Source organism: Mesoplodon mirus (genome assembly GCF_964341445.2).
Source record: "Mesoplodon mirus genome assembly, chromosome: 15".
Classification (NCBI taxonomy): Eukaryota; Metazoa; Chordata; class Mammalia; order Artiodactyla; family Ziphiidae; genus Mesoplodon; species Mesoplodon mirus.
Genome location: NC_138991.1, coordinates 60,664,849 through 60,809,027, shown reverse-complemented (window position 1 = coordinate 60,809,027; position 144,179 = coordinate 60,664,849).

Sequence of the window (144,179 nt, the reverse complement as noted above, 5' to 3'; positions counted from 1 at the left end):
AAAACACCCAATAAACCATTTGGCACATGGTAAAAGCCTGCCCATATATCTATCCATCCATCTGTCTGTCCATCCATCCACCCTTCCTTCCATCCTTCCATCCATCTATATTAGATTATCCTCATTATTATTGGAGGTTAATGACAGAAATCAGGTTTAATGAGGTTTAATGATGTCTGTCTATCCATCCATCCATCCATCCATCCATCCATCCATCTACCCATCTACCCTTCTTTCCATCCATCCATATTGGATATCATTATCCTTATCACTATGGCGGTTAGTAACAGAAATCAGATTTAATTAGGTTTAAATAAGCTCGAGTAGATTTGGATTCCTTTCAAAGTGAAACATTTAAAATAATTTTTTAAAGTAAATATACGAACAAGTGAAGTCAAAATGGTAAATCCTTCATAGATTTCTAAGTGAAGTAGAGGGTGTTTAGAACACCTCCGCTGTTTCTGTGAGTGATGTCAAGAAACTTAGCCAACACACTCTTCCCGCAGACTGTCCATGAACTTTTTTTTTTTTTTTTTTTTTTTTTTTTGCTGTACGTGGGCCTCTTACTGTTTGTTGTGCCCTCTCCTGTCACCGAGCACAAGCTCTGGACGTGCAGGCTCAGCGGCCATGGCTCACAGGCCCAGCCGCTCTGCGGCATGTGGGATCTTCCAGGACCGGGGCACGAACCCGTGTCCCCTGCATCGGCAGGTGGACTCTCAACCACTGCGCCACCAGGGAAGTCCGTCCATGCACTTTATATGGAGCAGTTTGGACCCTTGCTGTTTAGACAGATGCCAGAGTGTTTTCACCCTTTTTTGTCTTGCTTCCTGGGTTCTTCCACACCAAGGAGAAGGGCTGGCAGAATTGGAAGTGAGTGGAGGCACTTCTGTCTGCCATTCATTTCAGAAGGCAGACACCTCTAACGAGCTTGTACCTGATAAAGTCTCTGCCTTTGCAAGGGGCTTGGTAACCAGCCAGCACCTTACTTTACCTCTGATTAGTCCTGCTCTGAGCTTTTCTTCTGAAACTGAAAGGAAAAAGTAGAAAAAGAAAGGTGAGATATCAAAGCAAGTCCAAAACTGAGTGAGGAAGAGAGGTAGACTAATGACCTGCCTGAGTTTGGAATTGTTCTGGAGACTATCTGGTTTTAATGGTGATGCACGTGAAAGCGTATCCACAATTACAGAGTTGGGTTGTCTCCTGACAGTGCCCTCCACCTGGCTCCAAGCAAATTCTGGTCTCCAGTTCCTTGCCTTTGAGCTTGGGTCCCAGATCCCAGTCACCCACCCCCTAGTGGGAAAGGATTTTCAAAGAAGCCTGGCCTGCCCCAGAGCTGGCCCTCTTAGGGTGTAAGACCTTGGAGGATATGGAAACATCATCAAATGTCATTTGCCTTGGCCTCCATGTTGCCATGGAAACAGAACATGGCTCGCTCATGGTAAACGACCTTGTCATTGCTTTTGTATATGCTCTTACTTATTGTGCTGAAGTTATTTATAACCTGATGGAAGGGAGTCCCAGGAAAGGGCCACTGTTCTGCTTAATTGTTCCATGGGGGAAGGAGAAAAATTTTGCCCCAAAGAAAAGAGGAGACAAGGAAAGAGAAACAAAATGTAACAAACAAAAACACATGGATAGAGCCTTCTGAAAATCACCTCCCAAATGCATTTTTGCCTTGTTTAGGACCATGGGTACTCTATTTGTTCTCAAAATTTATTTTGGGTGTTTTATGTAGCCATTATAATATTTTCTTAAAATCTCTTTAGGACTGTTAATTCCCTTCATATCCTCTGCAGAACTTTCCCTATAGTTGGTTAATATTTCATCTAAGACTGTAGAGAACAAACGTATGGACACCAAGGGGGGAAAGTGGCGGGGGGGGTGGGGTGTGTGTGATGAATTGGGCGATTGGGATTGACATGTATACACTGATGTGGATAAAATGGATGACTAACGAACCTGCTGTATAGAAAAATAAATAAAATTTAAAAATTAAAAAAATAATAAAAATAAAAATTACCAACTACCATAAAATCCTAAGAAGAATGATTATATTAAAAAAAATTCATCTGAGACTTTGGATTTCTAGACTGAAGCTGTTTTGTAAATTCTCTACCCCTCTGATGGCCTTTGAGGAAATTCTGGATCCTTGGTTTGGAAGCTTCTGGATTCCATAAACCAACATAACTTTTCCTAGGATTTGATGCAGGGTCATCAACTTTTTATTTATTTATTTATTTATTTATTCATTTATAAAAGATTTAATTAATTTATTTATTTTTGGCTGCATTGGGTGTTCATTGCTGCGCACAGGCTCTTCACTAGTTCCAGTGAGCGGGGACTGCTCTTCGTTGTGGTGCGCAGTCTTATTGCAGTGGCTTCTCTTGTTGAGGAACACGGGTGCACAGGCTTTAGTAGTTGTGGTTTGCAGGCTCAGTAGTTGTGGCTCGTGGGCTCTAGAGCACAGGCTCAGTAGTTGTGGTGCACAGGCTTTGTTGCTCCGCGGCATGTGGGATCTTCGCGGACCAGGGCTCAAACCCGTGTCCCCTGCATTGGCAGGAGGATTCTTAACCACTGCACCACCAGGGAAGTCCCATCATCAACTTTATAATTTACCATATAAGGATGTTTCAAACCTAACCACTGGCTGTCTGTTTACCATCACTGTCACTTTATAAAATAGAGGATGTTATATGAGCTATAAAAAAATACTATAACAGATAATATATTTGATCATCTGCTGTGTGTCAGATACACTAACCTTACTCCTCCAGCATGGGCCCGCTGCATTAGCCTCACCTGGAGAAGAGTTAGGAACACAGAGTCTCAGACCCCTCCCCAGACCTACTGAACCAGCACTTACAGTTCAGTGAGGCCTCCAGGTGATGTGAATGGGCATTAAAGTTTTAGAAGCCTTCCCCTAGAGAAATGTGACTGCAACTTTGGGACTCCGTTAGAGGTACAGATTCTCGGGTCCTACTCAGACCTATCAGATCAGAATCTCTGGGGATCTCTGTGTTTTAACAGGCTCTCTAGATGACTCTTATCAACACTAAAGGATGACAAGCTCTGGCTCAAAGAGAGAACTTTCCTTATCTTCATTTGGCAGGTGAGAAAGATGAGCCAATGGGAGGACAAGTCACTTCTCTCAAGTACTTAGTAAGTGACCAGGTGAGGGCTTGAACCTAGGACATGTGAGTCTGGAGTCCATCGCCCTAACCATTAGGCTCTACTCCCACCACCCCTCTGAGCTCTGTTCTCCACTGCACTTAGCAGTCTCCAAAGCCCTTATTTATTTATTTTCTATCTCCCCGTCCAACACATTGGAATGTAAGCTCCTTGGAAGATCTCCAGCTCATTCACTGTGGTATTGACGTTTGATATCACTAGAACCTTTAGCAAACGCCAGCCTCCCCTGGTGGGCCGGTAAACCTCAGGTGGCTGGGCGTCTGGTTCAGCAGGTCTGAGCAGGGCCCAAGACTCTGCATTTCTGACAAGCTCCCAGGTGGTGCTGCTGCTGCTGCTGGGCTGTAGACCTTACTGGGATTAGAGAAAGTTTATGCCATTTTTCAAAGGCAAAAGAAGTGTGTCTGTGTGTGGGAGGGGAGAGGTTGGCCACCATTTACTTTGTGCCCTTGCTGCCCTTGGTCGTTGCCTGGCATTCTACACACTTTGCAAACTTCGCCTCATTAATCTTCCCCGCCCCAGGAGGGCCTGTGTGACGGACACTGGTGCCTTTATTTCACAGATGGAGAGGCAGCAGTGCTGAGGGAATGTGACAGGCCCAAGGTCACATGGTGAGTCCCCTGAATGAACCGAGAATAGAAACGCCGCCGCCTGCCTCAAAGCCCGGCTCCCCTTTCCCCCGTGAACCTGTGAGCCCCTAAGCCTGCAAAGCCTCCACATGTCCCCTACATCAGTGCCCACTTGCACTGCCTCCCAAATTAGCTTTGTCTCTTTAACCCCACCCTCAGGAGACGCAGTTTCAACGTTAGCATGCAGCACTTTTTGAGTTCCTTGAAACTTGGATTCTGGAATGATTCAAAGTCAAGAGCAGTTAATTATAGAAACATCCATCCAATGGAAGAGCTGCTTGAGTCTTGTGTCTTTGCTACCAGAGGCTGTCCAGGTCCTCCCTGTTCTCTTTCTCTGCACACCTTCAAGAGCTCATGCATTTGTCCCCACTGACAAGTTGATCATTGACACACTTACTACAGATACAGATGCTCATACATCAACTCAGTCCTAGAGACCAGAATCCGCGGGGGTGGAGTCCAAGCCCCCATTTCACTAACAAGCTCCTCAGGTGACTCTGATGCAAACGTTTCCTGGAAAATTCCTAAGTAGAGGAGGTGGACGAGCTTTCAGGAGTACTAATAGCTCTCTTCCCAGATACGTGGTAAACAATCAGGAGGGATGGGGCTTGGGGTAGGGGGAGGGCTTGGGCTGCATTCTCTAAGCTGCATTCTGTGGTTCTCGTAGGACATGATTTAAATCAACAGAGGATGGATTGCGTAGGCGGGTTCCTGGTTCTTCATTAGGCAGAGAATGTTTCTCCATCTGGTTGAGAGTCTGTCGCATTGTATGACTCTAGTGGGCGATGTATTTTGGAATTTACATAAAAAAATTTGGTTTAACACATTTTACTTTTCTCATTAGCCAGCACTCTTCTGGAAGAATGGAAAAGTCCATTTGGTTGAATCAAAATGGAAACTGGCCATTGTAAATGTTAATATGGTCCACCTTTTTTTTTTTTTTTTTGAGTTGAACCATAGTGTTGGTCTGCTTTTTGGCTTGATGTTCATTGGAATATGGGCTATGGGAACCCAAGCTACAGTAAAATTGGCATCTGGTTTGGTCCTGTAGCCTATGTAGACATGGAAGGGTTAGTTCTGACTGCCTCCATGGTCATTCTAAGTATTTAGTCAACTTGAATATATGATTGCATTCATATGAAATATCCAGAATAGGGAAATCCATAGAGGAAGAATGCATATTAGTGGTTGTCAGGGTCTGGGAGAGGGGGAAAATGGGGAGCAACTGCCTAAAGTGTTTCTGGTTTCCTTTTGGGGTGCTGGCAATGCTTTGGAACTAGATAGAGGTGGTTGTTGTTCAATGTTGTGAATGTACTGAATCTCACTGGATTGTTAACTTCAATATAGTTAATTTTATGCTATGTGACTTTCACCTCAATAAATAATGGTAATAATAAAGCCATATACAACAAATAAGAACAAAACAAACTCTAGCCCCATGTGGCACATCCTTACCTTTTCTCAAAGAGTTCACCCTAATTTAAGGGACCATTAATAACAAATCTTCTCTTTTGCTTCCATATAAAAGGAGTTCTTTTCCCTTTGCCTCATTTATCCTCATATTCAATAATAAAACGTATGAATCATCATCTGTACAGGCAGGTGGTGTAACTTAGCATCGCTTAGGATTCAGGAGTCATCTTTAGGTAGGGAAGCGTGTGTGGAAGACTTGGGAGGGTTGGGGAGGGCATATTATAAAACAAAACAGGCTTGAATGTGAGGGATCCTCTAAGATAGCCAACTTCAGGGTGATCAAAATGGGAAGCAGGTGTTATCTTTTCACGCTATTCTAATATGATACTTTGGTCAATCTAGGCTCCCTCCCCCCCTCCCCCTCAACCCCTCTTACACACACCTTGCAGTAAATATACTTTGATTGACAGTGTATTTGAAGTTCAGAGTAATCAGTTCGGATTCATTTTATTCTTATATAATAATGGATATTTATTGAGTCCCTACTACAGATCCCAAACTTTACATGCGTTATCTACTTTGTGTTTCTGCAACACCATGATCCAGGGACCGTTATTATCTCAGTTTTTTAAGTAAAGAGACAAGACTCAGTGATCTGAATGAATTTGCCCAAGTTAACAAAGCCAGCAAAAATAACAGAGCTGCAGTTAGAGCCCTGGGTGATCTGAACCCCAAAGCCATTACTCTTAACATTTCAGTCTTGTCTGGAGGTCTCTGATGAAGAGTTCTTGAGGGATAGCTATGTGGCCAGACTTCCCTACACGCACACAGTGGGTTTTCTGCTTAAAATGATCAACCTTGTATTTTAAGGTGTGGGTTCCTCCTAAAGAGTCTGAGGGTCAGACAGCTTGGTTCAACCTCAGTTCTACCACTTCCCAACAGTTTGGCCAAGCTCTACAAAACTATCTTTGCCCATTTCTTTCCTCTGTAAAATGGGCATACTAATGACTTGCTAGCCGGGCTCTTACAAGAATTCAGAGGTGATTTCTCTGAGAATACCTGAGACTGCTCAGTCCCCAGGGCTCACCTTTCTCAGGCCTTGAATCAGTGGCCACCGTCAGTCAGTGTAGGCTTCTGGGTCTTGAATCCTCTTTCTCTGCTGAATAATGGTCTGTAGACAATTGCAGAAATTAGGGAGCATTTGCCTGAATACAATATCCTCATCAGGAACCAAGAAGTTCTTAGTATCCACATATGAATTTAGTTTTTGTCACAAAGCAGCTATGAAACGGTTTTCTTTTGGTGTAACTATTTTGTTTCTAATCCTCTGCTTTTCAAAACATCATTTTTACAGTCCCCACGCTGACTCTTCCCGAATCTCACACACAGTCCACACCCTCCCTTGGCCCCGTCTGCCTGGGCAGTGGGACCTGCAGGACCAGGGTGGCCATTCCTGGGAGGTGATTGTTCTGCCAGGGTTAAGTACCTGGAGTAGCCCGGCCTCTGGGAGGCCCAGCATATGAGGTGATTGTTTCGCCTTGAGCACATTCTTTGAGAGATCCACATTTCTAATAAGATGCTGAGGCTGTTGACCTGGCTGCCTGTTGTTTCCTACAAGTGTGGCAGAATGGCCTGATTTCACTTCCTCATAATTAAAGTATTCCGAAGAGCAGTGTGAGTTTTGACCTGAAAGAAGTTATTAGGATAATCTGCCTTTTTCCAGCAAAATGATACACCCAGAAATGCATTTAGTTAAAACCTCTGGTGAGAAAGGTTTTTCTCTCTCCCTCCTTTTTCCCCTCCCTCCCTCTTGCCTTCCTCTCTCCCTCTTTCCCTCTTAGAAATGTGCTGAGACCTCATTAGGCCTATAGAAAGGGTTCATTCTTTATTTTGAGACGTGAACTATAACACTGTATAAAAACTGCATTAAGTGATCAGACTGAAGTTGGTGCCTCGGTGTCTGCCCCTCTAAACCTTAGAAGGGCTCAATGTGAAAGAATACAAATCATCAAATTGTAGATGAACTGTTGAGGGTATCTTTTTCTGCATAAGAAAATTTCCTTTCAGGCAGGTAGATCTGGATGAAAAGCTTAAGGATAATTTTCTCTGTAGACGTTAGGGATCCTTGATGGTCCTCTCTCTCAGTCTCAATCTCTCTCTGTCTCTCTCACTTTAATGTGCATCACTGACCTCAGATATGGCTGTCCTCGCCTAAATTTTATAGGAAGGTTATTGAATCACTTTTTCCTTGATTTCCAGGTTTCCTACCATAGCCGTGACTCAGTGAATCACAGCTGTCAAGCTGTATCTCATGATTTTCATCGTAGAGAGGATTCCAGTTCCTAGACCAGGTCAGTCCTTTCCAAGCCTTGTGCCCTGAGCTGTAGGACTGAGTTGGGTCTGGGAGTGACTTGTGGTCATTTGTCCTTTTAAAAGGAAGTAACAGTAGGTCTTTCTCTGCAAGCATCTTAGTGTGTTCAGGGCCATGGGGACCCTGGTTCTTAATTCAGTCTTTTAGTAACTGTCATTATGAGCAATCAGGGTGTGCTAGCCTCTGTTGAGCAATGAAGGGGATTGAAAGTAGGGGGTGAAGTTGATTGGTTGCTGGTTTAGTAGGTAAGTGACATCGTCGTCCTCAGCAGGCAGAAAAACGGGTCACAAATGTGAGAACAAGCATTTGCTCCGTGGGCAGCAGAATTGGCCAGTTCAACCTGAATCATACAGCCTGAGCATGAAGAGGAGACCTGAGGGCTGAACCCTGTGGGTTTAATTTCATTTCTAACAGTTACCCATGTTGTGACCTTGAGCAAGTTGCTCCCATTCTCTGGGCCTTGGTTTCCTCTTCCAGCTGAAGATGGGGCGGTTCTCCCTCACCCTCTTTGCCCTCAGCGTGATGCCGAAAGCTTGGCCTCTGTGCAATGGTGCTGAATTGAATTTCAGAGACAGAGTTTTGGGTGAAGTAGAAAAGAATAGCTTTATTGCTTTGCTGCCAGGCAGAGGGGGCCACAGCGGGCTCCTGCCCTAGAAAACGGTGTGTCACAACCTACGGGAGTTTGGTGAGGAGTTTTATGGCAATGGTTCCAGGGTGGGGTTGCTGATAAGATTAGGGTGTGTGCAGGGCCTGCATTCCTCAAATCTGGTCTCAGATAATCTTCCTGATGAACTTCTCTGGTTCTTTTAGTGTGGCCTCAGATGGTCTTTCTCTGGCATGAAGAATGCTGACATCTTAAAGAGCTTTGTTATGTGTGTCCCTTGAGGGGAAACCAGGACCCTGCCCCAAGGCTGCACTGTTGTTTCCTGGCTGCTCCTCCGTTGTCTCTGCATCCCTTCCCTTCCCAAATGAGCAACTGTTTGAATTTACCCTTTGGAACTCAGGGAAGGTCAGGGAGGCTGGAGGCAAGAAATAGGGGACAGAAAGGCTTCCGTGCCCAGGAGCCCCACAGGGTCCTGCTCGGTTTCAAGCACATGTCCTCTGCCATGTCTCTTCCTACCTCTTTCCCTTCACCCTCCAGAAGTTCAGCACCCTGGTACTAACCTATTCACATCTTCCAGCTTGGAACCCCTGCCTTGACTCCTGACATTTACAATTTCTACCTTCACAGACCTTCTAATTAGGGAACAGTAGGTTTTATTTTCCCAGCATTTGATACACGACTGTATTATCTTTTTCCCTTTTGATGTCTCAGTCACTCCATTTAAAACCTACTCCTTTGGTCTAAGGACTATAACTTATGGATGCTCCTTCTATTACAACATCCAGAGGGACCCTTGGAACTTAATGCATAAATATCTGCTTTCGAGGGCTAAGTGACACCATCTTGGAAATGAGGTCATACCAAACTAGATGTTTTTAAACAGCTTTATAGAGATATAATTTACATTACATAAAATTTACCAATTTTAAAATTCAATTATCTTTAGAAAATTTACAGTCTAATTTAAGAACATTTCCATCTCCCTGAAAAAATCCTTCCCCCATGCCCATTTGTGGTCAGTCTGTTTTTCCACCCTCAGCCCCAGGCAACCACTAATCTATTGGCTTGGCCAAAATGTTCGTTCAGGTTTTTCCATAACATTTTAGAACTTTCTGGCCAACTCAGGATATTGTTCGTAGCAACACTAGTCACAATAGCCAAAAAGTATAAACAATCCAAATGTCCATCAGCTGGTGAACAGATAAACAAAACTCACCATACCCACACAATAGGATACAATTCAGCAAAAACAGACTACAAAGAGATAAACAAACAAACAAACAAAAACCCAGAATACTAATACAAGCTACTACATGGATGGATCTCAAAAAACATGCACACATTTTGCTAAGTGAAAGAAGTCAGATACAAAAGACCATATATTGTACAGCAGAAAGTACACCTCGACTTTCTGTTTTAGGAGCCTAAACTACTCACTTTTCCATTTTTTCTGCTGAAGGGAGAAATCCAGAAGCCAGAAAGGAGACCGTGGCTTCTCTTGAGCCAAAGAAAAAGGCCCATCATTCCTCTTACCTGCATCTTGCCTTACTTCTCAAAGCCCATTTGGGACCAAGCTCCATTTTTAAGTTAATATGATGGAGAATATATACCATGTCTGCTAGGATCTGGTGGCAGGCAGGGATGGTGAAGCTGATCATTTGTTTTCTTTTTTTTTTTTTTTTTTGCGGTATGCGGGCCTCTCACTGCTGTGGCCTCTCCCGTTGCGGAGCACAGGCCCCGGACGCGCAGGCTCAGCGGCCATGGCTCACGGGCCCAGCCGCTCCGCGGCATATGGGATCCTCCCAGACCGGGGCACGAACCCGTATCCCCTGCATCGGCAGGCGGACTCTCAACCACTGCGCCACCAGGGAGGCCCTGATCATTTGTTTTAAACATAAGCCATTTGTAATGCATGATTCATCTCTTGCTAGAAGGTACGTGGCACCTTTTACATATGCCGTGATTGAAATTGTGACAACATTCGTAGCTCAGAAGGGAAAAAAATAATCAGAGGTTTATTCATCAGAATTTTCACAGATTCCACATTTGTGGCATTGGAGATAATACCATCTTAGCCTCTTTTAAACTAGCATCCTGGGGAGGGGGTTGTTGGCATGCTGGTGTAATAAACAAAACAAAGACAAACCAAAAAATTAAGTTGTTTTAGAAATGGGCAGATAAATGTCTCCTAAATCTCAATAGTTATTTTCACTGACACCATCTTTTATTTATTTATTTTTGTACCTTTCTTCTGTTTATTAAATAATATATATGTGTGGAGGAAAAGTTGGAAAAAAGAAAAGAAAACTATATAAGAACATAAATTCCCTTGTAAAACTCTTACTATCGTGGATACTTGCTAACATCATTCTGGTGGATTCCCTTTGTATTTATTTTTTCCTCTGTGTATGTGAGTACTCAGATATTTATTTAATTGGGCTCAAACTATATATATATTACTGTGCGCTGCTATTGTCACTTGACATTTTATTATGAACATTTTCTTCCACCTCATTAAATATTCTTCAGGAAGGTAAACTTAATGGTCCATAGTAGCCCAACATTTGGGTGTGCCATCACACTTACATTCTCCATCTGTTACACACTAATATTGTTTTAGTTTTTTTCTAACTGTTAAAAGCTGCGATGAAAATTCTTGAACAGAGATCTTTGAACACATCTCCACTTCCTTTGGAAAAGCTTTGAAAAGTAAAATAATTAGCTCAAGGTATAGACATTATAAAGAACTGGATTTGTCACTGTTGATTTCTTTACCTTATTCATAATTCTATGCTCTTATAAGCAATGAATAAGAACTGCCCCAACACGTAGAAATCATTTCACCATTGATGGGAGAGGGGGTAGTGGTCCATGGACTTCCAGTGAGGAAGTTGGATTAGGAAAACCTCTTCATTGTCAAGTGGTGTGGTCCCTCACTCATGGAAGCATACACATCATAAAGTAATTAAAATGCCTCTCTCCCTATTTAAAAATTCCTGAAACCACTATGAATCATGCTGTTCAAAACATCCCGGTAAACCAAACATTATCACCAGCATCCCTGGAGAAGATCCGTTTCACCTAGCTCCTCCCATGCTGCTGCAGAGATGTACACAGTCCTTGGTAAGTAATGGTTGTGTCTTTGCTGCTTTGGTTTCTAGTTATGGATCTTGCCATAGGTTTCTCCTGGGACCCACCTGTGGCCTTTTCATTCATCATGGTCTGGTGATCTCCCAGTTCCGTGGCGACACACACAGTGGGTCTTTTCAGGAAGGTCTGGGAATCTTCCTTTTCTCCATCCATGAAATGCTCTTCCTTTCCTTACACAAATTCAACAGTGTTGCTTCTTTGAGGTGAGCTCTTATCTACATTCTCATTCTCAGGGAACATGTCCTTGTGTATTTTTTGTTTGTTTGTTTTAATAAGACACTATTCTCTCTTCTGAAGATAAACAAACTTCAGAAGTATCAGATTATTGCTAAACTTGTCCCCTAGTATTGTTGCATATCTTAATAACCTCTAAATATTATTAAAATGGAGTTAGGTATTACTTTCTAGGCATTTTAATCCAAGTTGCACTCGACATAGGATGGATGGATGGACGGATGGGTGGGTGGATGGGAGAGGTGGGTGGACAAATTGATAGATGGATAGATGGATGGATGAATGGTATGTACCAGGTCCCACTATCTAGAGCCTACTTTAGGTGCTGAGAAGAAAATAATTTTTAGTTGAAACTATTGATTAATGACACCATCAGTTCCACAGAACTTGAATTCCAGTCAGAGTTTTAGCAATACTTATCCCCCAGATCATTGCTTTACTTCCCTTATCAATCAGGGATAGGCTTGGAGAAAACCTTAGCTGTTATGTTACACACAGCTACTATTTTCTATGAATTATGGTGGAAATAATAGGCTCACTCATAATATAAAGATTTAATGTATCAAAAAGAATCAAATATCAAGTGACGAGAGTGACCAGAACACCTGTTACTTCTTTTATATTTATTTATTTATTTATTTATTTATTACCCGGGTTTCTGGAATGGGGTCTTTTTTTTTTTTTAAGATGTTGGGGGTAGGAGTTTATTAATTTATTAATTTATTTTTGCTGTGTTTGGTCTTCGCGAGGGCTTTCTCTAGTTGTGGCAAGTGGGGGCCACTCTTCATCATGGTGCGCGGGCCTCTCACTATCGTGGCCTCTCTTGTTGTGGAGCACAGGCTCCAGACACGCAGGCTCAGTAGTTGTGGCTCACGGGCCTACTTGCTCCGTGGCGTGAGGGATCCTCCCAGACCAGGGCTCGAACCCGTGTCCTCTGCATTAGCAGGCAGATTCTCAACCACTGCGCCACCAGGGAAGCCCTCACCTGTTACTTCTTAATGGCTAGGACTGCAGCATAATATGAATGGCCCATGAATTTAGTGCCATATACATGTCTGTCTTTTTGCAGACCAAAGGTTTTGCTCTTTGTGATACAGAATCATACAGGGGGCAGTGTCACAGAATGGTTATGGGAGAGGACCCTGGAATCAGTTTTCTGAGTTCTGATGACAGATCTGCCATTTGATGGTCATGTGACAAAGGACCAGTGCGTCCTCTTGTGCAGTAGAAATCCTAACACCTGAACGGTGGGGTGTGAGGACTGAAGACTAGAGAGGGCCTGTCACATAGTAAATGTTAATATATGCCAGGAGGTGGTGGGCTATCATGTGTCTTGTCATTGCTGTTATTATTACTCAGTAGTGAAGTCTGGGATGGAATAGAATGGAGGCACTCAGGAAATATGGTGGGTTTATTAGTTTCCTGTTGCTGCTGCATCAAATGATCATGAATTTGGTGACTTAACCCAACAGAAATTTATTCTCTCGCCGTTCTAGACCATAGAATTCAGCATCCCAAATCAGCATCACTGGGTTATAGTCAAGGTGCTGGCAGAGCCCGTTCCCTCTGGAGGCTCTAGATGGAGCACTTTGCTTCTTCCAGTTTCTGGTGGCTGCTGGCATTCGGTGGCTTATGGTCGCTTCACTCCAATTTACGCCTCCTTTCACATGACCTCCTCCTCTTCTGAATGTGTCATGTCTCCCTCTGCCTCTATCTTTTAAGGACACGTGTCATTGGATTTAGAGCCTATCCTGATAATCAAGGATAATCTCCCCATCTAAAGATCCTTAATCACATCTGCAAAGACCCTTTTTCCATATAAGGTAACATTTACGGTCTATGTGGAATAGGACCTGATAGCTTTGGGTGGCCATTATTCAGCCTAATACAGTAGGTTAGATATGAAACTTGATTTCCCATTTCACAAGGATATGGGTCATCTTGGAGGTTTTATCATGTTGTCTGCAAAACTGATGTCAGCATCTGAGGGGACATTTTCTGAGTAGCGCTTTTTGTTTTCTGCAAGCTCCTTGCCCCTTTCCCCTTTAATATTTGAGTAAAGGTTATTTTATGAATAAAAATGCCTGCAGCAAAAAAGCACTTATTGGTCATCTGTAGATTGATATGTAATATTTATATTTCGCTGGATCTTCACGCCATAGTTCAGGTTTTGCTATTCTGTCAATTTTGAAATGATCTGTGCTAATTTCCATAGTGGGAAGACCTAGGTCTCTACCAACTTAATTTTGTCTTCTCGTTCCGTGAAAAGCCTTTCTTATCACCCCCCGCCAGGGGTTGCCAAAGGATGTTTTTTCACTGATGAGGCATAATATAGTTAGTCGATGATATATTTGTTGTAAAAAATTTCTTCTTCCATTGTAGTCCAAACTTAAATTTCCCCAGTGTTCTGGGGGGAAATAGTGCTTTCTCTGTTTTTGAGTGTGCTTAAAAATACATTTGCAGTCACGATTGCCTGGGTAAGTTATAAATCCTAGATATCAGAATTTTTCTGCTTAAGAAATAATAAATGAGGGCTTACCAATTAAAGATAAAAAATTACTTGGCTGGGGATAGTAGAATATTTTATCAGTATTATTAAAATTTAAGGGCAGCTAAAATGCCACAGGAATCATTGTACAACATTTTAGTTTTAAAAGTTGGCTTAGGGTTAACTTACATTCTTTTCTTCAATTTTACATCAAACAGGGTATTATATAAATTTTTTAAAAAAGAAAGCGGCGTTCTTGTTCAGTTGATTCAAATATAGAGTTTTTTGCCTGATGAAGCCATATGATTTTACCCTTTATATTTAGAAATCACTTTTTTGTGTATCTTGGGTTCCTAATAATACACTTTTGATGTTCTCAAACTAATGTTGATATCACACATGGAATAAATAACCTCACGATTTATTATAAAACAAAAGCTTTTAAAAACATAAATATTTTACCTATAAGCATGTCTGCTGTTTATAGAAGAGTATATTTTGTGGATGATCACAATAGATTTTTCACTCTGATTTTTGTTTTTCTCTATTGTCTTCATTATTATTATTTTTTTTAGTCCATTATTCTTAGCAGCTCTCTGGTGTTCTGGTTTATTCTCTGTAGGTCATTGTGACTTCTTTGCAGCATCATCACAATTCTCCATAGCTTCATAAATAACCTCCCTGGAAATTGATGATTTCTAGAGAATAACATGGAATCCTAGGTAGGCACTAAAAAAATAAAAGATTGCCTTTTCAGAAGATGATCCTATTAGGAGAAGCAGAATTCTGTATCCTACACAAACAAGTTGATGCCTAAGTAGTGTGCTTTTTTTTTTTTTTTTTTTTTTTTTTTTTTTGCGGTAAGCGGGCCTCTCACTGTTGTGGCCTCTCCCGTTGCGGAGCACAGGCTCCGGACGCGCGGGCTCAGCGGCCATGGCTCACGGGCCTAGCCGCTCCGCGGCATGTGGGATCTTCCCGGACCAGGGCACGAACCCGTGTTCCCTGCATCGGCAGGCGGACTCTCAACCACTGCGCCACCAGGGAAGCCCAGTAGTGTGCATTTTTAAGCAGTCATTTGTGAAATGATGTAGACTTAATGGCAAATTAAAACAACTGCCCGGGCTTCCCTGGTGGTGCAGTGGTTGAGAGTCCACCTGCCGATGCAGGGGACATGGGTTCGTGCCCCGGTCCGGGAAGATCCCACGTGCCGCGGAGCGGCTGGGCCCGTGAGCCATGGCCGCTGAGCCTGCACGTCCGGAGCCTGTGCTCCGCAACGGGAGAGGCCACAACAGTGAGAGGCCCGCGTACAGCCAAAAAAAAAAAGTCCAATCTTGCTAAAACTGGAATGGATTTATCTCTTTGAGGCCCTTGAATAAGAAGTTTTGATTTGATCTGATAGGCAGAGTGGGCTGTGAAACCATCGAAAACTTTTGCATTAAGGAGTTTCTGAGAAAGTTCTTTTATACTCCACTTCCACCCACCTTGTCAGTGTATTTCTTAGACGATGTTAGGTGTGTAATTAAATCTTCTCATAGGAATGTCCCCTGGCAGTTGTAGGGCAAAGCCTCATGACTGTGGCTTTGAGTGGTATGTCTTCTAAGTAAGTTGGATATTTCTAATATCAAACAAGGGTAGTGACAGGCAGGAGAAAAATGTGATGATGAAGGCAGTATTTTAAGGAGTTTAATTTGGGGGCAATATGCAAAAGGATTTGGAATGAGAAGAAACAAGAAAGGAAGACCTTTTAAATTATTTATAGGCAGTGGGATTAGAAATTAAGTGACATATACTGGGGGTATAATTATTAAAGAATCTGTAATCTAATCTCTCATCTTCCAGTAACTGACTTGACAAAATGGGGTAAATGTATGGATAGATTGAAATAATTCACATAAAATACCTGGCCCAGGGGACAAGTGATTTGAAATTGAGAGACATTTGCTAAAGGCATGATTATTAGAGAATCAATAAAATCTAGTATTTCTCATTTTCCATTGACTGATTTGATACAAAAGTAGTTAATATATGGATTCAAGGAAATAATTCACATAGGATACTTGGCCTGATGAGGGAGTGGTTTTGAACCCAATATCTGGTATATTCCATTTCTGCCAGTAGTTAGATGGTGAAAATTAAGCCTTGAATTCTTCATTATCATGAAGATGATAATTAATTACATGTACTTCTGGAGCTTGTGCTGTATGGATACCATGAGATAACACATGTAAAGCATTGAGAACATTGCCTGAGATCTTATAAGTGCTCAATAAATGAATATAATAAATGTTATTTATAATGTTTATCCCATATGTGGATTTAAATAAAGGAATCAAGGTTAACCTTGAGATGTTGACTGTTCATCACTGTAATGATAAAGGTGCATTAAGGAACTCAGACGGGGGGTCAGTTAGTGTTTTGTTTTTTTTACATTCTTTTTTTTTTCATATTCTTTTCCATTATGGTTTATCACAGGGTATTGAATGTAGTTCCCTGTTCTGTACATTAGGACCTTGTTGTTTACCTAGGGAGTCAGTTTTGAGGTGAGAGATGGAGTAAAGTCAGTTTTACACGCCCAGAATTTAAGATGAAGGCGGAGCACATCAAAGCAAAATGCTTAGTGGGTGTTTGGAGGCTATAGCTAGTATCTGAGAGAGCAAAGCAGGGTATGCTGCTTTGGAAATCTGTGTAGAGTGAGAATTTGAATAGGAAAGTGTGGCAGAAAGTTTCTATGTCAGTTCTTTTTAGTCTCTGTTGTTTGTTGTTTGCTTTTCTACCCTCCTTTGGGTCTAGGAGAAGCCATGGAACACAATCCCAGCTGCTGAAAATGTATCAGTCAGCTCTTGCCACCATAGTGTTGTATAACAAACTATCCTAGGACACAGTGGTTCATATGAGTATATATTTCTTTCTAATGGATCTGTGGGTCCTCAGTGATATGAGTGCAGTTTGGTCCAAACTGGATTGCAGACTCCAAGCTGCATGTTGAGTCTCGATCTTCCCAAGATGTCTTTCATCCTTCTTGGACTAGAGACTTCCTGGGGTATGTTCTTCTCATGGTGGATTTCATAAGGACCAGAGGGCAAGGCCAGTTGTGAAAGCACATTTTAAGCTTCTGCTCACACCACATCCCCTAACAACCCATTGACTAGAGCACACTGTAAGGCCAAACCCAAGGTCAAGTGTCAGCATGTCCACCATGAAGACGTGGTAGGGATGTGATTTTTAAAATAGTATTACAGGAGAATGAGGAGTTAGGACTAAGCAGACCACAGAGACAAAGGAAATATGCTGGGGGCGGGTTTTTTTCAGAAGGCTTGTGTGTTCATGAAAAAAACATACAGAAGCACTGGGACTGCTTCCTTGCCTGTCTTCCTGGCTCCTGTGTGGACTTAACTTACTGATTGGTACCGTGGCATCCTTCTTGTGGTCATGATAAAAAGGTCAACAGCATCATGGAAACACAGTCTTGACATTGTCCAGTCATAGAAGCAAGGGCAGAAACTGCCTGCCTACAGATTTATTGATATTTCAGCCCTGAAGTCATGTTTTCTGTTACTTAGTGAAAAGCAATTCTAATGATACAGTAAGGGTAAGAGGAAGGAGAAAAGCTGAAACTGAAGCTGAACCTTGGGTTTCACCTCCATTTGGAGTATGGGAGGGACATGGTGCCTAGCATGTAATGTGTACTCTAGAAATGTTTGTTGTCTTGAATGGATTCAAAGGAGTCAGACAGGCCATGGTCCCTGCTATTCTTTACCTCTATTATGCCACTGCCAGGCCATTCTGCTTTGCTCCCATCCCAGAGAAAACCACATCGCCCGCAGCATAATAAGGGCATTTTATTATCACGATCTGAAACCCTAGGGTTGATATCCAGCTGTTCTAAATAGAGAAGTTTTCTGTCAAAGAGATTTCACTTAGGACTAAGCATGACTCTATTCAAACTCCTGCGACCCAGGGAGGAAGTCTTTCTTTACCATTCTTCCTAGTTGTCAATCTCTAGATAGGTATGCACTTGTTATTTTTTTCCCTCCCTTCATCTTCTCTGATATTCACAAAGAAAAAAAGTTTGTGTTATGAAAGGATGACCTGACGTTGGTGAGTAAATTCTTCTCTCATAGGTCATTTTACGATTAGATTCTTAGATGAATATTGTTTCCATCTCATATATACAGTTAGGAGTAATCTCACGCCATAGTAAGCTCTAGAACTGCCTTTGAAATGGAAGGCAGTGAGAGCGTAAGTATCACCTTTTTGTGTCTGTGTAGAATTTTGGCCCTTATTGTGCATGAGAATGATAACAGTTACTGTATTGATACCTATAGCTGTTTATTGCTCATTTTTATGAGTGGAACATAACCAATTAGAATCAGTGGCATAACGCCTTCTTGGAGATGGGTGTAACTTGTAGACCACTAAACACTGCCTTTAGTTCAACCTTTCTGAGACGATGTTTATCAGACAGTTAATGAGAAGGTATCCACCTTGTTTTTTGGCACTAAGCCCATTTGAATTTTATTTCAGAAGCTATTATAGTTTACGATGACTAACATCTAGGGTTCTTACGAGAAATCAATGACACACTGTGAGATAGAAACTTCAAATTTTAGGATTTTACTTCCCAGTAAAATTTAATAAATGAAAATTAGAAAGGCTCTCACAGGCTTGCAAACTTTTAATTTTTCCAGAGAAAGACACTAAGGCAAAAATAGCTATTTACCATCATGATAATTTTATAAAAGAAGGTGAATTCAAGCCATGTAAAGTAGGAGGGCTATCATAACAGAGTAGCCCTTTAATTGATTTATGAATTAACCCCTTAACCCAGGGATTGGACAGTAGTAGATGTTGTAGTGTCTCCATAAAATCCGTTTTATTCCTCTGCCCTTGCATAGCAGACAGGTGATGGAAAAGTGCTGAGATGAATTCCAGGTGTCACATATCATTCATCTAAGCCAACGGTCACCAGACTTTTTCTGTAAAGAGCCAGGATTTTGGCTCTATGGGACATACAGTCTCTCTTGCAACTACTTACTCTGCCATAGTGCAAAAACTGTCATAGGCAATCCAGAAACAAATGGATTTGGATATAGTCCAACAAATATTTATTTACAAAGTTTATTTGCAAAACTAGGTAGTGGGCTGGGTTTGGCCTGTGGGCTGTGATTCTCCAACTCCTATTCTAAACCACATATGTAATAATCCCCAGGTACTTGGGCCTCGGCCATCCTGAGCTTTGGGATAATCCCAGCCCACAAGGATTGGTTTAAGAATAGGAAAATGACACAATATGCACTGATGAGACATAAGTGTCTCTTTCTAGCAGCTACTGATTGTTTTCTTTTTCCAGGAGGAAGATAGTCCCTTGCATTTCAGTGGAGATGGTCATACATGGATATGACAACCACATGTGCTGCAGCCACCCTCCTACCTGCCTGGAGATGAAGCCAGTGCAGGGGAGTAGAGAAGTAGAGCAAAGAGACTCAGGGGGAAGTTAAGCAGGATCCATGGGGTTGTGTAAACACTGAAGCACCCACCTTGAGGTTTCCAGTTAGGGGAGCCACTATATTTTATCTCTGTTTGATTCAGTTTGAATCAGAATTTCTGTTTTCTGCATGAACACCTATCCCTACAGATAGAGGAGAAAACAGAACGTCCATGAATAAGATGTTACCGGGGATTTGAAGAAGTGGGAGAGCAAAAAAGAGATGAGAGGAGGTCGAAGAGAGGGGGAGAGGGTGCTGGAACCTGTGTGTAAGGTGTTGAGGATGTCGTCTCCAGTGGCAGAGGCAAGAAGTCCTTTCAAGAGCCACAGTATTAAACATTCACTTCCACGTAGTGTGAGTGTGTGAGATGTCAAACCCCTCCGCCTCTCCGAAACTTCAGTACAGGCTGGTGCTCTCACCAAAGCCTTTTGGGAGTAGCCGTGGATAAATCAAGCTAAGATGCTGAGTTCCATTCCTGGGTACGTTAGATCCAGAGCTAAGGGAACTTGTATGGGAAGGGTGAGAGTTGAGGGGATGTAGAGAATTAAAGCCGGAAATGACTATGAAACGGTACATTTCTGGGAATTTGTGGACATCTTTCGAAGGACACCAAACACGAAATCAAAGATACATGACAATTACCTTTAAAAATCAAAGAACAGGGTCACCTTAGTTTGCATTTCAAATGATCGGAGGTAGTAACAATGTCTACCATGCCGTATTTGATCACTTTCTAAAAGGAGTTACATTTAAAATATTTAATAGAATTTGGGGAAAAAAAGACATGGGCAAGTTTTCTTTAAAACTTTCTACATATCCTGCTTGCCTTCATCACCTAATTTCCTTATTACCACTGTGATTAAATATTTTCTTCTAAATGTAAAATAGGGGTTATAATTTCGTGGGTGATAAGTACAATATTTCTAATAAGACTACAGGATGGATACCTGAAGCTTTTGAATTAGCAGCTATAAATAATTTTAAAACCTTTTTGGAGACAATTTTGGACTTTCAGAAGAGTTGCAGAAGTAGTGTAAAGAATTCCGGTGTACCCTTCACTCATCTTCTCTGAATATCTTACATAGTCATAACACAATAATTAAAACTAAGAAATGTACATGGGTACAGTGCTGTTCACTGAAATAGACATTTCCCTAGGATTTGACCAGTTTTGACTTTTGTCCTTTAACTCTTTCACTCTCAGGATCCAATTCATTATCCACATTGTATTTAGTTGTCATATCACCTTAGTTTCCTCCAATCTGTGGAAGTTGCTCAGGTTTATTTGTTTGTTTGTTTGTTTATGTCTTGCATGGATTTGATACTGTTGAAGAGTGCTTGTCTTTTTTTTTTTTTTTTGGTACAATATCCCTCAGTTTGGGGTTGTCTGCTGTTTGTCCCTGTTTAGACTGAAGTTACCTATGATTGGAAAGGATGCCGAAAGTATTGAGTCCTTCTCAGGGTACCACATTGGAGGACACCTAAGATCTGTGTATCTTATTCCTGGTGATGTTATCCTTGATCATTTAACTGGGGAGGTGTCTGCCAGGTTTCTTCCCTGGAAGTTTACTGTTTTTCCCTTTGTACTTAATAGCACAATAATTTATTACTTTAGTGTTCTCACCGTGATTTTCTGTTTCTCACAACCCTTTTACATGTATTAATTGGAACTCTTCTGTAAGGAAGCATTTTCCTTTCTTCTCCATTTATTCATATCATTGGGAACTCAAGAATATTTTTTTCCTTTGGATTACAGTCTAATTTTGTCATTATTTTTGTTGCTCAAAGTATTCCAGTTTTGGTTCTTGGGAGCTCCTTCTGTTTGGTTCTTGCGCCCTTTAGACATACCCACTTTTTTTGAGCACTTCCTAAATTTTTGGCACCGTTAAGATGCTCCAGGCTCATCTTATGTTTCCTCTGACCCATCCCTGGAATCAGCCTCTTCTTCAAGGAACTCCAGTTCCTTTTGTTAGCGAACAGTGTTTAGAAACCAAGATCTGAGCAGAGGTATTCACATTGTTACTGGGATGTCAGTGCTTCTGGGCCCTGCCAGTAGATCTACAAAAATATATGAATGTACACATCGTTATGTATGTGTACAGACATCTGTGTTTACTTTTGTATCAATATCTGTATATTTTAAACACAGGAGTTAATACTGATGACTCTGACTCCAATCCATCACTTAGGGATTAACTTTTCCCTTTTACTTATTTGGAACTTATTTCTCTGACAGTGAGAAACCTGGCTCCCACTATAAAATATATTTACTTATTTGTTCTAATATTCATATAGCTTTAGAATTGTTGACCTATACTTCTGGGCTAAACAAATATATGCATTACTGTGTTTGTGTAAGTATCCAGTCAGAACAGTTTCCCAAAGCTACTTTCCTTTCTTTCTCACACCTTTCAGTGTGGTTATGTGATTCATTTGTAGTACAATTAAATTTCTTTGTCACAGTCTGTATTCCTTCTTGATTTCCTCCCACACTCTTATTGATTTTTAAAGATTTTACATACAGTAAAATTCACCCTTTGTAGTGTTCAGTGCTACCGATTTTGGCAAGTACATGAAGTCTGTATCCCCCAGCACGGCCCCATGGAAAACATTTCCATCATTCCCAGACTTCCTCTGCAGTCAACCCCTCTCTCATCCCCACACCCATGGGCAACCCCTAATCTGTTTCCATCCTGTAGTTGTGTTTCCATCTATTTTGCCTTAGCTGTAAATAATTTCGCTAGTTGCAAAGTTAATTGCCTTGCAAATTTTGTTTTCTTATTTAGAAGAAATGATTATGCAGATGTGTGCTACCAACAAGAGCCACCACATTTTGCTGTGAATCTCGTAATAATATTAATTACTACAGCTATTGAGCACATATGTGTGTGTTGGACACTGTACTTAGCTTGTTTATGGCCAACATGATTTACCGTTCATACTCATCCTTCTGATAGATACCACTATTTCCACCAAGGCTCAGAGAGGGTCAGTAACTTGCCCAAGTTTATTCAGCTGGAAGTGATGAAGTCATTATTTGAATCCAGGTGGTCAAACACTTTCCACCAAACTTTTCCTCATTCCACTATGGTGCTTCCTCACATAATAATGAATGCTTACTGGATGTCTAAATATTGGGTCCAGAAGTGTCTCATGCATTATCTCATTTGATCCTCAGAGCAGTCCCTTGATATCAGTGTCCCAGTTGTCCCCATTTTGCAGACATGACAGAGGCAGAGAGGACTGATGTTCCTGTCCTGAGACCACATGGCTGGTTACGGGATGGTTTTATTTCAGTCCTGAGACTGCTTTACTTCAAAGTCTAATTACCCCTAATCACTGCCTCTCTGAATCAGGGTAGGACTGTAGGAATTGAAATGGATTGTGTGCTGGTATAAGTGACAATGAATGAAAATAAATATTAATGATTCAGTGGACGGAGCGGGCTAGACGTGTGGGCAGTGGAACGAAGTGCTGTCAGTCTGTCTCCAGCAATGAGAATAATCGGCAGAGGTGAAAACCATGTGGTCAGCATAGGAATCTTGGGAGATACTGTGTGGAGATAACAGCTGAGAGTGTTTGAGGATGTAGATTCCAGGACCAGAGAGGATGAGAGGCAGGGATGCTGAGTCTGGACCAGCTTTCCTGCACACTCCCCAGGTAGCTAACCCCCGTGACACTCCTTCAGGGTGGTTTGTTGAAATCCTCAAGGGTCCTGGAGGTTCTGGGTCTACAGGTTCTGGTATTTCAACATGTTTGGGTGCTTACTTGGCTGTGTTCTCGCTGTGTGACCTTGGTCACATCACACAAGGTCTCTGTGCCCCGTTTCCTTATCTATAAATTCTTCTCCCATCTATTATAATACTGTTTCCAGGGCATTCAGATGAGAGCAGAAGTGCCTCCCTGAGTTCGCCCACAATGAAAGGAAGCCTCTCTGGACTTTCTCAGTGTCTCCCACACTCGCACTCTCCTCTCGGCTTTGGGGTGACGTGTGGCTTCCCAGGTGCTTGCTTGTTGGCAGAGATGCCCGGTCCTGATGTTCTCCTACCTGGTACACTCAAGACTCCCTTTGTAGTGAGCTGAGCAGACTGGCACTGGATTTCCTTCCGAAGAAAACAGACCTTGGGATTCTTGATCTTCTTTTCTTTTGTATTTTTATCGAGGCAACATTCACAAAACATAAAGATTAACCATTCGCTATTTTTAAATGTGCGAATCAGTGACATTTAGTATATTCATGGTCTTGTATGACCACTGCCACTATGTAGTTCTGAGACATGTTCATCACCCCAAAAGGAAACCCTGCACCCGTTAAGCAGTTCCTCCCCATTCCTTCTCCCGTTCTTTCTTTCTTTATGGATTTTCTTTATTTTTAAAATTTATTTATTTTTATGTTTGGCTGCATTGGGTCTTCGTTGCTGCGCGTGGGCTTTCTCTAGTTGCAGAGAATGGGGGCTACTCTTTGTTGCGGTGCACAGGCTTCTCATTGCGGTGGCTTCTCTTTGTTGTGGAGCACGATCTCTAGATGCGCGGGCTTCAGTAGTTGTGGCACATGGGCTCAGTAGTTGTGGCACGCAGGCCCTAGAGTGCAGGCTCAGTAGTTATGGCGCACGGGCTTAGTTGCTCAGCTGCATGTGGGATCTTCCCGGACCAGGTCTCGAACCCATATCCCCTGCATTGGCAGGCAGATTCTTAACCACTGTGCCACCAAGGAAGTCCCTCTATGGATTTTCTAATTCTGTATATTTCATAGGAAAGGAATCATACAGTATGTGACCTTTTGTGTCTGGCTAATAATTCCACTGAGCATCATGTTTTTGAGGCTTTTTCACCTTGTAAAATTTATCAGTACTTCATAACTTTTTATGACCGAGTCGTATTCCATTGTAGGGACGTGCTGCATTTCGTTTATCCATTCATCACTTGATGGCTGTTTGGGTTGTTTCCACCTCTTGGCTGTGGTGTACAGGTATTTGAACATGTGTATACAAGTGTTTGAATCCCTGTTTTCGAGTTGTGGGTACAGAACTAGATGTGTAGTTGCTGGGTCATGTGGTATAACTCTGTTGAACTTACCCAGGAACTGCCAGACTGTTTCCCACAACAGCTGTGCTGTCTTCCATTCCCACCAGCAGTGGTCAAGGGTTCCAGTTTCTTCGTAAGCTTATTCCTCGTGTTGTGCTTGCGTGGGGCACTGAAGTGAATGGAACCTCCCTTCCCTCTTTAGCCATCTTGCTTCTCATGGGATCATGGGCAGGTCACATAGGTTGTCTGAGCCTCAGTTTACACGTACATGTAATAGATAAATCGTAGTACCTACATTGTGGGTTTTTTTGTGAGGATTATTCAAGTAATTCATCCTGGCTCAATGTCTATTTATTAACTTTATAATGAATATTATACTTTTTTGTTGTTATTTTGCTTTTCCTTCTTGGGCTCTTCTATTCTCCTATAGCCACTGTGCTTGCAGCCATGGCTGCAGATGGCTGAGTGTTCTTTCTGCAGCTCGGAGCTGTGCTTGTCATTTTTCTGGGCAGACATCGTCAGTTCCAGTGCTACCAACATCCACTGTAGTTGCCCTCACTTCTTTGTGAACACACTTTTAGTGTGAGAGGATGCAGACTCCTGGGTTTGGAGTGGAGGCTAGTGAAGAGTGGAGCAGAGGGTGAGGAAGACTGGGGCTGTTTTTGTAGTGGGAACAAGACAGCTTGTTCCCACTACAAATTGGTCTTCATTGTTTCTTGGAACTCTTATGTTTCATCTTCCAAAAATGCGTTTTGTAGTTTTGGGTTCCACTTTATTATTTATCTGTGTGTGTCCTAATGTAACAAAGAATAACACCCCTAAATAAAAGAAATCTTCATGTCCAGCTGTTGGTGTGTCGGGAGAGGGGGGCTGTTTGTCCTGCAGTCCACACAGGCACAGCCTTGCCCGCCCATTGGAGTGAGTGCATTGAGGTTTCACGTGCATCAAACTTCGGGATGCACAGACACATCAGGGGAGCTGGTCACAGCATAGGGTTCCAGGCTCTCATCTGAGATAGAGACTCCATATGTCTGTGGTGGGGCTCAGGCGTCTGTATTTTTAACAAGTGTCCCCGGTGAGTCAGATGTAGCCGGTGAGTCTGATGGTGGATCACCTTTTCAGAAACTCCGTGCCAGAAAATACTGTGTGAAATCCTGCCTCCTGTGTCCTTCTCTTCATTCAGGCCATTCCCATACCCAGCACCCCTGGACCCCAGCTCCTAGGAGGACCCTCAGGATCCTACCACACTGTCCTTGTGTTCTTGGTGTGTTTGACAACACCCTTCCATTTCCTTGTGGTGTGTCCCTGGCTTGTGCAAAGGAGCATTTCTGCTCATCCTTATAAGGCTCGTCTCAACTGTGTGCATCCTTTCTTTCCGGCACTTAGCACAGCATGGTATTCACAGGGTGTGGCAGCTTTTGGAGTCGAGGGTGCCTGGGGCCAATCCACCTGCTACTTTTACTAGCTATGTGAATTTGAACAAGCTCATTAATCTTTCTGAGAGAGTTTCCTCCTCTGTAAAAACGGGGTAATTAACGCTACCTGTCTCTGTAGGTTGACTGTGGGATGAAATCAGACAATGCCTATGACGTGTCTGGGACAGAGCTGGTACTCGGCGAATGCTCGTATGATTTTTTAATGTCTTTTGCTTGTTTGATTGCTTCCTCTGCTACTCTGTGAGCTTCTTGATCATGGGGAAGATTCCTTAACGATCTGTATATCTTCATTACTTATCAGAGGGCCTAGTGTCTAAAAGGTGATCAAACACACACACACATGCACATGCACGCATGCACGCACACACAACTTTAAAGGATTTTCTATGCACCGGGGGTGAACAAATGAATTGTATGAATCCCTTAACTCCTTTCTTTGCTGTTTTCATCTTTTTCTCATTTGAGTCCATCTCTTAAGACGTACTCTGCCTTGAAGCCACCTTCCTTCACTGGCTATTTGTTGGGCTTACATTATGCTGAGTCTGTGTTCCTTGCAGTATCCTCTTCCCATTAATGACTGACTAACAGTGGGGGATGGGCGGCCGATGTGCTGAGTCAGCACCCTGGGGGCTCACTGGCTCTCCCCTCACTGAAGGGGGAAGAGTAACTCTATCTTTGCAGTTAATGGGAAGAGAAGGCCACGGGACCTTTGTCGTTCGTTCTGCGGGGTTGCAGAATGTGATCCATGTGGCAGTGTGTGTGTGTGTGTGTGCGTGTGTAGGTAAAAATATATTTTCTGATTACAGCGCCAAGTGTTTTGTTACAGCAGCCCATGCAGGCTAGATGGGTGGTCCCTGCTGTGAGGAAAGTCTCCTCTCGTACAACTCTGCCCAGCTGCCACCCAGCAAAGCTTGTCGTGGATGACTGCCTCTCTTGGTCATATCTTTTCCTTGATCAGCCCCCAAGTCCCTCACATGCCCTACAATTATTACAATTTTTGGTCTTATCTGAAAGTACAAGTATAATTCACTAGACAGAGGGGAGAGGAGAAGAGGTGGGGTCTCATCATGCAGGCCTCTTGTCTCCCCGGTTGAGATGGAAAAGCAGTAAAATGGGCGTTGAGGACCCTTGTGTTTGCCAGAACTGGGAGAGAGCATATCGTTTGTCTGCTTTTGGCACGTGGATAAGCCTTCCAAGAATCGGCATCATCTGTGTTTGCCCCTGGATATTTTACACTGATGAGAACCCCTTGAGTGGTTAAAATTGTGTGAGTGGCAGGTGCCTAGAGTGTATTTCTCATTGGCCAAGGATTAAATATGTGGGCAAGTGTGCACCCAAAGCTGCTTTGGCCTCATTGTAGGTTCTGAATCCAAGGTGAAAAGGCTATGGAGTGGGTCACAGTCAGCAGAAATGCGTCCCTAAGCTGGACTGATGGTTCTGATTGACCAGAATTCGCAGGAAATGGAGTAATGCAGTTACTGTCTTTGACCAGCTCTCTGTAGGATGTTCTCACAGATCAGTGGCAAAGAGTTAGCAGGCGATTTTCTTCCCCATTATATTGTGAGATATACAAACCTTCCTACTGATATTGCTGGGGAGAGATTTTATAAAGGATTATGAGACTGCTGTTTAAAAAAATGATTTCCAGGGCCTCCCTGGTGGCACAGTGGTTGAGAGTCCGCCTGCCGATGCAGGGGATACGGGTTCGTGCCCCGGTCTGGGAGGATCCCATATGCCGCGGAGCGGCTGGGCCCGTGAGCCATGGCCGCTGGGCCTGCGCATCCGGAGCCTGTGCTCCGCAACGGGAGAGGCCACAACAGTGAGAGGCCCGCATACCGCAAAAAGAAAAAAAAAAAAAAAAAAATGATTTCCAGTTAAATACCTTTTAGTGTGAAAATGGTAAGGCTATAAGGAATGGGGGAAGTTCCTTCAAAATAATTGCTTCTCAAGGAGTGTAGTTTGATTGTCTTATAAACAACTTTAACTCATTCCTTTTTTCTTGCCTATGATAAATGAGAAAGGAATTCTGCGATTCATTGAACAGTCAGATTTCCAATATGGTGTTTACTTGCATTTTCTATTTCTACTGCAGCCAGGAAATCAAACCCAAAGGCCTAAATACCCCATTCAAAATGTAATGGAGAATTAAAGAAAAAAAAGAGAAGTTCACCAATAAATGAGGAAGACTTCAAAGTTTCCAAATGATATTCACAAGGGCCAGCAAACTGAGCAAAGGCAACCTCAAGTCTGTAGGCCATTGGAATTATCCTCTCTTACTTTCCTGATGGGGCCACGAGATCAATTTTTCAGCAACCATCATAGCTAATAGTGTCCACTTAGTGAATGAACCTTTCCTATGTGCCAGGCCCAGTGCTTGCTCCATTATTTTATTTAATCTCGACAACTCCTTCAAGTAGAAATTTTCATTCATCCCATTTCAGGAGGAGAAAACAGGCGTGGGCAGTTAATAACGTGCCCACGGTCACAGAGCTAGTACGTGGTGAAGTCAAGGTCCATCTTCCATGTGACTTCAGGCCCATGGTTCGAGTCACAGTGTGCACTCCCAGGAATGCTTACCATTGATTTACCTCCCATAACTTAATACATATGTTCAGGGATCTGGCTCCCCCATTGGCTTTGAGTAGAGCAGGGTTTTTTCCCTCCCTATCTGAGAACTCCACAGCTCAAGGGCGTAGTATTCACATAATAGTCAACATGTATGTATGTATTTCAAGGGTCTAGTAGAGACCAGGTACTGGGCTGGGGGCTGGGAAGCAGAGGAGAGACCACAGAGATGGCCTCCACCTTCGTGGAACTTACGTTCTCATGGGGAGACAGACCACAAGGAAGTAAATGCCTCAGACACCGGTGGCCCCTTGTGACAGATTCTAGGGAAGAAATCAACATGATTATGAGCTAGAAAACAGTAGGTAAGGGGCAGTGGAGAAGGCTCTCTGAAAAGATGGTGTTTCTGCTAAATCTTGGAGAGAGTGGAGGAGCAGGCCTTGCCAACAGCTATGGGAAGAGCATTCCAGGCAGAGGGAACAGCACATCCAAAGACCCTGAGATGGGAATCAGGTTGACATGTGTGAGAAACTGAAAGGGGGTTGGTGTGGCTGGAGTGACAGTGTGTTGAGACAGACAGCCTTGGTGGGATTCAGTGGTTTGGCTTAAAAGGGCAGAACAAAACATATTCTGTATCCCAGGTTATTTTCTGTCTTTCTCCCTTAAAAAATTCTCTTTCTGCCTTGCTTTTCTCCTGCTCCACCTAATTCGAGTACCTGCTTCAGGGGCTCTTGATGAAAACATATGACTCTCTGTTGATCTGGGCCTTTGAATTCAAGAAATCTTTGATCATCACATGCCAAAGCCTGAGGTAGGTAGTGCAGGGGCTCAAAGAAGTGAAGCGATGTGTGTGTGGGCCTTGGAGAACCCAGAGCTTTGAATTCCAAGAGTGAAAATGAAGCTGACCTTGTGGAAACGGAGCTCAGGTTAGGTGGCGATAAGCCTGTAAAGAAGATTCATGTGGGACCTTTTCAAATAATTCTGTTCCCCGGTCAATTTAAACCACCCTGCCTCCTAGCCAGCACAGTTTACGGCTTTGTTCACATCATAGATTTAGAAATCAAGACCCAAGAAAGGTCACACCATTAAATAAACGTTTAACACTCAGAGAGAGATGGGACGTTAATAACACATTCTCAGTGGAGTGACATTAACTTGAGACTTTTGTAATAGCTACTTTGGTTTGCATTTGTAAAACTTAAATTTTTTTTTGTCCCATATTTTTGGTGAGACAAAGGAAGTTTTTGGCCTGAGCCTCTTTCTATTTCAGAGAATTGAATAAGGGAAGCGTGTATTGATCACTGTGCTTGGGGGTGCTGGAAATGTGTTTGAAAACCCCTAAAGTCCAGTGTTTCTCCAATTTGTTATGCTTAAGGATAGAGCTGGCTGCTCGATACAATAGCCATTAGCTGCACGTGGCTACTGAACACTTGAAATGCGGCTGGATCAAATTGAGTTGTGCTTGTTATGGGTAAAATACAGGCTTTTGAAGACTTAGTGTGAAAAAATAATGTAAAACATCTCAATAATTTTTACATTGATTACTCAATAGAGTGATCATCTTTGGATATATTCAGTAAATGCATTTAACTAGTAGTCTCAGCCATGTGAAAAAGTCTGACTAGTGATCTATGTACTGATGTGGGTGAATCTCAAATACTTTAGAAAGAACATAAGGGGCCAAACACAGAAGCATGCATACCATATGTTTTCATATATGTGATGTTCAATAGTTGACAATGCAAATGAATGGTGAGAGAATTCAGAACAGTCATTGCCTTTAGAAGTCTGGGTACCACACTGGGGTGATGGAATGATCTACACTTGATTAGTGTTGGCTAGATGGGTATATGCATTTGTCAAAACTCAAAAACATTATGAGCCTAAGATCTGTGCATTTCACTGTGTGTACAATGTTTCTTAAAAAAAAATTCCTGAAAAATACTCTAAAACAGGGGTCAGCAGACTATGGCCCATGGACCCAATCTGGCCCATCACCTGTTTTTTTTTTCTTTTTTTTTTTTTGTTGTACGCGGGCCTCTCACTGTTGTGGCCTCTCCCGTTGCGGAGCACAGGCTCCGGACGCGCAGGCTTAGCAGCCATGGCTCATGGGCCTAGCCGCTCTGCGGCATGTGGGATCTTCCCGGAGCGGGGCACGAACCCGTGTCCCCTGCATTGGCAGGCGGACTCTCAACCACTGCACCACCAGGGAAGCCCCATCACCTGTTTTTATAAGTCATATGTTATTGGTGCAAAGCCATAATGATTTAACTACATATTGTCTATGGCTGTTTGTGCACTGGAATAAGAGTGGAGGAGTTGAGACTGTATGGCCAGCAAAGCCTAAACTATTTATCTGGCCCTTCCCAGAGAAAGCTTGCTAACCCCTGCTCTAGAATAATTGTTTCAATGAAACCCACCCTCAGGCATTCTGATGCAGAGCAGCTGAGGGCAGAAACCTACAATTCCATCCCACTCCCCAGATGGCTCCAAGGTGGGAGGAACTGGATGGGCAGGGAGTATACAGAGTTGATCCTTTCAGGAGTCACCATATCGATACATAGCTACTGTCTCTGGTCATAAAGTTATTTTACTGACTAATCTAATTTGCTCTTGCTGGAGTTCTAAAAGCCCATTTCTTCCACATTAGCTTTCTGTGGAAAGTGAGAAAAGTTCATTCTCATCGTAGTTATGTAATCATCCTTCATAAATTCGGAGAGCCTCATGTATTCTGGCATCATCAGCAGCATCTCCTGCCACGATTTGGCTCTCTGTTGGAGGCTGTTTGAGAGGTTAAAAGATAGGATGGGGGAAAAAAATCCACAGAACACTTTCCGTGCACGTCTAATGGATAATGACATTTAAGAAGCATTACTTAAAACTGATCTGGCTTCATGATGATTTGAGCTGCTCTTTTAATTAGTTTTTCAGAGCATATATTGTTTATTATCATTATTTTATTTTGCCACGCAGAAGCTTAGCGTGCTTTAGTTCACAGAGGAGCCAGATGCTCTTCACTGGTTTTTAACCACCAGTCAAGGAAGAAGAAAATACCATATTACACTGGAAAATTTTCCCCATGGGTGGTTTGTGCCTAAGATTTAATGATTATGGGGGATAATTTTTTTTAATGAAACTATTCCTTTTTTTTTTTTTTGGCGGTGCCACACGGCATGCAGGATCTTAGTTCCCCAACCAGGGATCGAACCTGTGCCCCCTGTGTTGGGAGCACGAAGTCTTAACCACCAGACCACTAGGGAAGTCTCTATGTGGGGTTCTTTTGACAGAAACATTCATGCTCAACAGACATTCCATTTGTGCCTCAACATTTCCAGCACCCTTCCAGTTAGGTGGGCTTGTGTGACTGGTTTTACTCAATGAAATGTGTGGCTTCTCCATTCTTTCTCCCCGCCCATAGAAGCACATATTGAGATAAAGTTATCCCAGGAATGAAATGAAGCAGCTTGGATTAATGACCTTGTTTTGTCTGATCAGGAAATTAGCATCTGTTGTGTTAATCCACTGAGTTTTTAGGGTTATTTGTTACTGCAGCATAGCCTAGTCTCTTCTGACTAATATGGTGCTTATTGGTATGCGTTAAATTACTCATTGGAGAAAACAGACCCATGAGAACATTACAAATGTACATAGTATAGATGTGTCCTTTCAAATAAGAATGGACTTAGTTAACAGAGGAAGGATATGTGACTGTTAGTTCTTTTCTTCAGCCATATAAAATAAATCACAGTTGTTTCAAAGAACCTACATAATATGAATATAAACACAAGCATATATCAATGCATGACATATAAAAATAAAGACAGCGGAGACTGTTGCTTTCCAAGAGGTCTCTGTCGTGCATTTTGTTGCATGATTTTTTGTTTGTTTGTTTTGAGAGAGTGCTTCAGAGGAAGTTATTAAGTTATTATCTTCCAAATCATTTAAAAGTGCCTTCTTTGGAGGTATTGGATTGGAAGAGAAAACTTCTGTGTTGCCGAGGCTCATTTTTCATGGGGCTCTGCTCTCCGGCAAGATAGGCTGTCACATCAATTGTTGCATCATTCATCTCTGCCGGCAAGACTCGCCTGATTGCTCACCTGCTCAGCAGTGTTGGTTGAGTCATGTTCTGCCACCCTTGCCCATATGGCTGTGGTTGGCTTCCATGTTGGTCTCTCCTTCTGGAATGTGAGCTTCAGAGGCAGAGCCTGTCTTATCTTTATGTATCTTTAGTCCTATAAGGCACATGGCAGGTACTCAGTCTGTTTCTGGCTGAATAAGTAAGTCATAATTCTGCCACTCATATTCCTCACCTCGTAGGGTATCACCATCTCCAGTGCCACCACCCTGATCTAAGCTAGGGCGCCTTGACTCCCCGGGGAACTTCCAAAGTCTTGCTAGCTCTGCTCTAACTCTCGCCATTAATTTCTTCATCAGATTTGCAGTGATTTCTTTTAAACCCAACTGGTATTTCACTCCCCACTTCGGATGCTTTGGTGGCTTCCCATTGTTCTTTGAATAAAGGCCAATGTGCTTCACATGCTCTGCAGGATTATATCTCTGCATCTTCCCCTCACTCACATGCTTCCCAGTCCAGACAGATTTCTTTCTTACAGTTGCTCAAACACACCCTGGTTTATTCTGCCATAAGGTCTTCATTCGTGCTGTGTTTCATGCCTCAGATGCTCCACTCCAAGATTCACACACACATACATGCACACTTACATACTCATGTACACACTGACACATATGCACTCACACACATATGCATTCACACACATACACACTCATATATAGACTGATACACACCTATACTCACACCCACACACACACACTCACACACCCAACCCCCCTCCACACACACATCCTTGCTTACCTAGTCTAGTTCCAACTTATCTTTTTAGACCCCAACTCAAATTAGGGGTCCTTCTTTTATAATTTGGAATTTCCTACAGAATCAGACACCCGTTGTTTGCAGCATTTATAACTGCACTTTTACTTTGACTTCTGTGATTATCTAATTTGTATCTGCAAGCAGCAAGCATGTAGGGACTGTCTGGTTTAGCTCAGCACTGCATCCCACGAGCCTGTCCCAGTATCTGTCGTACATTTACTCAACAAATAATCTTGCATAAATGAATGTCTCTCTAGGGGTATTGTCATGGCTCTCTACCACCTGAGGAGACACATGAGTGCTGCCCGGTCCTGTGAGCTCCAGGAAACCCAAAGTGTGCTGCACAAGTGGTAGGGAAAAGATGTGACATGGACTCTGCCCTACACAGAAGGCCTAGCCTGGGGCAGGCAGAGGTGGAGTGGATGGGAATGACTGGGAATTGTGGCCACTCTGGTGGCCCAGTCATCCTGTGCTTAAGCTCAGACTGTCTTTCAAGAGTGTGGAGAGTTCATCCCCCAGCACTGCATCCTAGGCAGGCCTCGATGCCTAAGTTCTGGTGGGCTGCAGGTTCAGAAATGGCTGGTCTACGCAGCATTCCAATGCACTGACTAACACGAGGTTTCCATCCGCGCTACGGGCATTGCGAGTCCAAATACCTGGTTCTCCGTGGTAAAGCGTCAGATCTGGATCGAGATTCTCTAGGCTTTATTCCCGTAGGACAATGAGATGACAGGGGGGTCACAGAGTTTACTGCAGTGTTGTTGTTTGTTGCATTTTGCTTGTTTTAGTGGGGAAGAGTGGTGGGGACATGTAAAGATCGCTAGTGTCCTCTCCAAGACCAGCATCATTTTGAGGTGAATGGTGAGGGTAGGAGAATCAGCAGGCTCAGGGGTGAAGATGAGGTTGGCTGGATATTTGGATAAAAGTGTTAATGTCTATGTTCAGGGTGTAAGAGTGTAAATTACAAGAAACTATAGCATTTAGGTGTGGGTCAATCAGGCTACATGAGGGAAACGGGGAGACTATCAGCTAATCAAATGGTGATTAATCCTAAGGGATGAAAAGGGGGTAAACAGTTAAAAACTAAGAAGTGTGGCAGAGGGTGTCCAGGAAACTCTCAGCAATGGGACTTTTTTGGAACCTTTTTGACAGTTGCTTTAGGTGCTGTTGACCAGATGGTTGTTAACATAATGATGACAAATCTATTAGAAGAAGTATGAAAGCAAAGCCTTGAGACAGAGAAATGGAGCCTATGTGTACTTGCTTCCTCAGCAATCAGGTGTTTCTTCTAGTAATGCCACCGCCATGCTAGCGCCCCCTAATGTCCAAATCTGGCTATGCTTTTGATACACAACTTCCCTCAACACATAAGCTGATCCCAGTTACTGGTAAGACTGTGCTTTGTGTCTCAGGTGTTCTGAGGTAGGAAAAAAAAATGTTGAGAACCACTGATGTAATCACACAGAAGAAAGCATGGAGAATTGAAAGGATGAGGGCTGATGCTTCAATTTGTTAGGATGTCTATTTTCTGACTGTCTTTTAGATTCCCTAGAAACTGCCCATTTTTAGGAATGCTTGAGTTGTGTGTACTTCTGCAGAGCTCAGGTCTAAACTAATTTGATGTAAATTATGCATTGAAAGTATCTAAGAAAACCTTTATGGGGCCCACAAAGAGTGCACGAAAGGAACCGATGATGTGTTTTATCCATAAGCAAGCCATTTCTCTTTCAAAATTCGTATGCAGCCTCCAAAATACCTAATGCATCACAAGCCCGACATTTGTACCGCTGGCTTTCCGTACAGAGAAGTACTGTTCCTTTTAATCAAGTAAGTTTATTTTGCAGCGAAACCTTTTGTATAATATTGAAAAATAGTTGTGTTCTTTGGAAGCTATTTCAGTTTCCTGAAGTGATCATTTTTAATCATTCGCTTAGCAAAACAATTCACCAAGCAGTGGAGGATAACGAACCATAAAGTTTAATTTGCCTTTTTAAATTGAGCTGTTAATTAGCACCCCTCCACCACTGGAAACTCCCAACTTGCTTTTTTTGTTTTGCTTCTGATCCGAAACATTTCAAGGAATCTAATCTATCATATTTCTTCTACCGAGGTACTTTCATGAATCATATCAATAGGTGATTATTTCCTAGACCTGCTGAAACTTCAACAGATGCATACCAATTTCTGTCAGTGGCAAATAATTACGGAATAGAGAGTGATGTTCAGTGGATGAAGATATCTGCCATTTATTGAATTCCTACTATGTGCCAGACACTACTCCATGTGCTTAATTTGACATATATTACTGATACCTGACAGCATTTTGAGGGGCAGACTACTATCTCCACAGATGCACAGTGAGCAGAGGGTCGGTTATGTTAAACACTCTTCCCAAGACCATCTAGCTTAGCAGTAGTGGGATAAAGCTTCAATCCCCGGCAGTCTGGCTGGTAGCCCCACAGACCATCCTTTCAACCCTGCTCTGTATTTTCAAGACCCTTTGTGTCAAACAGACACACGTTTGAATTCTAGTTCTATTGTTAATATTGATGTTAAACACATGCTATTCAGACCCAAATTCATGGGCGTGTGATGTGGGCAGTCAGGGTCCCATACCCAGGAAGGTGCTGTATATAGGTCTTCTGTTGCCATCTTGATATTTTAAATAAATTTTGGACAACGGACCCCACATTTTCATTTTTCACTGGGTTCTGCAAATTATGTAGCTAGTCCTAATACTATTGTTGTCTTACTATACATTGATTCTCCCTCCTTCTCATGATTTTGTGGCTCAGAAGTCTGTGCATGGCTTAGCCGGGTCCTCTGTTTAGGGTTTCACGAGGCTGAAACGAAGGTGTCCGCCAGGGCTGGGTTCTCATCTGGACGCCCTACTGCGAAGGATCTACCTCCCTGCTTGCATATTCCCGTGGCAACATTCAGTTCCTTGCCGCTGTAGGATTCATGGCATTTTGCTTCTTCAAAACCAGGAGAGGGAGAGAGAAGGGCTAGGGCCAGTCTTCCAGAGGCATCACATCAGGGAACATAATTATGGGAATGCAAGCCCGGCATCTTTGCTGCAAGTTACAGGTCTTTCCCACACTCGAGAGGAGGGCGTAATAAAAAGGTATGAACACCAGAAGACAGGGATCATGGGGCACCATCTTGGATCTGTTTGCCACAATTATTGTGTCTTTTTATCATGTGTAGTTATTGTTGTTTTTATCACTCTTTGTATTGTTGGTGTTGACACCAGCAGTTCTGTAGACCTTACTGTGCTGCAGGCCCTGTGACAAGCGCTTTGCATGTATTAACTCACTGACTTCTACAGCTGAATTCCAAGGTCCTGAGGACTGAGACAAAGGTCACCCCCCCTCTGCCCACTGGAATTAATAGCTCTCAGGGTAATGAAGCATGAGGCCACTCTTTATTTTCCTGAGTGATAAGATCGTCTTAGGAAGTAGTTAAGTATAATGATTAGAAACATGGAATTTAGTGCCCTTCAGACCCAGGTGAGATCCCAACTCTACTTCTTTCTGGTCAGGTGGTCCTTCCTATGTTTCTTCATCAGGGATGCTCAGGACGGCTTTGAACTGTGTAGGAGTTAAAGCTGCTTCAAGATTCATGTGCCTTACCACAGTGGGGTTATGCTTTTGTGTTTTAGACATTATTACCCTCCTGAATCCCAAGAGCCCTCTTGTCTCAGGCTCCTGTGGAGTTTGATACAAAGAAATACAGTGGAGTAGCCTGAAAAATACCACGAACCTTGCCATCGCCCGTATAACTACTTCCTACACTCTTCTCTAGTTTTTCGTTAGGCAGATTACCTTTGTTCACCAAACCTTTTCTCACCAATCTTTCTTACTCTTTTCCTCACTCATTCTCTTTCTCACCATCTTTTTTCTTCATTTCTCCAAATGTATCTGTTTTTATTTGTCTTCCTCCCCCTGCCGCAGTCTCCGTTTTTATACCACTGAGTATCTTGTCAATCATCCTCCCTTCTCAGGTGGAAGAAAGCAAAGGAGGAGGGACAAAGGGGATGATGGATAGAAGTCCATCATTTTCCTCTCCTTGCAGGTGTTCACCTCCTCAGGTGAGGTTTCCTTTCTCGCTTCTGAAAAAGTCCGTGGCTCGATTTCTTGTCTCTGGTCACCTGTTTGCTCCCTTCCACCCCTTTCCATCAGACTGCTACATTTCCTCCTCTGCTGGAATAAGTGTCCTGAAAGTCAACAGGGAGGGTTCACTTATCAGTGCCTGTTCTTAGCTCCGATTTTCCCCATCTGTCTTCAGCATCAGGTGGGCCTGACCACCCAGCTATGAGAGTCTCTGCCCTTTACATCTTTTTCAAGACCGAGTCTCTGCATCAGTTCTGACTTCTTGTTACCTCTCTGTCTCCATCTGGCTTGTCTTCTCCCAGACATGGGTTATGCAGGCGGTCCTTGGGAACGTACTCCCGAACTCCTTCATCATCCCTTACCTTTCCCACTCCCATCCTGGATCTTGGCCAGTCACTCTGGACCATACTTTTGGCATATCTACTCCGAGTCAGACTCTGTTCTAGGTGCTCTTTGTGTATAAACTCCTCTAATCCTCCCAGATGGCTTGCGAGAGAAAATATATATATATATATATATATATATATATTTTTTTTTTTTTTTTTTTGCGGTACACGGGCCTCTCCCGTTGCAGAGCACAGGCCCGGGACGCACAGGCTCAGCGGCCATGGCTCACGGGTCCAGCCGCCCCGCGGCACGTGGGATCCTCCCGGACCGGGGCACAAACCCGTGTCCCCTGCATCGGCAGGCGGACCCTCAACCACTGCGCCACCAGGGAAGCCCAGAAAATATATTTTGTTACTGTTTTGTAGGAGAAGCACGGAAACACTGAGAGTTTACCTTTCTTGCTTTCAGATTTCTGGGCGTGACTCTGACTGCTCTTGGAGTTGGTCTTTGATTTCTACTCGTCATCTTCTGGGTTGCCTGCTAGTGACTCACACTCAAAACCAAACTCACCCTCCTTTCTCTCCCACTTTTGTTCATCCTCGGTTTTCCCTGGTTCTGTCGATTTACTGCAGTAGGTTTCAGTCATCACTTTCTGCCTCATTTTTGGTGACTCCCTGCCTTTCCCCCCTCATCAGCCCTGTTCATTTCACCCCCAAAGATCTCCGCTTCCCTCCCAATTCCATAACGTTCTTTCAAGCCTTCTTTCTTCTCTCATTGTAGTGACAGTAACCTCTTTTTAAATTAATTTTCTTTTTTCCATTATAAAATGATCGTATCCTGATTTATGTGGCAAAAAAAGGAAGGAAAGTTTTAAAAATCCATAATCTGATCAGATCAGCTGGATGCGAATGCTTTCTGTATGGGTTGAATATTGTACCCCCCAAAAGATATGTTGGAGCCTTAACCCCCAGTACTTCAGAATGTGATCTTATTTAGAGACAGGGTCTTTACAGAGGTAACCAAGTTAAAATGAAGTCATTAGGGCCTCCCTGGTGGCGCAGTGGTTGAGAGTCCGCCTGCCGATGCAGGGGATACGGGTTCGTGCCCCGGTCTGGGAGGATCCCATATGCCGCGGAGCGGCTGGGCCCGTGAGCCATGACCGCTGAGCCTGCGCATCTGGAGCCTGTGCTCCGCAACGGGAGAGGCCACAACAGTGAGAGGCCCGCGTACCGCAAAAAAAAAAAAAAAAAAAAAAAAAATGAAGTCATTAGGGTGGGCCCTAATCCAGTATGACTGGGTGTCCTTATAACAACGGGAAATTGGATGCAGGGAGGAAAATGCCATGTGAAGATTGGAGTGATGCTGCTACAAGCCAAGAAATGCCAGAGATTTCCAGCAAAACTTCAGAAACCAGGAGAGAAGCGTGGGGATTCTCCCTCAACACCTTCAGAAGGAACCAAGCCTGCCAACACCTTGATGTTTTGAATTCTAGCCTCCAGAATTCTGTGAGATGATGCATTTCCATTGTTTAAGCTGCCCACTTTGTGATGGCACCCCTAACAAACGAATACACTTTTTTTTTCTTGCCACACTATGTAGCTTGCCGGATCTTAGTTCCCCGAGCAGGGATTGAGCCCTGGGCCACCACAGTGAAAGTGCAGAGTATACACTTTCAAACATGGTTTTCTGCTTCTTGTCTTGCTCTCACTTCTCTATTGCTCATCAGTATCTCAAAACCCAACTTTTCTGTGTAACTCCCTGTGTAAAAGCTTTGTGGTTCCTTGTAGCTGCTACAAAACATGCAACTCCTTAGGCAAACACTGAAAGCATTCCAGGATCCCCTGGAAGGTAAGTGTCTGGAGGAAAATGACTTTGCTTTACTTACCAGAGTATCGCAACACAATGACAAATACCAGGAGTGGCGTAGGAGCTCTCTTCTTGAATGGGTGAATGAATGAATGAGTTGAGTGAGTGATGGATGAACCCATTCCCCTTCACCAATCCCTGGCTTCATCTGGAATGAATCACTGCCTTTTCTTTCCCCCAGTTGCCCTCTTTTCCACTTCCTCCCACTAGCTATTAACAGCTGGTATCTGCCCATGGTCATCTCTGTTCGTTTTTATGTTACTACATGTGTCGTTCAAGACCCGGCTCATTTGTCAATGCTTCTTCAAGTTTTCCCTGATATTTTCTAACTGGAAGACATCTTTCCCTCCCCTGTCACTCTGCAAGCATGTTTTACTTTGCATTATGGTTACTTTATGCCAAGTCCTGAGCATGGTAACATTATTTTTACAGCTTGGCCCCTGGTAGGTAGTCAATAAATATTTGTTATTAAGTAAATTAGTTAAGTGTAAATATCTGGGATAACAGAGCTGAAATGAGAACTCATAAGCCCCCCTCCCTTATTTCTGTGTCTAGGCAACACTTTGTCCAAAGATTTCCGTCTTAAAACTTTTATTTACAAATGCTCTTCAGGAATTACATGTAAGAGAAAGGAGCTGGCATTGAGTGCACTGAAAAGTTGAATTGCAGGTTGCCATGGAAACAGAGTTGAGAGTTGAGTTTTTCGTATATGAATGTTTTAATGAAAACATATTCTTAGCCATTATGGATGGGTTTGTGTACCAGAAAAGAAGTGCTTTATCTTAACATACTATTATGTTCATAAGTTAGATTGATGGTCCAAAGAATTATTTCATCAAATCACTATACATTATTGTGGTTCCCTTGCAGGAAGTGATCCCAATGCTGACAAAATGAAGGCTGTCCTTGTTTGTGGAAGAAAATGTCTCTATTGACTAATTTTTTTCCTTTTGCTGTTGAGAAGTAGCCTTTCTATTTTAGCCAAAGGACACTTCCCTTAAGCATATAAATGATTCTGTTCTTTCTTTGAAATAACAAATGTCCCCAAATCATGCATGCATTGTGTATGCTGGGTTCTAAAAACATAATATAATATAATATAATATAATATAATATAATATAATATAACTACTCTGTTGATAATTATTAAATAATTTGAAAAGTTTTCTGATGATGGTGGTGATAATGATGGTTAATGATGGGGAGAAGTTCAGTGTTTACTCCCAAACTCTTAGGAAGTAGGAGACTGCCCATGCACAAACTACTTTGGGTTGTTTTCTAGTTTTAAGGCAAGTATTCCTATAGGTTAGACGCTACAGACTAGGACCATTAGAATGCCATCCTGAGCATGCTGGAATCATAATTAGACAATTATAAGTTCTATTTGCAATCTTCTGTTAAAGGTGATTAATTTGGCATCTTGTCCCTACCCAGAGATGGGCATATGATTCACTGTTTGTGGCAAATTTGAGGTACCATTTTGGTTACCTCTTGAAGATCTCTTTTTTTTTTTTTTTTTTTTTTTTTTTTTTTTTTTTTTGCTGTACGCGGGCCTCTCACTGTCGTGGCCCCTCCCGTTGCGGAGCACAGGCTCCGGACGCGCAGGCCCAGCGGCCATGGCTCACGGGCCCAGCCGCTCCGCGGCATATGGGATCCTCCCAGACCGGGGCACGAACCCGTATCCCCTGCATCGGCAGGCGGACTCTCAACCACTGCGCCACCAGGGAGGCCCTGAAGATCTCTTTTAATACAGAGATCCAACCCATCATTCTTCTCAAGTACCTTTTAATAGGAAACCTCCCCATAAACCTATTAGAAGCATAATGAAAACCTCACTTAGTCTTCTGTCAGGCTTCAGAGCTGTAAGTGGCTTCTAATTTGCACAAGATTGGAATAGCATTGAAGAATTACAGTAACTAAGTGAAACACTCATTGGATTTTCAATTTTCTGATAGCATCCCATGTAATTTCTTGTAACGCATCTGTAGCCAGATGCAGTGACATGTGTCAAGGCTCATGCTGGACCTTCTGCCCACATCAGCGTTATAGTGAGAAGCACGAAGCTGTCGACATTTCTCATGGGGAGGGTACAGATTGGAGCCTTTGTTTGCCCTTGAAGGATATTCCATTATATGCAGTCCTCTGAACAACAATCTCATAATTTCTAACAGCTTAGATAGATGTGTTTGATGCTTGACATTTGACCTCACGTATTTATTGGAACAAATTGTGAATCGTTCCTTCCATGTGAGTACTTGGCAGAATATGTAGTTTGTCTTGCAGTACCTGTTGAGTTGATTGCCTCATTGGGACAAAGGCGACATGCTTTGTATTCTGCTAAATGGAATTCCTTTTGGAGGAACCAAGAGAAGCAGAGGGCAGCGTGGCTGTGAGCCAGAGAGATAAGACCCTGAGTTTTCCTTAGCATGTTTCATATTATTCTCAGTTATTATTTTCAAGCTAAGACAATTCATTCTCCCTTTCAGAGAACCTAAGTGTTTTCCTTCTAACCTTTAACTGAGAGTCTCTTGTGCCTATGTCTTAACATTGGTTGTTAAAAACCTTAAGCCATTAACAGTATTACAAATAGACTCATTGCCCTTATTGAAGGAAAAAAAGAAGTCAGCTAGGCTTTGTAATCTCCAAAATAGTTAATGGTATGGCTGCTCTTTGCACATGGCCCCAACAAGACTGTCCCACTCCTACTGCAGGTTTTCTGACTGATTTGTTTTTTAACATCTTTATTGGAGTATAATTGCTTTACAATGGTGTGTTAGTTTCTGCTTTATAACAAAGTGAATCAGCTATACATATACATATATCCCCATATATCCTACCTCTTGTGTCGCCCTCCCACCCTCCCTATCCCACCACTCTAGGTGGTCTCAAAACACTGAGCTAATCTCCCTGTGCTATGTGGCTGCTTCCCACTAGCTATCTGTTTTACAGTTGGTAGCATATATATGTCCATGCCACTCTCTCACTTCGTCCCAGCTTACACTTCCCCCTCCCCGTGTCCTCAAGTCCATTCTCTACGTCTGTGTCTTTATTCCTGTTCTGCCCCTAAGTTCTTCAGAAACTTTTTTTTTTTGGATTCCATACATATGTGTTAGCATATGGTATTTGTTTTTCTCTTTCTGACTTACTTCACTCTGTATGACAGACTCTAGATCCATCCACCTCACTACAAATAACTCAATTTACTTTCTTTTTATGGCTAAGTAATATTCCATTGTATATATGTGCCACATCTTCTTTATCCATTCATCTGTGGATGGACATTTAGTTGGGTTCCATGTCCTGGCTATTGTAAATAGAGCTGCAATCAACATTGTGGTACATGACTCTTTGAATTATGGTTTTCTCAGGGTATATGCCCAGTAGTGAGATTTCTGGGCCGTATGGTAGTTCTATTTTTAGTTTTTTAAGGAACCTCCGTACTGTTCTCCATAGTGGTTGTATCAATCTACATTCCCACCAACAGTGCAAGAGGGTTCCCTTTTCCCCACACCCTCTCCAGCATATACTGTTCGTAGATTTGTTGATGATGGCCATTCTGATCAGTGAGAGGTGATACCTCATTGTAGCTTTGATTTGCATTTCTCTAATGATTAGTGATGTTGAGCATCCTTTCATGTATTTGTTGGTGATCTGTGTATCTTCTTTGGAGAAATGTCTATTTAGGTCTTCTGCCCATTTTTGGATTGGGTTGTTTGTTTTTTGATATTGAGCTGCATGAACTGCTTGTATATTTTGGAGATTAATCCTTTGTCAGCTGCTTCATTTGCAAATATTCTTTCCCATCCTGAGGGTTGTCTTTTCGTCTTGTTTATGGTTTCCTTTGCTGTGCAAAAGCTTTGAAGTTTCATTAGGTCCCATTTGTTTAGTTTTGTTTTTATTTCTATTTCTCTAGGAGGTGGGTCAAAAAGGATCTTGCTGTGATTTATGTCATAGAGTGTTCTGCCTATGTTTTCCTCTAAGAGTTTTATAGTGACTTATTTTTTTATTACCTGAGGAGGATAAATTTGCACTAATTCTGCTGCATACTCTTCAGGGGTTCCCTTTGTAACTAAAGACATTTATTTGTGAAGTAGCAGGGTCAAGGTTAAGACAATAGTCTAAAGCCATATCACAGAGTCAAGCTAATTGGTTCACGTGGGGATGCGAGCTATGTACTGACTATGGTGCTTAGGAAGCCAAGCACCACTTTTTGACCCTTCCTTTCACCCATGTAACTACAACAAACATTTACTGAATTCTCACCAGGGAACAAAGCCCTAGGTCAGGAGCTGTGTGACGGGGCAGGGCAGAAACAGCCAGGAAAGACTCATTTCAGTGCAGCAGGGACTTCCTGGATGCTCAGGGCAGATATGAATCCATATTTCTATTTAAAACATAATGAAAAAATATTATTTGAGTCTTTCTATTTGACTTATCTAATTGCAATCATTGAAAACAAGTCGAACTTAGACTGTGAAATTATAGATCAGATATTTTCAGTGTCAGCACCATGGATATTTGGGGCCAGATTATTTGCTGGTGGGGAGGGGGCTGTCCTGGGCATTGTTGGATGCTTAGCAGCATCAGATGCCAGTAAACCCCCTCTCCAGGTGTGACAACCTAAAGTGCCTCCAGACATTGGCAGATGTCCCCTGGGGGGCGGGGGTGGGGGTGGGGGTGGAGTGTGGATGCAAAATCCCTTGGTTGAGAGCTCTTACCGTTGCTGACTTCCTGGTGGCTGCTAGTGCTGCTGCTTTTAGAGAGAGTAGGTGGCTGTTTTCTCACCTAGAAAAATATAGATATAAAGCCCACAGAACGATGCTGTGTATGGAATAAGGGCTTCCCAAGAGTGAACTTTTTGGTATGTGAGTTACATCTCAATAAAATCGTTATTTAAGAAACGTGATATTGCCATCTCTGCCATGGATTATGAATTTACTGAAATGTCCTGAGTCTTACGGTATCTTACAGAAAGCGGTGCCAGCATCTCTGAGTATTATTTGAGCTTTCAGTGAACTATTATTAGAGAAATGTGGGCCATACAACTATCTGTACCTAGTAGGTATTAAGAAATGGTGGATGATTCTGGAGTGTGGCATCAGTCTAGCTGTTCATGAATTTTTTCCTTAGCAGTTGTCTTCAGGGCTCCCCTAGCCTTCCTCCCGATGGCGATCCATTAAATCTTCATCACTCCAAGGGTGGTCTGTAGCCCAGCAACATCAGTATCACCTAGGAGCTTGTTAGAACTGCAGAGGCTCCAGCCCCACTTCCGAGCCCCCTCCGTCCCCCTACAACTGTTACCTAGAAGGACCTCTCCAGATCCTACTTTCATAGAAATTCTCTCTCCTGCTGGCTAAATAGTCTCTTTGCTTCCACTGATTGGCCTCTTGAAAATGTTTTCATACTTGTTCTTGCTCGCCATTCTGCACTCCCAGAAATATAGGACAGTTTTGCTTCCTCTGATCCCAAAGTATGAACTAACACAGCCCCCTCCTACACAGTGATCCAACCCCAAATGCCCAGGCTGGGTTAGAATTCTGGACTCGTGGGACGCAGTTCTGCAAAAACGACCAGCTAAACAATGCTCCGATATTCTAGTCCATCCATGGGTCAGTGCAAGAGGGTTTCTTTATGTGTGTCCATCTGTAGACACAGCCTCCTATAGAATATAAAGCTTCCCAATGATAGCTACCTCAAAACTACCCAACAGTTAAAACTAGAGGGGGTTTGTGCAAGAGATATTAGAATAAAATGGCCCTCAAGATAGAGTCATCGTTGGGAAAAAAAATAGAAAAATGGAAAGGGTATCACACTTAGAGAGTGCATCCTTCAACAGAGCAAGTTACACTCAGCAGCCGTCTCTATCATCTCCACCACAAAATCTTTCCCATCTTTGTAAAGGGCATCACCATCCACTCCGTTGCTCAACTAAAAACATAGGCATCATTATTGATTCTTTTTTTTCCCCTTCAATCTATCAGCATTGATCACTGAGCCACCTGCAGAAGTATCTCAAATCCATCCATGTCTGATCATCTCTGTCGCTGCTAACCTTGTCTGGGTACCATCTGTCATGGTCTTCTGCAAGCGTCTCCCAAATTCATCTGCCTGATCACTCCTGCCCCCCTGCAACACACCCTTCCATTAGCAGCAGCCAAAGTCTAATTTCTAAATTGCAGATATGCCTTTAACACGCCCTTGCTCACTGTGCTTCAGCCTGCTTTCCATTCCCCACATTCTTTGAGCATGTTCTAGCCTTCAAGTTCTATTCCCTCCCCACCGCCTTTAACACCCATCCTCCCGCTACTTGCTTAGATGGCTTGTTATTCTTTGAGTCTCAACCTCAGATCTCACCCTGTCACGCAGGAGCACCCTATCACATTAGGACCAATCAGAGCGCCTCTGCTTATATCCCCTGTGCCAAGCCAAGCTCCTGGCACAGAAGCGGCACATGGATGCCTTTGGAATAATTCCTTGCCAAGTGAAGATTTGAGCATTTCTGAAAAATGCTGACAGTGTGGAACTAGAACGACCCTATGTTGGAATTGGAAAGCTGGAGCTATCCAGAGAAAAGTTCATTTGCGATGCTTAGGTTTATCTAATAGAGGGAGAGAGATTGCCTGTCAATTAAAGCCACAAGGGTTGAGCTGGGATGTTGTCCCTCGGGATTTGAAGTAGTTTCATCTAATCTGGAGCAGTTTTAGAATTCAATAACGCAATCAGGTTTTAGCATTTTTACCCCACGTAATGATTCATGTACCATGAAATTTTTCATTAAAAAATTCCAAGGCTCACAAAGTAGAAGAAAGCAAGGGGGCCTCACATACCTCATTTGCTCAGCCATTTCAGTGAGGCCCCAAATGTAGAGCGTTGAAATGGAGCCTTGGAATTTTAAATCAAGTTTTACTTTGCAGATTTAATGAAATGCAAACAAATACTTGGCAGTTCTAAAGGGCATGAAGTCATTAAGGTTTCTCATTTTATGAGGTGCTTTGGGGGCCTCCATATTTTTGGAGTAATATCAATTAAGTTTGTGTGTGTGTGTGTGTGTGTGTGTGTGTGTGTGTGTGTGTGTGTGTGTGATTACTTGTTCAGTTCTATGGATACAGGCAGCCTCTGGTCTTAAATTTCTCTTGTGCCCTTTTCCAGCTGTGTCCTTGGGCAAGTTACCTAACCTTGATTCATATGTAAAATGGGGATGATACAAGTTTTGCTGGGAAGACTCAGTGCACTGGTACAGGTCTCTGCTCTTAGAAGGGCCCATACTTTGTTTCACGCTTTGCTGTCACCATCTTGAAAATCCTTAATAACTTTTGAATAATGGGCCCTGCATTTTAAATTCTGTATCTGGCCCCACAAATTATGCAGCTGGTCCTGATCTGATGAGATTAGGTAAGTATGGCACCTGTTAGAGTCCCTTGAATGAGGTGGATACATTCATTCTTTTCCTTCCATGTTTGAGTAGCTGTGTATTCCTGCTCCCCTGGCTTAGGCAAAATTGAAAATGCTGATACTTTTCTAGTCTCCCTTCCTTCATTCTATATTGCCACACCCCTAAGAGAAGCAGATAATCCTTTGATTACTTTTAAGACTGTAGAAAAGATACTCAATCCTCACATGCTGGGAGGACAGATAGTATTGGGGGAACATTTATGGCCTAATAGCTTGGTAAAATGAGAGACTTCGTGGAAGCAGTTTGCCAACTGTAAATTGCTCTACTAATAAGTCATGATGAAGTGCACAGAACAAAATGTTTATTGAACAGTAACTGTGGTATAGATATGGATAAGGAGATAACGTCAGAATTTATGGGGTCACTGACATTCAAAACCAGAGCTCCCCAACTATCAACATTATCTCTGTCAATTCTGGGAACCTAGACCTCTGTCCTACTCACTGCAGGGTGAGGGTGTTGGGATGGTTGATTACAAAGGGCACAGGACTCCCAGTCAGAGGAGCTTATGGGATGTTAGTAGTTTAGAGGTAATAGTGGAATATGATGGAGAAGATGCTTGGCAGGAAGCATGGAGTGAGGTCAGAGAGAGTTGAAGAGGGGATCCTGGGGGATTTTTGCACCTGAGGTTCTCAACCTTTGGATTAACATAAAATCCTCAGGAAGTTCACACAGATGGTGTTGATGGGAACCATCTCCCATAGGGTAAAAACCACCATTGGTCTACATTTAAAGGGCTGGCGGATCCAGAAGAGAAGAGTTGAAACTGAGAGTCTCAAGGCACGCACAGACAGCAGTGCAGAGCCAAGGAGGGGACCTGGAAGTTCCTTCCTGCCTCTTTTCCGTTGAAAATAATAATAATAAAATCAATGTCTGTATTGACCATCTCTGTTCCCTCTTTGCCCTCTGAAATGACTCACGTGATCACTGGCTCTTTTAAGGCCACCTTCTCAGAGATTCTCTCTGCCTTTGTTGCATTATTCTATTTATTTTTTTCAGAGCACAACACTCTCACTGAAATCATGTTTTTGATGGTATTTATTATCTTTTTCCTTCCTCTCTACCACTGGATTGTAAGCTCCACGAGAATGGGTATTTTGTCAGTCTTGTTTATGGCTCTATTCCTACAAGCTAGGTCCATGCCTGGCACATAGTCAGCCCTCAAATATTTCTTGAATGAATGAGTCATTTTTCCACACTTGAGATGATTCTCCACCATGAACTTTTGGTTGTGCTGACATGGGGCTGAATTATTTGCATTCTCCCACAACTCTTTGATTTCCGCCTTGCCCACCCCCCTTCAGGCTAGCCCCCTGGAACTCTTTTTCCCAGGTTAGATGTTTCTGCTGTTCTCCAGGATAGATCTTTCTTACACATTCAGGGAGAAGTCTTCTACAAAGTCTATGGAATCTCACTGGAATGTAAGGTCTGAAGGCAGGACTATGACAGGCTTTCTTATTCATCAACAATAAATGCACAACCAGTGAAACTCTACCCCTCCCATACTCTTCCTGTATATTGTAGAGGAACTGAACATCCATCAGAGGTGTTCTGAGCTTGTGGCCAGACTTAAAGAACTCATAAACCATTTCTTTTCAGGAATCACACTGTTATTTCAATATCAGTCTTCTATGCAGTTCTCTGTCTTCACATATCTAGTAGATCACAGTCCAAATATCACATTCCTAAGAGAAACCAATTTGTTTGATGGAAAAAGGAGAGGTAGTAATGAAACTATACAGGCACTGCTGGGAGCCAGGAAAAACACAGAGTGGGTACAAGATAGTGCAGTATAGATTCGTTTTTTCTAGGTGTCACTTCCTTCCTTGATGGTCCTGGGGAATGAGGGGAAACATTAACAAGGCACGTCTGCTGCATTTGATGGTTCTGCGGCCCCTTCACTGAAATGCGTCTTGGAATCCATGAAGGGCATTAATAAGATGGTATAAGAAGCTGCTTGTTTAAAACAAGAGAAAATATGCTTTAATTTAGATGACTGAATAGCTGGACGCTGATGAACGACTGTTGCAAATGTGAATAGCCATTTCTTGGGTTTCTAAATGATTTTCACACTTCCCAAGCTTTATTCAAATTTGTAATGTCCTTTATGGTTTTCCTTTATTGGCCAGGAAAAAAAAAACATCCTGAAGACTTAGGTTTCCATCAAAGCTGATGGAATACATTAGTAAAATCATATGTCATATTAAAATGTGAAATATATGGTGGTGTAATACTGTCTGAGTCAATCCAATGGAGTAACATAATTAACAGGGGTTTTGATGATTAATTTAGAAGAGTAAGAAGCTGAGGACAGCTTGCTTCTCCCTCTCTCCCTGCTCCCCCCCACCCCCACATTTTCTCTCCTGCTCTTACTCTGTCTCTTTTTCTGCTAGCTGCTGTTTTCTTCATCCAAATAGGCAGAGAAAAGCCTTAAGTGGCGGTTGAAACTCCCAGAAGCCTGTTTACTTCAAGGTAGAAGCAGGAAAGCTGCCATAATTCAGAAAGCAGCTTCTGGCATGAGATGAAAGTCAGATCCGCTCAAGTTTGGGTCCAAATTTAGAGGCCCCACTGGAGTGTTTATGCTTGTATCTGTAGTCCAGATAAGTTAGTGGAAGAAATTGTTCCCTATGGCAGGTCATGAATCTAATTACCCTAGAAACATTTCTACAGGCGCTTGACTGAAAATTGCTATGTGGTGTGTGCTGTCTGTGGCTTCCCCCACCTTCAAATCATGTATGGTCTATGGGCAGCATCATCCACATGGGCCCACAGACCTATAACTCAAGGAGGGAGGCCATGTTTCCCCAGCCGAAAACAGACCTGAGAGCCCCTCTTGCTAAGCCTCTGTCCAAAAGAGTTCACTGTCTTAGAGAAGCAGGAAAAAGAGAACTTTCCTGGAAAACAAGAGAGGAATATTGAAGGCTCATGAGTTGACAGGGATACACAGAGAGGAGATAAATGGCCAGTTTTAAGAACTAGTTCAGTTCCTCCCTCATTGTGGATTTGGTCCTTGTCTAGGACTGTTTCTTGCTGTTAGGAGATTTGAATATGAATCTTTCTTAAGAAGGGCATAGTTATATCTGGTTTGAGTGCAGACTGTGGTTTCAAAATCAGGATAAATCCATTCCTCCTGGAAACCACTATGGGCACAGTCTGGTGATTGACAGCATGAGTTTGGAAATCAGACACTCCTGGATCAAAGTCTCATGCTGACCCTTACTAAGCCTGTGACACTGTGTGAACTAGTTATCTCTTAGCCTCCACTTGATCATGTTTAAAATGAGGCTGATGATACCCCCATAAGGTTATTATAAGGAGGATAATGCAAACAAGGTCATTTAAGTGATTCCTATTAAGATATTTATAGGTCCGCTATTTATTGCATGCCAAACAAGCAATATAACTGGTGGGTGGCTAAAGAGTGTGCACGATATTGCATCTGAATAAATCAGGGAGTGAATCTGTTATGGTATGGGTAGATTTTTTTTTTCTATGAGGTCTTTCATGGAAAGTAGGAAGAAGGGGAATGAGAGCTAGTTATGATGAAGATGAGAAATCTTTCTAAATTTTCTAGTTCTCAGGGATCATGGCTGTTGCCTTAGGAAGGGAACCTACTGCTGATGTTGGAATCAGAGAGGAGACACTGAGGGGATGAATATAAATGTCAAAGAGGAAATGTGATGCCGTGTGAGCAAAGACAATATTAGTCAAATAATCTTTAGGAATTTGGAATGTCTGGAGGGTGAACTTCTTTCTCATTAGTTATGTGACCATGGGCCCTACCCAGTATTCCATGTTTGATGGTTCATTTAAAACTAAGTAGATGGCTTTTATTTCTTTTTCTTGTCTGACTGCTGTGGCTAAGACTTCCAATACTATGTTAAAGATAGAAGGGGCAAGAGTGGACATCCTTGTCTTGTTCTGAATTTAGAGGAAAGGCTTTCGGGTTTTCACTGTTGAGTATGATGTTAGCTGTGGGTTTGTCATGAATGGCCTTTATTATGTTGAGATATATTCCCTCTATACCTACTTTGATGAGAGTTTTTAATCATGAATGGATGTTGAATTTTGTCAAGTGCTTTTTCTGTGTCTATTGAGATGATCATGTGATTTTTTTCATCCTTTTGTTAACGTGGTGTAACACACTGACTGATTTGCGAATATTGAACCATCCTGTGTCCCTAGAGTAAATCCAACATGATCATGCAATGGATGCTTTAGAAAATAAGATTTGTCATGTGTCCCTCTCGGGTATCCAGGAGACAAGCAATAGGAAATGAAAACTTGGAATGGTGATTTCATATTTACACAAAAGACAACTGTGCAGTTCAGGGTCAAATGTTTTAGAGTTTGGATTATTGAGAAATTTATCATGGCAGTCTGGCCCACAAACTTAGAGACAGAGTGAGACCAGAAGGACCATCTGTTGAGTATTTGGAGACCTTGGAACATACAGCATACGTTTTATGACCCAGAAGGTAGATTTTCCCCTTGTTCATGTAAACCATTTCAAGGACTTGGTAATGGGAGAAGGAGCTTTTAACCTCCAGGTTACTGGTTTAGAAATGTCCCAAGTTGGTAGTGCGTAGAAGGCATTGCCATCTGTCAGCTGCTCAGTGGCCTATATGAAAAGACATAGAGGTCTCACAGCAAACTGTAATGGGCAGTCATTTCTATCCAGCCAACTGTAACTCCACATACAATGACCCAGACTCAGACCCCTTGAAGTGGTCCCCCTAGAGTCTGGTGGGTAGATGACAGGTGGTTAAGAATGGAGACATCCATGTGGGAATCAGCAATGCCAACCTTTCATGGCAACTCATCAATTTAAAAGAATCAACTTAATTTAAGAATCTCTCCCAAAGTGAAAAATAATTTCTCTTGCTGAGCATTTTAAGATGATATTAGCAAGTGATGTCTGAAATTCATTCTATGCCAGGTACTCTGATCAATCCCTTACCTGCATGGTGTCATTTTATACTTCCAACCATCCTTCACATAGGGAATCTGTTCTCTGTGTTACAGAGTGCAAGGCTGGAAGGATTTGTCTGAGGTCACAGAAGTAGTAACCTGGGTAGGTTTCTAGCCCAGATCTTTCTTTACCTAGAGTTCATGCTCATTCCATTATCCTGTTTAACTTGCTAAAAATATCTTTTAAAATCAACATCCTGTTATGCCCCCAAAGAAGTTTCTGTTACTTCTTGGGACACATGAAGTAATGCAGGAGTGTTCAGACCCTTAAATAACCTTTCCAACAGTCTCTCCCCTCCCCCACGGCTAATAGAATATTGATTTTATTAAAGGATTGGGAAGCCCTGTGTTTCACAGGAGCCTCTGCTAGCCTCAGGAAGTGAATCATGGTGAGCTTTGATCAGTTATAGAATATTTCCTTGCTAGTAATTTGATGAGGTAGACACATGACCCTCGCTCTTGGCCATGGGATATAAGGATTTCTTCTGGCGGATGCCTGTGAGATGTTTCCTTGATCTTAGAAGAGACATGTAAAAGAGAACACATTTTTTGACTCTTGACATGGTTATGGAAGAAGATGTTGTGTCCATCAAGTAACTGAGAAGAACCAGCCAAACAACCAAGGGCTGAGCAAGAGAGAACTGCCCTGTTGCTGCCAATAACCTCTCTAACCTGAGTTGTACACCCTCCTTACATCTCGGTCTGTGATAGATGTGTTTAGTTATAAACCCACTGGGGGCTCTTCTGTTACTTGCAACTGAGAATTCTTGCTGAAATGAGCAGTCTGTAGGGCAGGTTTATTTAGTTTTTATTTTTAAATTTTTTATTATTTATTTATTTATTTATTGGCTGCATTGGGTCTTAGTTGTGGCGTGCATGATCTTTCGTTGCAGCACACTGGCTCTTCATTGTGGTGCTCGGGCTTCTCTCTAGTTCTGGCACGGCCTCCAGAGCACACAGTCTCATTAGTTGCAGCATGCGGGCTCTCTAGTTGTGGCACATGCAGACTCCAGAGTGTGCGGGCTCAGTAGTTGCGGCGCACAGGCTTAGTTGCCCTGAGGCATGTGGGATCTTAGTTCCCCGACCAGGGATCGAACCAGCATCCCCTGCATTGCAAGATTGATTCTTAACCACTGGACCACTGGGGAAGTCCCTATTTAGATTTTAATAATGATTTAATTTGTTTGTGTCCCCTATAAAGTGTACAAGGAAAGACATAAACCTTACGTGTGATGATAGAGTTTCAGGGTACACAATAAGTGGGGTGCCAAGTGAGGTTCAGAATCCAGGTCCCCTGCTTCCCTGGCCATCGATTGCCAGGTGAAATATGAGATGTTCAGTTGCATTTGAATTTCGGAGGGCTAAAGAATAACTTTTTGTTTCATCACCAATATGCCCCAAATATTCTAGGAAGAATACTTACATTAATAATTTTTGCTGTTTGTCTGAAATCAAATTTAACTAATCATTTTGTATTTTTAGTTGCTGACGATGGCAATCCTGCTTGGCCGGGACTATCTGCATTGTACCTTTTGTCCTTTCTCATGTGGACTCCTGTTTGGAAATACCAGAAACCCCATTCCAACTTATTTAAGCCAAAGAGGTCATTTATAGGCTCAAATAACTCTACTTTCCCTTCTGTTTATTGCCAATTGGATTCAGCTATTTGTTGACAAGGTGATCACCAGCGACTTCAGACTTACAGTCTATCATCTTTGTTAACTCCAGTGAAAAGAAAGCTGACTCCCAGTAACTCACATGAAAGCACCAACGTTAGGTCATAGTGGATGGACTTAAGTCTCAGATCAACCCCTAAACTAATCACAGTGGACAGAAAGATGGGATATACTGATTGACCAGAGCTGGTCATGTGACCAGCTTTGAAGATGGAGGTTGACTTTGCCGTAAGCTGTATCCAAACCACCTGGAAACGGGGAGTGGTCCCTATCATAAAACTGAGAAGGAAGATGGGATGAATGCTAGACAACCAATAATAATGTCCTCCCTAGTCACTGGGCATCAGACAAAACACTGATCTGAAAGAATGCTTTGCTTTCAACGGACTGGGCAGGACCCTTGTCCTGTCTGAGTCAGTATTTTGCTGAAAGTGGGTAGATTGAGCTGGAGAGTATGAATCACAGGTAATGTACCTCAAGGCAATCATATGATTGTGAATAAGCCTGTTTAGTTCCATCTCAGAAGTCAATGTGGTTCAGCTTAGTCAATAGTGACAGAAATCATGGCGCCTCCTACCCACCTCTACGTGCCTGTGGGGCTTCCTTTGATTTTCAGTCATAAAGAATCTCATTTGGTTTTTATATAAAACCTAAGTTTGAATTTTATTGGAATACTTATACATGATTACCTTTCACTGAAACTTATTGTCATTTCTGCTCTAATGTTCTAGCAAATGGGGGTGGTGGATATTTTTTAACTTCCTTTCAAGTTGTTAGTTTCATTAAACAAATAGTTATTGAGTAGTTCCTATGAGTTAGGCATTGTGGATGACAAAGAAAAATCAGACAAAAGTCCTTATCTAGAGGCACTTACTTGAAAACATTTTGCTGTGTGTGTTATATAAGTAAAAGTTCTGATTTTCTGCATTTAAATAGTTTTCTATAATTATAGAGCTATGAGAAAATGAGGTGGGGGGCAGCTGAGGTCTTGAACTCTAAGAGAATTGATCTAAGAATCCACCAAAAGTTAAGCTGGTGATCTAGTCATTTGTGCCTGAGTCACATTTCTCTGTCATAGGCTTTCACAGGGATAGGATCCTCACCTTTCAGTCCTTGCCATGGTTGTAATTTGACTTTCACTATGTAGATGCTCAGAGGCCTGCTTGTGTCCACTCCTGGGCTATAAGCTCTTGAAGGCAGAAAGTCCTCTATGCCAGTGCCCAGCCCAGGGTCTGCCATGTACCAGGTACCCAGTCAATATTGTTGAGTGAATGAAAGTATCCCCTCCTCTCCTGCTTTTTCACTCTGCCCCTTGGCTGGCTTTCCCGGATCTCCTACAGATGATGCAATGTCATGTTAATATCAGGAGGTAAGTACAATGAATGTGCTCTTGACCTAGATTTTCAGCAGCTCCAGAGAGCTCCCTTGTGAAAGCTGCGTCCTATATTTCCTTACACATTTGGCAGGGATGTGATTTGGTTCCACCTGTTGCCCACACAAACAAAAAAGACAAACAGAAGCCTGACTTGGTGTGGCCAGAGAAAGGAAAGTTGTTCTTTCAAAGTGCCAAGAAGAGGGTATTAAACATTGAATCCACATCTCCTTGGGTTTGTGTGTTCTATTCTCCCATAGGTCTTCTGGTGCTGGAATAACTTCGGGTGCTAAAAACAGACCTGAGACTTGCTTGGGGTTGTTCTTATCACACCTCAGTGGTGTCAGAAATCAACCTGTCAACCTTGAATCCAGACTTCCCTCCACACCTTGTCTTCCCTTAACACATCCTGTAAGCTCTTCCTCCAGATTATCAATAGATCCAAAGTCCATCCACTTCTCTGCTTTTCTGCTGCCACTCTCCCAGGGTAAATACCACCATCCTTGGCTGAAGGCTAGTAGAGCCTCGTAACTGGGCTCTGGCGTCTATATCCTTTCACATCCTGCCAGAGTGATGCTCTACGTGCATGCATCAAATCGCGTCTTGCCCCAGTGGCTTTACAACATGGTTAGAACAAAACCCAAAGTCCTTAGCCAGGTCTGCAAGGCTCTCCATAATCTACTTCCTGATGCCACTAGGATCTTGTCTCCTACTGCTCCAGTTGACCCTTTGTAAGCCAAGCTTGTTCCTATCTTGGGACTTTGAACTTGCTGGCCCCTCCCTGAGATACTCTACGCCTGGACTTCTTAAGACTGACACCATCATTTCATGAACACCTTAATCTCAAGTGTCACACCCCTAGTGAGACTTTCCCTGACCACTCAATCTGGGAGGGTACCCACGTCGTGCTCCCCAGTGGTCCCGTTTTATTACTGCTAGAACATCTACTCCTTATTTGTGTTTTGTCTCTCTCCTCCTTCCCACTGACAACCAGAATGTCAGCTCTATAAGAGCAGAGCCTTGCCTAACTTTATTCTGCAGCCCTGCCCTTTAATCAGGTCTTAAGAGAGAATTTTTTAAATGAACAAGTGATCACTCTGTCAGTCAGTCCTCTTACTCTCTGTCCTACCCCATTGGCCAGGGAAGTCAGCTAATGGAATATCCCACAGAAATTGAGAAGGGGTTGGGTACTGCAGAGGAAATGTTACAGAAGTTAAGGCACAAGTTAAAACATAAACACACATCAGAAAATGTCTGGAAAGGAATCGAATGTCATGTGCTTCACTCCACGGTGACTTTCAAATGACAAATGCCCAGCATCATTTAGGGCAGTAGAGTGCCTTTGAAAGAGCTGCAGCCGATTGCTCCAGTCATGCCCAGAAAAAGTCATTGTCCTCTATGTGTGCCTGGCTTACATTTGGCGAAACCAAGCTTCTGGCTTCTGGCTTCTTCTGAGCTTGAAATTGCCTTGCTTCACGTTACTATTACCGACAGGTATTTTTCCTTTGTGAATCATCTAGCCGGCCGCTCTAATCACTGGGAACAAACTTTGAGTAGGCTGAACCAAATTAGGTGTCAGAGTACATGCTTTCTTAGCCAAATAAGCTTTCAGAAGCTAGGGGAGCTGCAAAGCCCTGTCAGTCCTTCTCAGCCATCTAATTGTGTTCCTCTTTGAAAGTCTGACTTTTTTTCTTAGCTATTAACCGGCATTAGCTGCAAAAGCATTCCACAGAAGAGAACTCCTTCCACAGGAGTGTCAGAATCCAACAACGCAGATTCCAAAGAACAAGATTTGTGTTTTAGACAGGAAGTGCTGGGCGTGCTCATGGCTTAATGTTTAAGTGAGTGGGGCACAGTGAAGAGGTGCTGATTTCTGTGGGAGGAAGGAAGTGCAGCTCCGTGAAAGGTGAACCCCTCCCAGCGCACAGGGACAAGAGCTCCAGGAGGTGGTCCCCTGGAGCTTCTTCTCCAGAGAACAGTGGTACTAATGTTTTCAAGGAAAGATCAACTGGAGGGAGACAGGCAGCACCCAGAGAAAGTTCATGGGGTTGTGCATCATGGGATGCTGGGACACCACAGATGGAGGAGAATGGGCGTGCCATGTGCTTCTGAGTATAAACAATAACTCCGCATAGAGTGAGGCCCTGGGAAGATAATTATGAATTGCCCTTTGGACATAGAACTGCCGGGAAAGGTTGCTTTGTAGGTGAATGCCTCCAGTGGGTGGCATCCTGCCTAAAAGTAGAACTGGAAGCAATGAGAACATGGGAGCAACTCAAAGGGACTCTTTTGGCCAGAAGACCAGAAGAGTCTTCTGAAAATCTGCTCTGTGGGGAGGGAAAGGCCATTGACTGTGAAATGCTTGTCAAGGCAGCTATACTTTTTTGAGAGATGTTCTGAACTAAACAGCTTTTGGTAGCATATTATGCATGGGGGAATCCTGTTTGAGCATAAAGGGAAGGTTAAGTTCATTGTTGTTGCAACTCTTAATTATACTCAATACCTTAGCATCTGAAGGTTTCCAGGGCTTGAAAAATCAGATAAATTGGAGAGTTGTTATAGTAGTTTTTTAGTTGAGTTGGTATGTTCGTTTGTTTTTATTGACAGTGGGGTTTTCATTTAAATATTGGATGTTCTCTGAGCTTGAGAAGTATCTTGGTATCTTAGCCTCAAGATTGGAAAGCCTGTAGTGGATCTTTTATCTTCTTTCCATGTGTTTCAGTAGAACATATTTTAAAATATATTTTAAAAACCACTGATCAGGTCCATCTAACATTTTCACCTAAATCTGCAGTGTTTATCAGCTGATGGGGGCTGATAGGAATATTTTCACCTAAACCTTAATTAAGTGAAATATGTATAGGAAAGGGGAGCACATTATAAAAGTGCCAATTTAGGGAGGAAGTGAGAAGTATAATTCCTGCCTGTCAAACATAGCCTGCTTCATTATGCTTTAAATTCTCTAACTAGAGATTTTGTGATATTAGTCATCATCCAAAGACTATAAGCTCCAGAAGGAATTGTTTGTGTATTACGTCTATGCATTCATAGTCAGGCAGATACTTGTACTTATATATCTTTGAATTACAATTAATGTCAGTTACTAGATTTCTTTCATAGGATAGGCCTGGTAGTAGTATAAATAATTATAAATTAAACTAGAGTTCTAAAGTTTCTCTCTTCAGGTGGTGAGATTGTTCTTTGCATATCTATTTCTATTCTGGGACTATTACGTTTCTAAAACTTATACATCAGGTAAAAGTGACATTTTCTGCAAAATTCCTTTGTATTGAAATTCCTTTTCTTATTAAAATGTTTTAATTGCATATAAACACACTCAGTGGAGCTCATCACAAGAAGACTGTCAGTGTGTTTGAAATGTTTACTTCCATATAATGCTAAATACCATCTAAAAATCCTGGAGTCGTCTACAGGTGAATTTTTTAAATTAAAAGATCTTCATTCAAGTTTTGAGGGAAAAATTTGTAATTAGCTAAATAGTTCTAAACATGTAAAGGATTTATTACCATTACTTAGGTGTATATTTAGTTAATAATATATTATTTTTGCTATAAATTAAGAACTTGGCTTCTGATTATTTGGGTGACAGTCAGGGATTGTCCACTCACAGGTTAGCCATGTGATTTGAGACAGATAACTGAGGCTTAGACATTTCATTACCTTCAGTTTTTAAATGAAGATAATAACATTAGTACCCACCTGATAAGGTTATTCTGAAGATAAGATGAGGTCATGAATGCAAAGTGCTGTATGAAGGGCTTGACATACAGTAAGCGCTCAATAAACGAGAGCTCATTATTATTGTTTTATATTTACTTCTTTATTGGTAGAAAATATTCATCTTCTGAACTACCTTCACAGCTGCCAACCAGAAACAATCATGTCGTCCTCTTCTCCAGGTGACACGAGTGACAAGGTTCATTATATAAAGACAGTAAAATGCAAAACAGGCAGCAGTGCTTAGGAGGCAGCTATTTGCAGAGGTCTTGCCCGTGAGCAGTTTAAATTGGAGAGTTCTGAACCTAGTAAAGATAACACGTCTGCCCTCTGGTGGATATTAATTTCAACTAGTTGGAATTTTCTTTGGCTAGACTGGAGATTTCCAGCCTCCCTCAAAAGCCACAGTTGTGTGCCTGGGGCGATGGCTCTGCCTGCTTCTTTTGGATTCTGATAAATATGCAGGTGGACATATAAACGCACAACATGTGTGGTGGGATGAAATGGTTTATGGCTACAGAGAGACGCCCTCTTCCTCTCTCTTCAGGCCTGTCAGGACCCAGTAGTTGTTAAGCGTTGCTTAAAGAACTCGGAGCTGTCTGATCACTCAGCTGTGGAAGGTAAATGAGAGTTTTAAGGTGTAGGGAAAAGGAGAGGCCAGTGGAAAAGTAGGGCAACGCATGAGAAAAAGGCAGATGTCAAACTGATATACCGCCCCTGGATTTGATGGGAAGGAGGTGTTTAATGTTTTTTCTATGAGGTGTGTGCCTGCATCCCCTCCCCCGCCCCCCACACACTGTGGAGTGCAAATTATTCCTACAAAGGGCTTCACTTCTTAGGGTATAGTCTTTCATCTTCCTCGTCACAATGGTTAAAAAACCAAAAAGAGTAAATAGAGACTCTTGTCTTCCAGTGGCTTCCATCTCCCAAAGTAGAAAACTTCTTAGGTGTCAATTCACTGAAGTAAATGACCTTGACATATGGTGCCCACCTACTGCTCAAGCCTCTTCCACCTCATGGCCCTTCCCCCGCTGCTGAACTTGACCCTGTGACCTTCAGGGCTCTTTTGGCTCCAGATGACAGGGACCCAACTCAAACAAGTAATACAGGGACTATAGGTTGGCTCACCTACCTGAAGTTCCGTTGGTTCACCTAGCTTTAAGTGGCCAGATTCAGCGGCTCAAATAATGTCATCGGGGCCCTGCTCCCTCTTTCTCTCTCAGTCTTTCCCTCTCTCCATCACTCATCTCTGATTTCTTTTTCTATTTTGGTTTAGTTCTCAGGCAGGCTGTCTTCATGTGGGACCAGGATGACCCTGAAACTCCAGACTTCTAACTTCATCAGTGTCTTTGTTTTCAGGAAGAGACCCTTGCTCTTGGTACCCTGTCAGTCCCTGAATACGAGAGGTACTTTCTGCCTGGCTCACTGCCTGATCTCAGACCCGTTCCCACTTTGGGTGGAGCCTGGCTACTCTGAACAGTCATATGCCCAACCCTGTGTTTTGGGAGGGAGGGTCCTATGACGGGGAGGCTGTTTGCTAAAGACTAGTGGGATTCTGTTACTCAAAGGACAAAAGGGTTATTGGATAGGAAAAGCCAAAATACATGTCCATAACCTTCTGTGCTCCCAGTACATGCGCCTGTCTCTGCAGGTTTGCTTAAATCTGTTCTTCCATGACCTTGCACCCTTCAAGGTGTAGCTGAAATTGTACTTCCTCTGTAGACTTCTTCTACCAGCCTGATTTCTACTTCCTTCCCATTTTAAATCTGTAGCACTCACCTGTACTTCTCATTTGGCTTTTTTGAATGCTAGCTTTTGTTGCTATTATTATTATTTCCAGCGTTACTACAGCCCTCGGACATTCCTCTGGACACTCCATTTTTTGTTTAGTGTTTAAATGTTGCATTGCTCTTTGGGGGAGGGGATCTGATAAATTTTTGGATGCATATCTTCTCTCATACAGGCGGCACTGACTCTTGATCCTAATGGGATGGGAATTTGGAGATACCAAAGGGCAGAACCCATTCAAAGATTTTCACCTGCCCTTTAGTCATTTTTAAGTGCAGTGCCCAAGCAGCTTTTAGCTCTTGATGGAACTGTTGTCAGCAGCCCACCTGGGGTGGCACTCATCAGTCATGGGCACAGCTCTGGGCCCTCAGACTGGACAGTGCCCCCTTTGGGATGGAGGAGCAGAAGATGTAGAGGTGCCCCATACCTTGCAGCTGAGGCTTTGGGTGCTCAATCAAACCACTATTCCAGCAAGGGGTCAGGGAGGGGAAATCATTGTCCTTTTTTTCTCCCCCCTCCTTGAGGCTAAGATTACAGGTACAGGTGAAGGTCAACTTGAAACTACACCCATGGCAAAATCCAATTATAAACTCTACCCTTAGTGAAATGCCATTAGAGGTTGGTTTTGCTTTATTTGGGATGCAAACAGACAGTTCTGTGTGTGATGTATTCAGGAAGACATATCTATTAAACGTAGTCTAACAATGGGGGCACACTCAGATTTGCATTTTAATTCATTTTCCCTCAGTGCTGATATGCAGCTTATCTTTCAAGAACAGGCTCCCATCAACACTGATATAAGTTGCTTAAGAATAATGCTCATAATCTATTAGTTTAATCTGTTCACATGAGAAGGGACAAAAAAAATCATTGCATGATGCAGAAGGTTTCAGGACCCACATGGGTTGTTTTTTTGTTTTTTGTTTAATAATTTCCCATAACAATTCCTTTCAATTTCTGCTTATTTTTTTCCTTCTAACTGAGTATTAACAGCTGAGGGAAGAGGTTATGGCTTTTACTCAGGCTCAGACAGGCTTGAGTTCAAAAGTCTGGCTCCCATGCATATTGATTATGTGCAAATTACTTAATTTGAGCCCAGTTTCATTATCTGTAACAAGTGTATAACAATACAACCTTGAAAATGGGTTTTGATCAGTACAGAGTATGTGTAAAAATTGCCCATCGGGGGACCTGGAAGATAATAGATAATAATCAATAATTTTATCCCTCTGGAACTAAGATATCTGCTAAGATCTTTATGTCTTTCTGATACCTGCAACTCTGTATGTTGTTTCTCTCACTCTCTGTCCCTCCTGGGAGAAAACAGAGTCCTTTCTGTGCAGGATTTATTAAATACTGGATGGAGAGTATGTAACTAGGAGAGTCCTATCTCGTTTTTGCTCACTGTTCTGCATTTTCACTGGCACTTTCACTTCTCTGTCTTTTTTAACTCCCCCACCAAGAGATTCTCTCTGGGCTCATATGACCTTGATGTTTTTAGTAAAGGAAAGATGGCTGGGACATCTGATGACCCTGGGGAGTCAAGAGTGGGATGAAGGTCTGGATACTAAAAAAGATTGAGAACCACTGCGGCATGCTGCAGTGTGAATTAGAGATGGGAAAGTGCCTGAACTGCCGAGAAGGCCTGCTGATGTCATAATGGGCCTCGTAAAAACTGTGTTTATCGTTTTACTTAGCTCCATTCTTATTTGGAGGAAAATGGATGGTAGGGATGACTCAAAGCAGATTATCAGTGCCAAGGATCCTGGGGCCATGGTCATAGGTGGTAACTGGGGCTGATCCTTAGCTATAGGACAGTTAGGGTGATATATGGAATTTGAATGCAAGAGTTGAACTTGACAAATGTAGAAGACTGATCTGTCCGAATAGACCACTAAGGACTGAGATGCTTTAGTATTATTGTAGGGAAAGGTGAGAATGTGTGGGGAGAGATGTTAAAAGTCTTACAAATGCGAGTTTAGAGGAGCTATGTCAGAGTCCAAGGCTGCTAAAACCGGTACGTGGGGCCAGGGTATCAGGACGGATGTCATCCTGGCACTGAAGCCTGTGGAAGGATGAGAGGGGCCGTGAGCCCCGTGCTAAATTCCCACATTTGCCATTTGCTTGTTTATTGTCTTTCCCCCAATTCCCATTAGAGTATAAGCCCCAAGAGAGCCAAGGCATGTCTGCCTTGCTCCTTGCTGCTTCTCCAGCGCCTATACCTGGGCTCAGCGTGCAATAAATCTGCAGTAAATAGCTGAGGATGAGGGTTAACAAAGTCACCCAGAAATTATGGGCTTTACTTCTCTTCTGAGCCGCTTGCATGCATTTCTTTGCATAGTAGGTGTGAAATGAACATTCGTTGACTGCATTGTATATGTCAAAGCCAAAATTAAAAAGACTTGAGTAAATACCTTAATACTAGCATTTGTGGTGCTATTGTCTATGATGTAGAGCTATTAGGCTTCCTCTCGCTTTCTCTCTCCCTCTCCCTCTCACTCAGTAGGCAAAAAAGTGTGTGGGGGGATTATTCTGTATATTGTCTTTCATAAACATTGTACACATGTTGTGGACAATTTCCACGTCAACATATATGAATCTGTAAAATTTACTTCAAGACTTTATATAGTCTAGCTGCACCACAATATATTTAAAGCATCCCCTATTGCTGGGCATTTAGGTTGCTTCCAATTCTTTGCTCCCATAAGTGGTTCAAGCCCTTATTTAGAGACCTGCCTCAATTATGACCTTGGGGCAAATCTAGAAGTGTGGCTCTGTAAAGTGGTAGCTTAGTAGGTGAAACTCAGATAAGCTTTGCTGGCTTTTGGTGGGATATCTTGTTAATTGACTTGTTTGACCGGTTGGTCAAACTTGAGGTGCTTGGGCTTCCTGGTGGCGCAATGGTTAAGAATCCGCCTGCCAGTGCAGGGGACATGGGTTTGAGCCCTGGTCCGGTAAGATCCCACATGCCGTGGAGCAACTAAGCCCGTGCACCACAACTACTGAGCCTGCACTCTGGAGCCCGTGAGCCCCAACTACTGAAGCCCACACCTCTAGAGCCCATGCTCCGCAACAAGAGAAGCCACCGCAATGAGAAGCCCATGCAATGCAACGAAGAGTAACCCCCGCTCGCCGCAACTTGAGAAAGCCCACGTGCAGCAACAAAGACCCCACGCAGCCAAAAATTAATTAATTAATTAATTTAAAAAAATACTTAGGAAAAAAGAACCTTGAGGTGCTTTTGGAAATGTCTTGCCATAAGACATACTGCACAGTGCTTGCAGCTCAGGAGCAAGGGTGAACATGTTGCCTGGATTTTAGGTCTCAGCCTGGTCTAGAGCATAAATAGTTTGTGGAAATTCTGGAAAAGAGACCCAACCTTTGGAATAGCAGAGAGCTGCCTTCATCTTGGGATGAAATGTAAAAATATCTAGGAATTGGAGGGAGTAGGTAATTTGGCGTTCTTATTGTTGGTAAAGGGTGTCCCACTTCATTTTGGATAAATTATGTGAAAACAAGACCCAGCAGCTGATGCTTTGGAGCCCAGGCTACGAGGATCCTTGTCGCCAAGTGCAGGGAGAGTGACCCCTGGGCAACAGGGAAGTGCAGTGTCCTCACCTCCTTCCTTTGCTTCAGTGGAAGCGAAAGAGAAGCAGGAATAAGTAAAGGAAACAAAGAAGTGAGTTCTGCTCCACCTCCCATCTGCCGTTCCAGCCCTGGACGCGGACTCCGGTGTCGGGAGCACAGACCACATTTGCTCATCTTCCCTGTCTGCCAATAAGCCAAAAAGTCCCCATGGCAGCACCCAGTTTCGTTTACTCTGGTAGGGAGAGCCCTGTGCACCGCTTGTGATACACAACTTAAAATAACAGGTACGATGCAGCCTTTGGAACTGGACTTCCTGAGTTCAAGTCCCATCTCTTCCGGTTATCAACTGTATGAACGTTGCCAAGTTGTTTCGCTCTCCTAACCCTGTTTGCTGCTCTTTAAAATCAGGGTAATAATATTTATAGGGCTTCCCTGGTGGCTCAGTGGTTAAGAATCCGCCTGCCGATGCAGGGGACGAGGGTTTGTGCCCTGGTCCGGGAAGATCCCACGTGCCACGGAGCGGCTGGGCCCGTGAGCCATGGCCGCTGAGCCTGCGCGTCCGGAGCCTGTACTCCGCAACGGGAGAGGCCACAACAGTGAGAGGCCCGCGTATCACACAAAAAAAATTAAAAAAAATAAAATAAAAATAAAAATAAATAAAAATAATATTTATAGGGTGCTTCACTAGAATGTAAGCTCCATGAGAGTAGGGCTTTCTCAATGTTGTGTTTGTGTTTTGTCGCTGCTGTTACAAATTACTGCAGACTGGGTGACTAAACCAGCGTAAATTCATCCTCCTACAGTTCTGTAGCTCAGAAACCCAACGTGGGTCTCCGTGAGCAAATACCAGCATGTCAGCAGGGCTGCCTTCCATTCTGGAGGCTCTAAGGGAGAATCCCATTCTTGCCTTTCCAGCTTCTAGAGACACCACCGCCCATATTCCTTGGCTCGTGGCCGCTTCCTCCATCTTCAAAGCCAAGGATATAGCATCTCTCCGTGCTGTTCTTCACTAGGTCATGTCACCCTCTGACCCCAGCTGGGAAAGGTTCTCCACTTTTAATAACTCAGGTGATTACATCGTGTCCACCTGGATAATCCAGGATAAACTTCCCATCTCAAGGTCCTTAACTTAACCACGGCTGCAGAGTCCCTTTTGAATATGTAAGGTAACGTGTTCACTGATCCCAGGGGTTACAACATGGACACTGGGAAGGGCCACATCATCCTGCCGACCACACCTGCCAACACCCAGAACGCTGCCTGACACAAAGTAAACTCTCAGATACTTGTTGAAGGAATGAATTGGGAGTATTTAAAGATCAAATGTCTTTAAAGTGCATAGCAGGACACCCAGCCCGTGGATGAGACCTTGGTTTATGTTACGCACTTTTTTACGGGCACTCTCCCAACACTCAAGGGGAAATTAAAAACAAAACAAAACAACAACAGCAAACTACAAATAGCTCTCTTGCCCTGCTCACCAGTGGGTGTTCTTTCTGGATGCTTACTCGTTGGTTACCCAGATCTAGTATTCCTGCTGTGGTAGAAGGAGGCAGAGGTATTTCAGTTGTATAGAGCAGACCCTGACTAGCCTTCCCAGGAGTCTGTTTTTTTTTTTTTACTAATTATGTGTCTAAGGAAAGTTCTGCCCCTTTTTGAGTCATGAACCTTCCACAGAGTGATTCACAGTGAGCCCCAAACCTAGGGGGGCTTTAAAAATAATGCAGATTCTTGACTCTGCAGCTCCCAAGACCCTGTCATATTTTTCCTATGCACTTGAGTCCATCATCTTGTAGTTGGGGAACAACCTGACAGGCCACTGGGATGTCCTGGCTTGGTTTGAACATCTGAGTTGGCACCATCATGTTGGTGTTTTGCCTTGATTCCTTGGACTTGCTGATTTGTTGTTTCAGACCAAGGGGTGAGGGGGATGAGAGATCATACCACATATTCCCCACTGCTTTGCCCCATCAGAAAGCAAAGTGTGTTATGTGTTCAGAATCAAAACTTAGATGGTCAGCCACAGGAACACCAGCATTGGAGGTCTACTCTGACGCTTCATTCCCTTCCAGAAATGCTTTGGAATGTCAGCACCTAGGACTCAGGGTGGATGAGTACACTTGAGTGCGTTAGCTAAGGTTTTGTGCTCTTTTTGCAGCCTTTTGTTTAAAAGTTCAGACTGATGGGCTAAGCTCAGAAACCCTCTGGGCCAATCTGAGGGCTCCTCTGAGAGGGACTGGAGTTAATCGATCCCTTCTCCAACAGTCTAGTGATTAAAATGAAGTCTCTGGAGCCAGATGGACAGGGTTAAAATCTTGCACCCACCATGTAGTAGCTGTGTGACTGTGGGCAAGCGACTTAACTAATCTTTTCTTTGCTTCCTTCACCAGAAAGTGGTGATACAAACCATACCTATCTACTAGGGTGGTTATGAAGATGAAATGAGTCAACACAGTGGGAGCACTTAGAACTATGTGTGATATACATAGTAAAAGCTTGATAAAGGTTTACTATAATCCATGACTACAACCAATATTCATAGTAATGAGTCAATAGTCAGCACCTAACTGAAAAAGATGGCCCGGGTAGCATTGACATAAGAGAGAAGATCATCTCTTCTGAATAAATACTGTCCATAATATGTCCCTAGGAACACACTGTCTGCAAAAGATGTTAATAGGAGTTCTGACTTATGGGGTACCACAGTCGTAAATATTTGGGAAACTTCTCCTCTTGGAGATTTACTCTGCTAGAATCTGGAGTAGAGAAAGTAATTTGACTTTGTGTAATCCAGCTTGTCCCAAATGTGTTTGACCACAGAACCCATAGAGGGGGTGGGTTTTTGTTTGTTGTTTGTTGTGAGTTGTTTTTTTTTAGTTGGGGGAGTGGGAGGCTGAGTGATGAAGGTGATTATTATTGCTGTGCATTTGTGGTTTGTAGCACCAACATTAGCTCTAGAAACGAGTGTTTTCTCTCTAGGGCCTACTTTAGGGTAGTACTCTCCTTGACTGCGCATATGGGGATCTGATTTAAATACCGATTCTCATTCAGTAGATCTGGGATAAGGCCTGAGAGTCTGCACTTCTGCCTAGTTCCCTGGGGATGCTGCCGCTGCTGGTGTACAGGAGGCACAGTTGAATTACAAGAATTTTATTCTCTTGATGACACATATGGAGACCATCAGAAGTGCTCATAGTTATGTAATGGGGGAGAGGCTAGCCTAACGCAGAGGTTCTCAGCCTTGACTGCACACTGGGATTATATGGATGATTCAGAAAACTGCTGTTTGTACTCTACCCCTAGAAATTCTGATTTAATGGGTTTGGACATGGGTCCCAGGTGGTTTTTTCCCAAGCTTCCCAAGTGAGTCTAACGAAAGCCAGGGTGGAGAACCACTGGTTTAGTAGGAAGAGGCTTATTTCTGGAGTCAGAGGGCCTGATTCTAAATCCCAGCTCCAAATCATCCACATGACTCTTACTAATTTAGTTAAATTCTCTGGGCCTCCATTTCCCTGTTGGTAAAAGTGGGCAATAATGGTATGTAACCTCAGAGAGTCTTTGTGAGGATTAAAAGATATGTTAGTGAACTAAAGGCCTAGTTTCTAACACATGGTAAGAGCTCAATAAATGTTAGCTGTAATAATTATTATTGTAATGACCATCATTACTGTTATTATTTGGTAACAAAGTGAAGTCGTTTTCTTTCTTTTTTTAATCTGCCTGAGATATTGCATTGGTCACAAGCTAAAACCAGATAAACATGTATTTACTTTTCTTAATAAGTAGGGAACAGTGTTATATGTCTGTTGGGTACATGTGTCCTTACCTGGGAAGAGCCCATTTGTAGCCCAAGTTGCCCCCAACAAGCACTGACTTAGCCTGTAATCTCCGTGAGGACAAGCAGCTGGTTTTGTTTACTGTGGTATCCCCAGTGCTTTTGTTGTTTGAGCTGAATAAATGGTGGTAACTATTCCAAGTGGAGATACGTCAACTCTGTCTGCATCCACTGGATTATTTTAGTGACTGAAAATGACAAGATAGTCATAATAAAGAACTGAGCAATGCCATATTTTTGATCATTTACTCTAGTCATTTTATCAAGTATTTATTTCCTTTCTTAATTATAGAAGTAGATGACCGAATCTCACCTCTTGTTTTGTTTAAAATCAGCTATGTTCTCTGCCCTCTTCCACTATTCCACTCATATTCTCTCTCAAACTAAATAGCTCTCTGTTTTTCTGCCCTGTCTTGGTTCCTTCTCCTTTTGCCCTCCACCCTACATCCTACTCCCACTGTGGTCTGTGGTCACTGTCAGTTTATTTACATAAGTCCCAACTCTAACTTTAATTGAGCTCTTTCTTATTGGGCTGTCTATTGGTGTGTGATTTTGGGGACAGATGGGGCAGTCTGTATGGTTTTATCTGCTTATGATATCACATGAATAGCAGTGCTCGATAATTTTTGTATTGTTTCATAACAAATATATATTGTATTCAAGTTCAACAGCAGTCTTCTAAGATAATATAGGGAAGTCGATTCCTAGCCTATTTCTCCTTCTAGGGAAGGAGGAAAACAAGACCTGTTCCCCTCCCTGTCATCCCAATAAGATATAAAGATGCTCAAGAGAACATTTGTGAAAGAACTTGACAGATGCCCTTGGAGAGAAAGCATTACTTTACTCGCTGGTATTTTGAATATCATGAGAGTTTGAATTACAAGTGAATACATCCAAGCACATAATCGGTTAAGGACACTTTCAGACTCATCGTGGACACTGCTCACAGGCAAAATTGATAGTGCAGCTCCAATTGCTAGAGCCATGGGGGTTGGAGACCACAACTACACCCATCTAATTCAGGAAGGACTTGAAATAGCTCCTGTATTTTCAGGACTCAAAAAAATGGAGCTTTTTCACATTTATCCTGAAGATGGAGCCATTTAACATTTTGGATACCTTATGATTTTAAAATTGATAACTTTAAATTGGCTTTTTTTGAGACTATAATGTTTCAGGACCTTGTTTTTCCCTTAGATAGGACGATTGCTTCCTAACCAACAGAAATAAGTGTTATGAATATTTGGTTATGGGCATGGAAATCTGGACATCAGCCTGTGACCTTGCCCATATTTACAGAGGTCATTTTTTCTTGTTTACCTTTTGCTCCCCACATCTATGGATTCAGGAAATTAAGTATTTATTAAGTATTTTCCAAATATGTTTAGAATTCCCATTGTTGATGGCTTGCTGCAAAGGAAAGCACACTTTAAAAACAATGCAAAAGCGGGGGATGTGTTTATTTCAGGTGCCCTTGTATTGATCACAAGGTTTTCACTGAATCTAGAGTCTTTGAGTCAGGAGGATCCTAGAGGGTATGTAGTCTCCCTTCTCATGTAAGTCTCATTTAAGATATTTACTTATGTACTTGTGTTAGTTTCCATGGCTGGATTAAAATACCTGTGTTTACTTATGTAACTCCCAAATCTAACTTTAATTGTGCTCTTTAGCAATGACTTGTTTATTTTCATTTGTGAACGAAAGTAAAGTAGATCTAGATGGGCATTTTCTATCCTAAGGGGCCCTCGGTTCTCATGGCTGAACACCTTCTTGTAAAGAGGACAAAAACCATAGCAAATTAGGAGCCAAAATATCTCACTTGGAACATGAATGGCCCATTTTGGGAAGGACTGAACAGGTATACTGCCCTAAGAGGCCATCTGGACATCACCATGGGTCAGGCTCAGGTGAGACATGATGATGTGTGGATGAGAATAACGCTAGAAGAGGAGCCTTCTTACTACAGGAGGGTAGGCGTGGGCAGAGGACCCTAGGAGAGCAAGGTGCCGTTAAAGCAATTGTCCGGCAACTCTCGGATGTAAATATTAGGTGAGAAGTGGGGACTACCTGGAGGCTGATTACTCCTTCAACTATTCAAGACCGAGGTTACCAGGCTCTGTGATTATGATAAAGGCATTTTCTTGAGAACGGGTGTTGCCTTTGGTGGCTCCTCCACTTCACTTCCTGGGAGGCTGGACCCCAGTCCCTTCTCCCATGTCACCTGTGCCCACAGAGGGGGCCATGTGGTTTTCAGGTAGGTTTAGGCCTATAAAGGACCAGCCGTGACCTTAGGAGGAATCTAAGTGCTGGGGACCTCACCCCATGTTGGGACGCTCTGATGCCTTGGACATGGGCCATCTTTTAGGGGCTGAACTCCAGCATCCACCTTCATCTGACAGTCTGGAGCCCTGACTCAGAGCCCTACTGGCTTAGAGACTGTGGTCTGCTACCCAGTACTGTATCAGTCTCACAGTTTGTAAGACAACAACAACAACTATTATTATTTTTACTGCTGTTCCTATTACTTCTCCTTCTCCTCCTCTTCCCCTGCTGTCTCGTATTATTATTATTGTTATTATTTTTAGATATCTATTGCTGTGAAGCAAATTAACCCCAAACTTAATGTATCAAAATAGAACAATTTATTATCATTCATAGTTTCTGTGAGTCGGGAATTTGGGAGCTGCTGAGTTTGGGTTTCCCATTTTGTATGATACGAGATATAGGTTCTTTGTAGATGCCCTTTATAAAGGTGAGGTAGTTCCCTTCTCTTCCTAGATCGTTGAGTTTTTCTAATCATGAAAGGATCTCAGTTTCTGACGGAAGTTTTTTTTCATACCTATTGAGATGATCATGCGGCTTTGTCTTTTATTCTATTATTATCGCCTGTTACACTGACAGATTTTCATACGTGGTGGTGGAAAATTCTTTTTATGTGTTGCTAGATTTGGTTTGCTAGTATCTTCTTCAGAATTTTTACATCAATATTTACAATGGAAGCAGCCGCAGAGCACAGGGAGATCAGCTCGGTGCTTTGTGACCGCCTGGAGGGGTGGGATGGGGAGGGTGGGAGGGAGGGAGATGCATGAGGGAAGGGATGTGGGAACAGATGTATATGTATGACTGATTCACTTTGTTATAAAGCAGAAACTAATAAAAAAAATATTTACAATGGATGTTGGTCTGTAGTATTCTTTTCTTGTGATATCTTTGTCTGGTTTTGAGGTCAGTGTAATACTGGCCTCACTAAAATGAGTTGTGATATATCACCTCCTATTCTTTCAGAAGATATTCAGAAGTGTTGATGTTAATTCTTCTTTAAAATTTTGAGCGGCTTCACTGGTGGCACAGTGGTTGAGAGTCTGCCTGCTGATGCAGGCGATGCGGGTTCCTGCCCCGGTCCGGGAAGATCCCACATGCCGCGGAGCGGCTGGGCCCGTGAGCCATGGCCACTGAGCCTGCGCGTCCGGAGCCTGTGCTCCACAACGGGAGAGGCCACAACAGTGAGAGGACCCCGTACTGAAAAAAAAAAAAAATTGATAAAATTCACCAGTGGAGCCATCTGGACCTGGATTTTTCTTTGTGGAAAGTTTTTTGCTTGTTAATTCAATTTCTTTACTTGGTATAGGTCTATTCAGATTCTCTATTACTTGGTTTTTGTATTTTATATCTTTCTAGGAATTTTCATAGTTTATCTAGGTTAGCTAATTTTTTTGGATGTACAATCGTCCATAGTATTCCTATATCCCTTTTTATTTTATTCCTTATTCAGATCTTCTATTATATTTCTCATTTGCATACTTTGATTCTTAAATTTTTCCCCTTTAGTTCTTTGAACATACTTATAATAATGTTTTGAAGTCTTTGCCTGCTAAATCCAACAATCCAACATCTGATGACAGATATGGTATCTATTGACTGCTTTTTCCTGAGTATTGGTCACAGTTTCTTGGTTTTTTTTTTTTCATGTCTCTTATTTTTTGTTGAATAGTAGATAATTAGATAACATCATAGCAACCCTGGATTCTGATTTTTTCCAGATAGTTATTATTGTTGCTTATTTTGTTGTTTACTTTTTGTTTATAAACTTGCCTGGACTAAAGCTGTGAAATCTGTTCCCCCAAGGTAGGTGGCTACTGATGTCTTCGTTCAGTTCTTCTTGTTGTTCTGCTTCTTTTGTTTTTAACCTCCGTTTCCAAGGGCTTTCTCTATTATCCATGCCGCTGAATGGCCAGTGAAAAATTGAACTGAGGCTGTGTTTGCACACCTACAAGAGCAGTAAGAAGGCTCTTGTCCTCTGTTGATGGGTCTGTGTGGATCAAGGAAAGTGTAGCCAGCGTTCAGGCCATTTTTAAGTCTTCCCAAGTATTTACATTCTGCTGGTCCCTTCTGCATCACCTCTTCCGCACACTGCCTTAGCATCAATCAGGAATATGCACTAACTTGAACCCTCTCCAGTCCTTAGCAAACATGTGTACAGTCACAGTTGGGAATGTGCTCACCCCAGCCACCACCTCGGGCCAGGAAAGTCCCTGGCCCTTCCCAGTTTCCTGCCACTGAGAATCTCACTTCTCCCACTGGTGCTGCTAGATGAATATAGTCATCACCCTCCACTCCAAATCAAGTGAGCCCTTTGTGACCATGACCTCAAAGCTGCCAGGACTCATAGCCTGCCTCACCCAGGAAGGGCCTTCATGCCACCAGGGAGATTTGAATGAACCCCTTAATGACATTTTATTAACCACGTAATGTAATATTTCATTGAAATTTGTTTATACTAGTTTATTAGTGAGGGATGGAGGAAGAAAGGAAACCCAGCAATGTCAGGTGACGTATATATATAAATTCATTGACAAATATTTTTGACCAATTACTAAAGTCCTGGCCATCTTTTAGAAAATAAAGATGTAATGTAAAAAAACAAAAGCCAAAACAAAAACGAAAAACAAAGTTCTTTCTCTCAAGAAACTTATGTTCTATTAGAGATGGGGTGGGGTGTAGGGGGCACAGGCATACATAAAAAAGAAATGACATATGGTGTCATTGCCATGAAGAAAAATAAAGCAAGGTAAGGAGAATAGGATGTGGTGGATTGGGTGAAGGATGCTATTTTGTATGGAGGTGTGTGTCTGAGAATGCGTCTCTGATATGTGACAGTTGAGTAGAAATCTGGAGGTAATGACGAAGAGTTCCACGTGGATATCTGGGTGGAACAGACAGAAGGAACAGCCCATGCAAAGACACTTGGCTGGATATTGCTTGTCATGTTCACAGCAGGGAGGTCAGTGTGGCTGGAGTGGCGGGAATGAGAGAGACAGGAGTGGTCCTAATCAGAGAGTTAGCAGGGGGTTAGATCACGTAGGGCTTTGAAGGTCATGGGATAGACTTGGGATTTTGCTTGGAGCGAGACAAGAAGTCATTGGAGGATGCTGAGGAGAGGGACAGTGTGACATGATGCACATTTTAAAAGTTATACTCTTGCTATTAGGTGGAGAATAGATGTGGGAAAAGACACAAGCAGGGAGTCCAGCATGGGGGTTAGAGGGCATTACAACCATCCAGGTGAGAGATGACCAGGGTGGTAGCAATACAGGTATGAGAACTGGTTGGAGGTTGGATATGTTTCAAAAGCAGAGACAGTATACTTAGGTAATGAGTGGACTGGGATGTGCCAAAGAGAAAGGAATCAATGGCTCCTACAGTTATTTTAGCCTGAGCATTTAAAAAATGGAAGTACTGTTTCCAAGATGGATTGCAAGAGGAGCAGATTTCCGGAGAGGGAGGGAGGGAAGGAGGGAGAGAGGGAGGGAAGGAGGGAGGGAGGGAAGGAGAGAGGGAGAGAAGGAGGGAGGGAGAGGGAGGGAGGGAGAGAGGGAGAGGAGGGAGGGAGAGGGAGGGAGGGAGAGGGAGGGAAGGAGAGAGGGAGAGAGGGAGAGGAGGGAGGGAGAAGGAGGGAGGGAGGGAGAGGGAGTTGAAGGGGAGGTATTGCGAGTTCATTTTTGAACATATTCGGCATAAGTTGCCTATTGGATTTCCAAGTAGAGATGTCAAGGACACAGTTGGTTCTTTGAGTCTGGAGGACAAAGAAGAAGTTTGGGATAGGGATAGAAATTTAGGACTCTCCATCTTATAGACTGTATTTGACACCTTTAGACAGAACAAGATCACACCCATCCCCATGTGCACATGCTATAATATATGCAACATAAAAAATCTCCTGTGACTCCACTTCCCCTCCATCTGCCACCCAGTTTCTCTGATCTCCTTTGCACGAAACTCCGAAATAAAATGTGTCTATATTTGCTATCATGTTTTCTCATTCCATTCTCTCTTGACTTCCTTCCAATGAGGCTTCCCTCCTGCCCACCTTCTGGGTGAACTTATCCTGTCACAGGGCGTTCAGTACTGACAATAAGCTGATTACCTCCATTTAACAATGAAGAAACTGAAGTTCAGAGCAGTTAAGGCCCCTTGAGTATTCAAGAGCAGAACTTAAGCCACAGCGTCACTTTCCTGTCCCCAGCCTGCCTCTTGCTTACCCCATCCTAGTTCTCGACAACAAAATAGCATAGTGTTTGCAGACAGGGTATTGGAAGAAGATCAGCTCAATTGCCAGTTTACACTGAACATTTTAAAAATCCCTCATAATTAAGTAAATAGAATACGATATCTCACCCCGATAAATGTATGGGTTTAAATTGTTCATGTCTATTTTCTGGTAAGAAATAAAGTGTGTATAAAGACTGTGGACTTGCTGCTTTGTTTTCTAAAAGCAGTATAGTGTTATAGAAATCACTGAATCTTCTGAAAATGTATGATAATGGCCTGGCTGCTGAATATGAGGGTAGGATTTAGGAAGAGATTCTTTCCTTGACATCCTAAAGAATAGGGCAGGCAGGTACCTTTCAGAGAAGGATGGCAGGATGTGGTATCCTCCTTAGAGCCATGGACAAGGAGACCCACATCTTCTTTCTGGCCTAAAGAGCTGTGACTTAAAGTCGATCTTGTATTGCTCTGGCATTATTCTTTCTCTGTCTTCCTTGGACATTTGTTACTTGCAATGGAAGGGGGAGGGTCTCCCAGAGGACTTGAAAAATATTTGTTCTGACGCGACTGTGTCTTTATATGCACTCATTTTGGCTGAGATCTTGTAGACAGGACAGAGCAATGCCTTAGAAATCAAATGTGGTGAAATGCTTTTTCTAGTTTATCGGTTCATCACGGTAGGTCAAAAATCCACTCGTTTATAGATTAATTCGTTCAAAGAATCGATCAAGTGATGGCTCGGGGTTAGAGCGTGATGTTGGGGAATGATTTTTCTACACAAGGGAATTTGGACTGAGTTTGAAGGTGCAGAGGGTGTGAATTGTCGAAGAGAAGTCTAGAAGGAGGCCTGCGTGCAGGGGCTGTTACATGCAGAGACATGGATGCGAGAACAAAGATATTGTCCTTGAGGGTCTATGACGATATTTGCTGGGTTGAGAAGAGGACTGCACGGAGAGGTGCAGAGAACAGAGGTGATTGTGGCAGGGGGAGGAGTGAATAGGGGACTTGAGGTCCAGGAGCGGAACTGGAACTTGCCTCTAATTTCATGTTGAAAGCAGAGAGATGGAGAGATGGGCTTGGTGCCTACCAGGTCCTGGGCTATATTTGGACAGACCAGTGTGAGGAGAGACTGAAGCCAGGAACCATGATGGAAGCTGCCATGGCGATGGCTGTGTCTGGAGGTGATGCTGACCTGATCCGGAGGATGGGAGCAGCGAATGTGGCACTGTCGGTGCTGATGGAGAATGAGATACAGGAATAGATCAGTCTTCCAAGCAGCTGATATTAGGTTGCAGCAGAATACCCCCAATGAAGGTGGGGTAGCACAGGTGTGCGGCAGCCCTGAATCGGGACAGCCTAGTCTTCAGTCTAATACTGTCGTGATTCAAGATCCTGACATGTCATTGGATGTTTTTGCAGTTCTGCTTCCTCATCTATTACGTGTTACAGGTGAACTATATTGATTTAATATCCATTTGGCATGTTATTGAGCATCTGCTATTATGGATCACGTAGAGGGGACGCATCGGTACACCAGAGAAACATCTTGAGGATCAATTCACAATTAAAAAGCCATTCTCATGCTTTGCCCTAAGTGCTTTGGTGGGGGAAATGTAAGATGCCGTGGGGCTACCAATAGGAGGTCAAGGAAAGCGTTCTGCATCCTTGAGGAGGTAACTTCAGCTGCATGAAGGAGTTTTAATAGAGAGAAGGGTTGCTTCAGGCAGTGAGAGGAGGGAAGGAGTAGAGGCATGATGCTTTAGCCTAAGATGAGAGCAACAGCCCAGACGTGAGCCTGGCGTGGATGTGAAAGGGGGAAAGATCGGAGCGGGGAGGCAGGAGTCAGACGGCCCGGCATCTTCTCAGCCACCTTACCTCGTTGGAACCTTTGGGATGACTGCAAACGAAGGGAAAATGTGATCCCATGTGCGCTTAGAAGGTTCCTCTGGTCGCTTTGTGGAAAACAGATTGAAGGAGACCAAATCCCGGGAGCTGAGGCTATCAGTTAGGAGATGTTTATATTAATCCAGGCTAGAAGGCTGAACACAGGTGGTACCAGTGTGAATGGAGAGAGTAGATGTGTTTAGGAGGCAAGATATACCTTGTTTGGGGACTGCTTGGGTATATTGACAAAGTGAGCAATAGTGGAAGGTGGGCGTAGGCGGGGAAGTCTAGGACAGTGTTAGCAAACAGGCCCACACCAAGGGTGAAGAGAGCTTTCCTGTTTAGACCTGGTACCTCTTGGAATGTTACTAATATTAAGGGTTTTACGTGCATGTGTGTGTGTGTGTGTGTGTGTTCAATCTGAACTATTCTCATTATGCCATAAAAAAGCTTTCAACACACATATGTCTGAAATATATATATATATATATTTTTTTTTTTGTCCCATACACACACACACACACACACACACACACACGTGCATGCATATCTAGAATGAAATACACCGAAACATCAACAGTGGTTATCTCAAGGAGGCAGACTGTGAGTGGTTTATTTTTATGCATCCCTCTATTTGTCTAATTTTCTACCATGAGAATTAAAGTTTTTACTCCTTAAGACCAAGAAACAATAAAAGGTTTGAGAAGAAATGTATCTGCCACTACCGATTTTGTTTCATCCAAAGATGGCAAAACACAAAATACAGTCTTTATAAACCTGGCTGTCAATTCCTTCCTTGACGTTATGGTCTATTTCAGACAAAGAAAAGAGATGTATGATCCCAGAAACCTTCAGCTGTGAAGAAAACAAAATAGAGATCAATATATTTTGTCCCTGCTTGTATTTTCTGCTAGCTCCTTGTTTCTGGGCTACCCGAGTGCTATCAACTTCAGTAACTAAATTAAAAACTATAGAGCTGTGAACAAAGAAATCTTGGAAGTAATAAGATCACACTGCATGAAGTGGAGGAAAAAATATATATATATAAGGAACATAGTATTATGGTGTGCCTCATCATTCTTATCTTTAAATGCAAATAAAATTGTTGCAAACTTTCCTGATGCTGACACTTGAAGTATACCCCGTTCATTTTTAGCCAAATATATTAATTTTGTGTTACCAAACATTTTGGGCTAAAAGAGCAGTTTGATTTTCTCTTACTAAGGGATCTGAAATAAAAGAGATTAGGGGGAAATTTGGTGAACCAAAACCAAATGAGACCTCAAGCACAATGCAACATGAAGCTAGTCAATTCTGAAATATTCAAACACCTTTATTTATCTAACCTACTGTGGACCTTGGCACAGATACTGAGTCTTCCACGTTGTATGTGGTTTTAGATGACCTTCAAAAATTACCTGTGACATTCTACACCACAGAATTGTTCCATTTTCCATCTGTTGTCATGCAGTTGTTTTGTTTACCAGCAGCTGTCAGATGGGTATTATAATGAATGCTTTCATAGCAAATGTTATAAAGCCAAATATAACAAGCATTCAGGATGAAGCTGATAGCACGGTGCCTACAAAGAGACTGGAAATGGGGCTCTCTCTCGTCTGCATCAGGAAACTGCATTGGAAAAGTGTCTCACAGGCTGGTTTGCCAACTCAAAATAAATTTCTCTGTAGTTGATGCAGAATTGCCTGCTACACCAGCTACAGGAAACTCTTCAGTGATTTCTCAGATTAATTGTGATGTAGCCCTTTCAGAAGGGCTATGCACAGCCACGTATGCTCTTATTTTCACATGCAAACAAATCACTTTTTCCATGTGCTAAAATGTGTATGTATTCTCAGGCCCCTGGGAGCTCATTGTTCGGGCCCTGAGTCTGCTGTGGGGTTTAGGAATGTGAGTTCTTTTTTTAAATTTTTTATTTTTTTTATTGACGTATAGTTGATTTACAGTGTTGTACCAGTCTCTGCTGTACAGCAAAGTGACTCACTTATACACATAAATACATTCTTTTTTATATTCTTTTCCATTATGGCTTATCACAGGATATTGAATATATTTACCTGTGCTATACAGTAGGGCCTTGTTGTTTATCCATTCTAAACGTAAGAGTTTGCATCTACCATCCTCAAACTCCCAGCCTATCCCTCTCCCCCACCACCCACTTGGCAATCACAAGGCTGTTCTCGATGTCTGTGAGTCTGTTTCTGTTTCATAGATAGGTTCATTTGTGCCATATTTTGGATTCCACATATAAGTGACATCATATGATATTTGTCTTTCTCTGTCTGACTTAACTTCACTTAGTATGACAATCTCTAGTTGCATCCATGTTGCTGCAAATGGCATTCTTTCATTCTTTTCTATGGCTGAGTAGTATTCCATTGTATATATGTACCACATCTTTGAGGTGAGAGTTTAATAATCATCTCCCCCAATTGCCTGATGCCCATGTAGAAAAAACACTCTTGGAAGATTCCTGCTTGCGTGTGTGCTCTCTCTGTGTCCCTCCACTGTTTATTTGTTTTTGAATTGCCCACAGGGAAAAGTGCGGTTAGCGTAGTAGATTCTCTCAACCACTTCCAAATAGCCCCTGCTCTCCTCTCTGGCAGAAGGGCACGCTTGGGCCCTAAAGGAGAGGGCTTAGGGAAGCAGGGTGATGCTGGCACTGCCGGTGGTTCTTCTGACCTCACATCCAGGACTCTGGGGCCATTAATCTACCTGCACCCATCAGGCTTGCCGAACGCTTGGGAGACAGCCTAGGTATCAGAGCACTCAAAGCACAGGGATATGGTGGTCCTACTTGCTCGAATGGCTGGGGTCATTTTAAACCATTACCTGGTACTGATGGAAGTGGGTCCAAAAGAGCTTGTTGCATTTACTTGGGGGCTTAATTCACCTGCTCCCCAGGATTTTATCTCTCCATTTGTGGTTAAGGTTAAGAAAATCTCACTCCTAAAGTTTATACATTTCCCCCCCCCAAACTGATATAGCATGTTCCTTTTTCTTCTGTGAAATGAAAAAGAGAAATATTTTGTGAGTTGATTATGTATATAAGTATATGTGTATGTGTACGTTTATTAATTTTTTGCTCAAATTCAAAGGAGGGAGTGAAAGCTATCACAACAAGTCTACTTCATGGATCTGGTTTTTCTTTATACCTCAGCCCTGGACTATGTATTTATGAAGTCCTCCAGGCGTTCTTCTGTGCTTCAAAGTCTGTAGATGTTCAGTACGTGTTTGAATAAATGGATAAATGAAGGGCAGTTAGTTGAATGAGTCCACTTTGCTTTGACGTGTCATCTTGATTGTACAAAATTGACACATCCAAATCAATACTGAAAAGCAATGTTCAGTATACAGTGTAGGTACTGTACTCTGTAGTATCTGTATAGTATCTATAATACCAGCACTATACTGTAGTGTTAGGTGTGTAGGTTTTGGAGTCCTGTTGCCTATGTTTGAATCCTGGCTTCATGCAACTAACCAGATGACTTGGAGCAAATGAGTTAATTTTCTAAGACTTTGTGGCTTCTTTCAGAAAATTAGGATGATAAGAAGATCTACCCCATAAGGTTGCTATGAAGTTTAAATGAGAAAATCTATATAAAACTGTTAGCACTATGCCTGTAACATACAAGCCCTCGATGAATGGTCGATGGTATTATTATAATTATTTGCCTAATATTTTGCTTTTGGGGAACACACACCTGTCAATTTCCCCTATTAAAGATGTGGCTTGACTTAGTTGCTGTTGGCCCTACCCTCAAACTTATTGAAACACGTGCTACAAGGCATATTGCACAAAATATGGTGCTCAGAATATCATGGCTTATATATTTTATCTTGCTGGCGAAGGATTCTAAAAGGTTTAAAGCTTAAATTAGAGCCCACATTTATGCTGAGTCGGGAGAAGGCACCATATGCCTCTCCATCTTGTGTGTGGTACCCCTGGAAGGGAGGGGGAATGACAACACGCTGGTGGCTCCAGCCAAAACTTGAGGCCGGCAGCCGAAGAAATCCAGATCGGGCAACATCCCTGTCTCTCCAGGTTTTGTCTGCTTGTGCATTTGACCTTGGCAGCCAAGGTCTGAGTAGTTCCTCTTTACTTTCTGTCATTAATCACTCCTGAAGCATCTTCTAAACGGACAGCTTGGTTGGATTGAATAATGTGCCTGTGTTTTCTCATCTGATACAAGCACAAGTTAAACTGGAGTCACCTCCATTGGTGAACGTGGATATCGGGCTAGAGCAGGATTTTCCAGCTGTGTCTTACCTGAAAATATTCTATTAATTGGCTGTTAACATTGTGCTTCTGCTACCATGGTGCCTGCAATTATGATAACCTACTGTTTCAAGTTTTCTATTGAAGTGGAAATTACTGCTGGAGAAGAGAGAGGGATGACATTTACTTTCACTGGCAAATGAGGCCAGATTTTGGCTTTGAGTCGCTCTTGAGAATTTAGAGGTGGCACGTGGCACTGCGTTGCAGGAAACATATCATGGTAGAAGATATTAACCATGCCTCACTTTACAATTGCCATTTATTTTTTAAAGTTATGGGTGTACCACTTAATACATGCTTTGCTGGATAGAAAGAAAAGCTAATATTATATAGAAAATACTTGGTTGCTGAAAATGAGGTTAAGAGAACAAGAATAACCTATAATATTTTACATGATCCAAAATGCAATTTCTGATACCTTTCACCGTGCTTTAGAGTTTTTAAAGAGGTTTCCGTTTATTTAACAAAGTGGAAACTCATGCCAGAGAGTTTTAATGATGTAAGGAAATTCTTATGGAAATCTACTACAGAGCTTTACCTGGAACGCAGGTATCGTGATTCTTGGCTCTGAGAATTTTCTACTAGAATGTATAACGTCCTAACAGAAACATCATGATTTGGGGAGGGAAGAATCATGTTTTGTAACGAAGGCACCATTTAGCTGATGTAGTGACGAAGAAATTCGTCTCAGACTTGGAATTCTGTATGTGTTTCTTGGGACAAAATCGTCTTAAACAGCATCCAGTGGATTGAGGAAGGAAGCATGAGATGGTAACATTTAGGTTAATTCTGGGCTTGTTTTTCAGCCCTGAACAATTCAGCATTGCCTCCTGCCTACATCAATCACTATTAAGTCGCTGTGTTTTCTTCCTCACTGCAGTTTAAGTGAGAGGATGTCAGTGCTATTTAGTACAGTGAGATTTTCCCAGAATACTTCTCAGGACCCATCTTTGGGTGTCGGGAAGACATTCTACTCTATTAACTGCGGGATGTTTGTCCTCTTACCCATGTCACATCAGATTGGTGTTGGTAGCTGACTAATAAGTGGGGTGGAGGTGGGCTGGACATTTTGTCTTCTAGAGGAACAACTGGTAAGATGAGTAATGTCATTCTTAGTTCTAGTTTCAGCGCTCTTTCCTGTCTTTATTTCAGCCCTTCCTTCTGCTTCATTTCTTCTTCCTTCTCTCCCTCCTTTGGCCTCTCCCTCTCTTTTCCTTCCCTTCCCTTCTTTTCTCTTCCCTTCCCTCCCTCTTCCTCTCCTTCTCTCTCTCACAGACACACATGCTCGCTCACAATTTTACCCATCCATTAACTGGTATCTTTAATGAGGACTGTCATTAAACATCTTCTCATAATAGCAGAAATGGTCTGGTACCCAAATTACAGAGGCATGGTGTGGGAGACCCAAATTCATATCTTGACTCAACCATGAACTAACTTGGTGACTCCGGATATATACTATAGACTCTCTGTGTCTGTTTTTTCATATATAAATCAGGAGTGATAATAATACCTATCTTGTAAGGTTGCTGGAAAGATTAAATTAGATTATACCAATGAAGTGTTTAGCGCAAGGTCTGATGCATTAAAATCTTTTAGTGGACATTGTTTATTTTTTAAACATTTTAAAAACTGAAGTACAGTTAATTTACAATGTAGTGTTAGTTTTAGGTGTACGGCAGAGTGATGCAGTTATACACACACACACACACACACACACACACATATTCTTTTTCAGATTCTTTTCCATTATAGGTTACTACAAGTTGTTGAATATAGCTCCCTGTCTATACAGTAAGTCCTTGTTGTTTATCTATTTTATATATAGTAATGTGTATATGTTAATCTGAACATTGTTTAATAATTACTAATAGAAAGCATTTTCATTGCACTCCATCTCATAAGATGCAGGATCAAAGCTAATATTCACAAGAGAAAAACAATCTTTAAACAATATATCCTACCTGAATTCAGGCATTGGAACTAGTAACCAGGAAAAGTTCCATTCATTGATGGCTATGAAATATTTGGAATGTTTATCTTTGTTCCATGAGGAAATGTACAATTAAAGGCATTTTAAAAATTTACTCCCTTAAGGTTCATCTCTCTCTAATGGGTTTAGTGATTTCGGTGCTAATGAATCCTGTTGGTGAAGCAGTATGTCCACCCCACCTTTTCACCTCTTCTTAGAAAACCTCATCCAAGGCTTCAGTGGACCTCCCAGTAGATCAAAGATCTGCTCTCTGGCAACAGCTGACTAGATTGAGAAAAGACATTAATGGTGCTGGCCAATCAGCTTCTCTCTTCCTGGGAGTTGAGAATTTTGACAGAGCACAACGTCCATACTTTTTTTTTTTTAAAAGAGGTTTCAATATCAAAAAAACAAACAACCCAATCCAGAAATGGGCAGAAGACCTAAATAGACATTTCTCCAAAGAAGGTATACAGATTGCCAACAAACACATGAAAGGATGCTCAAAATCACCAATCATTAGAGAAATGCAAATCAAAACTACAATGAGGTATCACCTCACACCAGTCTGAATGGCCATCATCAAAAAATCTACAAACAATAAATGCTGGAGAGGGTGTGGAGAAAAGGGAACCCTCTTGCACTGTTGGTGGGAGTGTAAATTGATAAGCCACTATGGAGGACAGTATGGTGGTTCCTTAAAAAACTAAAAATAGAACTACCATACGACCCAGCAATCCTACTACTGGACATATACCCTGAGAAAACCATAACTCAAAAAGAGTCATGTACCACAATGTTCACTGAAGCTCTATTTACAGTAAACTGGACATGGACGCAACCTAAGTGTCCATCGACAGATGAATGGATAAAGAACAAGTGGCACATATATACAATGGAATATTACTCAGCCATAAAAAGAAATGAAATTGAGTTATTTGTAGTGAGGTGGATGGATCTAGAGACTGTCATACAGAGTGAAGTAAGTCAGAAAGAGAAAAAAAAATACCATATGCTAACACATATATATGGAATCTAAAAAAAAAAGAAAAAGTTCTGAAGAACCTAGTTGCAGGACAGGAATAAAGACACAGACATAGAGAATGGACTTGAGGACACAGGGACAGGGAAGGGTAAGCTGGACAAAGTGAGAGAGTGGCATGGACATATACACACTGCCAAATGTAAAATAGGTATTAGCTAGTGGGAAGAAGTCGCATAGCACAGGGAGATCAGCTCGGTGCTTTGTGACCCCCTAGAGGGGTGGGATAGGGAGGGTGGGAGGGAGACACAAGAGGGAGGAGATATGGTGATATATATATATACATATAGCTGATTCACTTTGTTTTAAAGCAGAAACTAACACACCATTGTGAAGCAATTATACTCCAATAAAGATGTTAAAAAAAAAGTTTTCGTTGAGAAGGATAATAGGAAATGAGTTTTAGGAAGAGGGGTACCTAAGCTTAGGAGGGCACATGGACACCACCATTGACTGGCTGGGTGACCTAGAACAAGTCTCTTCACCCAGAGAGCCTCGGTCTCATCATTTGCAAAGCAAGTTGTAATAGGGGCTACTTCAAGAAATGAAGAATAAACACAAAAAGGCAGGTGAAGCATTTAGTGGTGACTTGGGCACATAGTAAGTGTTAAACATTTTAAATTGTATTTAGCCCTTAACCAACCACCATCTGAGATGGACCTTGACTCTTACATGAAAACTGCCCATTCCTTTGGGCAGTTTGGGTCTTTTACTTTTTTGCCCTCCTGATGAGGTTTGACGTTGCCTATCCTTCCTTCCTTCTTGAAGCTCTGTCCTCCATCGATTCTCCTGGTGGATTTCCCACCTCTTTGCTTAGTTTTGTGGGTTTTGTGTTTTTTTGTTTTGTTATTGTTGTTGTTTTGGCCTTTTTCAGTGCCTCCTCCTCCTTTGTTTTTGCCTAAACGAAGTTACCTCCAGAGTTGTGACCTCTGTCTCCTGTTCTTCTATCTGTTTTCTCGTAACCATCAGCTACCATTTATTGAGCGCTTAGTTGGCACTGAATTAAGCGCTTTGCATACATTCTCACCTAGTGCTTCAAACAGCTCTCTGAAGTAGGCATCACTGTCCCCTTCTTCAGATAAGGAAACCAAGGCTCATAAGCCTTGATTAAGCCATTTAAGTTAACAAAGCCATCGGGAATTTAAGCCCAGGATTCCAAAGCTCATACTTCATTGCCAGTCATTAGAGGAAATTATATGTTACAGTTTTACCTCTTCCAGGTTACTAGCTGTGTTAAAGTGACCTAATGTAGACTCAGTTTCATAGTCTATAAAATAGTCATAAGAATACCATCTTTCCATTTTTGGGGGGGTAGGTGATTTAAATAATTTATGCAAAGCATTTACCATGTTACATGGAACACAGTAGACAATAAGTCCAGGCTTTTATTAATAACAAATAATTAGTTTCTCATTCTGGAAGATTTCAATTTGTATACATGAATGTGACTTTAAAAACTGAACCCACCTCCAAATTTGAATTATTGCCTAACTAGATCCATGAAACTGGAAATGGAGAAATAACATACAATTCTAGCAATATCAACGTTATTATTTTCATTTTTTTTTTCCTGATGCTGTCAGCTTGTTATTTGTGCTATTTCTGAGAATAATAGAATTTATTCAGGCAATTTATCCTTCATGCAAGTGATATAAATGGGGCTGTGCAGAGCTTATATATCATGCTAATAATGTGTGGTTCATCCTTTTTTTTCTCTCTCTTTACAAATGGAGACATTGATTTCCTACCCCAACCTGTCTTTTATTGCATTTTCTGCATTGAGGTCATCTCTCTTTACTGCCTATACTGGATTCCAAAAGCCAAAATGATGTTTAATACCATCCAACAGCATTTTTTTAGCATCTACCTTGTGCTTTCTTTGGCACTGTGTGTTTTGGAGTAGAGTAAAAGAGAAGAAAAAATTATATTTACTCAACCTAGGTATAAGTTAAATCCATTGGTTAAAAACATACACCTGGTCAATGATTGAAGTACAAATATAGAACTTTATATTGGGAGCTTCTGAAATAGTGTCGATTAAATGCATACATGTTTAAAGACGTGAACACTATCCATGGTCTCATTTCTTCTGACTCCACACTCTCTCTGGGTGACCTCCTTCAATCTTTGTTTTTTAAGCTCCAAGTATATCTTTATGGCCCCCCCAAATATTATCCATATTTCTAGCACCAAATGTTTCTTCTGAACTTGAGACTCATATTTCTTCATACATATCTCCAGTTGCCCCCTGACCCTGAATTGCCCATGGATGCCTTTCATTCATTATGTCTGAAACTGAAATCAAAACTCTCCCCCTCAGCCAGCTGCACCCCAGTCTGTCCTGGCTCCTCCATCTTGTCAAATCACATATGCATTCCACTCACCCATGCTGGAGATCTGCGAGCCAGCACTGTTTACCCTTCATCCCTGTCAGACCTGAGCACAGTTCATTACCAGTTCCTATCAATTAACTTCTCTGTGATTTCTTGAACTTGACCTGCCCTCTCTATGTCCTGCAGAGATAAACACCAGAAACTGGAGAAGTAGAGAAGCAGCATCAACCTGTTTCCTTGATGCTGGATGATGTGTGGGACAAGAAACTACAGCACTGATTTTCAGGGGCTTCAGACAGATGTTTAGGGGGAGAACCAAGACAAGGATGTGAACTCTACAGAAGGGGGAAAAAACTAATTTGAGTAGATAAGAAGAAGAATTATCGAGACTTGACAACAAGATAGATTCAAGGGAAGAATTTGTAGTTAGGAACAATCTCCAAACCTGTTCAGGATATTAAAAGTTTTGTCTATGCCTTTATGAATGAACCCCAGGAGAGATCTTGTTTGAAAAATTAAAGAGGGAGCCTCTTTTTAAGAGGTTGAAATAGAGGACAGTAACTGCTTTTGTAGTGGGTTGACTTTGTGGAACTGTGTGACCTTGAGCATGTCCGTTAACCCCTGTGGTATTTATCTTCAGAAAATAGGGGATTTGGATTAGATCATTTCTAACATTTTAGGCTTTTGAACAGTAAGAGTTTTATGAGTATGAACTTGGGAGAAAAGTGTAATAGTTAAAAATTGGTGATGATGGATTCAAGGAAGAACTGAGTTGAATTATATTTGGAACTAAAGTATACCCTTGCTGAAATATAGAATAATAATGAGTCTGGTATTAATATAGTCTGGCTTAAGTATAATACTAATATAAACAAAATTATATTGAGAGAAAATGATGTTTATAGAGTACACCATCAAGATGAACTCTAAAAAAGGGAAACTAAACCTTGTCTAAATAGGTTTCCCCCACTCCATTGTCACTTTTTAAAAATTTTTTACCACTATAATTATTTTTTCCAGGCTGGCAGATGAATATCAAAATCTGCTTCTGATTGAGTTTTTTTTCTCTCCTTGATAGAATTTATTTTTTCACTTATAAAAAGCAAATAGATCACGTGTTTTCTCTTCTGAGGCAAAGAAGTAAATACAACAAAAGTTTCTGTGCTCAATTCCAGTTTCTTATTGAAAAAAATTAATATAACTGAAAAATATTCATTTACTGTTTTGAACAAAGTTTTATCATGGATCTCTTCCTTGGGAGTAAATAGTCCATAAAAAAAGCTAAATGTACATGCTTAATAATTTAAAGTCAGAGAACTAGCCATGTGTAAAATAGGTGTGTGTTCACATAATTGACTACAGTATTTTGCTACATGGTTAAATGCATGATTTCCCCTAATAGAATGCCATTGTGGTCTACATCACATTTTCTAGTTCATAAAAGTCAAATGAGCTGTGACCAGAGTCTCCCAAACTTAATGGAAAGTTCATTTTGTGACTTCTGAGCTTGAATTGTGTCTTTCTAGGATGAATCAATAGATTTAAAGCATGTTAATGGATCACATCACCAAAAGGTCTAATCCTGAGTGACTAAAATGGTAGATTTAATTCAGATTTATTGCTTTTCTAGCACATTGGACCAAAATGTCTTTAATCTCTATAGTAATATAATGAATTTGAATTAACTAAATAATACTCACCTGATGGAGATCATTTAAGTCATCTACATATTCACATGGCACTGTGCATTTCAAACTTTTGGGAGGAGGGATGTTGGATGGATGGGTTTAATTGGTGAAAACCAGCAAAGAAGTAAAACCATCTGTCAGTGGAGACTTGGGGGCTCAGTGTACATTTTTTTTCCTGTATGGGATGCTTGCTAGCACAACAAATTTATACTCTGCTCTGCCGACACCCTTAGCCACAGCTACCTATCAGAAAGTTATCGAGGCTAGAACAAAAATACATAAGTTATGTCCTGGACTGTGCAAACACTCTTGAGCACAGCCATAAACTATAGGTGTAATATTCAGGGTGTTTGACCTTGGACAAACAGCATGGGTTGATGGGCATGGCCAGACCCAGACATGGTACCACTTGGAAAATACAAATGAAGATGTTCAGTGTTGCTGGCAGTGAGCTTCTCTGAGGACAGCATTTGAGGGGAAGCTAAATTGTTTCGGTTATCTCAGGGAACACTTGATGTTGAAGGACAGTGAAAGAGCATGAGGCTACCTAATATTTCTGGAAAGATAAATACAATATATTTATATTAGATAACAGATACACAAAGGAGAAGACAGACAGAAGATAAGACAGAGGGAGGAGGCGATGTGACCAGAAAGGCAGAGATTGGAGTAGTGCAACCACAGCTTGAGGAATTTTGACAGGGACTGGAAGCTGAAAAAGACCAGCCAGAAGAACATAGAAAGATGTAAAAATACAGTGTTGAGAGGGCAGATAGCAGAAGCAAGAAGAACCACAATCCTGCAGCCTGTGGAACAAAAACCACATTCACAGAAAGATAGACAAGATGAAAAGGCAGAGGGCTATGTACCAGATGAAGGAACAAGATAAAACCCCAGAAAAACAACTAAATGAAGCGGAGATAGGCAACCTTCCAGAAAAAGAATTCAGAATAATGATAGTGAAGATGATCCAGGACCTCGGTAAAAGAATGGAGGCAAAGATCGAGAAGATGTGAGAAATGTTTAACAAAGACCTAGAAGGATTAAAGAACAAGCAAACAGAGATGAAATAACTGAAATGAAAAATACACTAGAAGGAATCAAGAGCAGAAAAACTCAGGCAGAAGAATGGATAAGTGACCTGGAAGACAGAATGGTGGAATTCACTGCTGCAGAACAGAATAAAGAAAAAAGAATGAAAAGAAGTGAAGACAGCCTAAGAGACCTCTGGGACAACATTAAATGCAACAACACTCACATTATAGGGGTCCCAGAAGGAGAAGAGAGAGAGAAAGGACCCGAGAAAATATTTGAAGAGATTATAGTCAAAAACTTCACTAACATGGAAAAGGAGATAGCCACCCAAGTCCAAGAAGTGCAGCGAGTCCCATACAGGATAAACCCAAGGAGAAACACACTGAGACACATAGTAATCAAATTGGCACAAATTAAAGACAAAGAAAAATTATTGAAAGCAGCAAGGGAAAAATGACAACATACAACGGAACTCCCATAAGATTAACAGCTGATTTCTCAGCAGAAACTCTACAAGCCAGAAGGGAGTGGCATGATATACTTAAAGTGATGAAAGGGAAGAACCTACAACCAAGATTACTCTACATGGCAAGAATCTCACTCAGATTCAATGGAGAAATCAAAAGCTTTACAGACAAGCAAAAGCTAAAAGAATTCAGCATCACCAAACCAGCTCTACAACAAATGCTAAAGGAACTTCTCTAAGTGGGAAACATAAGAGAAGAAAAGACCTACAAAAACAAACCCAAAACAATTAAGAAAATGGTCATAGGAACATTCATATTGATAATTACCTTAAATGTGAATGGATTAAATGCTCCAACCAAAAGACACAGACTGGCTGAATGGATACAAAAACAAGACCCACATATATGCTGTCTACAAGAGACCCACTTCAGACCTAGGGACACATACAGACTGAAAGTGAGAGGATAGAAAAAGATATTCCAGGCAAATGGAAATCAAAAGAAAGCTGGAGTAGCAACACTCAGATAACATAGACTTTAAAATAAAGAATGTTACAAGAGACAAGGAAGGACACTACATAGTAGTCAAGGGACCAATCCAAGAAGAAGATATAACAATTATAAATATATATGCACCCAACATAGGAGCACCTCAATACATAAGGCAACTGCTAACAGCTCTAAAAGAGGAAATCGGCAGTAACACAATAATAGTGGGGGACTTCAACACCTTACTTACACCAATGAACAGATCATCCAATATGAAAATAAATAAGGAAACCCAAGCTTTAAATGACACAATAGACCAGATAGATTTAATTGATATTTATAGGACATTCCATCCAAAAACAACAGATTACACTTTCTTCTCAAGTACGCATGGAACGTTCTCCAGGATAGATCACAACTTGGGTCACATATCAAGCCTCAGTAAATTTAAGAATATTGAAATCATACCAAGCATCTTTTCTGACCACAACGCTATGAGATTAGAAATGAATTACAGGAGAAAAAACGTAAAAAACACAAACACATGGTGGTTAAACAATACGTTACTAAATAACCAAGAGATCACTGAAGAAATCAAAGAGGAAATCAAAAAATACCTACAGACAAATGACAATGAAAACACGACAATCCAAAACCTAAGGGATGCAGCAAAAGCAGTTCTAAGAGGGAAGTTTATAGCTATACAAGCCTACCTCAAGAAACAAGAAGAATCTCAAATAAACAATCTAACCTTACAGCAAAAGCAATTAGAGAAAGAAGAACAAACAAAACCCAAAGTTAGCAGAAGGAAAGAAATCATAAAGATCAGAGCAGAAATAAATGAAACAGAAACAAAGAAAACAAGAGCAAAGATCAATAAAACTAAAAGCTGGTTCTTTGAGAAGATAAACAAAATGGATAAACCATTAGCCAGACTCATCAAGAAAAAGAGGGAGAGGACTCAAATCAATAAAATTAGAAATGAAAAAGGAGAAGTTACAACAGACACCGCAGAAATACAAAGCATCCTAAGAGACTACTACAAGCAACTCTATGCCAATAAAATGGACAACTTCGAAGAAATGGACAAATTCTTAGAAACGTATAATCTTCCAAGACTGAACCAGGAAGAAACAGAAAATATGAACAGACCAATCACAAGTAATGAAATTGAAACTGTGATTAAAAATCTTCCAACAAACAAAAGTCCAGGACCAGATGGCTTCACAGGTGAATTCTATCAAACATTTAGAGACGAGCTAACACCCATCCTTCTCAAACTCTTCCAAACGATTGCAGAGGAAGGAACACTCCCACACTCATTCTATGAGGCCACCATCACCCTGATACCAAAACCAGACAAAGATACTACAAAAAAAGAAAATTACAGACCAGTATCTCTGATGAATATAGATGCAAAAATCCTCAACAAAATACTAGCAAACCAAATCCAACAACACATTAAAAGGATCATACACCATGATCAAGTGGGATTTATCCCAGGGATGCAAGGATTCTTCAATATACGCAAATCAATCCATGTGATACACCGTATTAACAAATTGAAGAATAAAAACCATACGATCATCTCAATAGATGCAGAAAAAGCTTTTGACTAAATTCAACACCATTTATTGTAAAAACTCTCCAGAAAATGGGCATAGAGGGAATCTACCTCAACATAATAAAGGCCATATACGACAAACCCATAGCAAACATCATTCTCAATGGTGAAAAACTGAAAGCATTTCCTCTAAGATCGGGAACGAGACAAGGATGTCCACTCTCACCACTATTATTCAACATAGTTTTGGAAATCCTAGCCATGGCAATCAGAGAAGAAAAAGAAATAAAAGGAATACAAATTGGAAAATAAGAAGTAAAACTGTCACTGTTTGCAGCTGACATGATAGTATACATAGAGAATCCTAAAATTGCCACCAGAAAACTACTAGAGGTAATCAATGAATTTGGTAAAGTTGCAGGATACAAAATTAATGCACAGAAATCTCTTGCATTCCTATGCACTAATGATGAAAAATCTGAAAGAGAAATTAAGGAAACACTCCCATATACCATTGCAAAAAAAAGAATAAAATACCTAGGAATAAACCTACCTAGGGAGACAAAAGACCTGTATGCAGTAAACTATAAGACAGTGATGAAAGAAGTTAAAGATGATAGCAACAGATGGAGAGATATACCATGTTCTTGGATTGGAAGAATCAGTATTGTGAAAATGATTATACTATCATAAGTAATCTACAGATTCAATGCAATCCCTATCAAATTACAAATGGCATTTTTTACAGAACCAGAACAAAAAAATTCACAATTTGTATGGAAACACAAAAGAACCCGAATAGCCAGAGCAATCTTGAGAAAGAAAAACAGAGCTGGAGGAATGAGGCTCCCTGTCTTCAGACTATACTAAAAGCTACAGTAATCAAGACAGTATAGTACTGGCACAAAAACAGAAATATAGATCAATGGAACAGGATAGAATGCCCAGAGAGAAACCCACATACGTATGGTCACCTTATCTTTGAAAAAGGAGGCAAGAATATACAATGGAGAAAAGACAGTCTCTTCAATAAGTGGTGCTGGGAAAACTGGACAGCTACATGTAAAAGAATGAAATTAGAACACTCCCTAACACCATACACAAAAATAAACTCAAAATGGATTAGAGACCTAAATGTAAGACTGGACACTATAAAACTCTTAGAGGAAAACATAGGAAGAACACCCTTTGACATAAATCACAGGAAGATCTTTTTTGATCCACCTCCTAGAGTAATGGAAATAAAAACAAGAATAAACAAATGGGACCTAATGAAAGTTAAAAGCTTTTGCACAGCAAAGAAAACCATAAACAAGATGAAAAGACAACCCTCAGAATGGGAGAACATATTTGCAAACGAATCAATGGACAAAGGATTAATCTCCCAAATATATAAACAGCTCATGTAGCTCAAAGTTAAAGAAACAAACAACCCAGTCCAAAAATGGGCAGAAGACCTAAATAGACATTTCTCCGAAGAAGACGTACAGATGGCCAAGAAGCACATGAAAAGCTGCTCAACATAACTAATTATTAGAGAAATGCAAATCGAAACTACAATGAGGTATTACCTCACACCAGTTAGAATGGGCATCATCAGAAAATCTACAAACAACAAATGCTGAAGAGGGTGTGCAGAAAAGGGAACCCTCTTGCACTGTTGGTGGGAATGTAAATTGATACAGCCACTACGGAGAACAGTATAGAGGTTCGTTAAAAAACTAAAAGTAGAACTACCTTACGACCCAGCAATCCCACCACTGGGCATATACCCTGAGCAAACCATAGTTCAGAAAGAGTCATGTACCCCAATGTTCATTGCAGCACTATTTACAATAGCCAGGTCATGGAAGCAACCTAAATGCCCATCAACAGATGAATGGGTAAAGAAGTTGTGGTACATATATACAATGGAATATTACTCCACCACAAAAAGGAATTAAATTGGGTCATATTTTGAGACATGGATGGATCTAGAGACTGTCATACAGAGTGAAGTAAGTCAGAAAGAGAAAAACAAATATCGTATATTAACGCAGGTATGTGGAACCTAGAAAAAATGGTACAGATGAACCGGTTTGCAGGGCAGAAATAGAGACACAGATGTAGAGATCTAACGTATGGACACCAAGGTGGGGGAAAGCCGTGGAGGGGTGGGGAAAAATAGAAAGTTCTTAAAAAATATATATATGTATATATTAGAGCCACTGCATCAAGAGCAGCAGGCCCCTCCCTAATGACAAGAAGGTGGATGGTCTTTCTCTGTTCCTTTGCTCAAACCCTTTGCTCAACCATTTTCATTGTATGCCCCCAAAGACTGCAATTTTAAGAGTCTGAAATGTGGTTGAGTCACCTGATATGAGAGAAAGAAAAAGAAAATCAAGTGGTGTTTTGATTCCACCTACTCTTTCTCTTAGTGAGAACACATACCATCAGTTTTGCTATAACATGACATCTGTGTTCCTAAAAATCACTGCACTGTGCAAAAATCACACAAAAAACCCACAGGGCTTATGGGGAGAATGAGACTATGGGCAACTTCATCAGTGACACAAAATGATGCACACACACAAAAACAGTGGCACAGTTTTATATGTGTTAAATGATTAAAATACATAAATGCCACAATACATATGGCACTTCGCCTTGAAGTTTTCTAGGGAAGTGGGCATCAGAAGGGGTGCAGCTTGTGAGTTATTGTAAAGTGATAGAAATGGAGAGTTATCCAAAATTGGATGGAAAGTTGTGGCAGCAGATGTGGATGAGTATGACTCATAACACATGCTGTGAACCGGGGTAGCATGCAAGCTTTTGAGGTGTGTGCTTGTGTGTGTGTTTGTGTATTTCTATGGAGCTCATTTCAGCTGGGTGGAGTTTTCTGTGTTAACCTAGTGTTTTTCACAGATGAAATCAAGCATGAGCAAATGTGGAATCCGAATTATGCTCCAGTTGTTCCCTGCTCTATCCCTGCATTGAAATGCGTGCATGTTTTCGAAAGGAACACTGATAGAACTAACTATTCATCAGAGGGAGCGTGAGATGGGAGGTAAATGTTTGAAGTTCAGTTCTCCATTGTGAACATCCCAGAGGAGCCCGTGTGACCAAGAACACATACGATCCCCCATGACCTCAAATGCAAGCCAACCACTTCATCTTGTGCTCCACTGAATAAAAAAATAACATGTTCTGAGTTGTGAGAAGAACATAGCTGTGTCAGATCGTTATGTAGTTTCCATGTGGCCCCTTCCAAACGGATGTACATTTTTGCCTTCCACATCTGTAAGGAATCTAACTTTCACATGAGCTCTGTCTCAGTGGTGTCTTGCCTCACGTATGTATCCCAGATGTATTTTTATTCCAACACTCAAACATTATCTAGGAATTTGCGGTCTCTCTGAGAGATCTGCCTTGTGATTTGATCATTTATTGGCATCCTTGTTGACTCACGATCTTCATGTCAGCCTTAAAGGAGTATTGAGGTTATTCAATCCATCCTGCTTGTTTTGTAAAAGAGGACACTGAGTTAGAGGGAAAAAGGATTTTGTTCAAGAACTTAAGTTAAAGCCAGTTTCACAAATAAGTCCGGATGCAACTCTAGAGCTTTCTTAGGGAAACGCCTAACAGTATTCCTGTTGGATCAGTGTCTTTTTTACTTGTGTTAACCTGCCTGTACCTGATCCGAGAATCCAAATACTCGGATTTGGAAAAGTCATGTTAACTCTCAACATGGTACCAACTCTGCTATTTTTATTTTTGTCATGGATGGCTGGCAGGCCACCATCCAAAATGACACACGTAATTTTATTTTTTTAGTCCAGCTAGTTATTTGTTTCTTAGTCTCTAAAAACATCTTGGTAGACATGGGGGGAAACCCCAGGCATTCGTGTTACTTCTAATGTTGGTGATACTCAACTCTTAGATACCCACCCCCACCATGCACTTACCTTATTTTCCACCAATTCCTCCTCAAAGAAAATTTAAAAAGCTTTAATTTCTCCAGTTATACACTCAGGAAACTGGGGATACAGGTTGGTCTTAGATTGTCATTTTGGAATCCATGTTATATCCATGTTGTGACCAGATGAACATCAGCCCATCTGACTACCTATTCAGATATATTACAGAAAACAGTAGGGAGGTAATGTCTTGGGGGAATTTATGTTTGTTCTGGCTTATTCTGGAAGATTCTAGAAACTTCAGAACCCATTAGGCACTTGAAAAAATATCTACTAAATAAAAGTAACAGAATCTATCCAACCACCCAAAATAAGACCAAGCCACTGTTTAATTGAAATCTGAACAATTACTCTATGGAGGTATTTGAATCTAAGCATAAAAGTATGAGCAGCACAGTGACAGGTGGGGGGGAGCATATGACATTTGAGACTAGTCTGTAGACATATCTATAATGTCCTTAAAATAAGCCGTTTATGGGGGGAAGAAAAGGTGATCAACTTGAGATATTTTAGAATGTATGTGATATCAAGGGTGTGATTTCTTTATATTGTTATTAATTGAGTTGTCAGTGCAATGTGTGTGGGGTTGTGTGTGTGTGTGTGTGCGCGTTCATGCACACACACGTGTTTCTCATAAACCCTTGGCTTTCCACCAAGAGGGCATTCCAAAAGAAAGAGATGAAAGAAAAATGCATAAATGCACAATAACACATGATTAAGTTCTGACCCCATAGATTGTTAACCTTCAAAGCTAACTCTGCAGTAGCACAATATTATTAGCAATAAAAGGAATTTGCTTTGCCCTTTTTTAAATTACCATAAACCGATTGACTGAGACAGAATGATGTTAATATTTAAGAAGTAGGACACTAGATTCTATTATCTCAGAAGCTCTGTCACCAGGCCCTCTCTGTAGTCCTGTTATCTAATTATTGGGCTTAAATTGCATTAGTGTGCTAGCAATTTGTCTACCACTGGAAAAGTAATTGACATTTGGGTTACTGCTTCATATTTGGGAGACTTGCTAGCTAGCTCCGAAGAGTCCTCTTCTGTCAGGGCACATTAGCTTAATCTTGCCTGGAAGAAAAGGGAAGCTCTGTGTTTTAAGGTATGCTGCCTCTGTAGCTGGTTGCAATTTGGTATTAAAATTTCAGTTCTGTATCAAAGCTGATAAGTCACCTGAGATGAAATTGAACAAGGTTGTCGTGACAAAGTAATTAATGGCATTTTTTGACTTTCAGATGACTTTAGGGGAAGCACACTTATTCTGTTCATCTGCTTCTGCTGCCATGTTTATAAATATGTATGCACATTTACAAAACATCTTTAACTGTTGTCAGATGTTTTTGCAGGCTCCAGATTTATGGTTCCTCTGAATTAAATAGCAGCGGGTACCCTTGGTATACAGTTGTGATCTGGCATTGACGGGAAAGGCAGTGACTTTCCGTCATATTTCAATCATATGAAATAGGCTTCTCCTGACACCATACATCATGGATAGGTCGTTCTCTCTCTCTCTTTTTTCTCATTTTCTTTGTGCAAAAATTGAAAACAGCGTACTTTGGTTATCCTATTTCTGGACTTTTTGCTGCCTACCAGTTTGGGTTTAAGAAGACAGTGATAGGTGATAAAAAATATTCTGCATTTCTCTTTGAAGACAAGCATAAGCGATCATACTAGTCTTTGACAATGTGGCAAATGTACCTGGAATCAACAGATTGTTGGCGCCTGTAGCCCATTTACCTGAGAATAATGGCCTTCTTTCACAGGCATTGAAATTGTAGTCTGGGATAACAAAAATGACAGAAATTAGAAGTGGCCAGTCACCATTTTCCTTAATTTGAAAATTGAAGATGAGTCTTGAAAATATTTGGAAATTGATAAAGTTGGTATTTCTCTTTTCAGGCACAGATCAAATCCACCTTGGGACAACATTTCCTGCCTGTCACTTCAGCCTCAGCCTCCTCTTTGCCTCTCTCCCCTGGCTCACTTTACTCCAACCCCGCTGGCTCACTTTCAGTTCATGAGCAAGCCAAGCTCCTTCCCATTCCTGCTGCCAGGACAATGCACGGTCTGCTCCTTCTGCTTGGACCGCTCTTCCCCACACTCTTTGCCAAGCTCGTTCCCTCTCAGCCTTTTACAAATCCATGAAAATGTTGCCTCTTCAAAAGGTCCTTCCCTATTACCTCCTGCTCTGACCCGATGTTTTCTCCATCTCAGCTTGATTGCTTCTTTCTTGATTCTTGTTATAACACACACTAAATTATGTACTCATTTTCATTCTTCTTCGTCTGCTTTCCTCACTAGAGCAAGGATCCATTGGGGGCAGAGGTGTTATCTGTCTTACTCGCTGCTGTATCTCCGGGAGCTGGCAATATTAGACGCTCAATATTTTTGTTGAATGTATTAATATACCCTCCTTCAATTTCAGCCATGATATATTTTTTTAACTTTTTATTTTGAGACTCACAAGAAGTGACAAAATTAATCCAGAGGATTACCATGTACTCATCACCCAGATTTTCCCAAAAGTAACGTCTTAAGTAAGTACAGTATGATGTCAATTTCAGGAAGCCCCACTTTTAAAAAAAATCAAGGTACACTTTACATTCCATAATATGCACTCATTTTAGGGGTATGTTTTGATGTTTCGACCAACATATCCACCCATGTAAACACTACCACAAGCTTTTAAGCTAACAGTGATTTCAGTGGGCAAGTCTCATTCATTTAATGTAATCCTTTGTCATTTTATATTTTACACTGGGAAATTTTCTCTCCCCTCCCCTGATGTTCCCTTCAAGAGCAACATACATTTTTAAGCACCATGGTCTTTTTTTTTTTTTTGATATCCACAGTACAGGTGAGCACATTGTAATGTACTTAACTCTTAAAATAGTGAATTGAAATGTCATCAAAAAACTACTTTTTCTAAGTGGGTACATTTGTTTAAAAAAAAAAAATGGAAGGTACACAGCCCTGCCTCAAGTTCTGTTTGGAGGTGCTTGGAAGTTTTCCCAGGACAGATTTTAGCTATGGCTCAACATACACCTACCACACAGTCTTCTGGCTTGAGGTGCCCGTGACAGCGATCAACATTAACCCTGCCGCTGATGGATTATTGAATATCCTTACCTTTTCCCTTCAGCCTTCTAATGCTGTTAGTGGCTTCCAAGGCTCCCGTTGTTCAGTGGAGCATTTTGCATAAGGCACACTTTATCTTTTATCTCCCGAGAAATGGCAGTTAATGCAATCTATAGGAAGCCATAAATGAGGCTGATAAAATTATCTAGCAGCCAAAAGGTTGCTGCACTCATTTATCTCTGCATAATTTGGAAGCTAAATGACAAGATTAGGGAGTGGCAATCCTTTTGACAGGAGATGTTACCCGGAATGATGAGAATCAAGGTTTTTTGGTTTTGACTTTTTTTCCTTTTTTCTTTTCGGGGCAGGTGGTTAAGAGAGGGTTGAGGAAGAAGCGATGGTTCAAGGCGGTTCAGGTTTCTAAAATTGTTACCCTGGGGTGAAAGCATCCCTAAGAAATAGAACGCCATATATTGATGTAATTATTTCCCTCACTGAATGAGAGTGCCCTTCCCAGTTGATGTATATATGATAGAAAAGTGAGGATAAAGTTTGAAAAAGTGAGTCTGAATTCTTAGTTTGCTTCATAATATTTTTTCTTAATTTTAGAGGGATATTGTGGTCATTAGTCTCTCATGGAATAAATATGTATATTTACCTGAAGTGCAATAGTTCCTTTAGTTTCAATTCATAGAAACTAAATAATAGATAATAAAATATAATTATAATATATAATAATATATCATATAAAAGCTTCTATTTTGAGACTACAGTAAGAGTATATCCCATTTTAATAAAATTATTATTAAAAAATTTCTAATCACTGGTAATGATATTTCTGGATGGGATATGGAACTTTTGAAATCTTTTTTCCTTTTTATATATGTGCTTTGCTTAATTTTTTGGGGTGAAAACAAACATCTATCACAGTGAAAGAAAAGGTTATAATCATTAAGAGGAATGTTACTTCAGGGATGAAGTGAACATAAAGGGCATCTTCGTTTATTTCTTCATTCAACAAACACATATTTAGGGCCTGTGGTGTCCCTGATACTTGACTATACATCTTAGTAGAAGGTGAAATCCACCAGCTCCCTGCTCCTTTGGAGCTCACCTCTTATCTGTCTCCATCCTGGGCTAGGGATCCCTTACAGACAGTTTTTCTCTTCATGAATTTTCTCTTCATCTCACAAAATGCATGGTATAAATCAATCAGCAGGTATCTACTACTGTGTCCTGTGGAAATGTTCACACAGTTACACATGGTGGGCATATGTTATTTGGCCTGCAAATTTAAAAATGTAAGTTAATTGCCACTACTTTAAGCATCAGGACTTTTCACAGAAAAAAAAATCAGCATTTCTGGCTTTTTTGGAGAAATTGGAATCTCTGACAAAACTGGATTCCCATCATATCAGGGCAATGATTGGTGTTGAGTGGTGGCTGCCTCTTTTGCTTGGGGCATATCCTGCTCCTTTTCCCCCAGTCCCCACCACTCCCTGTAGTGTTTCCCTTACATTGAGGTTTAGTGTCTGTTTATCACAAGGCCATTTATATACTGGTATCATTTATATACTTCCCTCATTTTTGTGACCAGACTGGGACATTTAGGCATTTGTATTTTTTGCTCTTTATCTTACAATCTGAAGGGGAATTTTGAAAATATTTGTCATATAAAATTGGAAACCTTTCCAAAATTTTTGAGAAGGCGTGTGGACATCTTAGAAAGTGTTATTTCCTGCACAGAGTGGGATAAACTGGGGACAGGAGAAGTCATAGCATGTACGTTACAAGTCCGAGCTGAACAAACCTTCATTTCTTAGGGTGTTGGTTTGGTGTGAAGCTGTTGAAGAATGTGAAAGCATCTTCACAGACGATGCAAAGCACCTTTAAGATGGGCCCCCTTTCTTGGAATTGACAAGCTCTCCCCCCTGTTGGCCCTTGGCGTGTGGTTTATGTTCCCTAGGGTCTGTGTGCTTCCTTCACATCAGTAGAGACCCTTGCTTACCTGTAAAGAAACTTAGCAAGGAGTTAAAAATGCAAATTGCTTCCAGACTTCCTATTAGTTGGTCTGTTTTCTTAGTTTGAACTGAACCTACTGCTGTCTCGTCTAGCATATGTACGTTTCTGAGGTGAGAGGGATGGCAGTGCAAGCAATTTGCAGGTAAAGCCAGATGTTATTAAGCTTTGAAAACTCTGAACATACAGGTGTATGGGATGCATCACCAGTACTGAGGTCCTTACCTTCCTGTGCCCTAATGCTCAACCCACTTTCTTCCTCAGATCTTCCCAGCTCTCAAGGAAGCTGGGAATGGAAGGGAGGAGCAAGCCACAAGCGCTGCCCTCAGGTGGGCTGGGAACCAGACGATGTCTCAGATCCTTTCAGCTGAGACAGGTGTTCTAGCTTCTCATCCAGACAGTAGGACAAAGGGAGTTCATAGACGCATGGTATTAAAGTCTGCACTCCATTTCTTATTAGCTCCATTGCCTAAACCTTTTAAAAAATATTTTTTCAGTTTATTTCAATATGTGAAGCTAACCAATTCCTCTCACATAATAAAAACCTATAAAAATCATCAATAGAGAATTCCCTCGTGGTCCAGTGGTTAGGACTCCACGCTTTCACTGCCCAGGGCCTGGGTTCAATCCCTGGTTGGGGAACTAAGATCCCACAAAATGCGAGGCATGGCCAAAAAAAAAACCAATCATCAATAGCTACAGTCAATGTTTTATAATTGTCACAAAATGCTTTCCCAATAACTTTAAAAAATTCATAGCCCCAAAGAATTGATTAAGGAAGCCAAATATGAATTTCATAAGAAACAGATTTGAACAGTCATTTGAAATACTAGACATTTTCCAAAATAGTAAAATACACACTAGTAAAACTTCAAATTCCAATAATGCTATAATCTCCCTCCAAAAATAGTTGTTAAATATAAATATTACTGCTTTAGATAAGTAATGAAGATGGAACCATCTGGTGAAAATTGGTTATACGTTAAAACACTTGAAATTAAAAAAATTGAAATCTCTGAAAATAAGTATATCTCTAGTAAATCATTAGAAACCTGACTAGAAATAGCTCCCTAAATATGACTGTTAGTACAGGAATCTCCAACACTTTTTAAAATTGAAGTATAGTTGATTTACAGTGTTGTGTTAGTTTCAGGTGTACAGCAAAGTGATTTAGTTATACACACACACACACACACACATATATTCCTTTTCAGATTTTTTTCCATTATAGGTTATTACAGGATATTGAATATAGTTCCCTGTGCTATACAGTAGGTCCTTGTTGTTTATTTTATATCTAGTAGTTAATCCCAACCTCCTAATTTATATTGCCTAATTCTTGCTTGGTCCATACAGATTTCTATTAGGCTCCACCCGTGAGGGCCAGCACACCTGCTGTTCTAAGTGGCAAGAGCTTGTCTCTTGGAGCTTTTTAAATAAATATGTAAATATATTATACATTATTTAAAGGATTTTATTTTCCATCTCCAGAGAGAAACACTGCAAAGTTAGACGTTTTACAAAGGCCTAATAATAATCCTTGATTCTTAAAGACGGGGGCACAAACTTTTCAACACCATATAATCCTCAAGCGAAGTGTTGCAGAGGAGGGAAAATATCTTTTTCCTCTGCCTTCTAAGTTCTCAAATGTCACAATAGACAGACTAACAGGAGGCAAGCATACAGATTTATTTAATATTAAGTTTCACGTGGCTTGGGAGCCTTCATAAGGAAATGAAGACCCCGAGACATGGTTACACCTGAGTGTTTTTACACTAGGTTTGAGGGAGAGTGGAAAGTCGGGGAAAGATGTGTTGGAGCGGGGGGCAGGGAGCTGAATGTAGGAAACTGGGGGGAACTTAGTCTGTTCGTCCAGATTCCTCTCTGTGTCCCTCTGTCTTTGGAGATAAGGATGCTCCACCCCTCTGGGTTTGGGAGGGCACCTCTCACCTGAGAGTTTTATGAACTGTTTGAGGTCAGAAAGTTTTTTCTGCTCATGCCATTTCTCAAATTCCTTCAGCCTGAAATATTTAATATGCCAACGTGCCATATTTGGGGCAGCATGTCCTGAATCCTGTTACTGTGCAGCCACTCCAGTGGGACTGGGTCAGCCCAATGGCTTCACTTTCTCCTAGGACAACGCAAGGCCTCCTTTTTTCCAGAGGCAATGTATTCCAACTCGGCAGTTGAGATCTTTACTGTTGCAGGACAGACTGAACCAAGTGAGGGGGACAATCATTGCTTTGGTTTTGACCCTGAAAAAGACATAGATGGCACCTGGATAACCTCCTCTTATGAAAGATCAAGGAAGAGCTTAGACTCTTCCTTCAGGGACTGTGGCCATGGCATACTTGGGGAACGTGCCATATTCTGTTTCCATGGGATTGATTTTAGCAACAGTTGAGCTTCTGTATTTGTTAGCTGCAAGTGACAGAAAACTTGAACAACGTGACTGCAGCAATAGACTGATCTCCTTTCTCAGAACAAGCTGACATAGGTGCAGATTTCCTATCTTCCAGAATATATAACAGGCTATACATTCTAAAAGTATGCAAGATATCTACTATACAGTATTCAAAATTACACAGATATATAGATGTCTCTGTGAGTATGCATTTTAAAAATATTCACCACTATGATAATGGAGTAATTTATTGGGTTTTTATAAGTGAAGATTTCTACAAAGAAGACATTTTTAAACCTTTTTCTCCCCAAAGAAACATGTAGTATATCTTCAATCTGAAAAAAAAAAAGGTAAGAAAAAAGGCCAATAATAAAGAAATCCCTCTGTTATTAATGGGGAATTGAAGAGCCACCTACTTAGAATAATCATTTTACATAATGAAGCAAACCTGAAAGGCCTTTCCTGTTAAGAGTGAAATATGCTAATTTTATATTCACCGCTGTGGTCAACTGGAGACAACCGTGCGTGATGACCTTGCAGCCTTGTAAAAGGTTGGTCACCTCTTATGAGTCAAAAAGTACCTCATTTTGAACTATAATCCTCAAAATGCAAATCTGGTCACCGACTGTAATTTCTATTTATTACTGTATTTTTGCATTTAAATACAGAAGCAGTATATATTATATTGATTTTCCACTTTCTGTCTTTTTGGGGGAGGGAGAGTAGCTTAAACAGCTCTTCCTTGAACTTTCAATTATTCCTTTCTAGGTGGTCCTGTAAAATACTCTCATGTACATGTATTTAGATTGTATCATCTTGGTGATCTCAGTGGGTAAATGGGATCTCTGAAGCTTCCCCCCAACCCTGTTCTGGCCACACTGGTCAGATATACAGCCTGCATGGTCAAAATCTTCCTAGGAAGCCACCTCAGCTGCATTTGAACTCCCATGGTAGAATCTCTTGCTGCTTTGTTATTCAAACAGTTCCTTCCGTGTCTGGGTGTCAGTCTCATTGACTTTGATCTCTCCCCACCCTTTTGTCTACTGTGCTAAACTTTTTCTACTCTAAGGCCAGAGTTTCTCAACCTCAGCACTGTTGACATTTTGGGCTGAATAATTCTTTGTTAGTGGTTGAGGGAGGTAGGGGTGGAGGCTGTCCTATGCATTGTAGGTTATTTAGCAGCATCCCTGCTCTCTACCCACTAGAGGCCAATAGCATCCATTCCCTAGTTGTGATAATCAACATGTCTCTGGATATTGCCAGATGTCCCCTGGGAAGCAAAATCACCCCTGGTGAAGAATCATTGCTCTAAGCATGTATTCCAGCCATCTCTCAGACCTCTTCACCATCCACTTTCTTACTTGTTCATTGTACTCCACCAGCATGGTGGTGTCCAGTTTCTCAGATGGACCAAGCTCCTTCTTGTCACTGAGATATTCCATGTCGCAGCGCTGTTTTCTCCTTCTCCCTCGCCTTTCCCCGTCTCCGTGGGTTATTTCTCAGAATCTTTAACATGCTAATATGCATTAGGAATCTCCAAGAATGTGAGCCAGAGTGATAAATGATAGAGATGAAGTGATAGTGGTTGAGGGCCTCCTGTCCTAAATTTATTTACTTGACCGTGAACTCTCTCCCAGCCCCCACACATGAAACGCGCAATTGTAAACATACGATTGAAAACATTCCATTCCCTTCTTTCCTTAAAGATGCTGCCTCCTCCATAAAGTCTCCTTCTCGTCCTTCAAGTGGAAGGGACATTTTTCTTCTCTTGTAGGTTTTTTTTTTAGCACACTTCTGTCCCTCCCTCCTTATGGACTGTTTATCCTGTCTGATGATCGTGTAGGCACATCTCATTTTCCGGGAGCAGACAAGCGCTTTGAAAGCAAGTATTCTGCCTCATTCAACCTGGTGTGCTTTCTTGCATGTAGAAGTGCTACATAAATATTCCAATCAGTCGACTGTCTTCATAACCCAGGATGAATCCACTTGCTATTCTTCCCATTTCTGAGATCCATAAGATGATCACAGCAGAGTGAAAGGTAGGGATGATTCTCAAACTGTAAAATAAAACTCTAAAGTGTTTAAGCATCTAGAAAGCAGAGATGACATCGTTCATATGTGTATCCCCTCTGTGGATCCCTGAAAGGAAATAGGCACAAGTGATCCTGCTTGTTGGAAGAATAGATTCTTTTTTTTTTTTTTTTTTGGCTGTGTCAGATCTTAATTACGGCACACAGGATCTTCGTTGCTGCACGTGGGCTTCTCTCCAGTTGTGGCCCACGGGCTCCAGAGCAAGTGGGCTCTGTAGTTTGAGGTACACAGGCTCTCAAGTTGAGGCGTGTGGGCTCAGTTGCCCTGTGGCATATGGGATCTTATTTCCCTGACCAGGGATCGAACCGGCGTCCCCTGCATTGGAAGGCGGATTCTTAACCACTGGACCACCGGGGAAGTCCTGGAAGAATAGATTCTAACTGGTGGTTTCGGCCTTCTCCAACTCCATCAGGGCCATCTCTTCATCTGAGTGGCTGCACTGGTCAAGAGCGCTACGTGTTTTATTTGACTTAGCCTGTTTTCCTGATTAGTCTCTGCTAGGGATGTTGATGAGCTACAGTTTCAAACTCTCAAGTGAGCCGAAGCCAAGTATAAGTATCCTACAAATTCAAATGGTAACTGGAATTTTGCAACCTTGGCTTTTATTTTGTCTTCTTCCAGCTTAAACAGCTCCTCACTCCCAGTTATAATCTCTGATCCAGCTTCTGTTTGTGCCTCTTTATCTCCTAAAGGCTCCTAGGGTGCTTGAAAACTGGAAGGCATGTGCTCTCTTTCTCCTACATATGTGCCTGTGAATGATTTATATTTTTAAATGTGGCTTTCCTTGAATGTTGACTTCTGAAAACTTTTCCTATTTCACTTTATTTTTTTTTCTCCCTTGGAAGCTCTTCTTTGATAGCCAGCCTGGTCTTCTGTTCTTTCTACTTTCCTTCTGACTATTCACCTTTTGCCCACTTAAACGGAAGCTCTTTGGTGTCTGCTTGGAATGTTGGCAGTGCAGGTTCAAAAGAAAGCCCTCTTGAGGTAACCTGTACTGACACATCCGCATCTTAACACAAAGCTTTACTGGATTAATGGGTTGGCTGGAAACGTCTCTTTGCTTCAGTCATTTTCACCTCTGCGTTATGAGGGTAGCGTTCTGTCTATTCATTTGGGGGATTCTTTTTTTTATATAAAATCCATCCGAATCTAGAAACAAGTGTTATTTTATTGAATGTCCCACTTTCAGAGGTGTGTTGGAGAACAAAAATGTTGCCAAAGAGGCTGAACTCTAATACTGTATTTCCTTTGTTTGAATATGCATGCATTTCCCATAGTTGGACTTTCGGAAGTGGAGGAAATGGTTATAAAGTTGATGTTTCCTACAGTCTCTGTGCTCTCTCAGAACTGACAAAATGTGCTAGTAAAACATTTAACTATTAATAGGAAGCTGCTAGGATTGAGCTCTTGTTGAGGAGAATATCAGGGAAATAAGGGGAAGAGTGAGTGATTTGCAATTTAACTCCCCTCCGCCTCCCTTTGCCTCCAAAAGCTGACGGGCACCACCTGTGTGTGGCTGTGGACACACCCCATCACAGGACTTCACACTGCCTGTTCGCAGTGTCTGGGTAACCTGCTTATCTCAGGGCATGAAGTATTACACAGGTGCCTGACACATCTGCTGAATGAATGCACGCGTGAGTGACAAGTTGGACCATCAGTGCTGAAAGGAATTTTGACCATAATGTGTTCTTCCCTTTACTGCGAGTAGTATCGGTCCAATATATGTTATTTTTATCAGTTTATTTGTTGAACCCACGAACATTTTCAGTGGAATAATATTAACGAATACCCATCCATGCCTCTTCGTCATGCCAGGTGAATTCTAGAGATAAGTATATGAAGATGATTAGCTACTGGCTTGGCTTGTTTTTAATAAGAGGAAAAACTTGCTTTTGCTACATCCGGTTCACAACATACAGGATATTGTGGTTCCAAATGGAAAATTTCTGGCAATGGAATTAAATAATATAATTCCTTGAAACTTCCAAATCCTTATTCAGATATTTCATCAGCTAATACCAAAGCCAGAATCTCCATTAAACTTATTAGTAAGTCCCAAATGGAATTAGTTGAGGCAAAAAAGGAAAAAGAAAAAAATCCTAATTATACTTTTTCTTCCTACGTGCAGCATGCAAGCGCGAAGGTGATATTAACTATGATTTTCAACACGAAAGCATACAAGTCAGGTTATAAAGGTCAGTTGTATATATGTCAAAACTGAGGCATACTGGGGAGCTATTTGATGACTCAGGGACCACATCTGTGAAACAGGTACACATTTATGCTGAGATGCTGAATCACCAAGAGAAGGCGATAAAGAAATCCAATGTTAAATCGAGAGCAGAAGTCACAATTTGTGGTTGATGATTTTGGCATGTCCAGCACAGCCTCTGCTACTTTTCCTTTGGCAAATGTGCATTGGTCATATCTGGGTTTTATGTTCTGTTGATCAAGTGATATTCTCTTCAAGTGAGAGTTATGTTGTAGAGTGACCTTGAATAATTTCTTGACCTCTGAATTCCTTTACCTGTAAAATGAGGATAGGTTAATCCTCATAAAGGATCATGATAATGCATGGAAAACTCTTAGCAGAAAACCTGAACATGTAATTAGTGTCCAATAGTAAGTATATGTATGTGAGTATCGATATCAATCATCCATCTATCTATCTATTTCTATACGTACCTATAAATATTTCTGTCTATACATCTCCATATATATATAAATGTAGTTATATATCTATCATCTGTCTGTATGTGTCTCTACGCACACACAACACATATGTATAATATATACATTTAGTTTACCTTTTTTTTGTTTTTTGGCCACACCATGTGGCTTGTGGGATCTTAGTTCCCCAACCAGGGATTGAACCCAGGCCATCAGCAGTGAAAGGAGTCCTAACCACTGGACTGACGGGGAATTCCCTAGTTTACTTTCCTGAAGTGCTAATTAACTGGCACAGGTTCATGAACATTTCATCCCTTGTCTTTATGGGACTAAAAGAATTGTGCTGAGAAACAGTGTTGCCTCTTCTCACTGCCCTCCCTAACATAGACGTTAGGCTTGTTCCCTTATTCTTTAAGACTCAGCTAGCACAGATCTACTGTGTTTAGAAGCCTCTACTGACAGAAGATGGACTTAAAGCTTGACCTGAGCTGTCCTCCTAATGTCCACCAGTCGTGTAGATTATACTGACTTGTGATCCCTTGACAATTTGTAATTCATGTTGTTAATATTATCTCTCTCAACCAACAAGATCTTTTGATTAACCAGAACACAATCAAAATTCCAAAAAGACTGGTTTATTGTAGTCATTTAACTATGTTTAACGAGTTATTTCTTCCAAGAGATCCAAAATGGTTTGCAGTGTGTTTTTATTAGAAATGCATTTTTCATTAAAAAAGTAACATAACACTATTACTAAACCCCTAATGGATAATTATGAAGAAAATAAAGATATTTATCATAATAAAATTAGCATTAAATTTGTGGTATATTCCTTCCCACGTATTCTTTAATTTATGTGGCTTTGATCATAATGAGCATGAATTTTTGATTTTTTTAAAAAATGAAACATTGTCTCATAGGTACCTAGTGATCTAGTTTCTTCTATAGCCATAATTTTAAATAGCTGACAAACACTTCATTGAGTGTTTGTGTGTGTGTGTGCGTGTGCGTGCGTAAAACTATAAAATATTGAACTGCTATTCTATTAGGGAGAATTAAATTTTACCTTTTTTATTCTAAATAATGTTCCAATGAGCATCTTTTCATTTATTTAAGATTCTTTCCTTAGGCCAGATTCCTAGAATGCAATTATAGGATCAGGGAAAAGGGAATATTCTATATGGCTCTTGATATATATTTCCAACTTGCTTTTCAGAGGGTTCATACTAATTTACAAAGCCACTAGCAAAGGATATAAGTACTAGTTTCCCTACATCCCCACAAGCTGTGGTTATTATAATTACTTTAACATTTTGCTAATAGGAATTATATCATTGCTGTTTAATTTGAATTTCTCTGATTACCAGTTAGGTTAGTTATTTTAATATGCTAAATCTCTGGGTACATTTTCTTAATAGAGATCTGCCTTGTGTTTTAAACAATTCAGCTGCCCAGATTACACTTAGCATGACTTAAAGTTCCATGCATCAAACAAAACAAAAATGTGTATGCATTTTCAAAGATTGTATTATATAATCTGTGTTAGTTTGTGTTCTAATGTATCATCCAAAAATTTCTTTTATTCACTAGGATGAGCTTAAGCAAAATCAATATATGAGAATTGATTTACTTTCCTTATTCTCTGTAATAAAGGAAGGAGTGATCCTTCTCTCTTGATGTTCCTTCTTGATTTTCTGATAATTAATTCATGCACATGGTACCAAATTCAAGATGTACAAAAGAGTATATAGTGAAAGGCAAGGACTGACTTAAGACATATTGGTATCTAGGAAGATGGGTTTCCAAACAGCAGCCCAAACATTTACCCTGATGGGAATGAATGTTTTAGAGTAGAGAGATATTTCTTTTTAAATACCAGTGTGAATGCTATAAAATAACTCTTCCAAGTTCTTGCTGCCCATGTGAGGCAAACCCACAAGTTTCCAACTTGAAAAGTTATTTCCAACATTCTGCTTTGTTGTCTCTCACTATAGAGGCTGAAAAGTCAATATTTTTCTATCCCCAACTTTCTTAAAACTTCCTTGAGACAAAAACATGATAAAAATGATTAGACAAGAGTGGTATGCCTGTTCCCTTTCCTCCTTCTCCCTGCCTGGAGCAGAGAAGTGATGACTGGAGCTGTGGCAATCATTTTCTGTCCTTGAGGAAATGTGAGGGGAACCACAGATACATCAGCTCTGACACAGCAACCATCTTCTTCCAGATGAGATCTTCTCTAACTTGGTGCACATAAAAATCACCTGAAAGCTTTAATTAAAGTACAGATTGCTGGTCCCCTGTCACAGAGATTCTGGTTCAGCTGGTCTGAGGTGGGATGTAAGACTTTGTGTTCCTATCAGAATTTCAGACAATGCTGATGCTCCAGGTCTACAGCCCACACTTGGAGAAGGAAAGTGCTAGACTTACATGAGAAAAATAAAGCCCTATTTTTCAAAGCCACTGCAATTGATGTTGCTTGCACCTGAAGGCCATATTAACTGATTTGCCTGCTAGGTCCACTTATTCCTGCTTCATGTGCACCATTAACTCTAAAAAGACATGTGAAGGTCAATCTAATTGCATGTACATGAAGATGACAGCATTGGTCAATGGTCAAGAGTGATCAAGAGTCTCCCACTCCAGGGACTTCCCTAGTGGTCCAGTGGTTAAGACTCTGCACTTGCACCGTGGGGGGCATGGGTTCAATCCCTGGTCGGGGAATTAAGATCCCAGGTCAGGCTTGGCCAAAAAAAAAAAAAAAAAAAGGAGTCTCCCACTCCAGGAAGTTTGGCCTGTTCCCAGTCTTCTCCACATGCCTCTTTGTTTCTGTGAAGTGGTGAGCTATAGGAGGAAAAGAGTGGAAGAGTTTGAAGGTGATCTTTAAAAATGGAAGTAATAACAGCCACACCCCCATTGCCTGCTGCTGAACTAGGAGAGTGTTGTAAAAAATAATAGTGTCCTTGTTCTGAAAGCTTGGTACCAAAAGCTGCAGAGTTTGAGGTCCACACAAACTCAGCCCACATCCTCTATCTCACCTCATGGTTTGTCTTTGGAACATGCAGAGCTTGGTTGTGAAGCCCTTTCTCCAAGGATTAATTGAATCAAGATCAACCCTATCTGGAATGTACATTTAATACTTGGGAATGATGTCAGTAATATATGTAAGAGATTTTTATATTAGATAACTGCTCATTAAAAGTCAGTCCTTTCCTCCAGGGTTTTAAAATAGAAAGTATTCACCTTTTGCAAATGAGGATAGTGAAATTTACTTTAACTCATGCTACAATGAAAACTGGAAGAAAGGGAATTGCTCACAATACAATATAACTCCACAAAATTTGCATAATTTAGGCATAAAATGTAATACCCTGCTCACACTCTTTTGTCTTGAATGAAATTGGTTTTCAAGTAACGTGTGGGGAATCATAACCAGCTTTAGCGAAATGGATAATGTCAGAAAGCAAAAGTTCCTATTAGCCTAGGAGGCATTGCCTAGTACGAATCCAGGGTACCGCATTTCTGACAAAGTTTGTCTTGTGATTTTATGCAAAGGACTTTGTGGAATTAACTGAAACATTTGGGCCATGCATTTTGGATATTGAATGGAGAAATTAACAATTTGAGACCTTAATACAATATTTTTCTAGAATTCTTAGAATCACTGGGTCATCGTTATGCTAAGGATGTTAAAAATGACTTAAATTCCTGTAAATCCTTCTGTCCAAAGAGCACAAAATTCTTCTTGTAATTTAGTATTTCAAATAAATTTTCAGTGATATAGGGAGAAGCTGCTGGGTATTTCCTACTAAACAGATACTGAAACTGAGGTTCAGAAAAGGAATGTATCTCCCTAAGCCATATGTGGAAGTGTTCTTAGAATTTAAAAGCACAGATTTTCTAATCTTGTCATGTGAACTGGTCCTTTCATTGGTAGGGGTAGTATAAATGTCTAAAGAATTACTCACCGAAAGCATTGGCCTCCAAGAGCATTTTCTTCATTAACCTCTTAAGTGGTTTGTATGAGGTTAAATGTTGTCATTTTCTATTCACTTGTCAGCTGTGGGCCTTGACCTTCACTTTTCTTATCGTTAATGTGGGGATGATACATATTCCTTCTGAGATTCTAACAGATGAAAGAGTAATAATATTATTATTGTCTCACCTACCTTTCTGTTGCAGACACTCTTAGTTTTCAACACGGGGCCTCCTCAAACCTGCGTCAATCTACATTCCCTGGAGGCTCTTTTAAAACATACCCCCAGAGCTTTTGACTGGGTAAGTCTGGAATGGGGCCTGAGAACTTGAATTTTTTAGAGTTCTCAGGTGATGCTGATGCTGCTCGTCTGGGGACCACACTTTGAGAACCACTGTTCTAGCCCTGCCTATTCTCAATTTTTCTGTTTTTGTTAGGCATGACAGTGTTTCCATTTACAACAAAATAACAGCGACAAACCTTGATTTCCAAGGATTTTTTGCAACTGGGGGTGGCGATGGAGCCAATGATACATAAGTAATGTCTGCAGGAAGCTTCACTAAGCTGGCACAAGCCTTCTTGCCACTTGCCCTTCCTCCTTCATGCTTTTTCTTGCCTGGAAGGAGTATTCTATTCAGAAAATGGAGCAGCCATCTCTTGACCATGAATCAGGAGGCCCGTTTGGGTAGGGACACGGGAATATTGAAGAATCAATTTTTTAAGAGTAACTTCAGGAACCACCTCCAAATGCCTGTTTTGTGACACAAAATAGCCAGGTGGTTACCAACTATAACAGTCCTTCTCCAATTTATTTTTTATGCATCCACACAAACCTATTGGACTGTCTGTTTAATAAAAGTGGAGATAAAGAAGAAAAGTGATTGGCATTTATTTTATTTCATTTGTTTATTTATTTATTAACATCTTTATTAGAGTATAATTGCTTTACAATGGTGTGTTAGTTTCTGTTGTATAACAAAGTGAATCAGCTATAGGTATACATATATCCTCATATCCTCTCCCTCTTGCGTCTCCCTCCCACTCTCCCTACCCCACCCCTCTAGGTGGTCACAAAGCACCGAGATGATCTCCCCCTGCGATATAGCTGCTTCACACTAGCTATCTATTTTACATTTCGTAGTGTATATATGTCAATGCCACTCTCTCACTTCGTCCCAGCCTAACCTTCCCCCTTCCTTGTGTCCTCAAGTTCATTCTCTATGTCTGTGTCTTTATTCCTGTCCTTCTCCTAGGTTCATGAGAACCTTTTTTTTTTTTTTTTTTTTTTAGATTCCATGTATATGTGTTAGCACACCATACTTATTTTTCTCTTTTGGACTTACTTCACTCTGTATGACAGTCTCTAGGGCCATCCACCTAACTACAAATAACTCAATTTCATTTCTCTTTAGGGCTGAGTAATATTCCATTGTATATATGTGCCACATCTTCTTTATCCATTCTGTCGATGGACACTTAGATTGCTTCCACGTCTTGGATATTGTAAATAGAGCTGCAGTGAACATTGTGGTACATGACTCTTTTTGAATTATGGTTTTCTCAGGGTATATGCCCAGTAGTGGGATTGCTGGGTCATATGGTAGTTCTATTTTTAGTTTTTTAAGGAACCTCCATACTGTTCTCCATAGCGGCTGTATCAATTTACATTCCCACCAAGAGTGCAAGAGGGTTCCCTTTTCTCCACGTCCCCTCCAGCATTTGTTTTTTGTAGATTCTTTGATGATGGCCATTCTGACTGGAGTGAGGGTGATACCTCATTGTAGTTTTGATTTTCATTTCTCTAATGATTAGTGATGTTGAGCATCCTTTCATGTGTTTGTTGGCAATCTGTATACCTTCTTTGGAGAAATGTCTCTTTAGGTCTTCTGCCCATTTTTGGATTGTGTTGTTTGTTTTTTTGATATTGAGCTGCATGAGCTGCTTGTAAATCTTGAAGATTAATCCTGTCAGTTGGTTCATTTACAAATATTTTCTCCCATTCCGAGGGTTGTCTTTTCATCTTGTTTATGGTTTCCTTTGCTGTGCAAAAGCTTTTAAGTTTCACTAGGTACCATTTGTTTATTTTTGTTTTTATTTCCATTTCTCTAGGAGATGGGTCAAAAAGGATTTTGCTGTGATTTATGTCAAAGAGTGTTCTTCCTGTGTTTTCCTCTGAGTTGTTTTTTTTTTTTTTTTTTTTTTTTTGTGGTACGCGGGCCTCTGACTGTTGTGGCCCCCTCTAAGACTTTTATAGTGTCTGACCTTACATTTAGGCCTTTAATCCATTTTGAATTTATTTTTGTGTATGGTGTTAGGGAGTGTTCTAATTTCATTCTTTCACATGTAGCTGTCCAGTTTTCCCAGCACCACTTATTGAAGAGACTGTCTTTTCTCCATTGTATATTCTTGCCTCCTTTATCAAAGATAAGGTGACCATACATGTGTGGGTTTATCTCTGGGCATTCTGTCCTGTTCCATTGATCTATATTTCTGTCTTGACTACTGTAAGTTTGTAGTATAGTCTGAAGACAAGGAGCCTCATTCCTCCAGCTCCGTTTTTCTTTCTCAAGATTGCTTTGGCTATTTGGGTTCTTTTGTGTTTCCATACAAATTGTGAAATTGTTTGTTCTATTTCTGTGAAAAATGCCATTGGTAGTTTGATAGGGATTGCATTGAATCTGTAGATTGCTTTGGGTAGTATAGTCATTTTCACAATGTTGATTCTTCCAATCCAAGAACATGGTATATCTTTCCAACTGTTTGTATCATCTTTAATTTCTTTCATTAGTGTCTTATAGTTTTCTGCATACAGGTCTTTTGTCTCCTTAGGTAGGTTTATTCTTAGGTATTTTATTCTTTTTGTTGTAATGATAAATGGGAGTATTTCCTTAATCTCTCTTTCAGTGGTGGGTTTTTTTTGTTTTTTTTTTTTTTGTGGTATGCGGGCCTCTCACTGTTGTGGCCTCTCCTGTTGCAGAGCACAGGCTCTGGATGCGCAGGCTCAGCAGCCATGGCTCACGGGCCCAGCCGCTCTACAGCATGTGGGATCTTCCCGGACTGGGGCACGAACCCGTGTCCCCTGCATCGGCAGGTGGACTCTCAACCACTGCGCTACCAGGGAAGCCCTCTCTTTCAGTTTTTTCATCATTAGTGTATAGGAATGCAAGAGATTTCTGTGCATTAATTTTCTATCATGCTACTTTGCTAAATTCATTGATTAGCTCTAGTAGTTTCCTGGTAGCATCTTTAGGACAATGTATGTATAGTATCATGTCATCTGCAAACAGGGACAGCTTTACTTCTTTTCCAATTTGGATTCCTTTTATTTCTTTTTCTTCTCAAATTGCCGTGGCTAGGACTTCCAAAACTATGTTTAATAATAGTGTTGAGAGTGGGCATCCTTCTGTTGTTCCCGATCTTAGAGGAAATGTTTTCAGTTTTTCACCATTGAAAATGACGTTTGCTGTGGGTTTGTCATATATGGCCTTTATTATGTTGAGGTAGGTCCCTCTGTGCCCACTTTCTGAAGAGTTTTTATCATAAATGGTGTTGACTTTTGCCGAAAGCTTTTTCTGTATCTGTTGAGATGATCATATGGTTTTTATTCTTCAGTTTGTTAATATGGGGTATCACATGGATTGATTTGCATATATTGAAGAATCCTTGCATCCCTGGAATAGATCCCGCTTGATCATGGTGTATGATCCTTTTAATGCATTGTTGGATTCTGTTTGCTCATATTTTGTTGAGGATTTTTGCATCTATGTTCATCAGAGATGTTGGTCTGTAATTTTCTTTTTTTGTAGTATCTGGTTGTGGTATCAGGATGATGGTGGCCTCCTAGAATGAGTTTGGGAGTGTACCTTCCTCTGTAATTTTTTGGAAGAGCTTGAGAAGGATGGGTGTTAGCTCTTCTCTAAATGTTTGATAGAATTCACCTGTGAAGCCATCTGGTCCTGGACTCTTGTTTGTTGAAAAATTGTTAATCAAAATTTCAATTTCATTACTTGTGATTGGTCTGTTCATATTTTCTATTTCTTCCTGGTTCAGTCTTGGAAGGTTATATGTTTCTACGAATTTGTCCATTTCTTCCAGGTTGCTGCATTTTAGCACAGAGTTGCTTGTAGTAGTCTCTTATGATGCTTTGTGTTTCTGTGGTGTCTGTTGTAACTTCTCCTTTTTCATTTCTAATTTTATTGATTTGAGTCCTCTCTCTCTTTTTCCTGATGAGTCTGGCTAAAGGTTTATCAATTTTGTTTATCTTCTCAAAGAACCAGCTTTTAGTTTTATTGATCTTTCCTATTGTTTCCTTCATTTTTTTCCCTTTATTTCTGCTCTGATCTTTATGATTTCTTTCCTTCTGCTAACTTTGGGAATTTTTGTTTGTTGTTCTCTCTCTGATTGCTTTAGGTGTAAGGCTAGGTTGTTTGTTTGAGATTTTTTTTGTTTCTTGAGGTAGGATTGTATTGCTATAAACTTCCCTCTTAGAACTGCTTTTACTGCATTCCATAGGTTTTGGGTCATTGTGTTTTCATTGTCATTTGTCTCTAGGTATTTTTTGATTTCCTCTTTGATTTCTCCAGTGATCTCTTGGTTATTTAGTGCCGTATTGTTTACCTCCATGTGTTTGTATTTTTTACAGTTCTTTTCCTGTAATTGGTATCAGGTCTCATAGCATTGTGGTTGGAAATGATACTTGATATGATTTCAATTTTGCTAAATTTACCAAGTCCTGATTTGTGACCCAGGATATGATCTATCCTGGAGAATGTTCCATGAGCACTTGAGAAGAAAGTGTATTCTGTTGTATTTCGATGGAATGTCCTGTAAATATCAATTAAGTCCATCTTGTTTAATGTGTCATTTGAAGCTTGTGTTTCCTTATTTATTTTCATTTTGTATGATCTGTCCATTGGTGAAAGTGGGGTGTTAAAGTCCCCTACTATTATTGTGTTACTGTTGATTTCCCCTTTTATGGCTGATAGCATTTGCCTTATGTATTGAAGTGCTCCTATGTTTGGTGCATAAATATTTACAGTTGTTATATCTTCTTCTTGGATTGATCCCTTGGTCATTATGTAGTGTCCTTCTTAGTCTCTTGTAATAGTCTTTCTTTTAAAGTCTATTTTGTCTGATATGAGAGTTGCTACTCCAGCTTTCTTTTGATTTCCATTTGCATGGAATAACTTTTTTCACCCCCTCACTTTCAGTCTGTATGTGTCCCTAGGTCTGAAGTGGGTCTCTTGTAGACAACATATATATGGGTCTTGTTTTTGTATCCATTCAGCCAGTCTGTGTGTTTTGATTGGAGCATTCAATCCATTTACATTTAAGGTAATTATTGAAATGTATGTTCCTATTACCATTTTCATAATTGTTTTGGGTTTGTTATTGTAGGTCTTTTCCTTCTGTTGTGTTTCTTGCCTAGAGAAGTTCCTTTAGCATTTGTTGTAAAGCTGGTTTGGTGGTGCTGAATTCTCTTAACTTTTGCTTGTCTGTAAGGGTTTTAATTTCTCCATTGAATCTGAATGAGAACCTTGCTGGGTAGAGTAATCTTGGTTGTAGGCTTTTCCTTTTCATCACTTTAACTATGTCCTGCCACTCCCTTCTGACTTGCAGAGTTTCTGCTGCAAGATCAGCTGTTAACCTTATGGGGATTCCCTTGTATGTTATTTCTTGCTTTTCTCTTGCTGCTTTTAATATTTTTTCCTTTGTATTTAATTTTTGATAGTTTGATTAATATGTGTCTTGGTGTGTTTCTCCTTGGATTTATCCTGTATGGGACTCTCTGTGCTTCCTGGACTCGACTATTTCCTTTCCATATTAGGGAAGTTTTCAACTCTAATCTCTTCAAATATTTTCTCAAACCCTTTCTTTTTCTCTTCTTCTTCTGGTACCCCTATAATTTGAATGTTGGTGCACTTAATGTTGTTCCAGAGGTCTCTGAGACTGTCCTCAATTCTTTTCATTCTTTTCTCTTTATTCTGCTCTGTGGTAGTTATTTCCACTATTTTATCTTCCAGGTCACTTATCCGTTCTTCTGCCTCAGTTATTCTGCTACTGATTCCTTCTAGAGAATTTTTAATTTCATTTATTGTGTTGTTCATCATTGTTTGTTTGCTCTTTAGTTCTTCTAGGTCCTTGTTAAACGTTTCTTGTATTTTCTCCATTCTATGTCTAAGATTTTGGATCATCTTTACTATCATTCCTCTGAATTCTTTTTCAGGTAGACTGCCTAGTTCCTCTTCATTTGTTTGGTCTGGTGGGTTTTTACCTTGCTCCTTCATCTGCTGCATATTTCTCTGTCTTCTCATTTTGCTTAACTTACTGTCTTTGGGGTCTCCATTTTGCATGCTCCAGCTTCATAGTTCCCATTGTTTTTGGTGTCTGCCCCCAGTGGGTAAGGTTGGTTAAGTGGGTTGTGTAGGCTTCCTGGTGGAGGGGACTGGTGCCTGTGTTCTCGTGGATGGGGCTGGATCTTGTCTCTCTGGTGGGCAGGTCTGCGTCTGGTGGTGTGTTTTGGGGTGCCTATGAACTTAGTATGATTTTATGCAGCTTCTCTGCTAGAGGGTGGGGTTGCTTTCCTGTCTTGCTAGTTGTTTGGCATGGGGCATCCAGCACTGGAGCTTGCTGGCTGTTGGGTGGAGCTGGGTCTTAGCTTTGAGACGGAGATCCCTGGGAGAGCTCTCGCTGACTGATATTATGTGGAGCCAGGAGGTCCCTGGTGGACAAATGTCCTGAACGTGTGTCTCCCACCTCAGAGTGTTAGGCCTGACACCAGGCCGGAGCACCAAGACCCTGTCAGCCACATGGTTCAGAAGGAAAGGGAGAAAAAAAGAATGAAAAAAAGTAATTAAAAAACAAGTGAAATAAAATAAATAAAATATAATATAATAAAATAATGAAAATTAAAAATTAAAGAAATTATTAAAATAAAAAAATTTTAAAGTAATAAAAAAGAAGAAGAGAACAACCAAACCAATAAACTAATCTACCAATGATAACAAGCACTAAAAACTATACTAAGATAAACATAAAAATCAGAAACAAGTCAGTCACAGACAGCAAACCCCAAATTTATGGTTGCTCCCAAAGTCCACTGCCTCAATTTTGGGTTGATTCATTGTCTGTTCATGTATTCCACAGATGCAGGGTACATCAAGTTGATTGTGGGAATTTAATCTGCTGCTCCTGAAGCTTCATGGAGAAATCTTCATTTCTCTCCTTTGTTCACACAGCTCCTGGGGTTCAGCTTTGGTTTTGGCCCCATCTCTGCATGTAGGTTGCCCTCAGGCTTCTGTTTCCACCCAGACAGGATGGGGTTAAAGCAGCGGCTGATTTGGGGGCTCTGGCTCACTCAGGCCGGTGGGAGGGAGGGGTACAGAGTGCGGGGCGAGCCTGTGGAGGCAGAGGCCGACGTGACGTTGCACCAGCCTGTGGTGCACTGTGTGTTCTCCCGGGGAAGTTGTCCCTGGATCATGGGACCCTGGCAGTGGCGGGCTGTACAGGCTCCCGGGAGGGGAGGTGTGGATAGTGACCTGTGCTTGTACACAGGCTTCTTGGTGACAGCAGCAGTGGCCTTAGTGTCTCATGCCCATCTCTGGTGTCTGAGCTGATAGGCGCAGCTCGTGCCCATCTCTGGAGCTCGTTTAGGCGGTGCTCTGAATCCCCTCTCCTCGTGCACCCTGAAACAATGGTCTCTTGCCTCTTAGGCAGTTCCAGACTTTTCCCCAGACTCCCTCCCAGCTAGCTGTTGCTCACTAGCCCCCTGCAGGCTATGTTCACGCCGCCAACCCCAGTCCTCTCCCTGGGATGCGACCTCCGAAGCCCGAGCCTCAGCTCCCAGTCCCTCCCCATCCAGGCGGGTGAGCAGACAAGCCTCTCGGGCTGGTGAGTGCCGGTCGGCACCGATCCTCCATGCGGGAATCTCTCCGCTTTGCCCTCTGCAACCCTGTTGCTGTGCTCTCCTCCGCGGCTCTGAAGCTTCCCCCCTCCGCCACCTGCAGTCTCCACCCTCGAAGGGCCTTCCTAGTGTGTGGAAACCTTTCCTCCTTCACAGCTCCCTCCCACTGGTGCATGTCCTTTCCCTATTCTTTTGTCTCTGTTTTTTCTTTTTCCTTTTGCCCTACCCAGGTACTTGGTGATTTTCTTGCCTTTTGGGAGGTCTGAAGTCTTCTGCCAGCGTTCAGTAGGTGTTCTATAGGAGTTGTTCCACGTGTAGATGTATTTCTGATGTATTTGTGGGAAGGAAGGTGATCTCCACGTCTTACTCCTCTGCCATGTTGAAGGTCCTTGCCATTTATTTTAAATGATGTATACATCTTTGCCGTAAAGCTCTTTGAGGGCAGTGGGCAGATGTGACATGCAGAATAGATGCCTTTTTGGCCCATCGTAGTGACAGGCCATGTTGTGCTCAAGTGTCAGCCTCTGAGAGGCAGTTAAGATAAATGATGTCTCCTTACCTTTTACCCTGGAGACCACAGTGTCATTCTCCAGTCTGAAAGGCCATTTGTAAAGTTTACAGAGTTGCCTTAGCTATTAAACAAAGAACAAAAATCAAAAGCTAAGCTCTTTCCCCAAGGAAAAGACATTACCTTGGATGGTCTCTGTGTTCTTCTATGATTCCATAACGCTTACTATGCACGGGATGTAGAGACCCCATCTCTCCTGATGCTGGGTCTACAGGGACATTCCTTCGTCGTCTTTTCCCTTTGTGTATTGTCTCACCGTTTCCACCCTACCTTCCAATTTGTGAGTTTTGAGATAAGCACATGGGAACAGCTCATACTGATGCTCGTAAGGGTTAAGTCACACACAAGAATGGATTTTGCTTTATGAGCAGCTTATAAAAAGAGATAAGTTGTTATTGGCGTTTTATGCATGTAGGAAAATGGAGCATGAGCTAACAGTACTTTCTGTAGAGGAGCCAGAAGAAGTTTAGTATGTATATGAATTTAATGCAAAATACGAACCCAAATGTAAATATTGGTCTCCTTCCAGATTTTCAAGACTTCAGGAAAAAAAAAACACACAGAAAGGTTTTCTTTAGTTGTTATAATTCTGCTGATTGAAAGCATCCTTCCAGTGTTGAAAAGTTGGATGGCTTTAAATACAGAATATATGTATTTTAAACTTGGTGGTCTTTAAAATTAAGAGTGGAAACTTTTCATTGGATTGAATGTTGCATGTAGCATCTTGCAGGTTTTGGAGTATTATTTGGTCCTATGAATGTGATCCAAATCCCTTATTTTAAAGAAAAATAAAGACATGATTCTCCTTTTGTAATTCAACACAACAAAAAATTCCCCTTTATTCAGTGTGCACTTGACTATTAATCTCTTTTTAAGTTGAGATTACACATATATGATGGAAATAATATGAGGAAATTATAGACAGTAATAAATACATTTTACCTTATCTTCTTCATAAAAGACTTTATAACGGTGCACAAATAGCTTTTCCCTTTGCAAAAACAAGATGCTGGGAGCATTGAGGAAATAAATTCAATAAATTTGTGATTTAAATGCATCTTTTAAACTCTTAAAAAATAATAATAATCACTGATGTCTATTGAGCACTTACTATGTACCTGGTACTTTATGTATATTAACTCGTTTAATAATTATAACATTGTCAGGAAAATACTCTTATTATTTCCATTCTACACATGAGGGAATTGAGGCTTAAACAAATGTGTCTCTGATTGCTCTGCCATTCAGTGGAAAGCTCAGAACTGAAGCTCAGGCCACCCCATTCTAGAACCTTTGTTCTTAACAAGTAGTGTGTCAGTTAGCTTCTGCTACATCAAACTACCCCAAAACTTAGAGGCTGAAAACAACCACAAATTCAGCTCACATTTCCATGGGTCAGCAATTTGGGCTAGGATCAGCTGGGTGGAGGAACTGGGTGGAAGCTTAGGGAGGTCAGATGACAGAGCTGAGGTTAGAAGCTTAATATCTTTATGCCTAACAATCCAAAGGGACTTTTATTTGCTTGATGGAGCAAATATCTTATGTGGGACCTTAAGGAAAGAACTACAGGGACTTCCCTGCTGGAGCAGTGGTTAAGAATCTTCCTGACAATGCAGGGGACACGGGTTCGAGTCCTGGTCTGGGAAGATCTCACATGCCGTGGAGCAACTAAGCCCGTGCACCACAACTACTGAGCCTGCGCTCTAGAGCCTGCGAGCCACAGCTACTGAGCCTGCTGGCCACAACTGCTGAAGCCCGTGCGCCTAGAGCCAGTGCTCCGCAACAAGAGAAGCCACTGCAATGAGAAGCCTGCGCACCGCAACAAAGAGTAGACCCTGCTCCCCACAACTAGAGAAAGCCTGCCTGTAGCAACGAAGACCCAACACAGCCAAAAATAAATAAATAAGTAAATAACTAAATTTATCAAAAAAAAAAAACAAAACTACACACCTGAGCTGTGACCTTCTGGCAGGTGATACCCAAGGACATCCCTAAATGTGGATGTGCATAGGACAAAGAGATAGGATAAAAATATGAGGGCGAGATCCTCTTAGAAAGTATGGTATTTATAATGACTGTAATTTGCTGACTTGGTCTTGTGCTGATCTCCATCCAAGCTGTGCTAGATGTTGGTGGAAAGTAAGCAGATGTGGTCCTCTGACATTTTGGGGCATGTGGTCTGGGAGAAGAAATACTGATCTAGTAAACAGTTATACCAGTTACCACTTGTGGTACATGGTAGGCATAAAATAGAGTATTAAGATAACAACCAGTTAGTGGAGAGCCTCTTTAGATAAGTTGGTGTGGAAAGCTTTATTTTTTTTTTCTTTATTTTACAAAAGAGGGAGAAGGTCCAGGAAGTTTATTTATTTTTTAAATATTTATTTATTTATTTATTGGCTGCATTGGGTTTTCCTTGCTGCTCACAGGCTTTTTCTAGTTGCGGCGAGCAGGGGCTACTCTTTGTTGTGGTGCGCGGGCTTCTCAGTGCGGTGGCTTCTCTTGTTGCGGAGCACGGGCCCTAGGCGCCCAGGCTTCAGCAGTTGTGGCACAGCAGGCTCAGTAGTCGTGGCTCACGGACTTAGTTGCTCCGCAGCATGTGGGATCTTCCCAGACCAGGGATCGAAACCGTGTCCCCTGGATTGGCAGGCGGATTCTTAACCACTGCACCACCAGGGATGTCCCATGGAAAGGTATTTTGGAAAAGCAATAATTAAACTGAAATCTGAATGTTGAGAAGGATACAGCCATGCAAAAAAAAGTGGAGCAGGTTTGCAGATGGAGGGGGGTGTGTGTGTTGGAGAGATGAAGTTGTAAGTGGAAGTTTCCATGCTCACACTCTGTGATGGGACCCCCCTGTGGCTCTAATTATTTCCTTAAATTCCTGAAGAATCCCATAAGAATAGAAGGCATTCTGCCCAGGTGCTCTATAAAGATAAGGAGGGGTGCCTATTGTAGGTGTAGGGCACCAGATGGGGGGTAAGATTCTGCTTCCCCTCTTGGCTTTGACACTTATTCACCACCTGTCCTTGGGAGGTACTCCACCTACCAGAATTTAGTTGCTTCATTTCTAAACCTGGGTCACAGTGAATGTCAATTCCGATGGTGGGTAAGTGCTATGTGGGTAATGTGGAAAAGTGAGTTTGAGGCCACTTAAGATCTCTGTAGGCCAGAGTTCTGTAATTGATTAGGGACGTCTGCCATGGACTTAGAATGAGGAAGTAGTGTGAGGTGTGTTGTATATCTGCCATTCTCTGATAGCCTTCCCATTTTCCATCACAGTGTTTTCTATGGATTTTACTGCTGATTGGAAACATTTTGTAGCTTTCCAATTTTTTTGTTCTGATTTTTTAAAATGCAGCAATAATTGAAAAAAAAGTAAGGAGGGGACTAAATACATCAAAACAATACTCTGCACACTTGCTTCAAAGGGATCAAACAAAGCAAATCATGCACAGGACGGAAGTGGATTTATCCTTCTCATTTGTAATATTATTAGTGTGATTAATGTACAAAGACCAATATTTCCTGAAATTCATAATTTGCCCTATTCCTTCATGAGCTTTGTGTTTCCCAGAATAATCATGCTGATCCATTTCCTTAAAAATGTATTGAATGCCTAAGAGCTCATTTAGCAAGGGAGCAGCATAATTGGACACAGTGGGGAAACATCAGAGAAGCGGTTTGCTTCCTAAGGAGATGAGAATGTGGTGTGAGTCCCAGCCAGATGGAATGTCACTCCAGGAGGGACCCCGTCTCTGTACGGTGTCAATGAGCAAAATGTGCAAAGGCTATTTATGGAATTAGGGCTGGAGGACAGTGGCTCATTCTCAGATGAATGGAGGTCTTCCCTGGATTATAAAATGTATGTTCTTTTGAATAATAGGACAAAATGGGAGTAGAATGTTTCAGCATTTTTTTCCCTACCACGACAGCTTTTTGGCAATCCTGGTGATTTTACAACTGGATTTCATCTTCATGAAATTTTGGTGGGGGTGTGTGATCGTTTCTACTCCACCCTGTCCCATAAGTAGCCACTTTAAAAGCATCTCTATCTTACCTTTGAGATTGGCTCTCTTGTTATACAGGTGTCCAGAAAAGCATTCCTATATCCTCAGCTTTAGGAACTGGAAGAAAGGAGGGAGATCAGAGTCCTAAGGTCAAAACACATTTAAAGTTCACGCTCTGTGATGTATCTGCATGCCTCTGTGTTTCTTTGTCTCCCTCAACCGTGTGCTCTCTCCTTTTCCAAAATAACTTATTAACGCAGTGACTTTGGGGTCTCATTCAGAGTCGCTTCCACCTGGATCGGTAAGAAACATCTGAGACCAATCAACCTGTTAGATGTTAGAAGTGCTAACTATGCTAATATTCTGCATATTCATTACCCACAGGAAATGAGGCTTTGGAAAATCTCAGGATGATCTGGGCAGCCATGCTGCACAAACCCAGGGAGTGTCATTCCCGTTGAATTCTACAGAGCTTGCTTGGCACATGCATGGACCTGATACAGACCTACCAGGGAAATTTACATAGTTTACTGAGGCAGGGCAGAGGGCAAGACAGAAAGAGCTGAGGCTGGAAAGTAGGGATGGGCCAAGTGAAGAAGTAGGTTATGGATCATGAGTGAATTTGGGTTTTACCCTAACTTCACCTGATATCAGTGGCATTTCAGAGAGGTTCCTTTAGCCACAGCTTAGAGGGTGAGTTGGAGAAAGTCAACACTGGAGGGATGGCAGATTAAAAGAGATGACTGAAGTAAGATCTTTTTTCCATCGACTTCTCTTTGGCACCACCCTGGACCAAATTCCAACCCCGCTTTGAGCGGGTGATGACAGTGAGCTCCTGAGAACCCTTCTCCCTACTCATCCCAAGTTCCCCACACTGCTACTGTGTAATGTGATCATGTCACCCCCTTAGAAAGCCGTCAGGGATTAGGAGTTCACATCGCTCTCCAGGAGAAGGAGATCCTGAATGTGGCCAGCAGAGCCTTAGGGATGTCGACCTTGCTTCGTAAAGTTCAATAAAAATCATTGAAGGAAAAGCACGTTGGAAAGGAGTAGAAACAGGGCACTTTTTGTGGTGAAGGAAAAGCCCTGCATCTTGACTTTGGTTGTGGTTACATGAATCTATACGTAGGATAAATTTTCACAGAGCTACACACATGCACCGTGTGTGTGTAAGGTCAGCAGATTGCACCAATGTCGGTTTCCTAGTCTGAATATTGTCCTGCAGTTGTGTAAGATGTTTCCATTGGGGAAAGCTGAATGAACAGTCCATAGGATCTCTCTTTACTACTTTTGCAAATTCTTGTGAGCTTATAATTATTTCAAAATTAAAGGAAGAAGAAAGATTTAGAGCTTGGGAGGGATATTGGTAAATTCAGTTAGCAGGGCATTGAATGTAATTCGATCTCTACTGTGAAGACCTTAACTAAATCTTCAGCTCTCCTTCTTGACTCAGATCTTGGCCTTAACTCTTTAGGGGTGAGGAATATTCCCCCCTCCCCCTCTTCGTTCTTTTGGCTGGTCAAGTCATTAAAATGACATAAGGCAGATTAACAGGAAGAGATAAATTTGTTACGTACATACGGGGAATTCATATAAGCATGAAGACAGTAAGGCGAAATGAGGCATATATGTCATTCTGGACTGGGGAGCAGGGGGTAGGGATCTGGGACTTCAAAGGGAAGTAAGGTGATTCACAGGAAAATAGAAAGTGTTAATGGTTGGTAAACAAATGTTTGCTGGGCCACCTAGAGACAATGGGGCAGAGAGGGACATTGATAAAATGGGCCATGCTACCTTCCTCCGTCTGCCACACCTAGTTCATATTTTACTATATTATCTATGGTGATAGCACCATCTTGGGACCGGCCTTTTATCTAAAATTCTTTCAGGCTGTAAAGGGGAGTCCAGAGGTTCTTCCTGAGTCTTTTGGGCCTTGCTTGGTTTTCAGCTGGAAATAATCTACAGCCAGAATGGCACGTCTTGGGGTGGCCTGCCCTGAACCCCATCAACTCTTTCTTGGTTCTTCTTGCATTCTACCAGTTCGGGGTTCTGCTGACCTGTCCACCTGGCTTTATTTTCAACCTTCTACTATGTGGACATTCACATTTCAGAAAGACCTGGGACTTACTGTACCTCATTTTGTCTTGGTCTCATTTGTGAAATAGGACTCATAAAAGTACCTACCTCATAGATCTGTGAAAATAAACTAAGACAATGAACTCAAAAAGCTTACCATAGTGCCTGAAATTAGTAAATACCGAGTAAATATTGGCCTTTTGTAATATAATTTTTGCCAGGTGCTCGGTGTGTGTGTGTGTGTGTGTGTGTGTGTTTGTTTGTTTATTTAATCTATAATAAATCTACTAGGTTGGCTATTTTATCCCCATTGTACAGGTAAGAAAAAAATGGCTCAGATTGGTTAAGCAATTTGTCTAAGGTCACACAGCTAGTGAATGGCAGTATAGAGATTATATTTCACATCTACTTGGACCCAAATCCCTGTGTCTGTCACTGCATTACATTTTATCTCTAAACAAACTCAGGGGATCCAACCATTATAAATGCAAAAGGAATGACCTATCCAGATAATTCCTCAACAACATGAAGTGTCTAAAGAGTGCTTTGGATTTGCTTTTATTCTGCCTGAACTATAATAATGACAGTCATTAAAATCTTGATGGCAAGGGTGTTTTTATTATAAACACATCTTCCTATAGGTTTTGTTAAGTATTCTCTCTTTGTTATCTTGCTAAAACAGAAGGGTGTTGTACTGAGAAGAGAAATTCAGGAAATTACAGTGTTAGAAGATCAAAGTACACCCTACTTTCCTTGTGGAATAAGTTTGTGGGAAAGAAAATGGGCAATGCAGGATTTTTAGCTAAAAGCCAAATGGCCAGACCTGCCTCACCTAGCCACTAGCTAGGTAACTTACCTAGCATGTCACTTACCTCTCTGAGTCCCGCTTTGATCGGCTATAAAGCCAGAATAAAAATAACCTCTTTGGAATTAGAAATGTCTATAAAGTGCCTGGTATTTAGAAGGCATCAAAATGTTGCTATTACAGTGGTGGTACTAGATCTGCATCCAAACTGAAACCATGCTACAGTCAGGCATCTTAGAATGAAGGTTTTAACTTTCTTGGAAGTAAATGCATCCCTTTGGAAACTCCCTCTTCCGGTTTGCCCTTAATCCAGGAACCCGTATCACATTACAAGTTCCCAGCAGCTCCTCTTCATACATGTTAATTGCTTTCCTTCCTGATGCTGGAGAATTTAAATAGCGACTCACCTCACAGGATACCTCCTGGAGGGAGAAAATGCCCAGAAGAGAAAAGAACAGGTTCTACTGTGCTTTGTTTTGATTTCTCCCTATTTCCAGTTCCTATCCACAGCTTTCAAGACTCAGATCGAGTGTTACTAAGTATATATTAGAGCTTCTCAACCCTGACTTCAAATTAGAATCAATTGGGGAGAGTTTTAAAAACTATCAAGACTTGGACCCACTCTATACCAATTAAATTATTAGAGTCCCAAGAGTTTCATACCCAGGCATCCTTATTTTTTAAAAGCTCCCCAGGTGAGTGATAATATATAGTCAGGGATGAGAATCACTGAAGTGCAGGAAGCTTATCCTAAGCCTCGCCCTCTCTCAACCCACAGCCATATGCAGGTATACTGCTTTCATGTACCATATTCCTTATTTATTGATCGGAATGAATAAATTAATAGGAAGAATGAATGAATACCCATCTAGGTCATTAAATAATGGCCATCTTGTACTTTTTTCTTTTTTTCTTTTTTAATTTAAGTATAGTTGATTTACAGTATTGTGTTAGTTTTAGGTATATAGCAAAGTAATTCTTTTTTTTCAGATTATATTCCATTATAGGTTATTATAAGATATAATATAACTCCCCATGCTATACAGTAAATCTTTCTTGCTTATCTATTTTATGTATAGTGGTTTGTGTCTGTTAATCCCATATTCCTCATTTATCCCTCCCTCCCTCTCCCCTTTGGTAACCATAAGTTTGTTTTCTATGTCTTTGAGTCTGTTTCTGTTTTGTATAAAGATTCATTTGTATAATTTTAAGATTCCACATATAAGTGATATCATATAGTATAGTCTTTCTCTGTCTGACTGACTTCACTAAGTATAATTTCTCTAGGTCCATCCATGTTGTTGCAAATGGCAATGTTTCACTCTTTTTTATGGCTGAGTGATATTCCATTGCGTGTATATATCACATATATATATCACACCTTTTAAAAATATTTATTTATTTGTTTTATTTATTTTTGTCTGTGTCGGGTCTTAGTTGCAGCACACAGGCTCTTCGTTGTGGCCTGCGGGCTTCTCTCTAGTTGTGGCACGTGGGCTCTCTTACCACATCTTCTTAAGCCAGTCAGTCGTCTGTTGATGGGCATTTGGGCTGTTTCCATGTCTTGACTGTGGTAAATAGTCCTGCTATGAACATTGGGGTGTACGTATCTTTCTGAATTAGAGTTTTCATTTCTTCCCAGATATATACCTAGGAGTGAGATTGCTGGATAATATCGTAGCTCTAGTTTTAGTTTCTTAAGTAACCTCCATACTGTTTTCCATAGTCATCTTGATTTTGCTTTTATGTTCAATCTCCGCTAGCCAACTTCAGATTCTTCTTAAGCTCTGCCTCAGGGTAATTTCTGTGGACCCCACAGAGCCAAGCACAGTGCCTTAGGGAGAGTACACACTCAGTAAATACCTGTCACATAAGTGAAAGATTGATAATGAATGCCTGTCCCATGACAGAGAGATTTATGGAGTCCACCTGTTAAGAATCAATTACTCTTCTCCCCCGACTTAAATTTTTTTTCTTCCTGTGAATTTGAATAATATACATTTTTCTACTTTTAATAAAGCTATGTCCATGAGTGGTCTCTGAACCTACTAAGATGGTTCTAGAGCTTATCTCAGAGTAACCACTGGCTCCCACCACTGGGTGGGCTCCAGCCCTGTAGTGGGAGGGGAACAGAGAACCATCTAAGTGCTGAGTCACTGCGCGCAGGACATTGGAGCGAGTTTCCCTCCCCTTCCTCGCTCAGGCCTGAAGGCTCAGACTCACTCTTTGACGACCTGTCAAACTTTTTGATCTCATACTTTGTCTGGGGCGCAAACTTCTACTAAAACCTCAAAGCAGACCTTCTCCCAAGGTAAACCTTGCTAGACCACCTGCAGTTCCCCTCAATTACTGTGACTTCATTTGTTGTGGTTTTTCACCTAAAAATGCCATTGCTGTAGGAAGGGGTTTCCCACTCCCAGAGCATCAGGGTCCTGGGTGTTTACAACTCAGTCTCCTTTGGGCTTCTTTATTCCAAGTGGTCAAACTCCAGCTCTTTCTTGATGCACCTGACTTTTGCAGTCAGAAATATGCAGACAATACGCAGCTTCTCCTTTCCCATCTTACTTCCGTACCCTAAGTTCCCAGTGCCCTCTGCGTATCCATGGTTCTCATGACCTCACACACCCTGATGCCTTTCCCTCCTCCAGCACAAAAGACCCTCCCTCTGGCCACCTCCCTTGATCAGTACTCCCCATTCCACAGTGAGGCTTCTTGATGTAAATGTGTGCACAGCACCTATCATAAGGACTTTGCCCTCCTGGGAAGCAAAAGCAAACCTCAACAGCTTTTGAGTACAAACAGTGAATGAAGAGAAATCCCAGTACCCACCTCCACTGGGACAGATAAAAGAAACACAAAAAGAAAATCTCCATTCAGACTGTGGACTATTGGAATGTCCAACGAAACCATGTCTGTTTTTTAAAAAGTGTATTTAGCGTATGGACTGTTAGAATGTTGCTGGCAGAACTCTTGCTGTCCACGTGGGTGGTAGACTTTTAAAATGGAGAAGATCAAGCATATGGTTGTGAACATTGAACATCACTTTATGTGTGTCCATGGTAGTTAATAAATTGTCAAAAGTAATAAGACTTCTGCCAAGAATAGAAAATATAAATAGAAAAAAACATCAGACTGCTGTGATTTTTTGTTTGTTTGTTTTTTTGTGGTATGCGGGCCTCTCACTGTTGTGACCTCTCCCGTTGCGGAGCACAGGCTCCGGACGCGCAGGCTCAGTGGCCATGGCTCACGGCCCAGCCACTCCGCGGCATGTGGGATCTTCCCGGACCGGGGCACAAACCCACGTCCCCTGCATCGGCAGGCGGACTCTCAACCACTGCGCCACCAGGGAAGCCCTGCTGTGAATTTTGTGAAAGATAATTTTCCTTGTAAGTAATTTCTGTGAGCAATACACAGCTCTTCGATGGTCAAATCTACATTCCCAGCTCCTGAAGTGAACAGCCTCTGAATTAGAATGCTCCCAAAGACATGGAGTTAAATAGAGATGCAGCTACAGGGTGGCCATTACTTAAGTAATTTAACGAACACTGATACTGAGGAAATAAATCAAATGCAAACAATCAACACCAATCAAGGAAGCTGAGCATTTCAGGCACTTAAAATGTATTAAATGAGTGTTTCAATCACAGTGGGTACTTTTTCACAAACTCTCTTAATCAGCTAGCATCGTTTTACTAAAGTGGCCCCTGCACGTAAATATGGTGATCTGAAAAAAGCTGGTCCATTCACACACAAACACCATTATCTGCTGGGGATTTTCACAGATAGGATAAACAGCAACAGATGAATTGGGAAAGGTCAGTGAAAGTCAAGTTTAGAAAAAAGATATGAAACAATATTTTGCAAGTGGTTAAAAAAAATAAGAATTTCAAACATAGAATAAAATTTAAGGTCTAATTCCAGGCGGCCAGATCACCTCTTAGAGGCAAACATTTTTGGTTTCTTATGTATTTTTTCATGAAAGTTTGATTCATGTATAACTTCTTGTATGTGCATCTTTATTTGTATATTTATTATGTGTACCTATGTTTTATGCATGTATAATTATCAATACATAATGCTTAATACGTAAAGTACAATAATACTTTTAAGTACATAAATCATATACATATATGGATTATATAATATTTCTATATGATTTCTTCAGTGAAATATATGTGCGTGTGTGTGCGTGTGTATGTGTGTGTGTGTATATATATATATATGGTTTGTTTAAATAGGGATATACTCATTATTTTATACCTTGCTCTTGGTATTTAATCATGTACCGTGAAGACCTTCCTGTATCAGCCTTTATAGGTCTATTGCATTCTGATTAAGGTTTACATAGTATTTTATTGTATAAGTCCATCATTATGTATATAATCATTCCCTTGTAAGGCAGTTAGATTATGTCCAGTTTGGGGAACTATAGTTTCCTAAACACACACAAATATGTGTACACACATTTGAGTATATAGTTGGAATTTCTTGGGATTTTGAAAGCCAAATACTTGGATTCCAAGTATGTATTCTAAGTGTCCAAGTACACCTACATACACATATTCATATTTTCCAATTTACATGTATTATTTTATCTAATTTTCATGTAAGTATTAGTATTGCATCTGTTTTACAGACTAAGAAGCAGAGGAACAGAGAGGTTAACTAATTTGCCAGAGTTCACCCAGATAATAAACACACGACCCTTCTTTTAAACCCAGGTCTCCTTTTAGTTTTGACTTTATTCACCTTTTATCACTGTACTGCTGTTTGAGTTTTTGACCAATGTTAAAAGAGTCATAATATAATTGTATGCATTTCAAAGAACGTGTATATCTGGAAATATTGGGGGAAATATATTCTTGGTTTTGTTTTCTCTCCAGAGTAAATGCTAAGTACATTTTTAACATCAAAAGTTGTCTGAACTGAAAGGGTTAATATTAGTGTTAACAGTAAAGGTGAACGTTCCCACTTATGTAAGGGTCTATGACACGCTTATTAGTAGCTGCACTTGGGGAAATTTATATATACATTCCTAGGAGGAAGCATTTTCATTTGAAAATATTAGGTGAGTTAGAAGTGTTCTGTTTGTCCTTTCATTTCCACTGTACATCTTCGCATCTTTGAAGAGATTTTGTTCTTTGTACTTTCAAGGAGCTTTAGTTGATTTGGGGGGAAATAAAAGTATTTTGATTCTTAAAATTCCAAGTACTCTTAGAGGTTTGAAAAGCATAGTTGAAAGTTCTTCCAATAATATGGGCAGTAAGTGCATTTACAGTAAGGGTCCTGTTATTTAAGATTAAGGTTCACAACTGAATATGCTTTCTTTTCCTTCCCCTTCCCATGCTTCCAAAGAAGGCATGTTTTATTTGTCTGCCCAGCAATTCTCTCTCCAACAGGAAGCAGGATACCCCTTCCTTTAAGTGCAGGCCACCTGAAGTTGGGTGGGTGGACCCACCTCAGATTCAAAATGGTACATAATCCAGGCCTGACCAGTCAAGGCATCCCACACCCTGGCCTCAGGACCTGGTTCAGGCAGACCAGTGAAACTCAATTCAGAAGTTGCTGGGGGAAATAGCATCTTGATGTGGCTGGTTAGGAATTGTGGGAATGGGAACTTGGAGTAGCTGTGGGTACCGTGATGGGAGATACCGCCTAAGATGAAGGACAGTACAGAGACAGAAAGAGAACAAGTCTGGATGAAATCATACAGACACCTGTGTTTGAGCTGTATCTACTACTGGATGTTTCAGTTACATAAGCTGGTAAATACTTTCCCCCATCCCCTTAATGCACTTTGAAGGATTTTCTTGTACTTTGTCTCTTAGATCCCTGACTTACATAGCCTTCTCTCATACAGTTATCAGCGTTACCATCTATCTAGTCATCCTTACTAAAATCCTTGGAAATTGTTTGACCTTTTATGTATGTATGTATGTATGTATGTATGTATGTATTGGCTGCATTGGGTCTTCGTTGCTGCACGCGGGTTTTCTCTAGTTGCAGCGAGCTGGGGCTACTCTTCATTGCGGTGCGCGGGCTTCTCATTGCAGTGGCTTCTCTTGTTGCAGAGCATGGGCTCTAGGCGCGTGGGCTTCAGTAGTTGTGGTACGTGGGCTTAGTTGCTCCTTAGCCTGTGGCATCTTCCCGGACCAGGGCACGAACCCATGTCCCCTGCATTGGCAGGCAGATTCTTAACCTCTGTGCCACCAGGGAAGTCCCTGTTTGACTTTTTAATATAAAATAAGTAATATCTGTCACCCCACCACCATCCCTTCTGATCTACCCTCTGCTCTCCTTTCAAAGTTATTTCACTAAAACTTCCATTTGGTTATGTCCCTCCCTTTATCAACAACTGTTGGTGGCCTGTTATTTTCTGCAGAACAAAATCTCTCTGTTTTAGCTTGGTATTCAAGGCCTATGGGCATCTGGTCAACCCAGCCTTTGAGTCTCAGTGCCCCCACTTACCTCATGTAGTGTTTGTTGCAGGGAGATCAGAGAATTCACTGTCTCCCCCACAGACGGCATGCGTCTTCATGACTTTATGCCTTTGGTATGCTGTGTCCTTCAGGGATTACTTTTCTCCCCAGTCTGCCTTGGCATATTCCAATCTTCTTGGGTACAGTGAGTGCTCAGTTTTCAGGAGTTCTGGAGCCTTTAATACTTCTGACAGTATGATATTTATTATTGGATCAAAGTTAGTCATCAGTATCTCTTCTTCATGCCCTTGTTTGAGGGTTCCCTGGCAGCAACTGTGTCTTTATCTTTGGGTCCCCGGGGCGCATAACATTGCTAAATCATAGCAAGAGCTAATGCATGTGAGTGAACTTAGAAATAAATGAATGATTGGATGAATGATACACTTTTTACTCTCTATTTCTTTGTAAGCAAGTCACGTGCATCCATGAATATAAGCAAAAATGATTTGTTTACTTTTTTTCTTATTTGTTCTGTCTTGCAGGTTTTCACTCTTGCAAAATATATTCTATATATATAAGTGTGTATATATATAAGTGTGGGTGTATATATATATATGTATATAGACAACTGCCATGAGGATTCTTTTAATGCAACCTGGCACTAGATACCTTGCCAGATACATTTACCTTGAGGATACTGATAATGGCTGTTTATGGTTATTTAAGATCCCTCTAAGGCTATGTACATTCATCAATGATTTTCTTTTTCATTTATCTATTTGTTGACTGTTATTAAGCACTTCATAGAGTCCAGACCATGGGCCAGATCACAGCAGGCCAAAGACAACGAAAGTGTACTTTCTACCTCTAGGGATACCATAGTCTTCAGTCCAACTCCTATCAGCTTTTACAGCTGGATCTCTTTGCTGCCCTTCACACACGAAAAATAATCACTATTTATTAATAACCTTCTGTGTGCCAAGGGTAATAGTAGGTGCTTTATGTATGCTCATGATGACTCTCTTAGCAACTCTGAGAGGTATTAGAAACCTTATTTCATGGAGGAAGAAATAGAAGCTCAGAAAGCTGAAGTGTCTTGACCGAGAACTCAGCAGTGGAACTGGTATTTGAACGATAATTTAATGATGCCAGTGCCACTACACCATAATGCCTTTCCACGGTCATGTTCTTCTTTCAACAAGAATTCTTGGGGGCTTCCCTGGTGGCGCAGTGGTTGAGAGTCTGCCTGCCAATATAGGGGACACGGGTTCGAGCCCTGGTCTGGGAAGATCCCACATGCCGCGGAGCAACTGGCCCCGTGAGCCACAATTACTAAGCCTGCACGTCTGGAGCCTGTGCTCCGCAACAAGAGAGGCCGCGATAGTGAGAGGCCCGCGCACCGCGATGAGGAGTGGGCCCCACCTGCCACAACTAGAGAAAGCCCTCGCACAGAAACGAAGAGCCAACACAGCCATAAATAAATAAATACATTAATTAATTAAAAAAAGAATTCTTGGGACGTGGGACATCTATCCCTTTGTCCTTATTCAAAATTTTAAGCTCTCGCAAGCCCACTCAAATGATTATTTCAATGAAAATATGCTGACCTTGACTTCTCTCCTTTCTAGATCCTCTTTCACTTAAATTTTTTACCTTTCTTAGAGGTTCTTTTCCATACCCATATTTTTGGTATCTGTATAATTAGAATTATCTTGATTGCAAGTAACATAAACCCATTTCCTGCTACTTTTTCTTTCTCTTTTCTTTTCTTTTTTTTTTTTTTTGCAGTAGGCGGGCCTGTCACTGTTGTGGCCTCTCCCGTTGCGGAGCACAGGCTCCGGACGCGCCAGCTCAGCGGCCATGGCTCATGGGCCCAGCCACTCCGTGGCATGTGGGATCTTCCCGGACCGGGGCACAAACCCGCGTCCCCTGCATCAGCAGGCGGACCCTCAACCACTGCGCCACGAGGGAAGCCCTCATGCTACTTTTAACAAAAGGAAGTACAAACACCTAAATGACCATAGAATATACTGGATAATAGATTTGGGAAGATTTTTGTGTTCACCTACAAAGTCTAATAAATGACTGCAGGTATGAGGGTGCCAGAGACTGAACCCCAAGTTTTTGTGCCTGGAGCCAATGGCTCAATACTGGGAGGACATTCCCTTTTTGTGCTCACCTCGCATCTCCACTTGTCTCTGCCTCTCAGTCGATTGGCAGCTTCTCCTGCTGAAGATAAACTTCCTCTAAACAGCCAAGAAAGAATGAGGAGACAAATCCAACATTTTATCTTTTGAGGATTGTGACATCTCCCTTCCCCAAAAGCATGGGGCTATCATCCTTGCTAGAAAAGCCCCTGGGAACAACCTCCATTGGCTTGGCTTTGAGCGTATCCTTCACCCAACCTTTGAGGCTGGGAAGGAGAGCAGTGCTGTACTTGGCAGCTTTGTGGTGACACCATGGGTTGGAGAAGTAATAGGCTGAAAGCAAGAGGGGTGATTCCACCAGAAGAGAGGAAATGAGAAAATATGCTGGGAAACAAGATATTAGATGCCACAGCCCACTGTAGAAGGAAGACTCAGGATTTGTACTAGTATAATTATGTGGACAATAGGTAGAGGACATTTGTCCCAGTCTGTCTGGTCCTGCCTTAGTTTATGTCCCTTCCTGGAATCCTGTCCAGTATAGCATTTGTCACTCTCAAAAATATCCAGGTTAAATGACACGCGATATGGCCACTCTAACAATCAGATACAATACTTGAAATTGTGATTGTGGGAAACTCAGGAAATGACCTTCTTTCCCTTGCTTCTAGGATCAGCCCAGACATAGACCAGTCACCCAGTCTTCAACAGACTGAGAAATAACTTGGAGCAGTGAGCCAGGCACTGGTCTGCAGTCAGATGGTCACCTCTCTAGTCTCAACTCTGCCAGTTAATTGGTCACTTATGTGATTTGAAGTCTATCATAACACCTGTCTGAGCCTCACCTTTAAAACTGTAGAAGTACTAGATGCCCTGTCTCCTTCACAAAAGCATTAGGGAGAGGAAATTTGCTGATGCTTTGAGCTGTACAGTTCTGTCGTAGTTATAATAGTAATACTAACAGCCAACATAAAATTCGAGAGTTAATCTATCTAGACATCTTGCCAAACTCTCTGCATGAATTACCTCATCTTATCTGCAAAACAGCCCTATGAGATAGTATTATTACCTCTATATTACAGATGAGAACACTGGAGCATAGAGCAGCAAAGGTATTTGCCTAAAGTCATGCAGCAAAGACTTGGCAAAGCTTAGATTCAAACTTTGACCAGGGCTTTTCACCACTGGGCAGTGCTGAATTACTTTCAGATATGGAGTGAGTGAGTGTGTGTGTATGTGAGGGAGAGAAAGAGAAAGAGACGGAGAGTTTTCTTTCCCATCTCTGCCTTATTTCACTGACTCTGCTCCGAGGAAGTCAGCGGCCACGTTGTCCTGAGTAGTAGCCGTCCTCCAAGATGGCAGAGCAGACCAGCACTGGTTAACGGCTCTGGGATGATCCCATATTGAGGGACATCCATCCCTTTGTGCTCTGACATTGATGTTACTGTCAGTTGACAGTGAGCTTTATCATCAATCCCTTCAAGTACAAAAGTCCACTGTTTGGAAACTGTCATTAAAAGCAGCCCCTCTCTTTTTAAAAGCAATCTCTCCTTTATTCCTTCCATAATAGGAGCCAGTGTACCAGAAGAGACTGACCTTAAGTTGATCCTGTTTAGTTTTTAAAAAAAGAAATAGAATAGGTTATGTTTGTAATGTATTTAAGATTGGAGGCGCAGAATTAGAATGGAGCTGGTAGTAGGAGAAAATAGAAGCAGGACAGGAGAAAAGAGTGGTGGCCTTGGGTTTTCTTTGCTTTTGGATAATGGGCATTTCTCATTAAATCAACCCAGTCTGTTTCACAGCCTGTCTCCTGGTGATGTATATACTCTTTGGGCAGGGTTGTGGGCTGCCTAAAGATCTCTTTTAGCCATAGGACATGGGTATAAATAAGCTTTATGTAACCATAGCTGCTAAGAGCGATTATGGATAGAGTGTATTCTAAAAGGATGGGGCAGGATGTTCATTGTTATGGGGATGCAAGGAAGGAGGGAATAGAGAAGATCCCAAAGGGAGAGAACGGTTCAAGTTCTATTGAACGAAGTTCCCCCATGGTCTTTGTCACTTTTGAATGGCCCTTTGTGGAGGTGATTTTGTTTTAATTGAAAAAATATAGGTGCCTGTGGTTGAGAAGTGGCTTGGTATGGAAGTTAATAACAGGGGTTTTGCAACCAGGCTTCCCAGGTTCAAATTCAGCCTTTGTCACATATGTACATCATACAACTAGTGTGCAAGTTGCTTAACCTCTCTGTGCCTGTCTCCATGGCGATGACGATACATGCTAGCTGGGAAGATGAAATGAAACGAGTTGACACATGAAAAGAGTTTAGAGGAGAACTTGGAACAAAATAAGGGCTCAGCCAACATTTGTTCTTATTGTTATTTCTTATCCTTTACTTTTCTTATTGTTTGTTCTTCTTCTTATTTATGGGTTCATAGACATAAACAAGGCCATAGACAAAAATCAAAAATAGATCCTTCCACATTTTGAGAGTACAGTGAAGGAAGCCCAGTTGGGATTTAATTTCCTTCCTACCCATCATCCCCTACTTGAGGCTGGTAGGAAAAGCCTTTATGAGGAGCTAGCATTTGAGTAGAGACCAAACAGATGAGATGGACTCACTTGTAGGCCAAGCATCTCAATTAAAGGAAATAGAAGGTGCCTAGATTCTGAGGAAAGAAAAGAGATTGTTGTTTTGGAGGAGCTTAAAGGAACCAGGGTGGCTGGAGTGTGGTGAGCAGGGCAGGGGGTGGCCTGAGTTGAGGAGAGGCAGGGAGGCAAAGGCCAGATCAGACAGGGCGTGCATGCCAAAGTGAGGGCATGGCTTGTGTCTTAGAGCAATGAGAAACACTGGGAGATTTGAAGGGTGGCCTGATTGGATACACATTTTTTAAAATTAATTTTTATTGGAGTATAGTTGCTTTACAATGTTGTGTTAGTTTCTACAGCAAAGTGAATCAACTATACGTATACATATATCCCCTCTTTTTTGGATTTCCTTTGCATTTAGGTCACCACAGGGCATCGAATAGAGTACCCTCTGCTATACAGTAGTCTCATTAGTTACCTATTTTATACATAGTATCAATAGTGTATATATGTCAATCACCAGAGGAATGAAAAAAGAAGATGTGGTACATATATACAATGGAATATTACTCAGCCATAAAAAGGAACAAAACTGGGTCATTTCTAGAGATGTGGATGGACCTAGAGACTGTCATACAGAGTGAAGTAAGTCAGATTCACATTTTAAGATCACTCTGGCTATAGAACAAAAAATGGCCAGTGGGGTGGGGCAGAAAGACTGAAAGGAGGATGTTGCAGATGAGTGGGCAAGCGGGGATGTTGGTTTACCGGAAAGTACCCGGGTTAGAGCATGGCACTATCCCCCACCAGTAGAGGTCTGGTGCCCAAGCTATGTGTCCTCACCGCCATGTTTACTTTACTACATTCATCTGCCATTGCTTATTTGTTGTTTGTCTTTACTAGGCTATAAGGGCAGGGACTCTGTCTTCTTTCTGCTTCTTTATACACTCAGTTCCTTGCACAATGCCAAACCTGTAGTAGGTGCTCAATACCTGTTTATCGGATGAATATGTACAGTATGGTGCTCAAGGCAGTGTTTAATTTTCCAGCCTCTAGGAGTAGAACATCCAGTAATCTCCTTCATGAATGGGAAAGTCATTCCTTTTGAGCTTGCGGTGTTGGTGGAGGGGAGCTGGGGGTCTCAAGATCTTTGGGTCACAGGAGATGAGCAACATCATGCACCTTGGACAGGGCTGAGGCAAACATGGCTCAGCTATGTATTTTCTGCAGCAAGATGTCCCTTGAGCCCCACATTGGTGGCATCCCAACCAGGAGCCCTAGTTAATTTTCATACAGAAGAAGCCTTTGAAACCCGGGCCTCTTTCATGCTCTGGGAAGAGTTGAGAGGGGTCAACCCTGTTTAGATTGGTTCTCGGCACCAGTCGGGAGAGCCTGCTGGCTGTTCTCAGCGTGGAGTGTGTTGCAGAGAGGAGATGAGCCAGAAACAGACCAAAGAACCAGGGCACTTCCCAGCTGGAATCAGGCCTGTCTTGTGTGGATTCATTATCTAGCTGGAAATTAATCCCCAGAATGGCAGACATAGTATATTTGAATGTGAACCGACAGTGTGTTTCATGGCCAAGTGAAGGTGGTTTTTGGATTATCCGCCCTCGTTGACCATCCTTGCCTCTGAACCCTCCCATTAGTGCAGATAATTGAACTAGACCCGGTTTTGTGTTTTCACACCCAATTTGATGTCCTTACAGCATTTGGGGTGGGGTGGGGGAGGGTGAGATGATCTCGTCCTGCTTGCTGTTATTTACAACAGAACTGGTGTAGTTTACACACCCCAGTGACTCTAGTTCTCACTTAATGAGAGCGTCCCATGTTCCAGCCATTGTGCTCAGTGCTTTACTGGGATTGTCACATTCCATCCTCACAACGAGCCTACAATAATAATAATAATAATAATAATAATAATAATAATAAAACAGTAATAGTAATAGAAAGAAGCAACAGAAGCACTTATTTGGCATCTACTGTGTGCCAAGTGCTGTCCTAAGTGCTACCATGTATTAACTCACATAATCTTCAAAACAACCCAAGAAACAGTAACTCCAACCCCAGGGAATGGGAGTCACATGGACTAAGATCTGGATGGTATGCTTGGTATTGAACCAGGTAGAAGCCCTGCCTATGCTGTAGGTACTGTTATCATCCACTCGTTACAGAGAGTTTAGCAAGGTCAAGTCACTTGCCCAAGGTCACACAGCCAGCCTATGGCAGGGTCAGGAATTGAATTTATATTTCTGTCACCAAAGCCCTTGCTTTCTTTTACTTATAGCTACTGAGAACCAAAAGCCAGATATTTATTATTTGTGGGTTTGGGACACTTGACACTATGACAGAGAAAGCATCTTCCAGATTTTTATTAAAGTACAGTTTTGCAGTTGAATATCATGTCAGGGTAAGTGTGGGGATCTGTTCGGTCCTGTATTTGTTTGGGAAAGTCAACCTGAAAAAATTCCAAAAACCCCAGTTGGTCAAAAGAACGAGATATTATATTATAGGATGTTCTTGGTTTGTTTTCTTTTTCATGCCAAGGTTTTTTGGTTTTTTTTTAACTTCTGTTCCTGACTGTGTATAACCAGGAGGCAGAAGGACAACAGTGGCTTTGTAAATTTGCAACAGATATTCAAATAAGATACGTACATAATTAGCATAGAGCAGCAGATGAGGTAGTCTGGAAGATTTAAATTCTGCATGAGGAATAAGCAAATATTCCTGATGACAAGACATTCCAAATATGTTGCTTTCAGATGGGTGTGAATGGGGAGTGTAGGCACAGCCCATCCAGACAGTTAATAATAGAATGGATTGTTCAAGAACAACAATTTCTTGTGTGCTTACCATGTGACAAATAGTATGCTAGACTACCTACATATATAATTTATTCCTCACAATAGCCCTGTGAGGTAGGTACTATTGTTATCCCCTTTACAGATAAGGACATTGAATCTCTGATTGTTAAAAGAGATGACCATATTCTCCTCTCTCTTTCTCTTTTTCTCCCCCACTCCCTGTTCCTCCCACCCTCCCTCCTTTGTCTCCCTCTTTTCCTTCTCTTCCTCTCTCTCTGTTACACACATATATCCTTCTAGTAAATGGCCAAGCTGGCATTTGAACTCAAGTCTCATCCAACTCCAAGTCCTATTCTCTTAGAGGTCAACATTAGGGGTTTCAACAAAAAGCTTACTTTAAAAAATATATTAATTAATTAATTTATGGTCACCACACAGCTTTCAGGATTTTAGTTCCCCAACCAGGGATTGAACCCAGGCCACAGCTGTGAAAGCGTCGAGTGCTAACCACTAGACCTCCAGGGAACTCCCAAGTTACTTTTTAAAAGCAATCTAACTTATTTTCCACCATCCCTTATAATCACCATCATTTTAGCATTGCCCAAAGTAATCACATCTGTGTTTGGTGTACCGCCTACTTTGGAACGCGAGATGGGCTACACAACCCATATGCCCCAACTCCTAGGGAACTCACAGCAAACCTCTGAGATAGGAACCACTATGATCATACCTGTGACTCAGATGGGAAAGCTGAGATCCATTTTCCAAAGTCACGTACACAGATTGCACCAGTACCAGGCCTTTCTGAGCTCTAAATTTGCATGCTTAACCACATGCTATTTGGTCTCCCAGCCAAAGCTAAATAGATGATTTGTGAATAGATAGATCGGTATGTAAAGATATACATATGTATATACATACATCTCTATCTCTCCCTCTGTGTCTGTCTATCTAAATTTAGAATTGGAGATTGTGCTGCCTGCCTCTTTCTTCAGAGTCATCTGATCAGTTCACTGCATTCGCAGCAGCAGCACACTTAACTCCTTGCTTACCTTGGTATTCCTCTTTGTAGCAGCCCCTGTCACGGTAGCAATTGGAATAAAACCCAAAGAGTACTGCAGAGAATATAAATGGGTTATTTTCCTCTTCAACTCTGAGTAGGACAAAACTCTCATAAAGAACCAGGGAACAAAGGTTCCATGACAAACATACACCAGGGGACTTAGCTCTCTCTGACACAGCCTGTGAGACATAATGGAAAGAGAAACTTAGGATAAAAGGAATTCTAGTGAGAATTTTAAATTGCCTTCCTTGATGGAGGTTTTGTGGTCCTGTGTGTTTATCAGCATCGTCATTAATAGCATTTATCAAATATCTACTCAGTAAGCAAAGCTTTTGTAGGTTGCCTATGCTTACGATTCAGGAGTTATGGATGGATGTGAACAAAACAGATGTATACATAGAGAACTTTTATCTCTCTATGTATTGATCTACATATGTGGTTGTTTCCATCAAAATTATGAAGGTAGTCATTAAAAGTCATAAAAATATACAGATGCCTATCATTGGAAGTAAGACCTTTTTGAATAATAAAAAACTGATGTGCAATTAAACCCTTTATTTTGAGAGGTGGAATGGTGAAATGGTTGAGCGGGGGCTTGGTCAAAATGGTGGCTGAATTTGAAGTTTGATTCCAGAGAACATGATTGGGGCAAAGTGAGTGACCACTTTTCCTTTCAGTTTCTTTTTCCATAGAAAAGAGTTTCTTTAATATCTGTGCAACCCTCCTAAACCCTTGACCCATATAATCCAGTCTCGTTACCGAACTCCAGTCAATGGAGTAGAGCAATGCATAGTATTCACATAGACGTCAAGAAGGAAAAGAATATAAGACAACTTACTGATTTCTCCTGGGAAAAAAACATATGGAAGGGAATCCAGTTTATAATCTTCAGTGACACTTCTCATGTCCTCTTTCCTTCCCTGTTCTCTTGGATTTATGCTGTGTCACAACCTTTCACTGGCTGTGCCCACCCTCCCCGAACCTCTCTGCCCTCCGCCCATCAACCTTTTCCCTTTCTTTCCCATCTTATTATTATAGGTGTGGTTTGTCCTTTCTCAGTGAGCCTTCCTATGCTGCCTCCTCCTCCTGTCATTCTCAAAGTCAGCATCACATATGTCCAGACACCTGTCTGACAGATCAGCAGGCTAGGGAGGGGATACACTGAATGACAGATCTGTTGATCAGTGACGGAGATGGGCAGAGCCTGAGAATATTCCCATGCCGACACCGTTTGGTTTAATCTCCTCTTGCGCTATGGCTTCCACTTGTCGGAGGCACATGATGAAGACCAAGCCCCAGAGTCTTCATTCCCAGTCACAGGAAAGCCCTGTTTGGTACTCCAGATGCAGCAACGTCCAGGTTAATTCAGGGCCACTTTCTCCAGCGTCCTGCTACTCCAGGCTGGATTTGGAAGCAGGGCACATGTTTTGCTAGACCAAGAGTTTGAAAGGACAAATGGCCTAAAAAGAAAAGAAGAAATGAAAGTCGCAGCTGTGGCTCTGGTGAGGCTAGTGCGTGAGACGTGTGAATAAATGATTGTGACTCTAAGAGCAAGGAGAGTAGTAGCCTGTCGTACACACGAGTGAGTGCGGGTAGGTGCCTGCAGGAGAAGGATGCACTGCTCAGCGTCCTGTGTAGATGGTGATCATGTTGACTTCGAGATCCACTGAGAAGGTCATCCTGAAAGGATGATAAAATATGGCAGTCAGGTGGAAAGGACAGTCCAGCAAGGGGCAGAGGATGAGTAAAAGGACTGAGGCAGGAGGAGGCAGATGTCCCTAAGGTACGCTGAAGGCACTACACATTCGAGAGATCATATAGCACCAGTGGGACACAGAAGTGAACCAGAGGAGCTGGTGACACCAGATCTTGTGGACGTTGAAAGCCAGTCTCAGGCTTTGAACACCAGTTGCACTTGTGAATTTTGAAAAGCGTGTTGACCAATATAACCCACGTATGTTTAGGACAGGTGTTCTCAGCCTCGGAACTATCATTTTCCACCAGACGATTCTTTGTTGTGGGACCCTATCCTGTGCATTTCAGAAGGCTGAGCAGCATCCCTGACCTTACTCACCAGCTGCC